At 46.1% G+C, this 129,393-nt stretch overlaps 3 protein-coding genes across 6 annotated transcripts; 2 read left to right on the forward strand and 1 right to left on the reverse strand.

The window, feature by feature from the left end:
* Window positions 1-17,416: 17,416 nt before the first annotated feature.
* Window positions 17,417-26,953, forward strand: LOC119373906 (uncharacterized). Of its 2 annotated transcripts, none has more exons than XM_037643967.1 (5): window positions 17,417-17,832; window positions 20,548-20,684; window positions 20,752-20,819; window positions 25,833-25,931; window positions 26,709-26,953. In XM_037643967.1, exons 1-5 carry the CDS (start codon window positions 17,527-17,529, stop codon window positions 26,879-26,881), a joined length of 783 nt encoding a protein of 260 aa, XP_037499895.1. In that variant the 5' UTR covers window positions 17,417-17,526; the 3' UTR covers window positions 26,882-26,953. The 2 variants fall into 2 exon arrangements, with proteins under 2 accessions (XP_037499895.1, XP_037499896.1); XM_037643968.2 differs by lacking the exon at window positions 17,417-17,832 and adding an exon at window positions 20,204-20,261.
* A 14,689-nt stretch (window positions 26,954-41,642) lies between these two features.
* Window positions 41,643-42,755, reverse strand: LOC119375358 (uncharacterized protein K02A2.6-like). The gene has a single exon (XM_037645537.2). The coding sequence runs from the start codon at window positions 42,753-42,755 to the stop codon at window positions 41,643-41,645; it is 1,113 nt and encodes a 370-aa protein (XP_037501465.2).
* An 8,143-nt stretch (window positions 42,756-50,898) lies between these two features.
* Window positions 50,899-69,911, forward strand: LOC119373911 (uncharacterized). Of its 3 annotated transcripts, XM_037643977.2 has the most exons (5): window positions 50,906-51,149; window positions 65,672-65,808; window positions 65,876-65,943; window positions 66,302-66,400; window positions 69,701-69,911. In XM_037643977.2, exons 1-5 carry the CDS (start codon window positions 51,036-51,038, stop codon window positions 69,871-69,873), a joined length of 591 nt encoding a protein of 196 aa, XP_037499905.1. In that variant the 5' UTR covers window positions 50,906-51,035; the 3' UTR covers window positions 69,874-69,911. The 3 variants fall into 3 exon arrangements, with proteins under 3 accessions (XP_049276310.1, XP_037499906.1, XP_037499905.1); XM_049420353.1 differs by lacking the exon at window positions 66,302-66,400 and having other exon boundaries at window positions 50,899-51,149; XM_037643978.2 differs by lacking the exon at window positions 65,672-65,808 and having other exon boundaries at window positions 50,905-51,149.
* Window positions 69,912-129,393: the final 59,482 nt, after the last annotated feature.

Here is a 129,393-nt window from a genome sequence, read left to right on the forward strand (position 1 = left end):
CGGGGTCGAGCAATGCTCCAATATAGCTTCCTGTATCATAGTAATACAAATGTAATGTTTATTAGACTACTATAAAAGAGGAGCCAACACTGGAACTACAGACGTTCATCTGATATGACGCCTGTATCGTAGGTGTACACATCGTAGGAGTATCATGTAGTGTTTATTGCTGTCTTGTAAAATTAGATAGCCAGCATCCCAACCACAATTGACGTTGCAATGATAGTACGCCTGTGTAGGCTGTTTTTCCACGCCAGTTTATAGACCTGGCGTGGCTCAGTGGTAGAATACCCGATTGCCACGCAAAATGCTTGGGTTCGGTTCCTGCTGGGATCCTAATTTTTATTATTTCCATTCACTGAGTCAACGCTGCCGATGTTGGTTTTTCTTAACGCTCTAGCATTTAAGTTACCAACGTCTGTTCTCGCCGTTCCAGGGTAGATATAAACTGTCCATCACCTGTGGCGCATACCCGTACACTGCGGCCCGTGGTAAACGGGTATGTGCCACACGTGTCTAGTGGAAAGGGTTTGACGACGTACGCGACAGGATTTTAACTTCATTCATGTCATGACCCGGCAATCATATTCGTCAAATTCTCTTACGCTCTCATGCAAATTTTGGTCTACACAAACTTAAGGAGGCGATCATGAGAGCACCCAAACGTAGGCGGCTAGATAGATAGATAGATAGATAGATAGATAGATAGATAGATAGATAGATAGATAGATAGATAGATAGATAGATAGATAGATAGATAGATAGATAGATAGATAGATAGATGGAAACGCTCAAAGTGCCAGAGGTTCGCTAAGGAATGCTTCGCATTTATTAATCTCCTAACCAATGAATTCACCTTATAAATAGATAGTGCATCTTATTTTCTGACAATATTATCGATGGCTTGCTGACGCATGCGTCACCAATCGTGGCTACACTGCGTGCTGCTGTAATCAATTGCGTCATTGCGCAACTACGCTTATTCAAAATAGCGTTTTCATTGAGTTTAGGTTGGCAGCTCTGTTTCAAACAATGGAGGGCCAATGAACCGTCATCCTTCACATTCTTGACATTGTTGTTGTTCTCACGTAACTACGGTTCTCGCATCTCCCGGTTTGCCCTGAGTAGCTTTCTCCACATGTCAGGCGAGTGCGTTATAGCAAAAATGTGCACATTGAATGCACCTGTTTTTATGCTTGTCACGGCGGAGTTGTTACGCGCTAGTTTCCAGCGGATCGCTGCGGGCGTAGAACGAGGATCGCGTAGACCAAAAACAACAGCCGTTGCTCTCTCGCCATTGGCCGCTGCGTCGGCGCGCCTGTCGCGGCTTTTGCCTGTTGTTATACGGCGGCGTATTGGTGGTTCGATAAAAGCCTTGTACATGACAACATGCCAAGCCGACAGGAATAACTGCACAAATCTGGAAAATGCTGGCTTTGCAAAAATTTGATGCCAAGTACGTGTTTTGCCGTGCGTTGTTGACGGGGCCGTCAAGATGCTACCCAACGGTAAAAACAACACGCAATGCCGATGCCACCCAAAAGCATTGTTTTAGCGAAAGCCGCTGTTCACAATAAAACTGTACGCTTACTCATGCGTTAGACGACTCCCACAGGAGATTTAGCACACGTTATCTCCGCTTGTAAGCCAGCACCTACACGAGGAATGGTGTCGAGTTTTTTTGTGTGTTTTTTTAACACGTGGTGGACCTCATTCCTTAAGGTCTATTCTTCCCGTGAACCGTGAACTAGAAATGAAGTCAACAAAGGCGTCTACATGTCTGCTTGGCATTTTATGTTAAACTTCGATGTATCACGCCAAAGGCCACTGACACATTGGTGCGAAACGTAAGACGACAAATAGCGCTAACTTGCAGAAACAAGTTTATTTCCGCCTTCAAAGTGTATTTGTAGTATGAAAGACCAAATGACACGTGTGATTTTCAAGTTTAATGCGAAGACATGTAAAGCGGAGCTCGACTATACTCGGCGACAACTTATCTTGACATTGGAGCGAAGGCTACGGAGGCGGGGCTTCGGCACATTCGTGTTGCTCCGCAAGTAGTACGGCAGCTTGCGACTGGTTTCGGTTTTCTTCGCTCGCATCGTTCAAGCGTTTAGAATATTATATACACGAAAAATGTGAATGGGAGATACATTTCGACTGCTGGGTGTGCATTTTAGTGTCATACTACGAGTATGTTTTTCTTGGAGAACTTAAACAGCGCGTTTGCGGCCGCACACTGAAACACTACGTCATGGACGCCATGTTTACCTTAGAAAACAGGCGTGCTGTAAAGACGGTGCTTTGTAAGAAATAGAAAGAAAAGGAAGGCATTCTTGTAAAGCGAACTATAACTGTATTTTACCGATGACTTCCCGCAACTGTTTGAGTCTCATAATAAATAAGGCAGCGTTTATTTCAGCAAGGCCAATGAGAAAATTGTCGGTACGCTTACGTGCTATTTCTTGGCGCGGTAGTAGGCATGAGCTTCAATTCTGTACCTTCCACAGTGCTGTCAAGAAAAGTTGTCTCCGAGTATAGCAAAGTTACTCAGGGAGTTACAAGGCGTAATCTGGGATAAAATTGGTCGTAATGAACTTAGAACAACAGGGGAATCTTACATGGTGCTGAAGAACTGGCACGTCGCCTGCTACAGAGGGCTCGCCGAACAGAAAGAAGAAACAATATGACGTGCGATAGAGCAGGTAACATTAAATGATCAACAGTATCAATGAAACGGTAGCAAGCCTGATGATAAAACTAAGAGAAGTCAGCTGAAAGCAGTTCAGTGATGACGCCGTAGTTGTTCAACAATTCTATCTGGACCTTGAATAAACTTGATGTGAAATTTGGAGCGCCAACTCTCAGACGTATTGAAACTGCTGATGCCATCTCCATATGTGCGGCGGAGCAGACGACGCTGCGCTATTGGCGCGCGCGTTTACGAAACTCGCGAACGTGGCAGGGACGCACGTGTTGTTCTTCCTATTATAATTTTACTGATTGAGATGCACCAACGCGGTCGTTTCCCCCTTCCCAATCAACGTGGAGTGGTTGACCGCGAAGGAAACAAAGTATGCCTCAAATCTTACTCTGATACAGACATAATGAAAACCAGCAGATAATGAAGCCAAGAAAGGTGTAGGGGACGTTAATTGTGCAGTTTTAAGTGTATTGATGTAATTGTGATATTGATGTGAAGAAAGTAAAGCGGACGAGAAGACGACTTGCTGACGGCAGGGACCGAACCGCGTTATCCGAAGGTTGCAGCTGCGTTCCCGGCCAGCGTGAAGTTGCAGTTTTCACATCCAACGAAGCGTTGCTGGGGTCAAGCACACAATCTCGAGATTTTGTCAGACAAGCCGCCACGCGGTGGCTGCAGGCGCATTCTCTTTAAGTGATGTTGGTGGACAATTTACTTTGTGTAATGTGTTAGTTTATAGGTGAGTGACTCAACAAACTGTGAAGGGTAACTGCATCCACCCTTTTTTCATTTTTTACAGTATATAGATGTTATTTGTGCGATGGGGAGTTGGTATTTTACTCATAAAATTATGGCAAGCTACGCCTAAAGGGCATGAAAGCGTAAAAAGAAAACAGCTGGGGATTATTCAAGACAGGGTATAAGTAAATATATTACTAAAAGAGACACGACAACCGCAAGAATGATTAGAAAATATGTTTTCGCGCACAAAAAAAATTCCAATCAATACGTAACTACTGAATAAAATTAGTAAGAGACGTCGCGCAAACATACTGATAGTTTCAGCACGCACACGCCGCGCACTGAGGATGTTTAGGAAAAGCGTACTAACAAAATTATTAAGACAACAATGCTATAGGTGGTGTTCCAATGCGTTCACTACAACTCATCGTATTCTGTTACTGGCTGCTAAAGTTATACTAGTTAAGGGATCCGGACACCGACCAAATGACTTAAAAACGAATGTATTGACATTTCGGCTCCCGATCGGGAACAATGTTCACAATAAAAGATCGGCACAGCAGTTCGCCTTTTTAAGCGCGGCGCATCACGTGACCAAGACACCTGGCGTACATCGGAGGAAGATTGCCCTCGTTGCTATTAAGGGTGTGCGGCGTAGTTTGGATGATGAGGGGCTCCAGATAAAGGCGCGTAGCACGATTTTTTTTCCCTGGAAATCACACGGGCGTCTTTCCAGCTAATAGCTTGTGACGTAGTTGCGCAGTGTTCGGCCACGGCATTGGACGCAACATGTTTATTCTTGACGTCATTCTCGTGCTGTTGAAGTCTCGTCTTGAAGTTGCGGGTTTCCCCCACGTAGACGTACCCGGGTGTTGTGTACGTCATCCCCTGTGCGGACTGCCCTTGCGTCTACGTGGGGGATAACAATCTTGATAACACCAAGATTGCGCGACGGAAAATCCGGCTCGCTGTTGCCAGTTATTTTACATATCCCCTATTGACAATACAAAAGGTACCCAGGACACCATAGTCATCGGAGACTACGGTGCAGCGCAAGTGCGAAGCAACAAGAAAGGGGAGGATGCAATCGGTAACTATGGAATTGACGCTAGAAACAATAGGAGAAACATGGTAGAGGGATTCGAGGAGCATAGTCAACTCCACGTAATGAACACCTTGCTCCGAAAGCATAAAAATAAAAGTCCACATGGAAAAGGGCAAACGCCGAGATGAAGTAAGTATATATTATATTATGCGGCGATCCAGGCATAATAGTGGGCATACACCTAATTGGCAAAGCAAAATGTAATGATCACATGTTAGCGAGCGTAAGTGAATGAAAACATTTATTAAAATAAAAAAAAATTGGAGGACTCTTGAGCTTCGCCTTCAAGAGTAGAACGCTATAGCGTAATTGGGGCCCGTGCGCATCACCTTCTCAAATGCTAGCCTCGCTTCGGCTCTCCGTGGATGTTTCAATCGCGCCACATGGGAACGAACGTCTGTGCGCGAGACATTGGCACTTTCAAACTATCCTAAAATGCCTAGTACAAGTACAATTTTGAAGTGCGCATTACGCCTTAATTCTTCGTTTTGCGAATCAGCGAACAGCCCACTGCACGTCCTTAAGGCAGCACACGAACCTTTGAAGCTGCTTATTTTCTTGATGATTTTGCTGCTGATGATGAATAAATATGTGTGAGTGCTTTGTAATGGGTGGGCTTTAAACACGCATTCGTTGTGCATATTTTGACGCCTGGCGCGATTCTACGCTTTTGCCACGCAATATTCCATGCGGTAAGGAGACAACTATCACAACATGACATTCATATGGTGTCTTTTATTTTCGTCGAAGTTACAGAGAATGGCGGGGCTCTGTGGTAGAACACCTGCTTGCCACCCAGAAGGCCTGGGTTGGATTCTCACATATATTTTATTTTCATCTTTCTCGATTTTTCGGTCACGGACAAAGCTGATTTTTCGCTCACAGCCAACGACGTCGACAAAGATGCCGACACCGACGAAGGCTCTGAAATTTCTGCAAAATGAGCTTTTTAACGATGTCGCGTTTAGAAAAAAGCACAGGATTGCTCCGAACCTGAAGTGAAAAAAAAGCGAAATTAACCAGCCAAATTTCCAAGATAGAATTGAGGAAATTATTATTGCCCTAGAAAACAAACACAATGCTTTTGAAGAAAAAGAAAATAAAGACTTAGAGGAATTCATCGAAGCTATAACTAGTCTAATCACTGAAGCAGCAATTGAAAGTGGATTTAAAGCAGGAAAGCAACACGTAAGCACCTCCTCTAAATCACAAAGGACCTTATAAAGAACAAAAAACACCTGTCGAAAATTGAAAAGGACAACACAGGTATAAAATAGACTTTGCTGAGTCAAATACCTTGATCAACAAGAAAAAAGTCGGTGACGTAAGGAATTGCTATGACAAAGAGATCGGCGCTCCAGTAAAAACAGGTGGCAGCATGAAAACAGCTGGACGTATACAATGTTTAGCAGTGACCAAATGCAGGCATTTGAAGATAAACAGCTCAGTATTGTTAGCAAATCCAATGACGTAATGCATGTGGGATAAAACGGTACTGTACAGTTAGGAAATCAGTTTTGAATCCTTGAGAGCAATCAAAGCCGAACAAGACTGTGAATTTCCTTGTCTAACTACTGATGAGGTTAGAAAGGGAATAGGCGTTATGCATCGCGACAAAGCGAACGGAGTAGACATCATAACAGTCACCATTATCGAATGCTGGAAACTGTACATTTCAGGAACTAGCGACACTACGCACTCAACGTCTCAAGGCTTCAATTGTGCCAGCAAGTTGGAAAAAATAGCAGCGTCGTATTAATGCACAAAAGCCGATATGCACAACCTTAACAATTATAGACCCGTCAGCTTACATTAGGAGAAAGATAAACGAAAGACAGGGAGGCTGACCACAGGAGATGTCTAGTTGGCTACACTGTACTTGGGAAGGCAAAAGGGGGTGCGTAAGTATTCAAGAGAACAGCCTATGGTGACACGGTGCTTACTTTCTATAATACCCAAAATATTTCCAAAGGTAATTTCAAACAAGCTACGAAAACACTTCATTTTAAACAACTATGTGAGCCTGCTGTTTTCAGGAAGAGGTGTTCTGCAATTGAGCACTGTCACGTCATTATTCACGTAAGTGTGAAAGCAACTGAGTACAAAAAGAAAGCTGTTTACGTAGCTTTCATAGACAGCGAAGCAAAATTCCACTGAGCAGATATATCAGCAGTCTTGAAAGTTTTACGCCACCAAAGAATGCTTGGAGCATTCACAGATACCCGAGTCGACATCTACAAAGGCTCCACAAGAACAGCAATAGAAGTCATTAGAGAATGGGGTCCGACAAAGAGATGCGGTCTGTCCAACGCTGTTCACTGTGTGCTTACAATTTTCAAACGAATATGCTGGGAACGAAAATGAAAAAAAAAGAACATTAACAGGGGTTATACCACCGACCTACACTTAGCAGACGAGACAGTGCTTTTCAGCAATAATGGCAACAAATTTCAAAACTCATTGAGGATTTAAACCGAGCAAGTATCAAAGTAGGGCCAATTGTAAGTATGTGGAACACCGTAGGTAACGCTGAATACCCAGCAAAAGAGAATAAGTTCACGATTAACAACCAAGGAAGGAAAATCGCCGTAGAATAATCGCGTGTTGAAAACCGTACTGCTGGCATTCCCGAATTTGGACAGGGAATACCAGCAGGGAATGTCATTGCCCCTAAAAGAAAAAAAAAGTGCAATCATTGAATACTGCCAGTTCTAATACACGACGCTGAAGTTTTTGAGAATGATACACTAAAACAGATACAGGGTTAAGTAGGGCGCGTGGTTATATGGGACGGAAAATGAACAACGTAGCCTTCAATGGGTCTTGAAGAACCCCTCGCGTTTGGTGAAGGAAAACACGCCCTGCGAAATGAAGGCACTGCTGTCAACACATCAGCCAATCTTGTAGTCGTTCACCTTAAGGAGAGTTCACTAGCAGAGCGTGAAGTTGCCACTTTCTCATGCGCCCTGTCTTCACAAAGCGTCCAGTCCTCACTCTCTTCGGAAGGCCGGCGTTAGCCCTATTTCGTCATAGAGCAGACTGCTGCTATTGGCCAACAGCTGACATAAATAATGAGAGGCGTTTGAGTCAGACGCGTTTCTCGCCATTGAGTATTGCCACGTGCCGGCGTCGCACTATATATGTGCTAAAATTACACAGTAACAACACTAGCACAAACCAGTGTCACACCAGAACTTACCGAACGCGTTTCAAGACGAGCGCTTAAGTTCATGACGTGCGCTGACGTAGCTTCTTTCCCCCGCGTGATCCCTCCCTGTGTAGCATTCAGCGCAATGAACGGCGCGAACGAAGAGGAAAAGCGCTCAAGCGTGCCAACAATCACGGTAACTCCATTTTGCTGCCACTTATTCGCGAAGTAACACAGTCCTATATCGAGGTCATTTGATTATTACTTGAAAAATTGTTCAGGCGACCTTTAAGAAATTGGAAGACAGCGGAATGGGTCTGCAAACAAAGGGGGATAGATTACATCCTGGTCAGCAATAAGCGAAAAAAGAAATCGACCTGGTCCGGCACCATAAAGCGAAGGACAGACAAGAGGTGGTCAACTAGAGCTACGAATTGGATACCGAAGTACGGAAAACGCTCGCCAAGATGGCAGCGAGTTAGATGGTGCAACGAAATTAAGAAGTTTGCAGGGCTAAACGAGAATCAGCTCGCACAAGATTGGGGATTACTGAGATATGGGATGACTGGAAGTGGCCTCCGTCCTGCATTAGACATTTTTCTCGTTCTTCTTCGCCCATTAACTGTGGCTCACACAAAACAGGCAGAAAATAATTATACTTAAGATGGCATTTCTATAGCTTCGTTCTGGTACCGCAAAGAGATTACACGGCTTGTGTTATTGCAGCAAGGTAATGGTCGACGATCATTGCGTTATTTGAATAAAATTGGTGCTAGTTTATCGAAGAATCAGTACGTAGGAATGGTTGCGATGTTGAAGCGGTCTAAAAGTGGGATTATATCTTAATGACAGAAATGGCTGGCCTAACGCCAATGACGACGTGCTGTATTTTCAATAGGCTAACAAATGCGCTGCTGATACAAAATATAATGGTGATATAAATAGAAAAAACCATGCATCCCATATGCTGCGGAATCTTACATGGAATTTAGGAATATTTATATGAGTTTCTTAAAATTGGTAGTTGCAAAGTTTCCTAACTGTTAGAATTTTTAGTGAGCAGGCAGTAGTTTTCTACTCCTCGGTTGCGCGTTCGCAATATGAACTCTTCTGATAAAGCTGAAAAAACAAACAAAGAAAAGAATGTTCATTACCACACTTCAGCTAACTGTTAAAGTAAATGTTAAAACTTCTATCAATGGTGATAGCTACTCAAGCACCGAGCCTTTGTCGGGAAACAGGCAGGGGCCCATGTATTATAGTTTTTAGTGGAGCGCATAAAAAAAATCGCATTGAAATGTACAATGAACGCTAACAAAACGACGATGGCTCCAAAGCCCACAGTGACTATCATGTGGTTACAGCCCGGAAAATAGCAAAAATCGCGCTAATAGGCTATGCAAATGAATTGAAAGTGTTAATCGCATTTATCTGGTCAGAAATGGAAGACTACATCATACTTATTGTTATCAATGCGGCTTCAGAGTTTTTTAAAAAAAAAAACAACGGTTGATCCCTCCGTCATAGGAATCTGAATAACACGAAAGTAAAGCGTGCCCTTACCGAAGTAACTGAATGTTTACTGTATATTGATATAAGGGGAGCTTCTAAAATGTATATTGATGTCTGGCAGCTAATGGCACTGTTTAACGTGGATGCACCCACTTTGACGATTGGTGGTACATCTCCATCCCGACGACTGACGTCCATGTTAAATGATTACACAAACCCTTGTTGTAGCTGTAGCAGTTAACGGTGAAAGCGTAATCAAAGAACGAGGTGTGATAGCCAGAAGAGCGTCGCATATTGGACGCAGAACTTGGTCGCCATCCCGCGGCATGTTAAAATGCGATTGAACACCACGGCCGGACAAGATGGAAACGCCAAGCGCGTCGTGCCGCCCCGGTAGCCCGGCCGTTATTTTTCTCGGGGCGAGCGAGTGAGCATGGAACGCAGTGTTACAGCCAGTGAGGCAGGCACGCGTCGCAGAGCTATTTTAGGGGCGAAGCCCCTTAAGGCGGCACCCGTTCGTCCCTCGTAGTCGTCGTAGTAGTCCGTAACAAGTCTTACGCTTTGACCTCCAAGGTGGTGCCGGTGGGAGATTTCTCCTGTGCGTTGTTGAACAATAAAAAATTCGCAGCGTGCGCGTTAACTAAAAGCCGAATTCTTCTGTCTCTCATTCCCCATTAGCAGCCATTGGCATGTTCCAGTAGGAAACGTTAGTAGAAGTAGAAGTGTAAGTGTTAGCTAAAAGCCGACTTCTTCTGTCTCTCATTCCCATTAGCAGCCATTGTTTACCTCCAAGGTAGTGCCTGGTGAGATTTCTCCTGTGCGTGATTAAACAATAAAATTTTGTTCAAAACGCCGTTGATTGATGAAATAAACCAACGAAAGACGCCAGATGTTTTGTAAAAGCAGAACGAAAGAACGCCAGATGTTTTTCTTAAAGTGTAGTAGTAGTAGTTGTATGTAGCCACCTCGCCCGATCGTGAACGGGCGAGGTGGACCGGCAACGGCGCGAGGACCCTGCCGTACGAGAGTTAAATCACACTAAAAGACATACTTTGCGGGCGATACACTCTAGTGAGCTTTCAACTTTTCGTCTTAATGTACATGATAAAGAAATTATTTCTACGAAAAACGCAAGGCACACCTTGAGCAATATATTTGGTTTTGGGACGCTAAATGGAACCATGAGGCGATGCGAAGCCGGAGCACTTGCACGATCGCGTTCCGTTGCCTTTCGTTGGGCATGCTACCGACCTCGCGTCGTGGAACGCGCGTCCTGTCTTCCCTCTAGCCTTGCCTTTAATTCGCACAGGGCGAGCGGGGAATGCGGCCGCTCTTGGCGCTCTTTCGCTCGGGAGCGGACTTCTTCCTTGCATTTCACCGATCACAAGTGATAATGAAGGGACCACGTAAACCAACAGTACAATAAAAGTTTGATGTTTAATATATACACGATGTTTCACACTCTTTATATTATGTACTGGGCGCATTTCACGGAAGAGTTTCACGGTTTACAGATGATTCCCTCCGTAGCTTCGCCCCACTCATCATCATTCACCCCGTGGATATGCTGTGATTTTTTTTTTTGGTTTGTATTAGCGTGATGCTATGAGCGAGGCCAACGCTTTACGACGCTTGGGCAAAGGTCGCCACCTCGCGGTGTGTTAAGGCATTGACAAAATTCAACTTCTATTGAAAACGCGCCGAATGGGACGGACCACTGATCTCCACTAGGAGGAGCTGGATGGCGCATCGAGCACGCGGGCGTGAAGCCACCGGAAGCCGCCGTTTTTGTCCCGGAAAAAAGCTTTTCTCTTCTTTTTTTAAAGAAATGCCTGCTTGTAGCGCAGTAAACTGTACGAATCTACCGGAAAAGTCGTCAGGGAAAATATTTCACGCGCAAGTACCTCAAAGTTGCATTACTTTTTACGCATTTTGTACGTTGCAGCACTCCGCCGTATTCGGACGGTGTCGGCACGGCGTCTGTCATGTTTCGTGTAGCGTTCGTCGGCGTCTAAAGTGAGGCGTAATCGCAGAGTTTGAAAAAATAAAAAATAAAAACGATCATAACAACAACTGCCACCCTAGAATATTTGAATTGCGCGACTGAGACGCACAGGAGACGCCGGCTTCCGGGACAAACAGGGCACCTTCCGGTGGCTTCACAAGCGCCCGCCTCGCAGAGCGAGGATGCGCCGTCCAGCCTTTTTAATGGAGGTCAGTGGGACGGACGCGTAACGCGTTGCGGGTCCTAGCCGTGGAGGCCACAGCAATGACGAATTTCTTTACCTTACCACTCCCAGAGGTCAACACCACCCAGCCGACCGTTAGAGTGGTAGATATAAAAGGCGCGTTCGTAAAGCCTCTAGAGTCTGTGACCGTGGCGGAGTGGATAGCGTGCCCGGTATCTGTCGTTGTGGACCGAGCGGTCGTGGGTTCGATGCCCGTTGATGGTACCTTTTTTTCTTTGCCATCTGATTGTGTATATTTTTTCGACATCATTTCCGTGACGGAAATACGTCACTGGAGTCTTGGTGGACCCCGGCATAAAACAATTTCGTGTTAAAAAGCTACGGCCGTAAGCACAGGACACGCCATTTTAATAAGTCACATTGCTGTGTAATACACCGGGCATGTTCTTGAGAGCATAGACGTTGTTAAGGGACAACATCGCGCTGGACAAAGTCCAAGCCCCGTATTCACAAGCCTCGACACGAAATTCTGCTTTCCATCGATTGAGATGATCAGAGGGTCAATTACGCTCTGAAAATGATTCCTGAGCTTATTATCCTTATAAGAAGGGACTCAGTCCGCATTTCTCACGGTCAGAGCCGCAGCAGCAGCGTTGGCTGATCCAGAGGGCATGTTAAATCCAGAGGCCATTAAAATTAAAGGCTGCACCCTACGAGGAACAGGTCTTATCCTGGTACAAATAAAAGTTTTCTTTCTCTATCCCTCTCCTTAATTGAAGCATTAAGGTTAGCACAAATAATTCGGCTATCAAGTTTCAAAACAGGAAGACAACTGCTCGATGCGGCAGGCCTCCGTCCTATCTTCAATCAAGGAGAAACTACGCAACTTGATTATCTAACGAGGAATTCCTTTATTGTAGACCCACTTCCACGAAACATACATCCCCAACACAATAAAGGTCGTAGGTTGGCGAGGGCTAGGGGTTTCATAAAGCGCCTCTCCGGAACAGAGACATTTGTTGACGCGGCGCGCCACGCCAGCGGCAACAAGTTTTCCGTGGCAGTTGTCAGTGACAGGGGAGAACTCCTCTCGGCAGCTTCGGTGAAGACCTCCTTGGTCGATGTAGCAGAACAGGCTGCTGTAGCGCTGGCATTACTGGACACGAAACGCACAGCGGTATACACCGACTCCCGAGCGGCCGTTACGGCGTTCGCATCGGGATTGATAGCCACAGAGGCAGCCAGAATTCTTCGCAGCAAACCTTCCAGACACTATTCACCACATAGTCTGGTTTTCCGCTCACATGGGACCAGACGTACTACCGGGTCACCTGAACCCAAACGAGATAGCCAAAGACCTGTAGCGGCATCTTCATCACCGCTCACGATCATCATCACCATTTTACCACTTACGCGCCGCGCCTCTCGCGCAGCTAATGCTCGGAGCTGGAGGCGCGAGCAGTAGAACGAGCTCACGCTCCTGGGGGCTGGATGCCGGCAGCCGCTGCCGCTCTGCTTGTACCAGGGCCTTCGAATAAAGTGGCGAGACTTCGGCACGGCCACGTCGGCCGCCTTCACGTCTCTCTCTCGCTACAGACCGTGCGCGAGGTTTCACAAGCGGCGACGGGGTGGCCTCTCGGGTGAGTCCGGGAGAGCTCGTCCAAAGTGATCCTCTCGTTACTTTTCACGAGATAACATCTTATTACAGAGGACAGCGATAGACTTTTCCCTTTCCCCATTATAAGCTCCACAGATCACAAGCAAGCACGCTCCGCATGCTGCAGATGGGGTCTTACCCCTCTAGGGGCTTTCTGAGCATGCTTCATTCGGATATTGATCCACTTTGCCCAGATTGTGGTGAATTTGACTCCTTGAGTCACATGCTCTGGCAGTGCCCTGCGTTAGAGGATTTTAAAAGAGAAGAAGACTGGACGACGGCAATCACAGGCCCCAGACAAGACGTCCAGCTTCGGGCTGTCTAGAGGGCTCGTGAAAGAGCGGAGAGGCATGGCCTCTCTGTTCCAACATGGGACTAGCCAACGGATGGGTGAGGACCTACCTAGTTGGCCAGCTGCCTTGCCTCTCAGAACCACGATAAAGTTGTTTGTCTGTGTTTCTGTCTATCCTTCTCTCCAGTGGAGGCGGAACGTTGAGAGAACGTACATTGTACAGTACGCGCTGAAGGGAGTTGGCCTTTCGACGTCGGTAACATAATCGCTGTATTTTGAGCAGGATCATCTTTTTATCAGCCTATAGTATATTAAGCATGTTCGTAAATATTCCTTGAAAGAAAGTGCGCAATGTGTCTTTTACGCCCAAATTAACCACCTAGTTCGAGCAGTACTGTCTTTACGCATTAGGTGGCTGATTTTTATTGCTACTCAAACAGCAAGGCGTCAGGTAAGAACACCTCTATATATTGAAGTTGTCGTATGTCGATTTATTAGAAAACCACTGACGGCTTGTGCAGCCGAAGTAGCGCCAGTCCAACAGCAACGCACATCACGCGCACAGCAACAGACTCCCGAGCGTAGCTTCTTCCTCCCCTCACTACACAGTGTATGTTAGAGTAAGTGTGCGTGGCTTCTTAGACAATTTCACAAATAATTGTCGACTTTTATTATAAAAAAGCGCTGAAAATGTTCATCAGGAAAGCTGGTTGTTGCTGTGCTCATGGGAAAAAATTATGGGCAGAATAATATGAAGAATGAGACTATATTTGTGGTCATATGGGAGGCAAAAGGCCGTCAGGTTTTCGGTAAAAAGTATAGAATTATAACATATTTCATTCGTGCACGTATTTTTGTAAAGCGAGTGATAGCTGGCAGTACCGCGACATGGAGCCGTACATGTAGTCACAAAGCCTTATTTGAAGAAGCATAGCAATTGGTCATGTAACTTAATATATGAACTTGACACAATCAAGCGGCTTAAGATATTTACGCAAGGGTGATCACGAAACGCTAGTGGCGCAGCCACAAATCCTTCTGGGGGCGGGGGGGGGGGGTACTGGTTATGTCATCATATCCTCCTGAGACGCGGCAGTTGGAAAATATTCCAACATAGATAATAGAACAGAGCACGCAACTGCGTTCGAAGCGCTTGGCTCTCCTTGGAAGCACTTTTACGGCTGCTACTGGGCCCCGTGCTGCCATTTAGCACATGTGGTCAACGTCTGTGCGTTTCCCGTCGTTCCAGGAGCGTTGGAAATGGTAGAATTGAGCACAAGCGATACTTACGGCTGCCGCCTAGGAAGTAGATCGTTTTTTATACGCATTCTTGCGTGCATTACCGTGTACTTTAGCATTAATTTAGCTTCGTAAGAACTCAGAGAACGCACACAAAGACACACAAAAAAAACGTACATTTGTGTGCCCCCTACCAACTGTTCTCCAAAAGCCCCCCCCCCCCCCCCAGATGTCGAAGACTTAGCGCACGAAAACACGAGGACGCAAGAAGGGCACGAGGCGCTGTCTCCTCGTGCCCTTCTTGCGTCCTCGTGTTTTCGTGTGCTGTCTTCGTTATGCTCTACCAACTAGCCAACCAGTCTGTTTTACTGAGCCCCCCTAGAGTCCCGATGCCCAATATATCGGACAACCTATATATATATATATATATATATATATATGTATATATATATATATATATATATATATATATATATATATATATATATGTATATATATATATATATATATATATATATATATATATATATATATATATATATATATATTATGAACTAACAGACAATAATACCAAGGAAAGTATAGGGGATTTTATAATTGTGAAGGAAGTGAAGTGGACGCAAAGATAACTTGCCACACCGGCAGGTACCAATCCTGCTACCTTCGAATAACGCGTCCGATGCTCTACCACTGAGCTACGGCGGCGGTCATCCTCCCTTACACTTTATGGGGTATAACTAATTGCTACAAATAACATTCCCTATATTTTCCTTGGAATTATGGCCTATTAGTTCTCGTTATTATTGGGCTTAACGAATACAAGCGAGCTCTTAAAAGTCATCGCCTTTCGTTCATTTATATATATATACATATATATATATATATATATATATATATATGTGTGTGTGTGTGTGTGTGTGTGTGTGTGTGTGTGTGTGTGTGTTTAGGCGCTCGACTCGCAATTTGCTAGCAGTTCAAAAGTGTATCCTTAACAGCGCCTAAATATGCCAGATTTCAAAAGTAAACAAAAGCTGGTATACGAAAGACCAGGCGATGTTGGTAAGCCCCGCGAACCAAGGAGTCGAGCAGTCCCGCAGAGTGTTGGCGAGTCTATTTGCGTCGGATGGGATTGCAGAGGAGTCTTTCCCGGAAGTCTTGTTCCGCCACCTATATGGGTGGCATTCTCAACATAGGCTGGCAAAAAATGAGTGGAGATCGACCAATGTCACATACGTTCTTGTAAACAACCGCTAAGGGGCCACGATTGTTGTTGCAAGACGAGAAGAGCAATGGAATAGGCTTACCGTGAAGGGTATTACGTAAATAGACGAAGAAGTCTGTGTCGAAAACGACTCCCCGCTGTCCATACAGAGGAAGGAGAACGAGACGTCCCTGACCAGCTGTGAAAGATGACCATCCCTTTTTTGAGCCATCCGCTAGCACGATATGATCATTTCATGCTCAAGACGTCTCCGCCGCGATGGTTTCAGTCTCAGTTTATTGCAATTGAGATTACAATGATCGGTACAAAAAGATATGCAGACGAGGGCCCCAAAGTCAGTGACTGCAAACTGGACCCTCGGTTAAAAATACAAAAAGAGAATATGTACATTAAAAACAGGGGAAAAAATATAGGATACAATTCAAATAGTGGATATTCAAAATATAGGATACAACATCAAAAAGTAACGCAAGTCAACTGTAGCATAAAGAAACATCAAACAATCAACGTTATACACCGAGAAATGGTCAGAATGACAGCAAAAAAAAAAAAAAGCTATCAGTGAAACTGTTTACAGAGAATATAAAGCTTTAATTCACAATTCCGTAGCTATAGCTTAATCCTGAGCGTCCGGCTTGTCAACAATAGTCACTCATTGGTGGTAGCACGGCTCAGTGTGGGAAAGCGGAGCCCTTTAATCACCGTGCCGCTGCGTCGCAAAATGGCAATCCATGTAATCCATGGCACTACGCCTCTGTTTGCAGTGTATTTCTGACCGTCATGCGCTGCGCAGCCAGTTAGAGGGCCGCCATGCGTGCAGCGACGACAGGACAGCCAGCCCAAATCAGCAATGCTCGCACCGAAGTGTCTTTTCGACTGCGGAATGGAGTTCTAGAAAAAATCCAGATGATTTCAGGGGCAGGTGGCTGTTTTAGGCAGCGGTTCGTGACAGTATGAAAAAATTCTGGGAGAGGGGAGGGAGCGGTTGCTGTAGGCCCCATTAGCCCCCCCCCCCCCTCTCCCGCGCCTCCCCCTGGCTGCGAAACATCTAATCTACACCATCATAATAGAACTTTTTTTTTTTGTTGGGCTAGTTGGTACATGCACATGGTACATGGTACATAAAGTTAGTTGTGAGTGACGCCCTTTCTGTCCTGTCCTTACTTTTTTCCTTGAAGGTACGCGTCTTTTTTGTTTTTCAGTCTACACCATCAGCTTATCTGCATAAGGCAGGCCATGTGTTTAACGAATACTGGTTAAATGAGGAATTGAGGAATGAGGAAATGTTAAATGAGGAAATGAGGAATGAGGAAACCATGGATGCAAACCAACTAGCCCGCCAACGTGTTTTAGCCAGAGGAATTGCTGTAAGGGCTGCCTTAACTGCATACTGGCACAATTGAAGTCGGAAGAATAAGGTATAGCCTTTCTTCTTTAGGCGCTGAATGCAGTAAGTGGACAATTTCTAGCCTTATAACGCATGACGTACGGTGACACGCGTTTGTTTACAGAAAACGAATTGTATTCAGCAGAATAGTACAATATCGATGCCTACACCAGTTTTGAGACAATAATACGCAGCACACCTGTGCTATTGCGTCGGAAAGAGACATATGCAGCTGCTTCGGTGGCAATATACTAGGTTTATCTTTTCCTAAGCTATACGGCTTAGGTTTGCGCTTACTCTTGAATTGATAGAAGATATTTTATTAGCATGCATCGTAGACAATGTTTTACAGCTGTTGTACTTTTGGCCATGGCGGGTATTCTAAATTCCGAAGAAAGTGAGGTCAAAAAAGTCGAAAGTCCAACGGAAGGAAGATATGAGCTGCCGAAAATGATTACTCCCGCGCCAAAGACAAATGAGTCCGAAGAAGGCAAGATTCCGACGCCGCTAAAAAATGGGACCGAAGTCAAGATTCCGACGCCTCCAAGAAAGGAGATCGTAAATGTCAAGATTCCGGAGGCAATAAAAAAGCAGCTCGAGAAAGTCGAGATTCGGACGCCGGATATAAGGAAGGTAAGACTACTTCTTCTATGGCTTCAGGTAATGCCTTCGTAATTACATAATTGTTTACATAGAAATATCTGAAACAACGCATTCAAACCTCTTTATGCATCGCACTTACTTTTATTGATATTAAGTGTATGCCCTTGAGCTATGTCGGTATAACAAACCAATCATAGCAATGCGAAATGCATCCTTAAAACCTCGAAGCGAGCAAACTGGTGTTTCAAGTAAAGTACAAGTGTTATATCGGATGCTCATTAGTGCGCTCGGTGCCATCATTACCTTTCGTGCACAGTTTTATTTTTGATTATGCATTTTTTAAATTTTCGTGGATTACGCTACATATTGTATTTTATAACATATGATCGCGTGAAATAAAGTAACACTTTTTATTCTTGTGCGAGAACATCTTCTGTGTCTGCAGGCTTCATATCGGGCGCCTGAATGGCCGTATAACTGTTCAAGCAATCTGTCGAACATTGCCGCTTCAGTGTACTTCTATTGCTGAGCATATTGATGAGACGAATAAAATCGTTGAACGCAAAAACCTTGGGGCATTGATACTTCTCTTGAGACTTCTTTGCAAGAGATGTAAAGCTGTTTTCTCCGAGTAGATATCTAACTAAAGTTTTGCACGCGCTAGCTCTCCAGAGTTTTATATTTCCTGTAGTAACTGATTGAAATTCGATCTTTTCAAGCGGGTTTCTACCTCGATCTTCGTTTAGACTGGGGCTGATCACGGATAACACTTCCGTTCTCTGAAACTGATTAATAAAATACCAGTGAATATTTCACGTTAGTCAGAATTGCTTTTTTTTTGGGGGGGGGGGGGGGTGAAGAGTCGTCACCACATGCAACGTAAGCTGGCAAATCACACAAACTTGACAGTTTGGCGAACGCATTTTTTTTCTTTTGATTTTCACAGACGTATCTATGTAGTGTAGGATATTGTTACCTAATTTTTACGGTTTTTGCGTTTTCAGGAGTACAAAGAAGATATACATTTTTTTTGTAACATCTGAACCCGTAATTTTGATTATCCTAGGCTTTTTAGAGGTATTAAAACATCGCTCTCCATTTGGAAGTCCCCCGGTTCCATACGTTACCGAACAAAAACTACGGACAGTATAAAATGTTCTTAAGAAGCAGCCGATATCGCCACGCCAGCTGTTTTCCAGCTACATCTTTTAACTGCTAGCAAAAAAAAATAACGGAAACAGTAAGAAAAGTGCTCCGCATACGCACTGTTAAATGTGTGCTCTGTACCGTATCGTGCCGTAAGAAATATTACTTCAAATTTATACCTTGGAAGAAACCATTTTGCGTTGTCGCAAAATAAGCTTCCAGAACTGCGCGCAAGTACATTGTGAAGGTTTTGCAGAACAGGTGTGCCGCGGAGTAGAAGTAAAAAATCGCTTTTCTGCATTGATCATATAATTCTTTTCAATTTCTGTGCAAGACTACATTGTTCAGCTTGTAAATGGCCCACCCATTCCGGGAGAAAAATTCTGCTCCGGGGAATTGCGAATTTTGTAAACCGCATATGTGCGCTTGAAGAGCGGGTCACTTAAACAGCAGACCTTAACAGCTTCTAAACGGAACACCTTAGGTGAAGACAAAATCAACTCCGCCAAATAAATATATTTTTCATGTTTACTTCTTCAATAAATTTTGTGGAGTACCAGAGAAAACACGCGCCAGTGCCTATGGTACACTGTGGAACATGCTGACAAGTTTAGGGTACAAGTAAACTGACGCTTGAGTGAAGCTTGTCGTAGAGAAAAGCATTTCTTAAATAATTTGTTGGGAGCAACTAGCCATGGTACAATGGATGATATGAAAGCCATGTCACAGAGAACAGGGAACAGGCGCTAAGAGATATACAGAATACCAGGGTAAAATACCGTACAAAAGTACACAAAGACATCCATAGGCGTTCATTCAAATACTGCGAACTATAACGTTAAAGAAAAGCAAGAAAACTCTGGCACGTACCGATACCAGTGAACGAAAATGGGGTGTGGTTCATAATATACATGTAAATGCGACAATGTAGTGGGCACGACAGTACCTGGCGACCAATAGGCCCTTGCTCGTTCCTGTAATAAAGAATGATTCGAGGGAAGCTAGCTGTCGCTCAGTGTTACAGATTAGGGTGAAATTACGAAGGTTGTACAGTACAGTTGGACTAAGACAACATAATGTCGCGTGTATGTGCCGACAGCTATTAATGGGGTCTTTGTTCAACACTTAGGAGATGATAGTCAAATTGCAAAAACAAATACGATGCGTCAGTTGTTTCGCACGGCGGGCTACTGGAAAGGATACGTAATTTCAGGCTACTGAGTTTCGAAATGTGCTTGCCTTTGTGGGTGAGGGTGAAGTTAGTAGCTATTGCACAATATGATGTTACGTAGGACATGGCGATGCTTATAGCGGTACACAGCTGTTTTCTTTGAAAGAGGTTACCTTTATGAAGCGTGGACTTGTGTGCCTGCCATGGAAAAGATTTTTGTAGAATTACCAATTCTGAAGCGACACATCCCAGCTGCAGTACTTTGATGTGTGTTGCTTAAACCCAGATAACAGACGTGTGTTTAGATTTTTTAATGTTATGCGTGAGAGGAAATTTTCTGTTCTGTTCACGCTAAGTTATATCACACTGTTCTATCGAGGACTCAGTAATGATCACGTGTCTTTATTTGTCCCTTCATTCTATTCCAGTTTGTGGGCTTGAGAGAACCCATATGGACATACAATGCAACCGGCACTACCCGTATTGAGTGCAAAGTGGATTTACGGGAAAGCATGACCAACAAATCAATTGTGTTTAGGAGAGAATACATCTACAAGGATCAAACGTGAGGTGTTCGCCGCTTGGAGTACAGAGAAACATGTGTTTACAATTTACAATTATTGACTTTGTAGATTTTCTGACGACATCGATGGAAGCTTTGTGAGAGGAGACACGGATAAAATGTATATACAGAGGGAACGTAAGTAAATCATGCCGAGCATTTACGTCGAAATTCTAATTTATTTTAAAAGAAACAGGAAAATATTTGGAATGCATACGAATCGCAAGTCATATTAAAATCTCACATCTCTATTAGAAGATTCTCGCACCAAAATTACTTTCCGCCAATCTACAGAATATGTTCTTAAAAACATGGTTGATCCCTCCGTCATAGGAATCAGAATAACACGAAAGTAAAGCGTGCCCTTAAAGAAGTAACTGAATGTTTACTGTGCATTGATATAAGATAATTGGCAAAATTGATGTCTGGCAGCTAATGACACTGTTTAACGTGTATGCACCAACTTCGATTATTGGTGGTACATCTCCATCCCGACGACTAACGTCCATGTTAAATGATTAAACAAAGCCTTGTGGTAGCTGTAGTAGTCAGCGGTGAAAGCGTAATCAAAGAACGAGGTGTGATAGCCAGAAGAGCGCCGCATATTGGACGCAGAACTTGGTCGCCATCCCGCGGCATGTTAAAATGTGATCGAGCACCACAGCCGGGCTACAGCGAAACGCAAAGCGCGTCGTGCCGCCCCGGTAGCGCAGCCGCGATTTTTCTCGGGGCGAGAGCGTGATCGGGGAACGCGGTGTTACAGCCAGGTGAGGCAGGCGCGCATCGCAGAGCTATTTTTTATTTGGATTAGCGTGATGCTATGAGCGAGGCCGACGCTTTTACCACTCTTGGGCCAATGTCGCCACCTCGCGGTGTGTTAAGGCATTGACAAAATTGAACTTCTATTGAAAACGCGCCGAATGGGACGGACGTGTAACGCGTTGCAGGTGCTAATCGCGGAGGCCATAGTAATGACGAATTACTTTACCTTACCACTTCCAGAGGGCAACATCACCCCGCCGACCGGGAGAGTGGTAGATATACAAGGCGCGTTTGTAAAGCCTTTAGAGTCTTTGACCGTGGCGCAGTGAATAGCGTGCCCGGCATCTGTTATTGTGTACCGAGCGGTCGTGGGTTCGATGCCCTGTGATGGAACCTTTTTTTCTTTGCCATCAGACCGTGTATCTTTTTTCGACGTCATTTCCGTGACGGAAATACGTCATTCAAGTCTTGGTGGACCTCGGCATAAAACAATTTCGTGTTAAAAAGAAATTATAGGTATCACATGCCAAAGCAAACATATTGTTCTAAAACATCGCACTATTGGGAACTCTGGATCATTCCTGTCATCCAGTTTTTCCGAGCGTGCACCCAATTTTAGGAACGGTTCTTTTTGCACATGGTGGCTGCGAAAGCTCAACTGCCGTGGTTGAAAATATAATCCTCGCCCTCTTGATTATCAGCGCATCTTATCTATCAGGCTACCACAGCTGGTAATGTCATTGATTTCACAGAAGACGCATGGTCGTATTCATTTTTGTACGCCTTGCGCGCCGTCTGCCATGCTGGTACAGAGATCACAGCGCTCTGCTGCTGGCCCGAACGGTGCGGGTCGGAACCCGGCCCGGCAGTCGCATTTCTGTCGAGGGGAAATGCTAGAGGCCCGTGTGCTGTGCGATGTCAGCACTCGTTAAAGAACGCCAGGTGGTAGAAATTTCCGGAACCCTTCACTGCGGCGTGCCTCATAATCATATCTTGATTTTGGCACGTGAGAGCCAAGATCTTATTAATATTTTCATGTCTTAAGCGCATAATATGTCACCACAACCGGTTTTGATAATAAGATAACTGAGATCATAGTCCCTCAATAGCTTTTCTGGTCACGAAACTGCCGCCTCAGTTTAATATAGAGCTAGCGGCGGCCGCTAGGGGCGCCACAGTAAAAGAAAGGCCACCCAGCGGAGCGGCCGCCGTAGGCGACGCCTGTATTTTTTATTCTCTCGTACGTCGCGGCCGAAAGCCCCACTCTTTTTAGACAATATTTACATTCTATTTTGTTGTAACAACTACGCGAACTAAACCTGGAACTACTGAGAATGTTTTCTTACCGAAGACAAGGCGCATACAAAAAGTAAACAATCTCAAGTTCAGCTGGCGGCTCAATGTGTCAGCAGACGACGCGCATAGACCTTTTGCTACTGCGAAATTTGTCCTTAGCTGTCCCAACAGGCCTCAAAAAAAAAAAAAGAAAGAAAGAAACTTTGACGTTACTGTGATGCGCTGTACACAGAATGAGACATCGGCGGCGTTACCATTAAATGCCTGACAACCTGAGCTCACTGTTATTTCCCGAATTTCTGATTGCACACGTGTCGTTCCAGCAGTGGTTGCGGACTAATTTTACGTAACATAAAATGTTCTAGGACGTGAGGTTGCATTTGCCGGTAGTCTGTTCGGAACAGATACATCGGCAGATCGTACCGTCAAGAAACGCTTGCTTGATGGGAAGTGTTGTCGTCTTCAGGGGGGCAATCGGAGATCTGTTCGTTCCGCTTGTTCGTTCTCCTGGGGAAGAACAAGCGCGCTGATTGGCTGAAGCGGGAGATGCCACTCAAGGCCGGGGGCTGTCGCCATTTCTTTTTTTTTTTGCTTGATCTTTTCTTTTTTGGTGACGTCATATCGCGGCATAACGAGTAGGGTGATCGGAGATCTCTGTTCTGCGCCGTTCGTTCTGTACCCATTCTGGCGGCATACGCGATTGGTCGAAGCCGGAAAAAAACACGTCTCTGAGGGGCGTAGCCATTTTTCTTTTTGCTTGATCTTTTATTTTTTGGTGACGTCATGCCGCGTCATAACGAGCATGTCGTCTGCTACAAACGAACGGAGCGCGAGACCGTTCGCACGCGTTCTCTCGAGCGAACAAACGGCTTCGCACGGCATGATGCGGCGGTTGCGGCTGCCGCAACAGCTGATTTTGAGAAAATGGCGCTTGCGACCTGTGCTTCTCTTGCGGTTGGAGGTGCGAGATGTGTTTGAAGACATGAGCGAGTGCGGCGTCGATTTCTGTTCTCGAAACGAACAGTGCGAACAAAATGAACGGGCCTGCCACTGGGCTGTGGTCTTACGCGCAGGGACTTCTTAGTTCAAAAGCGCTACCAGCTACTTCCACGTGTCGTCCCGGTCCTCACTCGTGAACGACGGCCCCAGTGGGCACGACGGCGTAGGTATCTCTGGGTGCTCTTTTATAAAAGCCAGCAGAAGCTCCTTTTGACGATTCGACACCCGGGAGCCAAGCCAGACATTGCGGTGGGACGACATCTTGAAAAACTGCGCCAACCGCCACTTTTCTCTTTTTTTTTCGCGTGCGCGACTTCATATAGCGAGCACGTTAGAAAAACTAACACCAATAAATATCAGCGCTCAAACCTATTGCTGTTTCAGAAACTGTTTGAGATTGAAAAGAAAAACTATCTTTTCGTATAACAACTGTATTTATTAGAAGGCGAGAAACCCTTCGTTTTGAAATATACGGTCCCCTTGCCGAGGACAAACGATGCGCGTCTACTTCCGGAAAGCTCGCCGCTCACCGCTGACGATTGGCTGTCCGCTTCCTCTCGGCGGAAGAGAGCTGCGGACCGCCCACTTTTGTGACGTAACACCGCCAGAACGAACGCGGAACGAACAGAGATCTCCGATCCCCCCCCCCCCCCCCAGGCCTCGAAAGCTTTGCTAGTTTTCGTGCGTATCAGTTTTCGACACAGTTTTCCAACGCGATTTATGTTGACAATATCGGCGATGGAAACCTCACAGATTAATATATGCCCTTGACTACGCATTGTGTTTCTTAATCTCTATCTCTCACGAGCAGGGTGACGAGGATTGACGCCCATTTGCATTCAGTGCCGTAATTTCTTGGCGAACCAAGACGCTTATTAGGATTGTAATCGCGATCTTTCTTTGAAGGAAATGAATCCGTGCAAATGCTTATGAGAAATGGATAACGTTCGCCTTCACTCAGTATTGGGGTAGAGTAGAGCTCAAAAGACATTCTAAAGGTGTACTGACACAGAAATCTTGCATATTGTTTTTTTTTTTGTTACATTAAGTAGCTAATGGCCCGTTTGCCACGGCTGAAAATTCCCTTTGCACACGACGGCTTTCGAGGTCGTTTCAGTGACGTTAGAACTGTCCGTGGTCGAGACTTTCCATTCGTAAAGTTGGCCGTGGCCGTGGAACACACGAGAAATGACGTTAGGCCTGAGGCGCGGCTTGTCTGTCGACAACGATACGGCGTCCCCGTTTATCGTGAAATTGTACACATATACGGTGTCCGATGAATCAAAGTGCCTCGCACACATACGCACATGCTTCGAATCGATGCTGAAGTTGTGCGTTTGTTGCTGCGTTATGGCTCACTTCCAGTCTTGAACTACCCATGAACACTTGGCATGCAAAACATCGATACATTTTCAGTCGCTGCCCTTGTAGCCGAAACGGCACCTCGGTACGCAGCGCCTAAAAGGCATCGTCACGAGAGAGTGCCGATTCAACTGTACGATACCTGAACTTGGCCCTTATCCAAAACGCAGTCACAGACAGAGAGTACACGTGCAAACTTTCAGCTCACGCCGGCTGCATTTGCGGCGTCTGCGGTGTCTGCGGAATCCACCTGGAGAAGGGTGGCCTCTAAGCGACGGTGGCGCCGCGGCGCGGCAGCTTGTCGCGCCATATCAAGCTCCCCCATAGCGTGACGGCGAAGTTTCGTGACCAGAAAAAGTATTGAAGGACTATGCTGAGATGTAAAAAACGCGTATTATCTAAACTTCAGAATTTTTCTATGACTGTTGATTTTCGCTTATTAGCCCAATCGTCCATTCTTGCTGGTACCTTCCTTGCATAGTTGTTCTAATAAAGAACACGAAGAGGTACTTCATATACGTACTTGCAAAAACAGGCGTTCGTCTTCAGCTACTGTTACAACCTTGTGTGCAGTGTGAAAATTTTTATCGAAATAATTTATTCTCCGTGGGTGTTAATGTTACAGCGTGGGTTTCAATTACAAAAATTAGGACAATTTCGTTGCAGTGTCCCTGTTACCGCTGTCGCAATCAAACCCGGCTAGAAAAAATATCTCTGTATGTTTTGTTTCAGAGGCTCCCTTCTACCAGTTGGAGCAGTTGATATATACAACAAGGAGGTCCAAATGCGCTATCATAATGGTCACATTAATTAGCTCTCTTCTTCCAATACGTAAGTTGCCATTTTCATTCACTCATTTCAGAGTTGAGAACGATGAATTCCCGCCTACCAGCGTGCACTTACATTGAGCTTTAACGTAATAACGTGAACACGCAGCAACTTTTCGCAGTCGTCAGGCAACTAGGATTGTAATTTTTCTTTCCCATTGCGCAGTTTAGGCCCCGTCCTACTAACAGAACGCCCGCTTATACATGGCCGGAAGTTAATGCGTTTTGTTGACCGTAGTGTTTCTTGCTATAACCTTGGTAGATGTCGTTCGCGCTAGAACAACACGAGATAACAATATATTGAAAAGGGGATAGTCCGGTTTTATCCGCGGTTTGTACGTGAACAGAGCGGCAGCAGAAAGTAGGAATTGTCTTGTGAACATCAGTGGAGGTCAGCAGAAGCAGCACCACAAGGTAACCAAAACTACTGCTTAGTGTATATGCAGTAACGAATTATTCGTTCTGTGAACTATGGTTGAAAGGTGCTTCGAACTTGCCTCAAGCAAGTGAGATATACTCAAACGAGTAGGTGTAATGCAGCCCATTTGCGCCACGTGAGCATCGGGAAAGCTTGCTCGAAGCAAAAATATCCATAAAAATGTCCCCAAATTTTTCTTCCGCTTCATGACAGGCAATAGGTTCACTCACCTTATTTTTTTATACTGATGTTCCCCGCTTAGTCTTGCACTGTACTGCGCATTTGCACGTTGTAGACGTACAAAAATATTTAAATTTTTTTTGCCTAAAAGTGCGTTTCTGACAATTTCTGTTCTCTTTGTAGCTCCAGTGCGTTGGTACGAGCTCCGGGTACGTGACTCGGCCATTCACAGAGGACCAAGTAAAAAGTGCATGGCAGAATTCAACATGCTAAACCTGGAAGGACACCTCATTTATACGGATGATTGCCCGGCGAGACTAGGTTTTATTCGACGTAGACACAGGAATTCATACTAGGAACATTTATCGCAAATATTTTAATAAAGTTGTACGTTTAAAAGAATAGAAATAAATATGACGAGCGAAATAGATATCAATTTCTCAGTTCTTCATTTCTTTTTAAAAGTAAAAATCAGGGACTCTTCAATGGTGAAGTAGCAAAGAGAGGTTAAACATGATGCTGAATTTGGCAAGCTCACTTTTTTTTTCAGATGTCAAGTATTTATTTCGCTAGTGGGAGCGAATGTCAAATGTCCCAAAGCATCCTCGTCTGAAGAACAGCCGCATACGCGGCTACTGCCAAGCCACTGATGTGGCCATTTCAAATGCGACAGAGCACCCCACGTGGAATAAGCGAAAGTTCACGGTTTGCTAACCACTAGTGGCCAACTGTTCCTTTCTTGAACGTTATTTCGATATTTGCGTGTGCTTACGACGCAATTCAATATTTCTCATAGGTAGTGCACCGCTAATACCTGTATTTTCATACACTTCTTCACCCAATCAAAAAGGTGCTTGTCTTTGCCTGAGTGTTATAGGTGGTGAAGTTGTCCTTTTCGGCGTATTTCATGTGGCATGCATTGTTTCATTTAATTACAGACTCTTTGCACTGCCACACCTCTATTGTAACAACTCAGAACACACTATATTTTTGTATCTTTTTTTCATTTCTGCAATCCGCCAACTACATGAGGTAATTTTCGTACGGTTTTTTGACATTTACTCTCGCAAGTCGTAACGAGCTCAAAAATTGGAAGCACCGTGATGTGCATTGCGGATTAACCTGTTCAGCTTCTCCATTTACCGGAAATGCACAACGTAGTGAGCTACAGCAAACGAAAATGTTGGCTCCTCGTGCGAGAGACGACCACTCAAATTCAAAACCGAATAAGCAGCAGTGTCGGAACGGAACATCCTGTGAGGTCCTGATGCTAGCAAAGCAACAGTGGTGAATGCTCAAAGCCTAGCTGTCACACTTTCTTCGCGAAGGGTGTGGAGCGATGTGCTGAGCAGCTGTACCTCTGGATGCTCAGGTGGAATCTTAGCAGCTGTGTCGGTAACTTAACATGTCCGGTGGGATTTGAGAAGTTGTGGTTGTTGCGTGTTTGTTCTATCCGCACACAGAAATTTCCCGCAGAGAAAGTGAAGGGGCACTATATAAAAAAATATAAAACATAGAGAGTGTGCCAATATTTCTCTCTCTAACTTCATTATCTTGTCGATATCCTTGATGCGGCCAAAAAAAAAAAAAAACACGGTTGATCCCTCCGCTATAGGAATCGGAATAACACGAAAGTAAAGCGTGTCCATACAGAACTGAATGCTTACTGTACATTGATATAAGAGAGTTTGCACGATGTATATTGATGACCGGCAGCTAATGGCACCGTTTAACGTGTATGCACCTACTTTGATGATTGGTGGTACATCTCCATCCCGACGACTAACGTCCACGTTAGAGGAATAAACAAAACCATTGTGGTTGCTGTAGTAGTTAACGGTGAAAGCCTAATCAGAGAACGAGGTGTGATAGCCAGAAAAGCTTCGCATATTGGACGCAGAACTTTCCATCCCGCGGCATGTTAAAATGTGATTGAACACCACGGCCGGACTAGAGGGAAAGGCAAAGCGCGTCGTGCCGCCCCGCGGTAGCCCGGCCGCGATTTTTCTCGGGGCGAGCGCGTGAGCATGAACGCGGTGTTACAGCGAGGTGAGGCAGGCGGGCGTCGCAGAGCTATTTTTGGTTTGTATTAGCATGATGCTGAGCGAGGCCGACGCTTTCACGACGCTTGGGCAAAGGTCGCCACCTCGCGGTGTGTTAAGGCATTGAAAAAATTCAACTTCTATTGAAAACGCGCCGAATGTGACGGTCGCGTAAACGCGTTGTAGGTGCTAGTCGCGGAGGCCACAGCAATGACGAATTACTTTACCTTACGACTCCCAGAAATCAACACCACCCAGCCCAACGGGACAGTGGTAGATATAAAAGGCACGTTCGTAAAGCTTGCAGAGTCTGTGACCGTAGCGCAGTGGATAGCGTGCCTGGCATCTGTTGTTGCGGACCGAGCGGTCGTGGGTTCGATGCCCGTTGACGGTACCTTTTTTTCTTTGCCATCTGATTGTGTATATTTTTTCGACATCATTTCCGTGACGGAAATACGTAACTGAAGTCTTGGTGAACCCCGGCATAAAACACTTTCGTGTTAAAAAAGCTGCAAGAGATGAAGAGCGTGAAGATACCACAGAGCAAGAACTTTTCTTTATACCATAGCTGATAAGCATTGCGCTGCAAATCGCAGAGGCGATTAGGCCCAGAGAAAGTGGTGCCCGGTTGCTTGCAAGAGATGACAACAAAGGACCCAGCTATACATGAAATATTTTTAGCCAAATTCTACGCAAAGCGGTTCTTTTGTAGACTTCTCTTCCGTTAAAGTTATCACAGTTTTATGGTGATGTGAGAGCTCACGTCACCAATTCTACTCGGCAAGAGCCGTGTCCTTTCCCATTACTTTCCCTCTTTGCTGCTGGTGTGGCTTTATAAGCAAGCGCAACAGAGGACTCGGTGGCCTTTCTCCCGTCAACATGTCAGCCTCGTCAATGCTTCACACACGCCCATAACGCACGAAACTTACATGGTGTCAGAAGTGGGACTCGAACCCACGCACACATGCGTGGACCGGGACCGACGTCCAACAGTCTGGGCCTGCTACGCCCGACCTGTCCGATCTGTTTAATGCACCACAAGTCATGGCGACATACCGCCCTGCATCATTACGAAGATCCAGCCGCCAGTCCAGGCCACCGCAACGCCTACAGTACGACTGAAATTTCCAAAAGTTGCCCTAAACTCTTTCCTTTTTTTGTTTTGTTTTGGAGTGCTGTAAATACGCGCATTACACTAGTTGTTGCTGTTATAATATGTGCACCTTCAAAAGGAGAAGGATGTATCGTGATGTGATAGTGCAACTCACGTCATCATTTCTGCTCGACACGAGCCGTGTCCTTTCCCTTTACGTTCTCCCTTTTCTGTTAGCGTTGCTTTTTAAGCAAGCGCAATAAAGGACTCAGCGGTCTTTCGCTAGTCAACATGTCAGCCTAGTCAATGCTTCACACGCGCCCATAACGCACGAAACTTTACAAGAGTGTAAGCTTATATGAGTTCAAAACAACAGCTGATTTTGGTGGCGATGTTGTCCGCCGCCGCCGGTGTCCTTCGCAGCTATCGCGCAAACGAAATAAAAGAAACTATGTTCGAACTATACTTGTACACTTTACACAAAATAGGTAACTGATGACAACTACAATTACGCCCTTTAACATGCGATTGATTACAGTGCTCAGCTACAGCCCCAGAAAACTAGCTGAGCAATTACAGAAATGTAATCGATTACTTTTGCGTTACTTTTCTTCAAAATTTATTTGCCCTAACACAATAACAGCAGTTTACCCAAACTATACAATGGGCTACACTCTTAATCAAATCCTGGCTAACGCATACTCTGTAGGCGGGACGCTTCAAAACTCAGGAAAACTCCCGGCTATAGTAGGGATTCGAAAAGGAATTAGCCGTGACAAGTGTATATAAAAAACGTGCACCCTTCACCGCCGCCTTATAGACGGCCTGCAGTATTAGTGGCGCGTCGGTGTGAGCCGCGTAATTGAGAATCCTGGCTACAGCTCAGCGTAAGCTCCCGCGTGTTATAACTTGTCGGCGCAAGAGTCGGTGTATACGCATGCGCCGACAGCGTCAGCCGCAAAGGCGAGCAATGCTGCGAGGAGGCATACGCATGGAGCTAAGTACGCACTCTCTCTTGCGTGCGTGAACGGGAATAGGGGACGCTCTCCGTCGCACTCCGCTTCTGCTGTTTTTTGCGCAGAGAAAAGAAAAGGAAGGAGGTAAAAACGAGAGGACGAGAGTTCGAAGATATTGTGCGACGGGAAAGGGGTTGCGTTTTTGGCGCGAAATGGTTTAGTTGGTTTAGTTCTAGCGCATTCCACGACAGCGGCGGATGTTTTGATAGGTTGTTGTTGAGCGTGACGTTTGTTGAGCGTGACGCGTGAGCCGGTACTCGGCCGCCATGGAAAAGTTCTCTTATCTCAATATTAAGGGGGGTGTTGCGAAGACATAGCGACATCCCCTTGCACGTCCAATGGCTACACGCAAGCTGTTGACGCAGGATTACACGACGCTTTCGCGCCATTTCTGTCTAGCTGGTGCGCACACTGCGGACGCAGCCCGGCGCATCATATCCAACTGGGTGAGTGCTGTTCTTTCTTCACATATATGTTCGTGCTGTTAGCGTGCACATTGTTGCATGCTTGCGCTTATGTATATGAATGACGGCATTGAACTGCCAGAATATTCTTTTGGCGTCTTTTGAAATAACTATACGAGTTATACGAGTTATGCGTACGAGTAACTATACGCGTATAGTATACGACTACTTATCTTTGTTGTAATCGTCATCCGTCTCAATAGTCGCGCACGTGTTGTCGCGCTGGTCGCATTTATTGTGAACTCTCATACAGTTCAGACGCTTTCGTCGCTCTTGACAGGTGTCACCGAGATAATCAATTCGTGTTGCTTGACAAGCTGTGTAATGTTAGCTCTCGCGTGGCTTCTTATCTTTCGGCTTGCAACTGGTCTCTGCATTTATGGTCAATGATACAGTGCGTCAACCAAAGGAAGCATATTTTTGCTTGCAGTTGAACGATATTACGATCTGCTTGCATGGTAGGTCGTTATACTTGGCATTTACATTTCTTTTTTTACCTTTAGGAAGCGGAAAAATTTTTCCACAATCAAAAAGTAATGAAACTGCACTTACGAGTACCGAAGACATTAGTAGGTTTCATTGGATCAGGCGCTCATAGATGCGACTAGCGGCATGTCATGTTTTTAGGAGGCAAAATCAGCAATTTCACTTTCTGAATAGCGACAGTCTTTAAAACGCGGTTTGCGGCCTAATTTCTAACAAGTTTTAAAGCCAGCTTCATTCATGCTCGTGAATACATTTGCGTATTTACTGTGTACCTTCACTTATTTCTGTGGTCTGCTCACATATGCCCATTGGTCTTATGCAGTGCCAAGTGAAGTGTGGGCAAGTACATCAGTGCATCATGCACCATCTCTGGTGCCTGTGCAAACTGCAGATCTCGATGAAGGTAAAGTTATGCGTCATATGTAATTTAGGCGTTAGCTAATTGATGACATTTATGTTCTCTCATCTATCATTTCATGCGATGCAACAGCGATATATAACCGTGGTTGTATAAAAGTACTGTTGTTTTCGTTGGCAGCTTATTATTTATGTTGGATTGCTCATTCTAAATGTTATTACAGAGAAGTGGAGTGCGTACAGCAGTCGTAATAAGGGATATAATTCTAGTTCATCCTCGTGTTAGTAAACACAGAATTTGAATACGTTTGCAGGTGACGAAACCTTCTGACACAAGAGCCAGGCGCAATTTTATCGAGCAACTGGCCAGGAGCTCACACCTTACAGGGTCTCTAGCAGCAGCAGCAGCAGCAACACCGGCCGTGGTGTTGTTTACAATGCCGTAACTGAGCATACGATCTTTCTTTGTGTTTTTTATTCATTTTCTTTTTGTATGTGTGTGTTTAACTCCCATCTAAATATCGCAGCCGAGCATTGACCCGCCGCAGCGAATTAATTTTTAATCATGCATTGGCTCCTACCATTCAAATATTCGCCGTAACTGGCATTCCCCTGGTATTAAAGAAAATTCGTTTGCAATATTGTGCAATAGTGTGCAACCCAATTTCAAGCCAAGTTTACCTGCCATTTTATTTACTTAACGAATGAATCGTGAGTCTATTGTTAAACTGCTTTCCTTGTACGTGATTCTCATCAAATTGCGCCTGTGCTGTGGTTTTGACTTGCAGCCGACATTCGAAACAGAGCTTCACTTTTAAGAAAAACTGGAAGTTTCATGGAGAAGTTCGACAAGGTCAAAGTAATACTCGGTCAGATGTGCAATGCCCGCATGTATTTCGTGTAGATCGATGAGTATATCTGAGGAAATCATGCTATGCTTTCTCTCATAGCTGTAGTAAGATTATGGTTAAAACACTATTAGATAGCTTCATTAGCAACTTCTGAAAACACTTTCATATTTGTAACTTCTGTGACGCTGTCTACACAAAATTCGACAAGGTGTATAACAGATTGGAAACGTCCGTTTACCAGGTAGAAGTTTTTGTGTGATGGGCGAAGACACCAGGTGATCTAAGAACTTAACGTCGCATGTGTCCTCTGCTTTTCTTTTTTTTTCCGTCAGGATGACATGCCAACAGCCCGCCCATCACCTGACCGCTGAATATGGAGGGAGTACGACAACAAGGCGTTCTACTGCGATCAAGTGCAAGAGAATGTGAAACCTTCGGTTGGCACGCTTCTAGAGAAAGCCCTTATTTGGTGCTTGACGATGTACTATATTAAGGACCTCACATACCCAATTGGGTATGCTCAATACTTCGTCTTGTGCAGAGTATTATGAACCCAGTTGTTTCCCAGGTGTTTTGCCGGCGGGAAGCTGCTGAAGACACATTGAAAAGATGAAAGGTATTCGTTAAGCCCCAGAATATATTTGTCCAAAAAAAAAAACAAAAGACATCGCATCGCACGTTTATCGTTTCCTTCAGCGCTAAGCATTGCTTTTAGCGCTGTTTGTATTTTTTTACAATAAATAATTATTTTTACACCTGAGCAGTACCTGTTTCTCGCATGCTTATACACCCTGGACACAGCGGGTACTCTTGAACTATGAAGCTGGTATGGTCCGTGAAGTCATTCTCAACCGAAATGATTCCGCCGAACGGTACATTTATGGGGAACGCGGTGCGTCTATGCTTTAAACGCCGCTACTAAAAAAAAAAAACGATGCGAATTTTTACACGCATGTCTAAACACACTGCATGCTTATAGTTTACAAGCTCACTGTTAATGGTTAATCTAGGTACCCATCAAGGGGGAACCGAGCGCGAAAACGCTCCTATGTGATGTAATCGGTTCACGTTAAAAAAATCCCAAGTGGTTAAAATGAGGTAGTATTAGCATACGGTAACCAGAGCTTCGTGTGCACAATTTCTTGTGTTTGTTGCCACTGCGCATCTCTCAAATTACTTTCTGAATACAGTATAACGTACGTGCCCAGCCAACGCAACGTGTGCGTACACAATTCTAAAACTCTGTTAGCCAACAATCAACCACTACACGGCCTGCCACTTGACGTTAAGGGAGTCCGCATTAGGAATACTGCAACCTGACTGCTTTCTTCGTTCTTGTGCATGCCACAAACACACAAAAATAGTAATGAAGACGCTGGATAGGATCAATGGGGGATTAGTGAAGAGACCTTCGTCCTCAAGTGGACATAAAATAGGTTGGTAGTGATAAAAAACAAAATACTTCCTTGGACAAACGCCCAAATCGTTTGCCGTGAAATGTAAATATCTAATTTAACGTTCTACTATTAGTAACGGCATGCTGTCGAAATCAAGTGCAGGCCGTAGAGCTTTCACGAGGTGTTCAAGATTTCGCAAAACCGTTCACCCTTTTTGCATATTATTTGCATAATTAAATGACCGTCCTCTGGAACGTACATATGTGCCAGCGCGAAGCGCGCACGCTGGTGGGCGTACCTCGCATAACATCGCTGCATTGGCTTAAAAAGTTCAGAAATCGTTAAACACTCCATGTTCGACAAATGGCCAGTCCACGTTAACTTTCTTGCGATATGTCATAATTTAGCAGTTAAGTTCTTCCTGACGACTGCCACACTGAAGCGCAACCGCTTTGCATGTGCGCAATAAAAAAAAAATCCAGCTTGCTCCAAAAGTTGCATTCTTCGTAGACTATACCTTGTGTTTTAGCATCTGCGCATAGCTCTGAACCTATTACTCGATGGTAGCAAATTATTTATATTAATGCAGCACTATACTACGTTCTGGATTTCTGCTGTACGCAACGCGTCTCAGTAATTCGCACATAAAATATTAGGTGCATGTATACGTAAAACTCCAGAAGGCTACCCCATGCAGTGTAGCACAACAAACATTGCCCAGTCGCGTGCGCATGCAAAATCAGCTGTGTGGATGTAGCTCGTAAATGTTTGCGTGTTCCGCCGTATTAATCACGGCGAGACTTGTCAAAAATTTATCAAAAGGTGATACTTGTACAACGCACTGCATGCCCATGAAAGTGCATTTCGCACCAATGCTATACTTAGTACATTGCATGAACTCGCGCTTCCAGAAAATGTTTCAGTAAACTTATGTGAGAAATATAGCAGCTTTGAGATTGAGTGTGAAGTGATTTAAATAGCGCGGCGGGACCGCTATACCATCGTGAATCCAGACGTTCTCAAAAATATGGCCACTGATGGAGTCGTAACAGAACGCCACAAATATTAATTGCGATAAGTGCTGCCGGATATAAGATCCAGTCCATGTATTCCTGCCTGCGCACTGCGTGCCTGAGAACGGCGAACAGCGAGCCGCGTCTCCAGCGTGCACAGCCCAATTCACGAGTCACGTATGTCGCGCGAGTGGCGTCCAACATAAACGGCATTTTCTCCGCGGCGCAGTCCGCCGAGCGACTGCGAAGCTGCATGCAATCAGCGCCAGCTCCTCGCTTCCATGGCCGACGCAAACGTCGCCCACATCTTTTATTGAAGCTAAAATAATGTCTACTGGAATAGTGCCATTCATTTGAGGGGTAGCGACGTGCACTATCCAACGTTTAGAGCCAAGATGAGTTCCTTTACAAGTGAAGTTCATCTGCAGTGCGTGCACGGCGTACCGCACCTGCTCGGGCGTGTTCGCATATTGTATATACGGCTGACAATACCACGATTATCAGCGCATGTTCATCTCAGTGTGTAATTATTACGGGGAGAGGGTCGAGCCTACGACGGTAACAGGTAAAACATCCTGGCATATGAGCGTGAATGGTTTGTTCTGAAGCACGGTCGACTACGGCTTCGAAATAAACTGAATAGGCTTAGTGACGATATCGGCTACCGGCCCGGTGACCGTCGGCGGTGAAGCGGCCAGCGACGTTACTGAGAACACGGCGATTCTCCGTCTTTATACGGCTACGTCACTGTGCGGTTGGCGCGGATGGATTTCGAGCACACGTTCCACGGCAAGCGAATCTTGACGTTGAAAACTCGTTCAATCCATGAAAGCCAACAGGCTGACGGCTAACATCAATAGAACTCGGGTATTATGCGCGCCAAGATTCTTTAAATGTCACTGAGGCACTAGTGCCGAATATAGGCGGAACAGTTTTATCTTTTATACCAAGCACGCAAATTCGCTTCAAGCATGCTCCCAGCAATAACTTGAGTGACCCCTTATATATTTTCACGAATGTCATTTAAAAAGGGCCTCCTTACGTATCAGTGAACGCTACATTTTAATACGACCTCCACTGCACTAATACGCCAGAGCACGTAGAGACGCATTGGTGCATATAAACCCCCGTTCTTTTACCACAGTGGCCGTGGCGTGATGTGGTGTAGTGGCTAGCGTACGCGCTTGATGATCGAGTGTTCGCGAGCTCGAATCCCCGTGTGTTTACTGTGAATTTTTCTGTGGTTTACTTCTGAATGTAATATGTGTATATGGATTATGTATGTCATAAAAGATGTGTCTAAGCCTCCAAATCCCAGAATAGAGCTTAAAAGGTGACCTAAAATCAAATTTTTTTTTCGCCGCTTCGTACACCGCCTATAGCTAGGACGCGCCGCAGCTGGGACGCACCGTAGGTAGAACTCTCCGTAGCCAGGACAACTGGTCACATGGAACGAGGAGGTGTCTATAGCCGGCCTTCAACTAGCCGGGATTCGAGACGAAAAATCTCCGGCCTATATTGAGTCCCGCCTATGAGATGAGCCGCTAAGAAAGCTACTACGCCGAGGGACGGCTACGGGTGGCACCGCCTACAGGTTGTGCCGGCTAAACAGACAGTCTATAGGCGTTAGATTTTTCGACTCGTTTCCGGGCTATAGACTGCCACTTTAAGCAGGACTTGATTAAGAGTGTACTGTGGCTTGCATGGTAGATAAGGCTAAAGGCTTGCGTGAAGGCTGGGTGGCTTACTGTGGCTTCTGTGATATAGTGTTACACGTTGTTAACTTTCAACAGCAGCTGTTATTGAATGTTGTCGTCGCTGATTCTTCAACGCTTCCTCGTTGAGAGGTCAGCTTCTACACTGGATCTTCTCTCAACGCATGCGCTGGAGGGAAGGGTGCTATTATAACGTGGGAGCACCTTGCTCACCAGATCTTAGTTGCGCAGTGCTTCGTTGCTAGTCGTCCCCTATGAAATGTCGCGCTTACCATGTTGCTGGCGCCCGGCTAAGGCCTTGCAGGTAAATTTAAGGATAAAGTTGAAAAAAAAAATTGTAGATCCCACGTACCGAGGGAATCGATGTTGTGTGAAGCATGCGCAGGAATGTTACTGTGGCGTAATTTTTCAAACTGAGCAATACATGACGGAACGACGCTAGAGAAATGTGCAAATGGTATACACACACACACACATGTTCAAGAGTCGAACTTGTATTATATAACCAGTTGTTTACAGTTGCCCAACGATACGAACAGCAAAAAGCAGGTATGTAGTGCTTGTATTCTTCAATTTCGGATGGCATGGATTCGCACAGGACAAAGAATGAACACAGATGCACAGGACAGGCGTTACGCGTAACGAAGCTTTCCTCAGAAAAATTTCTCTAGAGATATACACAGCCGAGCGGCACGCGCAGGCGTCCTGCCCATACGTTGCACTAACAGCTACAGTTATTACAGTTGCGTTTCAGTTGTTATGAATATACTTGTTGCTTATGACGGACAACGCACGCACGTTTCACGAACTCGTGTGCATGTGTGGAAAGGGTTCTTGACAGTTCTTCAACTAGGTCATAATCACCATGATCAATGAACACCAGCAGCTGGACAATACTTTTTCTCGAATTCGTTCGTGATCGCGGATACGAGGGGTCTAAGTGTAGTGAAGTGCAAGGTATAGTACAGCTGGTGTAAATTGTTGATGCCGCTTACGAAAAAATGATCTATGATTTCTCCTGTCCTCGACCTGGCAACGAGGTCTTGTGATGCCCTGTTCACATCCAAGCCTTCTTTCATGTGTAAGAAGCAGGCGTTTTTTGGATTTGATAAATCAATGTTCAAGTCACCGGCAATGATGAGGGGCATGGTTCCCTCGGCAGAGTTATTGTAGGAAGCACTGACACCGGTTTTTGCGCCATCCACGAGGTCCACATTGCGGACCACGTGAACGAGCGGATGGTAGTCGAGCGTCGTCCAGGGCTGTTTCGTCTTCAGCTCCTTCAATTTCATTGCGTCCGCCGCGGTGGTGTAGCGGTTACGGTGCTGGGTTGATGAGCCGAAGGTCACGGGTTCGATCCCGGCCACGACGGTGCCATTTCGATAGAGGCAAAATGATAGTCCCGTATGCTGCGCGATGTCATTGTGCACGTTAAATAACACTGATCAAACACTGGTTAAAGTAGGTTATCACTTTTTTCGCGTGTCACTGTGTATGTTCGTGGTTACTGTGTTGATTTAGAATCTGTATCACCTGTGGCACATACCCGCATAACATGGACTCTGGTATTTGGGTATATGCCACACGTTACTGAGAGAAAGGGTTTGATGGCGTACGCGACAGGTCTTTTGCGTTATTCATGTCATGACCAGTGAATCGTGTTGTTGATACATTGATCCTCTGCTATGCTAATTTTGGTATATTAGAGCCTATGGAGACGACCATGGCAGGAGAGCGCCCAGATGTAGGAGGCTATATAGATAGATAGATAGATAGATAGATAGATAGATAGATAGATAGATAGATAGATAGATAGATACGTAGTTAGAAACGGCCAAAATGCCTGAGGTTTGCTAAGAAATGATTCGCATTTAAAAAAAAGGCTCCGTAGGGACCCCCCGTCTGACAGGACGGGAGTTCCCTACAAAGCGAGGGCATATCTTTCGGGACAAGAAGTGCCATGAAAGAAAGGTTACCACTTCATTTTGGAAAACAAATGTCATTGTTTACCGGTAATCAATTACACGAAATGTAATTGAATTACCCATAACGCTACAGTTTCGAAAAAGTATTCGAGAAAATGGCAAAATTACCAGAAAACGTAATTAATTACAAGTAATCGATTACTTTTAACGCGTTACGTACAACTCTTCTTCGAACCCAACAATCCTGCGTGGCAGTCAAGTATTCCACCGCAAAGCGATGCTAATGCTTGAGACTTCTTCGGAAAAAGACTCCATATCGGGCCAGGAAGGAAGGAAGGAAACAGAAAAAGGAGAAGGCAGGGAGGTTAACCAGAAACACTTCCGGTTGGCTACCCAACACTGGGGGTCGGGGAAGGGGAATAGAAAGAATATCGGGCCAGGAATAAAGATATGAGTTATGGACACCTTGCGAGGCAGAAGAGAGTAGTAATAGGCATCACAGTACACGAAATGCGCAGCTAGTAGATGATTGAAAGCTGCGGACAGATTACAAAAAGGGTTCAGACAAAATTCTTCATCATCATCATCAGCCACAACATCAACGCAGTGCGCACATCGCCTTACAAATTCGCAGTGGCTACTTCAGAAAACCATAATGAACTACTTCGGAAAACCATTGCGCCTCGTGCAAGTGAACTTGGACGAGGCGCAATGAGAATGTTTACGGTGGGCTCTGATATGTTTGCTTCTTGAGCCTCCGCTGTGAGTGTGCTTCGTGTGCCGCGCAGGCCTGCAGTTTCTAACAGCTCGCCACATCATGTGGCTTAGTAATGCGCGAACTCTTACGACATCGTCCCCTGTCAACACGTTGTGTTACCCATTGCTCAATTAGTTCTGCCGTGCCTCATCTCTGCAAAAAGCCGGGTAATTGACGAGGACCCACCGGCCGACTTAAACATCACAGCTGCAATCGCACTCATACAATCGCAGTGCTCTACCATGACAATTACAACACATTATTTTAATTCTATCAGCCAACTATTTTACCCTGCGTGACCCTAGTCTCGTCTCATTATTCCAAGTAAGCCAAAAACAATAGCATTATAAACTAAATGCCGTCGCTACACCACTGCTGCTGACAGGGATCCTACTCTTAGGAAAATTCGGGGAATGCAGCTCCATGAGGCGATAGTATATTTCTTGCACGGTACACAGATCATATGCGAACCGCACTGTTAGTGTCGTGCTGTTTACTCTCCGTCGATGAACCGCCAAGTCTACACATCCACCTGAGCTCTCGAGCGCTGTCCTTGATCCCTAAATAATGAACCGTGTGACGGCACTCCCCTTTTTAGAACCACAATCTAATCACAGTCATCTGGAATGTGCCCAGTAAGCTGTGTTCTCTGTAGCTCGCCCACGTGCTCTCCGTGCGCTACAATTTTCTCCACGATGTCATTGCCATTGTCGGCGAAAATGAGGCCTGTCCTCTTGCGCCGAACTCTTGATTTATAAATAGACGCGCTCCCATCAGTAATATCCCGCCACGAAATCTCTGCGTGAAAACTACCGTTGTCTGGTAGTAGCAACTAGCGTTTCCACACAAGGCTTGAGCTGTTATATCTTGCTCCATATCGCACAACTGTGGATTCACAAGACAACTTAGTCTACAAGACAACTCAAAAGCGGAGCTCGAATACTTAAACATGGAGAAGTGTTGCTTGCAAACAAAAAAAAAAAAATTGGGGCCGCTACGCACTAGTATGCGAAGGCTAAGCAAGCGGCGGAGCTCGTGGTGTTGCCCTCCACTTTTCCCTCTTCCTCACCCTCATTTCCCTTTCCTAACCCTTTCTATACTATACTGTACAACACAGCTCCACTAACGTGAAACCTGGGCAGATGCGACGCACTGGTGTCTTCCATAGGGAATCGTCAATAGCACTGAGAGGACAGTCTCCTCTCATTGCTACAGACAGCGTCGTAGAGTGTCGCAGACAGCATCCAGCGCCCATGGCAGACGGCGTACATCGTAGACACAGAGCTTTTCCTGAACCAATGCGCCATCTTATTTGCCACTCGCAGAAGCGCACGTGGTGTTGTACCTCGCGGCCAAGGGCGCTTTCTAGCGAGCTTTTCCTGAGGGAACGCGCCGGGTTATTTGCCACTCGCTTTACCGTGACGGTACACATCTGTAAGGCATATATATGCGCACATTGTGCTGTGGCTGATGACGATGAAGAATTTTGGCTGAGCCCTTTGTAATGTGTTGTGAGCATTCAACGACCCATTCGTAAATGCAATTCGCATTGTGTGACGCCAGGTTGTTACTTGACCCTGCGACCACGCTATATTATACCGGGTGTCCCAGCTATCTTTAGCCAAGGGATAAAAAATACAATATTAGATACAGGCGAGTGAAATCAGTTGCATATTGCTGCCAGCCACCTTGCGCACCACAGAGACTTGTTTGTTTTGCAATTAACTAATTTGTCATTTGGATTATTTAACTAATTTGCTAAATTAGTTAAATCGTGTTCGATGTAAGGAACTGAGGCGACACGTTGCTGAACAAGGAATGACCCCTTGGTCGTTTATTCATGACGCTTATATAGCTGCGTGGGCAACGAGGGGAAGGGAAAGACAAGGAAAGAAGTGGCAAGCGGTATCCTCGCACATGCGCGATGGCCCGTTCTGATACATCTTTTCTTCATACAATTTGTAGTTATAATACCAAGCAAACAAAAGAAACACAAGTGAACTAGCACATCTGACGAAAGTATTTTTCGTAGCGCAGGCGCTGCGGCTCCGTCCGGGATCTCGTTGACCTACGAAGTGTTGGCAATTCAGATGGGTGTCCCGGTGATTCTGTTTGCTCGGTTTCTTCAGAAACCCTGGTGTTTTGCGGGTCTGAACAGCGGTCAGCCGCCGCTACGTCGCACGTGCCGTGTGCCGGTTCCGAGCCTTCGACGGCTGGTCCTACGCTCTTGGGCGGCTCGAAGTCTTCCAGGCCGCTCTCGTAGCCGTTCTCGTTTTCGCAGCGTTCATGTGTTTGCAGCAAATGTTGTCGATTTCGCCTCAGCTGCCCTTGGCTCTCCGTTTTGACCAGATATGAACGCGGCGCTACCTCCTTAAGTACCGTTGCTTTGCGTGACCAGTTCCCATTCTTGATCCGAACAACGTTGCCTGCATCAAGGGGCGATAATGGCTTACCCTGTAGTGATTGCCGATGTTTCGATACAGGGCACTCTCCCTCGACGTTAAACTCTGGGACCGTTGACCGAAGACGACGACCTTGTAGCAGCTCTCCGGGCGACCGTCCGTCTTCTAAGGGGGAAGAACGGTAAGCCAACATGCCCAGCCAGAAATCCTCACGGCCCTCCGTAGTTTTCTTGAGAATTCGTTTCACAATCTGTACGCCCTTTTCGGCTAAACCGTTTGAGCGGGGGAAATTAGGGCTGGATGTTATATGCTCGAAGTCGTACCGTTTTGCGAAGGCAGCAAAGTCACTCGAAGCAAATTGGGGCCCGTTGTCGGTGCATACTTGCGCTGGAATGCCATAGCGAGAGAATATGGCAGATATCTTAGAAATAGTTTCCGCTGCTGTTGTGCCCACCAGTCTTTCAACATCCGGGAAGTTCGACTGGTCGTCATACACCACGACGTAGGAGTCCCCTGCAAACTGGAACAAGTCAATTCCGACACGACACCACGGTCGTTTCGATGCAGGCCGTTGTAGCAGGGGCTCGCTCGGCTGGCTGTAGGCGTATTTTTGACACACCTGGCATGTTCGCACTAGATTCTCAATGTCACTGCCGAGTCCTGGCCAAAAAACTAGCCTACGTGCCCTGGCCTTGCATTTGTTTTGTCCCATGTGGCCCTCGTGTATCCGCCCCAGAATTTCTGATCTCATACTTTTCGGCACGACGATCTTGCTCCCTTTAAGCAGTACGCCGTCCACTGCCGATAACTCCGATGTGAATGGCTTTAGTTCCCCTTGAATCGTCGCACCTGCGTTTAGTTGCTCTACCACGCTGCTTAAATACGGGTCTGCGCGGGTCTCTTCTTGAAGTCGTTGCTTTGTTCGTCTGCTTACCAGGCTTGAAACCACCTGAATTGCGTGGACCTCCATGTCTTCCGCTTCATCAGCAGCCCCAGGCAGCGTGGCAGTACGGGACAGCATGTCTGCGAGCACCAGGTCTTTCCCAGGGATGAACTGCAAGACATAGTCGTATTTGAAAAGACGGATGAAAAATCGCTGCAGTCTTGGTGGCATGTCCGCAACACTTTTCTGGGCGATGGCAATCAGAGGCCTGTGATCAGTTTCGACAAGAACCCTGCGGCCATAGACAAATTGGTGAAACTTTTCGCACGCAAATACTATAGCCAGCGCTTCCTTTTCAATTTGAGCATAGCGTGTTTCACTCTCGCTCAAAACCCGCGATGCGTACGTGACCGGGCGCCAGTCGTTTCCGTGTTTTTGCAGCAAGGCGGCACCAATCCCGATTTTAGAGGCGTCTGCAGTTACCTTCACTTCTTTTTCTGAATCAAAGAGCGCTAGTATCGGTGGGTTCATCAAAGCTTTGCAGATCTGAGCCCACTCGTGCGCGTGTGCTGACGTCCATTCGAACACCACGCTTTCCTTCAAAAGGCCACGAAGTAGTGACGTCCTGTCACTGAGCGAGGGTACATACTTGCGGAAGTAATTTACAACGCCCAACATTCTGCGAACTGCCTGCTTATCTTTCGGCTGCGGTATAGCGTGTATGCTCTCGATTAAGGCTGGACTGGGGCGGACACCGCTCTCGCTGATCACGTCACCAAGAAATGTTATCTGTGTCACACAAAATATGCATTTTTGGGCGTTAAACGTCATCCCAGCTTGCTCCGCTCGCTTTAGTACGGCTTTCAGCCGTTCATTATGCTGCTCTGTCGAGTCCCCCCAGATTAGTATATCATCAATATATACACGCACTCCTGTCAAGCCTTCAAAAATTTCTGTTAACGTCTTCTGAAAGACCTCACTTGCTGAAGAAATTCCAAATGGCATCCGCAAGAACCTGTAGCGACCGAAGGGCGTTGCGAAGGTGCAGACGCGTGACGTAGCCTCGTCCAACGGTATCTGGTGAAAACCTGCGTTTGCGTCTAGTCGGGAAAAGTACTTTGCGCCCGAGATTTCACTTTCAATGTCCTCCCGAGATGGCATAGGATAATGTTCGCGCATTATGCTTTTGTTTATGACTCTTGGATCCATACATAAGCGAAGACGGCCATCCTTTTTCCTTACTACAACTAAAGGGCTTACCCAATCTGTAGGCTCGTCCACTTTCACGATGATAGAGGCCCTTTCCATGCGGTTCAGCTCCTCGCGAAGCTGCTCCTTGATCGCCAACGGTACCCTCCGGGCAGGCTGCACCACTGGAATGGCATCCGGTCGCAGTACCATCTTGTACTGTCGCTTTACACAGCCCGTTCCGCGAAATAGGTGTGGAAAAGCCAGCTGGGGAGTGTCTTCTCTGGAGTCTACCGCATTCACTGTTGGAATCAGTCCGAATTCCTGACATGTCTTGAGACCAATGATGGCATTGCGACCTTTCTTCACAATGAAAAATGCAACCTGACGTTCTCGGCCGTTTAAATGCAGGACTTCTGTTGATACTCCCACGTGCTTGATAATGCTTCCATTATATGCAGTCAGAACTGCAGTGCTTTTTCTTGGCTCAGTTGGTCGGTTGGCACGCCGGAACAAGGACAGAGGTAGTAGGTTCGCTTGTGAGCCAGTATCTACTTTAAATCTGAATTCTTGGCCGCCTATCTTGCCGCGCACTGTCCAATCTGCTCCCACACCATCCGCCACGCCGCACACGCTGATATTCAAGATATTGAAATTATCATCGTCCTCTTGTGTATGATCCACTTGGTCAACGTGACGCTTTCTGCAACACGCCGCAAAATGATTCTTTTTTTTGCATGCGTAACAAAACTTTCCCCGAGCTGGACATTCTTCTGGAGCATGGAATCTACCGCACTGACGACATCGAGCCTGTTTATTGCTGGCCTGTTCCGTTCTTCTTGTGTACTCCACTTGCCGGGTTTCCTTCGACCACTCTGCATTTTGCTGCGCAGATACTTCGGCTGCTTTGCACATTTGATCAGCTTTCTGCAAAGTAAGGTCCTTCTCGCTAAGCATTCTCTGTCTGAGTTTTTTATCGCTGATCCCAAATACCACTTGGTCCCTTATCATAGATTGTTCAAGCTCCCCAAAGTTGCAGAGTTTTGCTTGCTTCTTGATGTCCCTCAAAAATCTTTCAAACGGTTCTGCCTCCTCTTGTACTCGCAGGCGGAATACATGCCGTTCATAAACTTCATTGCCTTGCTGGACACAGTACTCTTCAAACTTTTTGACCAAAGTTTGATAATCTTCTTTGTTCTCACCTTCGGAAAACACGAAGTTGTTGTACACGTCCAAGGCATCGTCCCCTGCGGCGCTGAGGAGTATGGCAGCTTTCACAGCTTCCGTCCTTGGCTTTTCTGACGATGTGGCTGTGAGGAAGAGCTCCAACTTTTGTTTAAACTGCAGCCAGTTTCTCCTCAGGTTTCCGGAAAGCTGCAGCGGTTCTGGGCGCTTGACGACATCCATTCTGCCGCCGAGACAAACACTTCTGACACCATGTATCGTGTTCGATGTAAGGAACTGAGGCGACACGTTGCTGAACAAGGAATGACCCCTTGGTCGTTTATTCATGACGCTTATATAGCTGCGTGGGCAACGAGGGGAAGGGAAAGACAAGGAAAGAAGTGGCAAGCGGTATCCTCGCACATGCGCGATGGCCCGTTCTGATACATATTGATTTAGGCAAGAAATGCGACTTGTAAAGGTCGAGAGCGTCCTCGCAAACCCCGATTGCATTATATGCGATAAAGAAAGTCTCACTTATACCATTTTTTTCCAAGCTGCAAAGAAAGCCCGCGACATACAAAAAGAACCACGTGACTAGCGCACTCGTGCGGCAACGAGCGTGCTGCTCTCAGCCGCGGTTTGGGCGAACGAAATCAGCTGCGGCCGCAACTCGCCGGCTCCGTTGCAGCGGTAGGCCGATAAGTTGACGGTGGCTTCTTGTCCCGCGTCAGCCAGTTGGCGCGCGTGAAGGTGCAAGTTGTAGCGAATCTTCTGTAGAGCTGTTCCGTATCACTCACACAAACCACACGCGCACAACAGCGTACCACACCCTAACTAGCGGCCTACGCCAGCGCTTCAACCGGACGCTAGCAGAGATGATTAGCCAGTATGTCTCATCCGACCACCTCGACTGGGACCACATTCTTCCCTTCGTGACGTTCGCCTACAACTCATCCGTGTTTGAGGCTACTGGTTACTCTCCTTTTTTTCCTGACATACGGACACGAGCCAGCAGCGCCGATGAATGCGGCACTGAATACATCCCTGGAGAGGCAATTGCTACGATGAACGAGGCAACAAGGCGCCGATGGAAAGGCGCCAGAGAGTTGGCGCTTGAGTGAGAAACAAGAGCACGGGAGGTGAACAAGCTTCGGTACGATAAAACGCAGCGCACACAAACACTGACCGCTGACGACGTCGTTTGCGTACGACGTCGTCAGCCTGCATGCAAACGAGGCCACAAATCAAAACTTGTACTTCCTTACCATGGCCCCTTTCGCCTCGTGAGACATACAGCTGAAAACAATTGGGACATGGGAAATCGCTGTGAACGTCGCGACATTGTCAATATCAACTGGATCAAACCTTACGTCGCGCGTGAAGACGAGTCGGACACCAACCCAGAACACAATCCCGAAGAGCGCACCGCCACCGGTACAGCTGATGCAACGAAACCGTGCCCAGAAATGACTGCAGAGAACAACAAATCGCCATCTGACAGCGACGGCGAAGAATTCTTCGATGTAAATGACACTGTACCGGGTGAGCAGGCTTGTACAACGGGGAGGAACAATCGTCGCATAGTGCCTCCGTGACGAGACGTTTGTGTACGAGCGTGAGTGTGAAGTACCGAAAGTGGAAGTGCGCGAACGCAACGAGTGTGCGACTGTGAAGTGGTGTACACGTATGCGTCGCGGAGAGGAAAGCAGCAGGACACAATCTGCACAAAGGAACCGCGCAGATATTGCTTGAACGCGTCCAAAAAAAATCATGAATTGCCTCATGAATTGCCGAATGTGTGTGTGTGTGTGTGTGTGTGTGTGTGTGTGTGTGTGTGTGTGTGTGTGTGTGTGTGTGTGTGTGTGTGTGTGTGTGTGTGTGTGTGTGTGTGTGTGTGTGTGTGTGTGTACAGGTGATGTGTACAGGTGATGTGCAACTACAACAAATCACCCCAAGAAGTCCACAGCAATCGCACGCGTGACGGAGTGCTTCGACGGAACATTGTTGCGTGTGGCATGCCTGTATTTGCCCGCATGTTAGAAAACAACCCTCCCATTTGTCCTTGCTCGACTAGGGCCAATGACACCTTCCAGCTTCGTTGACCTCGAGGTGCATGGGATAAAAAGCTGCCACCGAGAACGAAGGAGGACAGAACCCCCCCCCCCCCCCCCGTGCGTTGGGAGTGTGTGGGCCTTGTCCCTCAACCCCTTAGCAGGCCGTGGACCATTGGAGTTGGCGTATGGGCACTGGCTGCCAGACGACCCTTCACTAACACGATGGTTTTCGGTTCAGCTCGCGTAGCTCCCCCTCCCCCCCCCCCCCCCCCGCTCGAGCCAGCGGACTTGCGTGTGGGCACTGGTTCGCCAGACGAGCTATCGCTTTTCCAAAGGGCCAGCAACCCTCTCCCCCCCCCTCATAACTCACGCCTGGTGACGCACTGCTGTCTTAGCCTCCCCGGTCGGACCTAAATCGGTTTGGTCCCTGTCAGAGCAACGCCTCCTCCTCTGAGTTACTCGTCCCCATCGTCGCAGCTGAATGGTCTGTTCGTAGTCGCGACACCCTTTAACTCCTTTTCATGTATGTCATAATTACTATACTATAGTTAAAAGCTTCAAATAACGGTCCCTATGCCTCTCTTAGGTTCATTTGGCGTTAGTTTCATCAGGTTGTGTCTAAGAAAAAAACGAGCCGCTGATGAATCGTCCCTATTTCGTTCAAACAGTGGGACTGTACGATTGCACAACAGCGTGGACGCATCTTTTTTCAAAACGATGCTACTCACACTGGTCGTTTTCTGATAAAAATACGCAAGGCGATTTCTCCTTCTTCCGCCGTCATGCTTATTTACAGCTAAAGCGAACTGCTATACTACTTGAATAAAGGGAGTAATTTTCTTATCACAAGAGTAAATATTTCTTAATTTTGTTTATCCCAACCGTACATGCTCGTGCTTAATTCGCAACTCCCATAAATCTTGCTGTTACAATGACTACCACTTTCGCTGAGGCCGCTCTTTATCGAAAGGTTCGCAACCATGTGGATAGAGCTGTTTTTTGGAGTCGCCATCTTCAAGCTCAGCGAAGAAGAATACCACTCAGAAGCATAGGTCGGCAAAAAAAATGGAGCTCACTCAGCCTCACTCAAGAAATATGTTTTCCTCTGAGGGCTCACTCGCACTTGGACTCACCGAAATTTTCCTCAACCGGACTCACTCGGACTCAAACACACCAACATATTGCTCAGACTCACGGCTTGACCTGATTCTGAGTGAGCCGGAGTGAGTTGACTCATGAGTCCGTTAGCCTAAAATTAGATTTTTCGGTCATGCATGGTGTACATGCTCTCTGACGCCAATGTCTCGCAGATTCATTGCTTTACGATACGCCTTTTGACATTGTACCTTCAAATACGAAATATCAGGGGTTTTATTCTAGTAAGGACAATATTTATGAAATACGCGAACCACGCGAGATATGTTCATCAAGAACTGCCCATGAAAGAGTTTGCGGGGGAGGTCATGGCGCCCTCCCCCGAACTCACGCCTATGATCAATAAATATTGAGGGGGCGCATGAACGCTAGTGCGTTGAGATATGTGTAAATAGAGTTGAATATAAACGTAAGCCCATATAAGCCTGACAGTAATGCTGAAGATGAGTAGACAGGGCCCAAGGTGGGCAATAAAAGTTGGAGCTCACTCAGACTCTTTTAAGAAATATATTTTGTGGTTAGGGCTCATCCGCACTCGGACTCAACAATATTTTCGTGAGCCGGACTGACTCAGACTCACCAAAATGTTTCTATACATGATTCACTCGGACTCAAACTCACGAAAATATCACTCACCTGGACTCAGTCAGACTGACTCACGACCCGATATGAGTCTGAGTGAGTTTGAGTGTGTCGACTCATGAGTGAGTTTGCCGACCTATGCCTAGAAGTCGCTCTACTCGGCCACGTTGACAACTCTGCTTGACGAAACAATACGATACCATGGCAAAATTTGCGCCACAGAAGAGCTAACTTCATTTAACTTAGCAAAATAGCATCATATCTTCTAGCTTGTATGCCTACAGCTGCCACCACATAGTTAAATATTTGCTGAAACAGATAATTTCTTCAACAACCTTCCGAAGGAAGATGTTACTTTTCATGACGGGACTTTTCGTAGGGCCTTGCCCGAGTCACTGCCTCTTCTACGCTTATTCACTTCCTTAAGACCTCCCACATACGAAATGTTGACCTATCTATCTCGACAAAAGACTTCAGATGTCCTCATGTGTATTTCCTTTATTGCTGTGTGTACTTTCGTGTTGAGCGGTTTCAGGATGCTCTCATGTCGTCCGCTTTGTCTCAACATATACCTGTAGTCCGTGTCGTTGTAGTGGGTAGCCGTCTGCCCTGTACACAACAGCGCAATTATACGAACGCCGACCTGAAGTCTAGTGCCCTTGTTTCGGTGGCTGCTAAGAAATAAGGGTGAAATACTTTTAGCTCCCGTTGTCGCCGGCCATGGAAGTCATTGCGACAAAAGCCAGCGCTCCGGGCACTAGAGATAAAAGGGCATCGCTGCGGGAACAAAAACGTGACCATACGGGTATTTAGCCTCAAGACAAAAAAAAACGGTATCTCGCCGCTAACCCTTCGTACAGGACCGCGCTACGTACGCTAATTACGGCCCAAACAAATGACAAAAACTATTGCTGCCGAGATCTTATGAGTATTTGCTGGCACTAGCACTGAAGCTATTTCTCGTATCTGTGTAGCCGTTCGCTCTCGGTGGTACGAATCATGGTAGTGTATGACATTCTGCCGCTAATAAAAACAACACATACAAGAAAGACACGAACAAGACAATATGCTGCCCATGTTGTCGTGTTCGTCTCTTTCTTGTGTGTGTTGTTTTTGGCAGCGGCAGAATGACATGCAGTAAGCAATACGAACTAGGACAAGAAGAACATCTTCTCAAGCATCATGGTAGCTTAGCAGGCAGCATTGGTAGCCAGTAGTTCACGTTGGTAAGTTCAGGAATGCGGGTTAGATTCACTGCCATGATTGTCGCCGTTTGACGGGACAAAATGCAAGAACACCCTTATACTGATATTTAGGTGCTGAGTAAGAAACTCCAGCTGACAAAATTATTTCACTGAGGAGTGATTCACACTGATATCGTGGTCTCGGAAAATAACACGCAAGAATTATTATTATGTAGCTTTGGCGGTGGCGCAACACTGTACTCTGGGCTCACTGCTAGCTTTTGCTTGCAAAGATCGCCCCGAGGGCTCGGAACACCTGTTAGCTTCTCCTGCCCCACAGCGCTCAAAACAAAAGCAAGCACAATATGACACCACCTCCGGCGATGTCTGGATTCTCATTGGTGTATGAATTACTTGTACGTTTAGAACACATCATTTCGTGTTAAAAAACACCTTGCTCCACTGAAGTTAAAACGCTATCAAAAAAAGCCGAATCACTTTATTACCAGGCAGTGTTGGGTTGAACAAAGGCCTGTGTCTTTGGGAGGAAAAATAACGCTATCAGCTGGCGTCACTACCAAGCAAGAATACCCACCAATATTTCAAGAAACCGTACAATTGCTGCGATTCGCTTATTATTCATCTATTGCGCATATGCGCTGCACGGCGAATAGCGTAACAATGAAGAAAGTGAGGCGCCGAGCGAGGCTTTGTGATTTGAGCTAGCTACGAAAACTCGAGCTAAGTACGCCGTTGGTTAAAGCTTATCTGGTGCAGTCATGCCACAAGAGCACCTTCCCACAGCCCTCATAGTAACGGCTTTTTTAACGCTTCTTAAATGCGTACATGTCGAATACCCAGGTATTGTATTCGTGACTCCTGATATTAGAAAGGTAAGGCGCATCGTCTTTTATATTACTACCAATACTGCCCTCGCACTGCTGCTATCATACACTGTAAGAACAAACTAAGGCTAACACATCGTGTCATATATGACCATTTTGTGGACGTGCGTTGAACGTATCTCAGTGACAATGTTTTTGGCGCCCCGGCAAGCATGTCTTCGCCTGTAATGAAAGCGAGAATGAATAACACTTTTTGTGCAACATCTGAGCTGAATCTTTAGCAGCTTGTAAAGAATAAAGTAATTATCAAATCGTAAAAAAATGGCGGAGTAATGAGACGGCGCCCACTGTGCAATTAGTGTCAAGATAGCTCATATGGAAAACGCATTCTAATTAATGACGTTTACAATGACGGAAACGTGAGTAACTGTGAGTATGCTCTAAATTGTGATATTGTGACCACGGGACAGCAACCATAGGTTAAAAAAAGCAGTAGCGAAATTTCTGACAAAGCAAAAGCAATAAAGACTACTATTCTAAAATATACAACATATTCGTTATACTGCAAATAAGTGCTGGGGTTTTTACCCGCTAAACCCACAATCTGACATGAATCACGCCGTAGAGCAGGCATCCGAATTATTTCGACCAACTGGGGTTCCTCAATGTGAAATGACATCGCTGAGGACACGGGCCTCTCACATTTAGCAGATTAGTTTTTCAGGTTGAGGTGAGACCAATGCTGCAATTTGTATTGCAGGCATCGGTATTTTCAAGCTTGTCCCGTCAACGAAGTGGATCTTATACCACTTTGTTCAGAACGTAGCTAATACCTTAGACACAACATTCTAATGAGTGACTATACGTGATTAAATGTGAACGCTGCCTAAAAGGTGAACATTCAAGGTGTGCTATATTACTTAATTATTTGATATGATTTATATGTTAATGGGAGAATTCAGCTCAAGTTTTATTGCAAACAGCAGCAGCTAACAGCAGCAGCAACCCTAGGCAAGTTAAGGGCGTCCGCTCACAGAAACTGGCGTACCGTAATAATGAAGGCATAATAACTCTTCATGAATGCCCTGCTACATGAAAAAATATCAAGATTGTCAATAACATATAATTTTTCATTTTCTTGTCAGCGAGTGTCGAATATTTGTTATTTTATATGTTAGTAGAAATTTCTCCACTTTAACAGTAACTTCATTAATTATTTCCAAAGGTTCAACTCAGAAGCCACCTTGATACGACCCTAAGAAGGGAGACCGGCAATGGGAAATTTTCAAGAAACATTGTTCGGTTGGAAAGCGCGAATCTGAGAAAACCCAAATTCAATATTTACAGCACGCACTACTTAAGATACCACTAAATGACCATGTTGCCTATTGTTTGCTCTTCTTCTTGAACGAGAAACAGGGAGGAGTCAGTCGCTTCATGTCGCCTACGCTTTTACAGTGAAAGCTGTTATGAGATCATTTCTGGGGCCGTTTTTGGCGCCCTAGTTGTCCGCCGCCGCCGGTGTCCGTAACCACTATCGCTCGAAATAAGGAAAAAAAACGAAATGAGAGAAAAAAAGCGCCAGGCCTGCGCTGAATCCGCAGCACAGTCACAGCAAAAGCTAGAAGAGCGGCGTTTCTAGAGCCCGTTGTAAGCTTTCTTGGGGCTACCAATACAAGTACGCTAGCAAGGTACCCATTACGCCATAAATGACAATTTTTGTGAAGTTGGGAAGCACCTACTAAGCCATTATTCTTCATTGTGCGGAGAAGCGAGGCACCAGCTACACGTCTGTAAGGCATTATGTGCACTTTGTTGACGCGACGACTGATGACGATGAAGAATTATGGCTCATCGCTTTGTAATGGATTAGAAGCTTTAAACGGCCCACCAGTTACGCAATTTGCATTGGGTGACACCCGGTCGCTATTTCCCTCACCCGCCATGCTGTATAACATACGTTGACGTGGGAGGAAAAAGGGGGGGGGGGGGGGCGAAGAACTTTACTGAGACCCGAGGAAATGGATCATGCGTTTATGGGCAGGGCTTCCTTGGCAACCAATACAAGTGCACTTGCAAAGAAACCACTGCGCTATAAATCATTGTAATTTTTGAGAAGTAGGGAAGCAGGCACTATGCCATTTTTCGTCATTCTACGGAGAGCCGTGGTACCTGCTAAACGCATGTAAGGCATTATGCGCACTTTGTTGATGCTGTGCCTGATGACGATGAAGAATTATGAAGAACCCACTCGTTGCGCAATTCGCATTCTGTAACGCCCGGTTACAGAATTCGCGTTGTGCGACGCTTGGGGCTTATTGTACTCTTGAGTCGTATTATCATGTTTGTGTTTTCTACACAGTGTAATAATTTCGTTTTCAACCTGTGGTTCGTATATGTATTAAAATCGCAACTACAATGTGTACGGCGTGTTGTGGCGCACTGCCCGTGAGGTGCCATATCGCCATGTCTACTGCGGTGCTGCTACCGCTCCGACTTTTTATTTTATATTTATTTTCTGCTTTCTTTTTTCTATGGGGCTGTGAACTAGTCAAGCTGTCTGACACAGCTTTTTGTCACAGTCCTTTCTTTCTGTACAACAGAATGGAAAATAAACTTTGACTTTGACTTTCTACCACGCTTCGTTTTTTTTCGTTTTTTTTTTCCTATTTCGAGCGATAGTGGTTAGGGGCACCGGCGGCGGCGGCGACGGACAACTACGGCGCCAAAAACGGCCCCTGAAATGATCTCATAACAGCATTCGCTGTAAAATTCCAGGATGGAACGAGGTTTGAACCTGGGCCCTCTGCGTGGGAGCCCAGTATTCAACCTCGGAGCCATGCCGGTGCTTGAAACTGCTTTGCGAAAAGGTCCTACACAGGCTTCATGTCAGGAAGGAACCACATTAACATATGCAATATAGCGTGGTAGAAGAGTACAATAAGCACCAAGCGTCGCACAACGCGAATTCTGTAACTGGGTGTCACACAATGCGAATTGCGCAACGAGTAGGTTGTTGAATGCTTCCAACCAATTACAAAGGGCTCCGCATAATTCTTCATCGTCTGCAGGCACATCATCAACAAAGCGCATAATGCTTTACATGCGTTTAGCAGGTACCACGGCTCTCCGTATAATGACGAAAAATGGCGTAGTGGCGGCTTCCCTACTTCTCAAAAATTACAATTATTTATAGCGTAGTGGGTTCTTCGCAAGTGCACTTGTATTGGTTGCCAAGGAAGCCCTGCCCATAAACGCATGATCCATTTCCTCGGGTCTCAGTAAAGTTCTTCGCCCCCTCCCCCTTTTCCTCCCACGTCAACGTATGTTATACAGCATGGCGGGAGAGGGAAATAGCGACCGGGCGTCACCCAATGCAAATTGCGTAACTGGTGGGCCGTTTAAAGCTTCCAATCTATTACAAAGCACTGAGCCATAATTCTTCATCGTCATCAGTCGTCGCGTCAACAAAGTGCACATAATGCCGTACAGACGTGTAGCTGATGCCTCGCTTCTCCGCAGAATGAAGAACAGCGGCTTAGTAGGTACTTCCCAACTTCACAAAAATTGTGATTTATGGCGTAGTGGGTACCTTGCTAGTTTACTTGTATTAGTAGCCCCGAGAAAGCTTACAACGGGCTCTAGAAACGCCGCTCTTCTAGCTTTCGCTTTGACTGTGCTGCGGTTTCAGCGCAGGCCTGGCGCTTTTTACGGATTCAGAGCTATGAAGACCTCATAATATTTGGTTGCTGGGCGGGTCTATGCGGTTTGCCTCTGCAACAGGCGTCCAGCTTACCAAGCTCTCTGTTGAAGCTCGATTCTAGCGAAGCCATAGCGTGGAATACAGTTCTCAGGAGTGCAGACTCCGCCTTCGGGGATACCTTGAAAATTAAATCATTCAATGAATCATTTGCATTTTGCGTGAGCATCCTCGAAAATTGTGCAAGTATGTCTGGCGTACTGTGCCTGTCGGACCTGCGCACTAGCTGCTTTGTAATGTCCTCTGCAACGCGAACTACCATGAGCTGTCACGAATTCTTGAAATTTCCAAACATATATTACAAGACGCTGGGCGCGTCGTTGTTCAACCATAATATTGTTGCGTGGTTTTACCTACGCTAAGAGGGCATAGTGGGCTATACCCTGAAAAGGGAGCTGAAAAAGAAGTGAAGTCGACGTTGTGTTGTGAGCTGTGCTGTAGCTTGATACTGACACAGTATTGTATTTTCCCCGTAACATTCTTGGTGGAGCTGCGGGGTACTTTTTTTTTGACGACGGAGCTCCGCAGTGGACGCCTCCTTAAGTCTGCAACCATGGCTCCGGGTGAAGACACGCCTTCGCCAGCTACATCGGCAACATCTCCGACAACAACAACCCAGTACGTCGCTTTAACGCAACCCCGTGACCCCGGCACCTTTACCGGGGAGAACAACATCGATGTGGACAAGTGGCTCAGCATGTACGAGCGCATCAGCAAGCAATATGGCTGGGATCCAACCGTTATGCTGGCAAATGTCATCTTCTACCTCGACAAAACCCCTCGCGTCTGGTCTGAGACCCACGAGCACGAAGTCACAAGCTGGGACATGTTTAAACAACAGCTCCGTGACCTTTTCGGCAACCCATTTGGTCAACAGCTTGCTGCACGGAAAGAATTGGCCGTACGTACTCAAACGTAAACCGAGCCCTACTTGACCTATATTCAAGAAGTGTTAGCCTTGTGTCAAAAGGTTGACCACAACATGTCCGAGGCTGACAAGATTCCACACATTTTGAAGGGTATCGCAGACGATGCGTTCAATCTGCTCGTTTTTACCAATGTCACGACCATCGACGCCGTAATTAAGGAGTGTCGCCGCCTGGAACAAGCGAAGAGTCGGCGCATTCCGCACCCGTTCCATCGTCTCCCCAACACCGCTGCAACATCGTCTTGCGAAGGAACCCCTTTTCAGCCGTCCAACAACTGACGATGTGACACGCATCGTCCGACGCGAACTCGAGGCTGTGTGCCCGGCTGCCCATAAACCGACGTTGTCCGAGACACCGGCCTCAGCTGTCGCCCTGATCCAGGCCGTTGTCCGCCAGGAATTCGCCAACCTGGGTCTGTGTTCCACTGTATGTGCCATGAACAATACTGACACCTCCTAGCCTCTGAGACAACACGCCGCCGTCAGTACCCTGTTCGTTCCAGGAGCCCTTCTGAATGGCGAACAGCAGATGATAAGCCGATCTGCTTCCGCTGTGGTCGTGCAGGCCACGTTGCTCGTTACTGTCGCAGTCAGTGGCCCTCTACTCCTCCTAGCCAGTATCCCGCTTACAACGGCCCCTTCCGCACAATGAATCGCCGCTATCCGAACCGCACTGAGTCTTCAGCATTCGCCGCCCCTGAGGACTATGGCCGCACCTTCCCATCGTCGCCGCCTCCAAGCCGTTCCTCTCGCTCACCAACGCGCCGCCGCTCGCCCTCGCCGTCATTTAGCCGCCGCATGTCTCCGGAAAACTAGGCTGCGCAGCTTCTGGAGGTGAAGCTGCCCTGTCGACGTTAACCAAAAATCCTCTGTTGCCCTTACGTCTACACCAGAACACACTTGAAGTACATGTTGATGGCACTCCTGTTCAAGCTTTGATCGACACAGGCGCTCACGTCTCTGTCATGAGTGCGGATTTTCGTCGTCGCATGAAGAAGATTCTGACGCCACCCTTGACGAATGTGGTACAAGTCGCGGATGGCGGCACCGTTCCTGTCGTTGGGATGTGTACAGCTCAGCTTACCGTTGCCGGTTATCAGGTGGTCGTCCTGTTTACTGTCCTTGCCACATGTCCCCACGACCTCATACTTGGGCTGGATTTTCTGGCAACCAACTCTGCGCTTATTGATTGCTCCGCCGGTATGCTGCGCCTTGAACTGCCACAACTCAGTGACCCCCCGTCCCAACCTTCGTGCCGATTACATTGCAGCGACATTATTCATCTGCCCCAGCAATCTGTTACGTACGTCGATATGTTGTGCTCACCAGCTGTGCCAGACGGTGACTACTACGCTGCGCCTCTTCCCGACTTGCTGCTCACGCATTGTGTTGCTGTTCCCTATACGGTTCTCAGCATCACGGCTAACAGAACCTGGCTACCAGTGGTAAATTTCGGCTTCGCAAATCAAGTGCTCCCACAAGGCATTTCCGTAGCCCACCTTTGTTCGCTACTAGATTCACCGGTCGAATCTTTTGCCTTGGATGCCGCTGTTCCTACGCAGCGGACGCAACCGACAACCAATTGTGGCAGCCGTCAAATTTTTAACATGATCGCCGCAGACCTTCCACCTGAACACGTTGAAGCCCTCCAGCGCGTTCTCGGGTCCTACCGGGACATTTTTGATTTCGGTGACCGACCTCTAGGGCAGACGTCCGTTGTCCAGCATCGCATACACACAGGTGATGCCAACCCTGTTCACCGCCGCCCCTACAGAGTGTCTGCGTCTGAGCGGAGCGTCATCCAACAGGAAGTAAATAAGATGCTAGCGAAGGACATTATAGAGCCGTCCTCCAGTCCCTGGGCGTCTCCGGTAGTGTTAGTTAAAAAGAAGGACGGATCGTGGCGCTTTTGTGTGGACTATCGCCATCTCAACAACATCACAAGGAAAGACGCCTGCCCTCTACCTTGAATTGACGACGCCCTTGATTGTCTGCATGGTGCCGCGTACTTCTCTTCCATCGACCTCCGTTCCGGATATTGGCAGATCGCTGTGGATCCCGCGGACCGAGAGAAGACGGCCTTTGTAACACCCGGCGGCCTTTACCAGTTCAAGGTCATGCCTTTCGGCCTATGTAATGCCCCAGCCACATTCGAACGAATGATGGATTCTCTGCTTCACGGATTCAAGTGGTCTACGTGTCTATGTTATTTAGACGACGTAATTGTGTTTTCGCCCACGTTCGAAACGCACCTTGAGAGACTCTCAGCAATTCTTGAAGTGTTCCGTCTCGCCGGACTTCAGCTTAATTCGTCCAAGTGCCGGTTCGGCCGTCGCCGCATTACGATTCTTGGGCATATTGTTGATGCCCCCGGCGTACAACCTGATCCGGAAAAAATTCGAGCCGTGAAGGACTTCCCTGTGCCGAAAACTGCCAAAGATGTTCGCAGCTTTGTGGGACTCTGCTCCTACTTTCGGCGGTTTGTCAAAGACTTCCCCGAAATTGCTAGACCTCTCACGCACCTGCTCAAACAAGACACGCCCTTTAACTGGGGTCCCTTGCAAGCACCAGCTTTCTCCAAGCTTGTCACACTGCTTACATCATCCCCTGTCCTGGCCCACTTCGACCCTGCCGCGCCAACCGAAGTCCGCACTGACGCCAGTGGTTACGGAATCAGCGCTGTGTTGGCCCAGCGACAACGTGGGCAGAATCACGTGATAGCTTATGCTAGCAGGCTGCTGTCCACTTCGGAGCGCAATTATTCAATCACGGAGCGCGAATGCCTCGCTCTGGTATGGGCAGTTGCGAAATTTCGCCCTTATTTATACGGCCGACAGTTTACAGTGCTCACCGACCATCATGCCCTTTGTTGGCTCGCCTCTTTGAAAGATCCCACAGGTCGTCTCGCTCGGTGGGCACCCCGTTTGCAGGAGTATACCTACACGGCCGTGTACAAGAGTGGAAAACTGCACCAAGATGCGGATTGCCTATTCCGCTACCCTGTGGCTGACCGGCCCTCTACGAGCACTGCCTCGATCGACTGCGTATTTTCCCTCTCCCAGCTGCTTCGCCTCGGCGACGAGCAGCGTCGGGATCCACATATCAGTCAAATAATGCAACGGCTACGATCCTCCCCGCACGACGCCTCTGTACGCATGTTTGCCTTCAAAGATGACACCTTATATCGGCGTAATTTGTCACCCGCCGGACCCGCTCTACTGCCGGTCGTACCAAAGCACCTGCGTTCCACAGTCCTCCACGAGCTTCATGACGCCCCAACCGCTGGTCACCTTGGCGTTTCTCGCACGTATGACCGTGTGCGCCGCCGCTTCTACTGGCCTGGCCTTGCACGCTCTGTGCGGCGTTATGTCAACGCCAGCGAAGTTTGTCAGCGCCGCAAGAAGCCGTCGGGAATTCCTGCTGGGTATCTTCAGCCTATCGACATCCCACCGGAGCCCTTCTTCCGAGTCGGTTTGGACCTTCTCGGTCCCTTTCCAACATCCACTTCAGGAAACAAGTGGGTTGCCGTTGCTACCGATTACGCGACCCGCTACGCAATCACGTGAGCCCTTCCAACCAGCTGCGCTACAGACGTCGCTGATTTTTTACTTCGGGATCTTATTTTAGTGCACGGTGCCCCACGACAACTGTTGACAGACCGAGGCCGTACTTTGCTTTCTCAAGTGATTGACGATATCCTGCGTTCCTGTTCCACCCAGCATAAGCTCACCACCTCTTACCATCCCCAGACAAACGGGTTGACAAAGCGCTTAAACCGGACCCTGACAGACATGCTTTCGAAATACGTGTCGACCGACCATCGTGACTGGGACCTTGCACTGCCCTACGTGACGTTCGCGTACAATTCCTCCCGGCACGACACCGCTGGATACTCACCGTTTTACCTTTTGTTTGGACGCGAACCAACGTTGCCATTGGATACCTTTCTTCCGGCTGCTGCAGAGTCGACCACGGAATACGCACGCGACGCTATCCCGCGCTGACCACGCCCGTCAGCTTGCCCGCAACAGATTGACGGCTTCTCAAGAAACACAGAAGCACCGTTACGACGAGCGGCATCGTGACGAACGTTTTCCAACGGGTTCCCTCGTTCTTCTCTGGTCCCCAACGCGACGTGCCGGCCTCTCTGAGAAGCTACTTTCTCGATACACGGGGCCATACCGCGTGCTTCGACAAGTGACAGACGTTACATACGAAATTGTCCCGGCTAATCCTACAAACTCTTCTCCTCTGTTATCCCGTGACGTCGTCCACGTATCCAGGCTCAAGCGTTACCACCCACCTTCTGCTGTGGTCCCATAGACGCGCCGGGTCGGCGCTTTTGCCGCCGGGGGTTGTGTTGCGTGGTTTTACCTACGCTAAGAGGGCATAGTGGGCTATACCCTGAAAAGGGAGCTGAAAAAGAGGTGAAGTCGACGTTGTGTTGTGAGCTGTGCTGTAGCTTGATACTGACTCAGTATTGCATTTTCCCCGTAACAATATAGTAAGATCTTCGTATGTGGCAATTCCTCTGGACGATGAGATCACACGATAGAGTTGATAGTCCTCTTTTTTTGCATAGGAATAATTTAATCAACGGAACAAAATACATGCACGCACATGTTATTTACTCGGTGCATTCACCCGTTGAAATAAAAACAAAACTCATTTCGCCATTCCCGTCAATTGAGACATGTAGAGCGCCTTGTGAAATTGGATGTTATCTCAACGAAAGAGACTTTTAATAATAAGCAGCACACTGTAACCGAAATTGGAACTTAAAATTGGAGGGGGTTGAGTTTACCAGAAGCTCAACGTTGTCGCTTTTCTTTCTCTCAGCAGTATTCATAACGTGTAAAATCTTTCATCTCGATTAAAGTGCACACATCCCCTGTAAGATAGCTAAATCGAACGCGCGACGTTCGGTTCTTGGAGCCGGCGCCTTCTTACAACGGCTTTACAAACTGTGGTGCGATTGTTCGGTGAATATGTAGTCCAACTGCTGTCCTCCAACTTCAGTTTCACTGTTGGTTTATGTATGTCAAGGCTAAATGGGACAAAAAGTAGACGATTTTGTCATGTCATTTCGAGAAAGTTAATTTCAGGATCCCTTCAGCACTTAATCCTGCCTTGCAAGAGGTGGAAATATTTTGACTTTCCTGCAGTTTGTTTGCGAATTCTACTGCTTTTCCATATGTCGCCTGTGGCTAAAAGAAGCTGGAGCAAAGGTTTTTGAACAATGGTATATATTTTCCATTGTGGTTAACTGCTATGCTGCTATGCAGCCGTTCCATAAGAACAAAGTTTACTAGTGCTTCTAGCGGCAAGGACAATTTATGAAGGCGCGGTAAAGTTATTGTATGTTTGTACAGAGCGCATAGCAAGCTGACTAGGTGCGGCTATTTTTTATTGTTTGATTATAATAATGGTTATGGTCGTGAAAATAGCGACTTGATAATCGCAAAGGAAGCCTGGAATACAAGACACGCTTGGAAGAGAACAGACCACTATGCACTTTTTCAAGCGTTTTTTATAACATCCCTGCAGTTGGACGTAGACCCGCGCACGCGCGAATTGTCTGCCGTAAATAATCCTTATGTATCCTTGGAGTAATTTCAGTGCAAAGACACAATAGCACGTTTTTCTGGTTTCTCGCTCTGATTATGGTCAATGAAAATTAAAGCGATGCATTTTTGGAATTCTACCGACATCAACACGAGTGCCTCATACTGACCCATATTGGTGGACCTTTAGATGTCTTGTGCCATATACAAAACTACTCCAACTTTTTTTTTTCTATTGACCTAGTGCTCCGTTCTGCATTAAGATCTTTTTTTCTTACAAGATGCAGCAGGTGTTTTCACACTTACAAAATGCCACAAGTTGATATTTCACAAAACTACCGCTATCTGTGTCTGAAGTCGCTTATTGACACGATTGAACCTGACAATAAATAGTTTACAGGTTCATGCGCAAATTAGATCTCGTTTCCAACAGCAAAACAGGATAGTTCTAAATTTATTGATATTAGTAGTGTGCAGTCAATCCAAACAGAAAATAAATGTGCGCGAGAAGCGCTGTCCACAACCGGTATTTCTGTCGCCTTTTGTAACAAAAAAAAATGCGCGTAAAATATTTTACCTGCCAAAACCACAACATTGTTATTGGGCACAATATAGTGGGCACTCCTTCATTACGACTCCCTGGGGTCCCTTAACGTGGACACAATATCTAAGATGCCGGGCAGCGAACACCCGTCCTCGAGGGTGGCAGCGCTACACCTTACATGCTAAGCTACTACGGTTAGTTAAAAATAAAAAAAGAAAGTTCACCGACGATTACGATACTGCCTAATGTGAATTCTGAGCACCGCTTAGTGTTGGGGCAAGGCGAACTGTTGAAGTTTTGACTTTCAGTATCGACTACGCCATAAATCATAATTTTTGTGAAGTAGGCCGGCACCTGCTACGCGATTATTCGTCCTTCTGCGGATGAGTGTGATATGAGTGAGATGCCGTTTACACATGTGTAAGGTATTATGTGCACCTTGTTCATGCTGCATGTGGCTGATGTCGATGAAGAATTATGGCTGAGCATTTTGCAGTGGGTGGGAAGCAATAAACCCCACACTCGTTGAGCAATTAGCATAGTGTGACGTCTGGTTGTTATTTCACTCTTCGGTCACACTATATTACATAGCTGAAGGCGATTTATTGCTCGACATGACGCCTGTATAGGGTCTTTTTGCTAATGAGTTTCAAGCACTAGCGTGGCTCCGTGCTACAATACTCGACTGCCACACGGAGGGCCCTGGTTGGAATCCCATTCGATCGTGGATATTTTTTTCATCCTATTTTTTTCATATCTATCGGTTACTTTTTTATGTATATCGGTTACGCCACCAACAGCGATGCCGCTCAACGCAGGAACGAACGCCTAGGAGCTGCGCTCTCGGACACTTGGAGGACGTTAGTGCTTCGCCTTCAAGAGTAGAACGCGATACCGTAATTGGTTCCTGCTCGCATCGCCTTCTAAAACGCTAACCTAGCTTCGCTTCTCGGTGGACTCCGTGGCACTAGGAAAGGAACTCTGTACGCGTAACATTGGCTGTTTCAGGCTATCCTAGAACGCCTACTGCGAGTAGACTTGCCAAGTCCCCACTACGGCATAATGCTTCCTTTGGCTAATTGACGAAGTACCCACTACAGGTCCGTAAGGCAACACGTGCACACCTGGAGCTGCACGTGTTATGGATGCTGTTGCTAATAATGCTCGTGAACTATGCCTGCGCACTCCGTAATTGGTGGGCCTTCAAACCAACCTGTCGTTGCGCAACGCACATGTTCTGACACCTGGTGCGATTTTACCTTCTTCTACGCAATATTGCGTGCGTTAAGGACACTCGTCGTACTACGTGACATTCGTATAGAGATTTTCCCCGAAACTGTTTCAAGCATAGAGTTTCCTAAAATTAACTAGAGGGGACTCTGGCGCTGCGATCGTTCAGCTACCATGGGAATGATGGGTAGTACACAAATTTGCCTAGTCTTCGTGCTTGCGGCTTCAAACGCACTTGTGGCTTTGTTTATTGCTGTGTTTTGGCGTTCGTTTCGGATAAAAGAATAGACCGTTGTGAACTTCGTGACCAGATTTGAATTGCTGAGCCTAAAGAAGTTAAAGTGGCGAAGTGAAACTGCTGACTTTTGCTCAACTTTGTTTTTCGACAAAGCGGATGCAGCCGACGCGGAGCCAAACGGAGCCGAAAGTACGAAGTTTAGACGAATTTGTGTACTACCCATCATTCCCATGCTGGCTGAAGCGTCATGCGTTGCAGCTCCCATAGACACTAGCGCCAGAGATCCCTCTAGTAAGTATTGTAGGAAACTCTATGGTTTCAAGCAGTGCCGTGGCTCTGTGGTAGAACACCTGCTTGCCACGCAAAAGCCGTGGGTTGGATTCCCACTTCAACGGATTGTTTTATTATTTATTTTGGCTCACGTACATTTATTAACTTTTTATTCAATATTTAATTATTTTTATAATTTATTGCTTTTTGCTCATGAACAACGCTGACTTTTCGCTTAGAAGCAACGACGCCGACGCCAGAATTTCTGCTAAACGACTTCCTTAACGCTATTGCGTCAACAACCAGACCAAACGTCAACATACCAGCTTAACTTGATCCTAGGTAGCGTATTATTTGAGAGGTGCATATAACAGAACTCTGCAGATAATGATGAATCCGCTGCATGAGGGAAATGAGGTACGTCAGGCGACAGGAGAAACTTTCCTTCGCGAAAGTGGAGCATTGGAAACATTTTAGAGCGAGAGCCGTTATGAGATCAGAACAGCCGATTTTAGTGGCGTACTTGTCCGCCGCCGCTGTTCTTAACGGTTATCGGGCACAACGAGAACAAAAAAGTACGCTTGATCGAACGGGATTCGAACTCAGGCCCTCTGCATGGCAGTCGAGCACTCTACCACAGAGCCACACCGGCGCTTTGAACTCCGTCACAAAAAGACCCTTTGGAGGCTTCATGCTGGACAAGGAATCACGTTAACGGATGTAATACAGTGCGGCAGAAGAGTAAAATAACAATAAGATCTCCCACAATGCAAATAGCATAATTAGTAGGTAGTTTAGCACTTCGCACTCATTACAAATGGCTCAGCCATAATATTTCATGGTCTTCAGCCACAGAATCAACAAAGGGCACATAATGCCTTATAGGTGCGCTGTGGGTACCACGCTTCTCTGGAGAATGAATAATAGCATAATGGTCATTTAGCCACTTCCCAAAATTATGATTTCTGATGTAGTGGGTACCTTGCAACTGTACTTGTAGTTGTTACCCCAAGAGAGACCCTAGAAAGGCCGTTCCTCCAGCGTTTGCTGTGACTGTAATGCTTGCGCCGCGCAGGCCTGGCGTTCTTTCAAGAAGGCTGCAAATGGCCTGCATGCATTTGATTAGTTGTAGAACGCAGTAGGTCATTGCATGAACCAGCTCAGTGCACTGAGATGACACGTGATAGTAGCAGTACAAATATGCTTGGCTGCTAAATAAGGCAAATAGTTTTTTTTTTTCATTGTTGCACTGTGGCATTCTACATCTGAGCCCATACTAAATGGCATATCCACTGCAAACGCCGGGAATCTAATTTCTTAAACTACCGGATTCGTAGGTTTATGTGCGCTGTGACCCACGTGCACATTCGAATTCGACCACTCTAACGACTTACAAATAAGTATGCATGTACAGTCAGGTATTAGCGTGCCTTATGACGTCAAAAAAAGTACTTTCTCACTGCCCGTGATGCAAGCTAGGATGGGTTTGAGGTCATTTGTTGTAGTTTTTTTCGAACGTCTGCCCTCAGGCATAACTCTTGCGAATGGGTTTTCTCAGTATGTATTCAGTAGTAATGCACCAAGTAATCACTTTGCCTGGCTGATCGCGCCCACTTGCTAAGCTACTCCGAGTGAAAAATTTCTGAAAATTCTTTCTGCATTTGAAAAGGGTGAAATGGGCTCTACCCTCGGCATGCGTTCAGTAATCTCGGAGATAACGCAACACGTTTTCTAGGAAAGAGAACCATAATGAATGGGTTGCGTGAATATCGGGCATGCACGTTAGCTAGTTTTATATAAAATGCCTGCTGCGCACAGCTCTAAGTATCAGGTGCAGAGCTTGTCAGACAGAGAATAACCTCCTAGCTCATCAAAAAATAAACTCTCAGGCAAAGGGGAAAAGCAAACTTTGCTATTTCCGCATGACTGAGTTCGTATATTGAATTAGTCCCGCTAAGCAAACACAAGGAACTTGAGCTTGGATTTGCACCTTTCCTACTACCAGAACACCCACGCTCATGTCAGAGTTTTTCCAGTTTGTAGGCACAAGAGAACCAATATGGACGCTCTTCGAGACAGGAGGCAGTCGTGTAGAATGCAAGGTGGACGTAACGCTCGCTATGAATGACAGAACGGTTTTATTCAGAAGGCTGTACATCTATGGAGGAAAGAAGTAAGATATTTGCACTGTGAGACTAACAACTATGCGGTGGAGCCTGTACAGCCTGCTTCGTTTACAGATATGCTGACAATCAATGGGGAGTCCTTGACAACGTCTACAAAGAGAGGATGCGCATTTGGCCTGAAGGTAAGTGATAATTTAATGAAGTGATTTTTTCTAATATTGCTTGTAGATGCTGATGATTGCATAATTAAACCTGTAAGTAATTACATCATAACTGAAGCAATCGCAAGGACACCATTTTTCTGATTTTTATTTTACAGCATTTGATTATTTCTGAAAAAGTTATATGTAGCGTTATTTAACAAAAAAATATACTAAGAAATAACTTGGCCAGCGAATAAAGTGACATCCTACAAAATCGTCAGGACGTTGACGGACAATATCGACACGCCACTGTAACTGAGAAAGCGTGCATTGAATTACAGACTACGTGCATTGATATACAGATAAACTGACTAGTGCTTGGTTTTGGTTATTGCAGGCCCAACCTTTTACCAGATTGAGCAGGTGACCTTTATGTCTCGTGACTACAGCTGCGCAGTGGTTATGACGACGTTGATTGGTACACATGTCGTCATCGGTAAGTTTTCTGTTTCAAATGATAAATAAGCTATAATGCAACTGAGTAGTATTTGCTGTATTAACACTTAGCACGAGTGGCTCGTAGTCGTAAAGGAACTTCTAAGCTCTGGACACTTAAGGAAAAATCAAAACGAGAGAAATTACGCCGGCGTTTTTGTGTCGTCGCGAGTTGACCGTATTTTAAGGTTTGTTTAACAAGCAATATTATAGTGAAAATCAAGAATTTCACGCAATCCCATATGGTCGGCAGGAGGCATTCTAAGCCACTGAAGTTTATTGCGAACACCGATCAAGAAATAACAAAAGAAAAACACGGCGGATCCCTCTGTCATAGAAATCGGTATAACACGAAAGTAAAACGTGACGTAGTTGAGCGTTTGTTGTGCATTGTTTCGCCCCGAGGGCGAAGGAATGAATGCTATAGCGACAAGTTGTAATGTCACGCGAAGAAAGGCAAGCAGCTCGAAACTTGCAACGTGCTGCTCAAGCAGAAAGTACGCACGGAACGAACATACAGACGATGAGCGCGAACTAACAACTGTCACAGCTCGACAGTTAAAGCGCGCTGGTCAAATACAAAGGGGGACGCACGAAACGAACGCACAAGTATACACCGGATGAGCGCGAACTGTCACAGTTGTAACTTGTTTGTAAGCAGCGTGCTTCTTTCGCAAAAGCGGCCGCTGGAGTGAGCGAAGTGACCCTTCGTGCTCTCTGTAACTTCAACGCAAACTTGCGGTAGACGTACAAGATAAGCGCGCGCGCACGAGCGACCACGCCCTGTAGAGGCGCACGCTCATCTCAACGCGTGGGGCGACGACCTTTAAAGCGCTCTTCGAGCCCTTCGCGCCATATCGCTAGTGATAACGAAAACACACTGATGTACCCCGATATCTGAGTACCGCCACCGGCAAATGGTTCATATAAATAGCACGCCGTTAGTATGACGAAGAACGTGCCGTCTGTGGCGGAGTTGTTTCGCGCTGCGCGTTGGGGATCGAGGGGTCGTAAGTTCGACTCCCGCCGACGGAACTTTACCTTCTAGATTTTTTCTTTGCCATATGTTAGTCTTCATATTTGACAACTTCATATCCGTGATGGAAATGCGTCAGTGGAGACGTGGTGGACCCCGGCTAGAGTGTACTAGAACAGGGGAGTGCTCGGAACGGCCGCAGCACCAATGTACAGAAAGTGAAGCCCAAACAGAGTCAATCCACCCGCAGCGCTGCGATCGGTAGTCTGCAATGTGTCGTCGTTTAAGAGTTGCGCGCGGCTCCGGCAAAGTGGTGCAGGGGTAGAACGCTTGCTTCCCACTCAAAAGGCCCGGGATCGAATTGCAGCTGTAGACGGTGAGTTTTTATTCTCAGTGGCACCTTTTAAAGCTGCGTTGGCTATTTACTGTCTTTCTTAAAATTAGCCTCTGTTGCTACGTATTGCTACAAAAATAACGTAAAATGTGAAATCTTGTTCCGAGTCTCGTCTTCGCGAAAATCTCGGAGGCCACACTTTACGTTTTTGTTGAATCCCGGGCGGTGGCGCTGCAAATAACTGCGCTCGCTCCCAAATTTCTTCTATTTTACTTCACATTTCGCGTTACTTTTTGGACCAACGCGTAGCAACTTAAGCTAGTTTTAAGAAACAAAGGAAAACCAATACAGCTACAAAAGGTGACACTAAGAATAAAAACCCACCATCTGCAGCTGCGATTCGAACCCGGGCCGTTTGAGCGGGAAGCGGGCATTCTACCCCTGCACCATTTCGGTGGAGCCGCGCGCATCTCTTAAACGACGACACATTGCAGACTACCGATCGCAGCGCTGCAAGCGGATTGACCCTGTTTGGGCTTCACTATTCGAAGCTCGTTCCGGGCACTCCCCTGTTCCAGTACACCCTATCCCGGCATAAAACACTCTCGTGTTAAAATGGCCGCCGTCCCGCCATGCGAACGTGAATATCCAGCGAAGCTGTATCAAACACCACACATGTTGATGGAGGGGTATGTTTTATCACTACTTTGCAGTAATGGTAGCGATAATCGCTTTGTGGTCGCTGTGGTAGACCATGATTGGTTCCGCGACCATTTCCAGCAAGAAGAATTTGTTCCTTTTGTCAAGCATTGTCTTCACGCTGTTCTTTTGGTGTCTTTAATTTCCGTTGTCTACGCATGCCAGTCTTAGGATGAACTGAATGATGTGCTAGACGGGTCTCCCTTTTATGCTTGAAAGCGTGAAACACACGAAGGGAGAAGGAAGGGCCGTTTGACGTCATTCGAAGCCCTTGTGTGAAGTGCAAATCAGCTGTGTCCACGCCAAACGTCCTAGCCATTCGGGCGACCATCTCAAATGTAGTCTTAAAATATTGTGCTCATTTAGTGCATTGAAAACAGTGAATAGCTAGAACATTTCGGAGGGAAGCATTTTATTGGTCACGTGGCAGCATTCCGAAATTCGCAGAATGTCGTGCGAGTGTGGTTTGTCACAAAAATTATTCTGAGAGTATGCTTTCTTGCTTCAATACCAAAGTTGGTTTAGATATTAAGCAAAGGCGTTTGGGTGAGGTGTTCGAAGCTCGATAATATTGCTCCAATGTTTCTGCCATATACTCCTACAGAAATGTCGCCGAAATATTAAATGTTTGCATTTTTTTCCGTGAAAATATTTACATATTTACATATGTGAGTAGTTATTACTTACTTTACAGAAAGTATGTCTTGCGTTACAAATGTTCTCAGACCAGTGATGTTTGTAAATTTTGCGCGAAAAAAAATCACAATATGAGAAAATCATTATTTTGGTCCACCCTGAAATGCAATTTACACCACGTGGTGCTCCAATGAAAAATCAGCTTTACACCTGTATCAAAAGCAAATAACCAGTTCTTCTCATGTGGCAAGTTTTGTCATTACAATTTCTGTTTTAAGGACCAAAAATAATTCTCAAGCTCCGCACTGACGGCAATGCGTACTTAAAAAATGGAGGGAATGGCGTTCTAGAATGACATCTTCATCCTGTAAACAAAAAAAAAAGTCGCTATCGTTGTGTTCTGACTGGATATCTGAACTTTCTGTGCACGCATGCACCTTTGCCTTTTTATACCAATGCATCCTGCACAATGAGCCAGCGTGCGTTGCTATCTCTTCTATACATATATTTACCACTTCGTAAAATAAAACAAATGCTGGAAATTAGCGCTGTGTCAGCGTCGTTCCTTTTCTGTCCTTGTTCGTTTAGTCCACTAAGTAAATGAATACGCATTACCAACATGCCCAAGCTTAAGCGATTTCATGTTTTCTTGCTAGCTCCCATCCGCTGGTACGAACTTCGTGTGCGAAATTCTTCCCTTGTCACGGGACCTCGCCTAGAGTGTTTGCGGGAATTCAAGAATGTGCTGTACCCGAGGCGCCTTGTTTACTCGCCGGACTGCCAGAGAATTCTTGCCTATGCCCCACTGGCGGACATGCAATCTAAATGAATAAAACAATGTGGCCAATGAATAAAGAAAGCAGGCATCTCTTCTTTTTCTATTGTCATTTCGGGCTGCCGCCACAGGGCTTCAAGCTGTCACTTCTAACCGCGCCTGCGCCTGTGCCTCAAGAAGACTGCACCATCAGACCTCGCCGAGGTGTCTCTGACTCAAGTATCACACTTCCTAGCACTATCCTCGTCATTTTTACCAAGCTTTACCACTCAGCCATTCTTAACAATTCCTTCTTCGGCACAGGCACTTCCACGTGACAGAGATATTACCTGAAGGAAAGATTACATTTCAGGGCCCGTTTTTCTTAGTTGGGCACAATAATACTGAGAACTAGCAGACAATATTGCCAAGGAAAGTCACGTGCGTAGCGTCACGTGCTACGTGATGCCAAAATGGAGATAAAGAGTGTTCCACACTCGCCGCAATGGTTGCGATCGGCGCTGACTAACACTCCTAGGTTTAAATGCAGATATATACCCAATAAAGTGGACGGGGATATGACCGCCGCCGTAACTCAGTGCTAGAGCATCGGACGCGTTATTCGAAGGTCGCATGTTCGATCCCTGCCGGCGGGCAAGTCATCTTTTTCATCCACTTTACTTTCTTCACATTTATATCCCAATTGTCACAGATAACTTTCCTTATGCTTTCCATGGCCATATTGTCTGCTAGTTCTCAATATTACAGATATTACCTGTTACACACCAGCGAATGATTGTTAGGCTTGTATGCGTCACTAAAAATAAGTAACCGATGAGAATTATAATTACTTACTTTAAAATGTAATTGATTACATGGGTCAATTACAGTCCCAGACTACCAAATGAGCAATTACGGAAGTGTAATCGATTTCTTTTGGCTTACTTTCCTTCAAAACTTTGTTGCCGTAACACATTAACACAAGTTTGCTCAAACGACAACGAACTACTGTGGCCTGCAGAGTAGACAAAACACTCGATGCTTGCGTGAGGGCTGGAAAGCGTACTGCGATGTAGTGTTATACGTGGTTAACTTTCAACAGGAGTTGTTTTTCAAAGTTGTGGCTTATTCTTTCACGTTTCCTCGTTAAGCGGTTAGCTGCTGCACTGAACTAGAGCTGCTGTCAATGCATGCGCTGGAAGGAAGGCCGGTATTATAACGGAGGAACACCTTGCGCACCAGCTCGTACTTGCGCAGTGCTTCGATGCTCTTGTCCATGTCCTGTATGAAGCGTCGCGCTTCGCTGTTGCTGGCGCTCTGGTAAGCCGTTGCGGGTAAGCACAGGGAAAAAGTGAAAAAAAAAATGGCTTTGTAGGGACCACACGGGGGTCCCTACAGAGCGGTCGCATATTTCCGGGACGAGAACTGCCGTAGAACCATATTTAAACTTTTTTAGCGCGCACAAAAGACAAGGACAAGAAAGAGACACATGAGCGCTAACTCTCAACTGTTTATTTTTGAAAGGAACGACAAATATAAGTACCCCAAAACCAGCATGGAGCATGTGCGGTGCAAGTCATGTGACACACTGTCAGAAGGGCTAAACAGAATTTAACTGCCATAGAAGACTGGTTACAAAATTATTTTTGACAAATAATGTAATTGATTATCGATGATCAATTAAAAGAAAATATAATTCAATTACCCAGAACGTTAATAATAATATTAATATTTGGGGTTTAATTACGCAGGACGTTACAAATTCAGATACATAGTGGATTATATTACAAAATTACAAAAAAAATATAATTGATTTCAAGTAATCGATTACATGTAATGCCGACAAATCCACGCCATGTAACTAAACAACGGTAGGCAACGTCGATATATTTAGGCACTTTCAGCGACATGGCAGCGCGTAAGCTCCATCCAGCCTCGCCTCTGCCCTGAATGGGCACGTGACCACCACTGGCGCAGCAACTGTAGAAGTTCTCTACTAACACTACGCGTCGAACGCCGCCAGTGCGTTTACAATGGAGGAAATGGAGGCTCTCTCAGGGGGTCTGAATCACCTTAAACAAGTCATGCATAAATGCAACAACGACCAACTCTGAAAACACGTAGCCAAAAAAAAAAAAAAAGTTGGCCGCGTATCTGCGTGCTTCGCTGCAAATGTCGTCTAAAGACGATAGAAGAGGCGCTGCGTGAGATATGGACGCCATCTGGCAATACGTCGGGAAACATGAGTGTTGTGTTGCGGGCTGGTAGTTCCGGCGCAGCGGTAGGCGAAAACCGGCGGTGACCAACGCGACCGGTGGGGACGCCGGCCAGCCCGAACACGCTGTTTGGCGCGATGCGCCGAAGGAGAAGAAACGTCCGCACTAAACGAGTACTCTCCACAAACTCTCTTATTTACACGTCGCCTGGGTAAAACAGGAATGCCAGAGCGGCGCCCCCTGTCATTCGTACAATGCAATACTGAACCGAAACCGAAACACAACATGAGCTTGTGCAGAGAGCACGGAGGAAGACAAGTATCAGCTCAGTTGCATTTTCAGCGCAGCTTAAGAAACTAGGGTCTTTAAAATTGCGTATCTATGTATTTTCTATTAAAGGAACACACCACCTAATAATTACCTAATGATGCTGCGCCTCAGATATGCGTAATATTTACTTTTTGATCGACAATGTTCACAAGTATGAACAGTCGTACCGGTTCAAGATGGGTGGGCGGTAAGCAAGTGGTTCAACTTTGGCCGGGTGGCTGAATCGGGTGACGTGCAGACAAACAGATAGACAGACCAAAATTTCTGCGTTTAAGTTCCCCAAGAAAGACTATCCTCTTTGAAAAGATCGTCAAATTCCACGCATTGTGGGAATCGGATTCATGCGAAGCAGTCGGCGAGTGGCTCTTTATGCTGTATTTTTTAAAAACGATAGTGTTTCTTGGGGAACTTCAACGCAGAAATTCTGGTCCGTCTGTCTGTTTGTCTGTCTGTCACCCGATTGAGCCACCCGGCCAAAGTTAAACCACTTGCTTACCACCCACCCAGCTTGAACTGGTACAGCTGTTTATACTTGTAAATATTACGCATATCTGAGGTTCAACGTCACTAGGTAAATATTAGATGGTGTGTTCCCTTAACAGAAAATACATAGATACGTAATTCTAAAGACCCTAGTTTCTTAAGCTGCGCTGAAAATGCGACGCGCCGACGAAAGCTCTCTGCCACGGAGGAAAGAAAGAACTTTCCTCCTCTGTGCCCTCTGCACAAGCTCGTTCCCCGACGTATTGCCAGATAGCGCCCATATCTCACGCAGCGTAGAATTGCTGCATATGCTACCTTTAGGTAGTAGAGTTGCGCATCTGTCTTCCAAACGCCGCTAGCAACAATGTGTTGCGGAGAAGCTGACGCTGGGGCCATGTTTTGTATTTCTCGATGGAGCCGCTGCAGCGAACTGGATTGACACTACTCATTCACATTAAAGTAAATCACCGGTCTCTGACACGCCAAAGATGTCAACCGGTGACCCGGTAGGCATGTCGCCTGCAAAAACGGAGTGAGTCTTCGCGACATAGCCATGGTTGCTAGCCAGACCTATGCGCAACTCTGCTACCCAGAGGTAGCATATACAGTAACTGCAACACAGCGCTCCTCTATCGTCTTTCGACGACATTTGCAGAGAAGCACTCAGATACGCGGCCAATTTTTTGTTTGCTTTCACTCAAGCGTTACGAGGTGGATCAACGTGATCTTGTAAATGAAGTAGTGTTGTGCACATCGTGGGCTTACCAGGCACGTCGACAATACCAGCGTTTAAAGGGTAACTTATGTTCTGATGTAATATAAGCACTGATGTTAGAGCAAGGACGTCAGTTTTACCAAAGCAAAGTGCATGCTACTGTGCGACGATGCGAATATCATACGTAGTATCAATTAGCGTATTTCACCGGGGTCGAGCAAAACTTCAATATAGCTTGCTGAGTCGCAGGAGAACATATGTAATGTTTATTAGACTGTAACAAAAGCGGAGCTAGCACTGGAACCACAGTCGACGATAACTCGACACGACACTTGTAGAATAGGAGTACAAAAGTAATATTTATTACCTCGCTCTAAATTCGATAGCCAGCACTGCAACTACATTTGTTGTTGCGCAGACATAGCGCCTGCATAGCATCCTTTTCCAAAGCAGACTAAAGACCTGCGCTGGCTCTGTGGTTGAATACTTGACTGACACACAGAACACCTGGGTTCGATTCCTGCTGGGAGTTTGACTTTAGTTTGTATTAGCTAGGTAAACGTGGCTGATGCCTCATTTTGTTAACCCTTTAGCGTTTAAATTTATAATGCCTATTCTCGCAATTCCTGGGCAGATAAAACTGTGAATCATTTGTTGGGCATAACCGTATGCAGCGTACCGTGCGTACGGGTATGTACCACACGTGACTGGAGAATACAGTTCCATGACGTGCACAACAGAATTTTCGCGTTATTCATGTCATGACCACATATTCATGTTCCTCATAGCATGATGCCCTTTTATGCCAATTATGGTCTGCACCATGTTTAGGAGGCGAGCACAAGAGAACTCAGACGTCGACGGCTAGATAGATAGATAGATAGATAGATAGATAGATAGATAGATAGATAGATAGAAACGCTCATTGTGCCGTTGCTTCGCTAAGAAATACTTCGCATTTAAAACCATACATCTTAGCGGCGTGGATGTCACTGATTTGCGAAGTGTTACCGATTTTGCTCTGATCGATGTGAGAAACGTTGGATTTTTTTTTGATAACTAATGCAAGAATAAAGCACCAAGTCTATCCAGACGTTCTTGAGGGCGATGTAAAAATGCGCGGAATAAATACACAGAATTATGAGTGAATCGTTAACCGTTACGGTAAATCTTCGCATATAAACAAATGTATCGGGTTAGTTCTTCACGCAAAAGGAAAGTGCGAGCTTTGTGACACTGTCACCTATGCAGACACGACTGCGATGACGTAGTAAACAATTATTCCCCGCAGCGGTGATGTAATCAGGGTTCTGCCCTGAGGACCGGAGCCAGCCAGAGTCCCGGGGAGATGTCGAGGAGAGGAGCCCAGAGCTGTTAAAAGAAAAGTTCATTCCATTATTTTACAGGTAGCGTGTTGCTACATGATGGTGTTAGCATCATGGAAGCTCTCGAGCTTCTGGGAGCTTCTCGGAGCTTCTCGGAGCTTGTGAGAGCTTGAGAGAACTTGTGAGAGCTTGTCGTGAGCGCATCGGCGCTCGCATTTTATGTCCGGGCCTTCCCAGGGTTCCCTGTAGGAAAAAACAATGGAGGCCAGGACAGTCCCATGAAAATATCCATCTTCACCTCCGCCCCCCAAAGGGGGAAGGTGAAACGCCGCCTCCTTCCCAACCCACGAAAGGAGAAAGAGGCACGTCCAGTTCGTCCCATGGCGAGGGAAAAACACTGCCCACCGCGCACTACACGGCACAGTACGAAGACGTTGAGTCTTACGTGGAAGTCAATTTCGTAGTCTGTTGCAGTGATGGGTATGCGGCGCCAGGCAGACCACGATTTGTGGGAACAGCGGCACCAAGGCGCCACGGAGAACGTGGGAAATGCATCCGCAGACGGTTCCCAGACGCTGGGCCCTTTGTCCGGGGCACCTCGACGACAAAGCAAGCCCCCTCGACGGCCAACAACTCTTCCTAATCTGTCAGTCGGTCAGGCGTGCCCAAAGGGTTTTACGAGGGGCGTAGACAACCTGAGATAATTAGACGAACGACTGTCGTGTTGTCGCCGCTCTTGGTGCATCTCTGGAACCGCTGACCCGGAAGAAATCAGGGTAGTCTTAGCCGCAACGTCTCATGCGTCAAAGCGGCGCCAAGCCAGGCAGGCCGATCATAACAGCCCGTCCACCGTCACAGGAGGTCTCGAAGGGGTTGCAGCACCAAAGCACTCCGCAGAGACCGTAGATCTGCTCCCTTGTAGACGTTGACGCAGGCTGCACCAATCTCTGGACCTGAGCCATGGCCAGCAAACGCCAGAAACGAACCACGCAAGACCCGAGGCACAACAAACATAGAGCACTCAACTGACCTCGAGAAATGCCAGGTTACAGTTTTGGTAAAACTCCCTAGAAATTTACAATTCGTGCGCTCACTCGTGAAAATCAAGAATCAGATAACGAAGCCATAACAAACTCAGACCTACTACGTGCGAAGCAAAGCAACAGCCTAACGTTTTGTATCATTTCCCAGAGAGATTCACAGCGTTCAAGGCACGCAGGTGCTACGGGCGAAACAAAACGAAAGGAGGTAGTTAATGAATTACGCCTCTCACAGTATAAGTAAAACTCAAAATCAAACTTGCGCGTATGAAAATAACACAAACAGAGAAACAAAAAACCTACACTGCACTGATGCGCATACTAACAAGTGTGCTGCAATTTACACAAGGTTTATACAGAGGCTTTTACCCTCAGCCTCTTCTCTGTTAAAAATCAACTTGCGCAAAACCCTCTACTCGGGTGTTAGGTTTCGCTAAATGTAAGCAAACACTCAGTTCAACAAGTATCTTAATGTCTGCAGTTATCATGAGGAAGAAAATAAAAGTTACAAAAATCGACATATTCCTTGCTCATCTGCAGACACGCGAACCTTAAAAGCAAAACTATTCAAAACTGGATACAAGAGAAATTCTTGGTAGCCTTACACTGTCCGAACATTATACGGATAAGACAAAATCAACAAAAGCAAAAACCTACACTACACTGCAAAAAACATAAGGTTTAAACAGAGGCTTTTTACCTTCAGCCTACTTCTCTGTTAAGATAAACTTGCGCGTAAAACATAAAACAGAGAAACAAAACCTACACTTCACTGCAAGAACAGAAGGTTTAAACAGAGGCTTTTACCTTCAGCCTACTTCTCTGTTAAAATCAGCGCAAAGCCCTCTACTCAGGTGCTAGCTTTTGCAAAATGTAAGCAAACAAGCACTTTAGCAAATATCTCAATGTCTGCAGTTAAGATCAGGAGGAAAATAAAACTTCCAAATATCGACACAGTCCTTGCTCATCGGCAGACATGCAAACGTTAGACAGCTAAACAAAACAATAATAAAACTGGATACAAGACAAATTCTTAGTATCCTTCGTGACACTGCGTAATTTAATGCGGCACCCTTTCAGACGTGCTCTGGGGGGACGCGCATACCACAGTTGTCGATGGGCCAGATCGCGACGGAGGGACAAAAAGCCAACCTATCCAAAGCACATAGTGGCGGTGACCTTTGTTCCGCGGGCCCCGAACTCCGACAAAGAGGCACCCGGACGCTCAAGCTTCCTCACTGTGGGCCTCCCAGAGCAGCGGTCACCCTCTCGCAAACTTGGGGGAGGACCTTTGTCGTTACAATCGCGTACGCACCACCTCGCTTTGCTCCACCGTTTAGCCTTCACCAAAGATGAAGAAACCAGGCGACCACTTCGGCGTCTCTTTTTCCTGGCCCTCGCGACACGCTTTATGCCTAATCTCGATTTGTGCGAGACCCGCAACTTTTGACTTTCAGAGAACCTTTTCGGGGTTTCCAGCCTCCGCTCGAGGCAACTTGGACCTTTCCCCTTTCCCCGAAGTTTTCGCTAGCGACTTTTTCTTTCGGGGCGGCACAGAACGCTCACCGACTCGGCAATAATACTCGGAAGTACATTGCTCAAAACTCCAGGCGGCTCAACTGGCTTATCCTCGGCGTTATTTCTAGCTGTCTGCACTTCAGAAACAACGCTACAGTCGACACTTGCTAAACCAGCCGGCTCGCCATCAGATGTCTCTCCTTGATGAGAGTCATCACCTCGCGTTAATCTAAGCGCTTCATCACCTCGCGCTATGTTGAGCGCCTCTTCCTCTCGTGGTAAGCTAAGCGCCTCATCATCTGAACTTTTACAGTCTGCTTCATTAGCGCTTTCTGCTTTCGGAACCTCATGAGCAGACTCACAGGCTATCGGATCCGTCATAGCTGCCGCCTATTCGTCACCAAAACAAAGGCCTTTCGAAAGCATATCCACGTCATTCTGAGAGGGATAATGCTCGGGCAGGTTTTGGGACACCAATGTTTCCGTGGCGAGCAGTCTGAACGCTCCCTCCCTCTCAACGCGGGCTAATGGCAAACACACACTTTCATTTTCAACTACTTGCCATGCACACGGGCGTTCCCCTGTGGTCACCTCATTTGTCAAAGAGTACGGATGTACACTATCAAACGTTGCGGCAGAGTCCCGCGGTACGTTTTCCTCAACTAATTCCTGAATGGGGGGATTCAATTGTTCCAGATCATTGTCGCTGCTGTCCCCAAAACAGAGAACATTCCTAGGCTTGCGGCAGCCGATTGCGATGTGACCTAGCTCTGTGCAACGGTGGCATACAACCGGCTTCCTAGCCTTAAACGCCTTTTCTTTCTTTCGATCTTCTGAGTGGCTCACTGTAGACGTGGACTTAGCAGGACTACCTTTCTTTTTCTTATCTGAGGGTGCTATCTCGTTATTCGGGTTACTTGATGCCTGATAAAGTGCTAAAGCCAATCGCCTTTTCTCAATTATCCTGTCTTTTTCAGCCCATCTTTTGTTCTTCTCAACTTCCTCCCAGCACTCCTCAATTTCATCATCCTCCGCCCAGCATTCCTGATTAGCCTTATTCAGCTGTGACTCTCTCTCTTCTCTCCCAACCTTAATTCCCATCTCTTCACACAGTAGTAAGAGGTCTGGTCTCTCTAGCTTCTTTACCAACTCCATGGTCCTCACGAGTGAGGACTTTCTACCCGCCGTGACGTTAGGTAGCCAACAAGCGAAGCCTAGACGCACGGTAAAACACTGCCAGTTTTAGAACATGAAAACTAAAATGGTGAATAGCTGTGACGTATGGTAGCGGTACAACGAAGCCAATACGCACAGAAGATTACACACAGATTTAGAAAACTCCAAAAGCTAAAACCTGGCAAAACTCAAAGATAGTTAAGCACTCACCATATCGTTGAGGTCCGAGTCAAGCATGGGTCATCCCGTTGCTGCTAACCAGTTGATGTAATAAGGGTTCTGCCCTGAGGACCAGAGCCAGCCAGAGATGTCGAGGAGAGGAGCCCGGAGCTGTTAACAGTAACGTTTATTACATTATTTTACAGGTAGCGTGTTGCTACATGATGGGGTTAGCATCACGGAAGCTCTCGAGCTTCTCGGAGCTTGTGAGAGCTTGAGAGAACTTGTGAGAGCTTGTCGGGAGCGCATCGGCGGTCGCATTTTATGTCCGGGCCTTCCCAGGGTTCCCTGTAGGAAAAAACAATGGAGGCCAGGACAGTCCAATGAAAATTTCCATCTTCACCTCCGCCCCCAAAAAGGGGAAGGTGAAACGCCGCCTCCTTCCCAACCCACGAAAGGAGAAAGAGGCACGTCCAGCTCGTCCCATGGCGAGGGAAAAACACTGCCCACCGCGCACTACACGACACAGCACGAAGACGTTGAGTCTTACGTGGAAGTCAATTTCGTAGTCTGTTGCAGTGACGGGTATGCAGCGCCAGGCAGACCACGAATTGTGGAAACAGCGGCACCAAGGCGCCACGGAGAACGTGGGAAATGCATCCGCAGACGGTTCCCAGACGCTGGGCCCTTTGTCCAGGGCACCTCGACGATAAAGCAAGCCCCCTCGACGGCCAACAACTCTTCCTAATCTGTCAGTCGGTCAGGCGTGCCCAAAGGGTTTTACGAGGGGCGCAGACAACCTGAGATAATTAGACGAACGACTGTCGTGTTGTCGCCGCTCTTGGTGCATCTCTGGAACCGCTGACCCGGAAGAAATCAGGGTAGTCTTAGCCGCAACGTCTCATGCGTCAAAGCGGCGCCAAGCCAGGCAGGCTGATCATAACAGCGGACAAGGCACTTGCAGGCCTGCTAGGCTCGCTTATCGAGGCTCTCCCTGTACGCTCATACTACAGCACAGGGGCAGAGCGAGGAAACAGGCTCAACGCATGTCACGCTTGCACTTTCTTCATAGAGTAGGGTAGGCACAGTAATATTTGCGAGTTGTATGCGAGCTCTTTGTCCGTGAAGTCTGAAAAGCATGAAAATCTCTTAGAGCACACAGCATGTAGCTCGGGACGGGTCCAAGGCACTTGCGTATTTTCTGACATTGCAGGCGCATATAACTTCGAAAGGTACCAGCGTCGTCGTCCTTCGATTCACGGCTGTATGAATGAAGCTACCACATCTATAGTGCACGTGAGAACGTGGCAATTGTTCTAAGGCATCTACGAGTTCTATGGTTCAATAAATAGCCACAACTCAGAGCAGATATACGCTAACCTATAGTCGCTCTGTGCATACATTACCCTTATGGCTCCACAGAAGTTTGATACAAAGAAATGCAGTGTGGGGCATTGCAGCGACAAACATTTGGAAAAGCTAAACAATTTTTGAAGACAAAACAGGTTGTGATAAGAACTGAATTCTTGACACAGCCGGCGTCGGATCGTAGTTCTTGCTTTTTGCATCTTGATGGGTACTGATGCGTACAAAAGACAGGGACACAAGAAGGAACATAAATAGACAGAAAAAGCGCAAACTAACAACAGTTTATTGGCGGGAAATGTGACCTTATATATGCCAAAAAGACACTCATTTCGTATTAAGAAGGAAGAAGAGACAATCTAACAAACAGGTGTAGTACCAGTGAGATATGCTATTTCTTTGGCTAATAGAGAGATAGATGGCATGCTGACGCATTTGTCTTTGAGACATGAAATATTGTGAGCTTCCATGATTAGGCATGTGGTTTCCCTTTCGCTCTTTGCAATTACAGTGCAACTTTGAGAATCAGGTCTGCAACCACATTTTTCGCAGTGAATGGCCAGCCACCCCCCTGTTTTATTTTTCACGTTGTACGCGTGCTCGCGGAGGCGGTCGTTTATGCAGCGACCTGTTTGACCGATGTACACGCGGTTACATGTCAGGGGAATTCGATACACAACCCCTTGAATGCAGTTTACATATCTAGTTTGATGTTTCTTTTTATATTATTTCTTTTCTTTGCAGTTAGGGTCCGTCATTTTGCACACTGAAGCGAGCTTGGCTGGCGCATAAAACAAAACTTTCACATCAGCTTTTTGAGGAATCTTCTTGATGTTGTGCGACACTTTATGAATATAAGGGATTACAACAAATTTTCTTTTATTCCCCTCTTCAGAGGCGAGGGGCAAGTTTGATGCAGAAGCTTTTACATTTCTAAGTAGCTTCTCAGCTACGGAAATGACCAGTTCACTAAGGTAACCTGCCTGTGATAAACGCGCTGTCTGCTGAAAGATGCTTTGAGTGATTTGATGGGGGCAGGATTTTTCCAGGGCATTTTTTAGACAAAAGATTGGCAATTCCCCTTTTCACTTACTTCGAGTGCGCTGAGTTAACAGGAAGAATTGGTTAATTTGCTCGGGGTTCATAGCCCCAGCAGATGTGGTTTTCTGAAAAGCTGAGTTTTAAATGTAGAAAACGAATACTTCCTTCGCTGGGAAGTCCGTTAGTGACATGCAACGGGTCTAAGCAATTTTCAACAAGTGCCAGAACATTTTTGGAATCTTGAGCAAAACATGCCGCGTCACACTCTAAAAGAAGCAAGTAGTCTTCAACGAATCTAAAAACCTTTACCACGTTCTTGGAGCTAAGATCAGCGGCAAGCGCGTTGTCAAGTTCACATAAAAACAAATCACTAAGAATAGAGAGAGAGAGAGAGCGAGGTTTATTTATAGAAAGGCAGAGAGGTCGGCCTGAGCGATAGTATGCTCTAGCCTGCTATTAAGAACAGGGGCTATGCATGAGCCTATGGAGATGCCTGCTTTTTGCAGAAAGCATGTGTCATTCCATTTTACCATTGTCGACTTGAAATAGAATTGGAGTGATTCAAAAAAATGGCAGTTAGAGATGCCTGATGCAGTTTAGAGAGCCATTTCACCGAACTTTTCAATAACTCGTTCAACGCAGCTTAGTACCACTGTGGGGTAAGCTACAATATAGATCGGTGATATCTACGGAAAAAGCTTTCAGGTTCCTGCCTTGGAATGAACTAATGAAATTTAGAACCTCCTTGGTTTGAAACTCTTGTCTATACTTTTCTTTAACTGCGCTAGGTTTAACCGCGAGCATAGCCTTTTAGATTCACTTTTCTGCTTCTTGACTGAAATTCCTTCGCGCGTGTTAAAGGATTTCAATATCGCTTGTCTTGCTTTTTCACTGTAAGTGCCAGTAGTTAAAACTGCAAAACCGCCTTCTTTGTCGGCTTGCAGCACAGACAGAGCATTACCGGTTAAATAACGTACGACGCGTTTTACACGAAGCGGAGTGTCCGTCTCGTTACAATGCGCCAACCAAACTCAACTCAGTGTGCAAAATCACGGCCCATAACTGCAAACAAAAGAAATCATGAAAAACGAAGCCTCAAACTAGATATGTAAACTGCATTGAAGGGGTTGTGTATCGAATTCCGCTGACATATAACCGCGTGTACATCGGTCAAACAGGTCACTGCATAAACGACCGCCTCCGCGAGCATGCGTACAACGTGAGAAACTAAACTGGGGGGTGGCTGGCCATTCATTGCGAAAAATGTGGTTGCAAACCTGATTATCAAAGTTGCACTGTAATTGCAAAGAGCAAAAGGGAAACCACACGCCTAATCATGGAAGCTCACAATATCTCATGTCTCAAAGACAAATGCATCAGCATGCCATCTATTTCTTTATCAGCCAAAGAAATAGCATATCTCACTGGTACTACACGTGTTTGTTAGATTGTCTCTGCTTCCTTCGTAATACGAAATGAGTGTCTTTTTGGCATATATAAGGTCACATTTCCCACCAATAAACTGTTGTTAGTTTGCGCTTCGTCTCTCCATTTATGCTCCTTCTTGTGCCCCCGTCTTTTGTGCGCATCAGTACCCGTCAAGATGAATCACCAACAAGCCCAAGTCGAAACCCTCCTTGCGTTTTACAGCAACGGCCCATTTCATGCGAGGGTCTTCATAATCAGGAAATGAACAAATTGCAGAGCAAGACTTGCACCTATATATTTATAGGAACAAGATATATATAAATATATATATATATATATATATATATATATAAATATATATGTGTATATATATATATATATATATATATATATATATATATATATATATATATATATATATATATATGTGTGTATATATATATATATATATATATATATATATATATATATATATATGTATATATGCACGGATATACATTAGCGCAAATACAGAAAGAATGACTCGAGAAAAAAGTGGCAAAAAATCAGAAAGGTTGAGGGCTAAACTTAATCTGTTCATTCGACTAGTGAAGCCAAGAAAATAGTTCGCACTTGCGTGCGTCATTATTGGCAAAATGTAACCGCAGTGCCATATCAAGAGCTGTACCTCGTTTTCGAATTAACAGTTAAAGTTTATCGCCCGACCTTCCAAATTCCTACTGCTTCTTTCTCATGTGTTCGTTTCTTTATTTGCATTAATATGTATACCTTTGACAAAAACGTATCACACAATTCTTGTTCCTTTCTGAGCAATTAATACATTCTTGGGCACCAACAACCACATCATAACCGCGACACGGCTCTTCAAATACCGTTTTTATTTCTCTTTTGTACGATGGCTAACAGTACATGCACCTTTGACATCACAGCGGCAACTGCGGTAGACCCGACGGAGGAAGCTCCTACTACGCGAAACTAAACTCCCGACGACAGCACCACCACATTTTTTTGAAGTAGGCGCTGGCGTAGTCTTATAGCAGCTGGAAGTATGTTAGCCCAGGTTCTTCGTCTTAGCCCGCTTCTGAGATCAATGGGGCGAACATTACCGTTATCTAGTGTGAACGTTTTCGTCAGTTGTATAGGGTCATGAGTAGAGACCGGATTTTAGAGAAATGCCCGTTTTGTTCCTTGCGTTCCTATTGCGCCACTTTGATATATGAGCATCAATCAGAAGTTATGAAGGGCTTTTATAGCGTTTTATAAAGCCTAGAAATGCCTATTTTTTGGCGTTCGTGTATGAATGCGTGTAAATGCCTAAAAATGCCTATTTTTGATAGGCGCCTGTATTAACACTATTTAACCTCAGATTTTGTTTTCAAGTGCAGTTTGCGATCGTTATTCATGTTACCGGGCAACAGTGACTGTTCGGAACTCTATGGGGTTAAACCTAGTCCTCTAGTTCAACCAACTTAGAGAAAATAAACGCTAGCAGCAGTGAAATGGGACGCACCGGCCAGCATACGTCGCCTCGCGGACATGGCGCGAGCGGTTAGCGATTGCGAAACCATGGAGAGCCATCACGGGAAAGGTTCTTAAGCTCTTCATAGAGAGGGGAGAAATTGACCCTATGCGATTAGGCCCAGCCAATACGAGGCATCCGTCCCTTCTGGTCATTTAGCTGTCTGCTCCTGTTCTGCCCTTCTCAGCTATGCCAAGAAGCAAGAGACCCAGGAGTGTGTTTATTCGATAGGGGACACTTGACTGACCATGCTACAGAATAAAAGGAGAGGCCTTTTTCTGCGAAGCGTGCGGGAAAAATGAGAATTGCAAGGCTATGTTCAACTGTTGGCGCATTTGTGCCATCATAAACAATAGCATTTGTGACTTAACAGCAAAGCTGTTCTAGCTCGGTGTACAATGTCGTGTCCCAATACTATCACCATTATGAAAATGCACGCCCTCTCTTAGTCCTCTTCTTTCTATCAGTCCTCTTCTCCTTTTACTTCGCTCCCAGAACACGAGCGCCAATTTGTCCGGCGTATAGCGAGGGGGAAGCACAAAACGAAGGAGACATGTGAGAATGAGGAGGAGGGCGAAGAAAGAAAGAAATAAACAGAGAGACAGACAGAAAGATGTAAAAAACGAGAAAAATCTTGGTGCAAGAAAATATTCCTCGCGAGGCGGCAGGACTCGAACCCGCGAACCAACGATCCGAAGGCGATCGTCTTAACCCCTCGACTATCTTTTTTTGTATTGCCTTTCTGAAGTACACAACATACATTACAATCAATACTTCTCGTAAAATCACCCAATGTACAAAGTACATACGGTGACTGAGCTGTCAACCAGGGTCACGCTGGTGTCGTCATATTAAAATTCGCGTAATGTCACCAGCGGCTCTACTGTTGAGAGCCGCTCCGGTGGTTCCGGTGCTGCCTTATGAACTTCAACAAACCAATGAATACTTTCTCTAAAGTAGGTTCGCGCAGGCCGCGCATCTTTATCGAAGTGATAACCGTGCCATTCTCGATCGCCACAAAGAGGAGGCCCAAGAGCATTATGGTGTCTAGAGGAGCCCCGTCTTCATTATCGACATTCAAGAACCTAATGCCGTACGGGTCCAGAGGTAAGTCTTTCTTGATAGCTCTTTGTAACACATCCCAAAAATAAACCCCTTCCCAACAATGAAAAAAGCTGGTCTTTAGTTTCTGGTAGCTTGCAAATTAAACAGTTTTGGAGCGAAAGGCATCCCTTTCGCTCCAAAAAAGTTTTGACCGGTAACGTTTCTGAATGAACCTTAAAAAAGAATGTTTTTGTTCCGGGCTGCACGTGAATTTTTTTACTCTCTTTAACACATTGCTACCTGGGCCTCCACTGTACAATGACCTACACAACGGCACAGGCAAGACAACATCACAAAGAGCAAAGTTCCTTTCGTTTCACATGGCAAGGCATTCTCTCGAAAACCGTACGGTAAGGAATCTCACACTCGACACTGTTTCTTTATAAAAGCCACCAATTCCTCCTACATACACTTCAGTTGAGACAGCATACTGCGGCAGCAGTCTACCTAGTCGCAATTGGCATATGGTGCGCAGGAAAGGATCGGTGACATCTCTAAAAAACAAGACCGATAAAAAAGCTGACGTAAGAAGAGGTGACCTAGTCCGAGTCTCCCGTCTTTTACCCGTCGAAACAAGTTGGTACGGCGGCACCATTCCCACCCAGAAGCCCAGACAAAAGCGGCAAGTATTCTATGGAACTTTTGCACGTTAGCCCGTGAGCAATGCAGCACCTGCATAACGTAACAGAGCGTGCTGTGGAAAAACAGGTTGCAAAGAGTGGTTCTGGCAAAGATCAATAGGGCACCTGATTTCCATTTCTCTGCTTTCTCCCGTGTGTCCTTAGCCTGACCTTTCCAATAGTGATCGCTGTCGCGATAACACTCCAGCGGGACGCCCAAGTACTTGCCCGGTGTGTTCACCGAGGGCACGTTCGCGAAGTGGTCTGGTTTTGTTGGCCGCGATTCGGGCCAGGGCCCTAGGCACTTCGACCAGTTCACACCGCTCCCTATAGCTTGGCTGAAATCAAGCACAGTTTTGACAGCCTGTTCTATATTGTGTTGATCCTTTGTGAAAACGGTTACATAGTCTGCATATGCCAGAAGTTTGACCTCAGCTACATGTAACCGGAAACCATTGATCCTGTTGTTTTTGATGACCTTCAAGCACGATGTTTCAATATATATATATACAAAGTAACAGGTGGCTGAGGGGGCAACCCTGACGAACCGAACGTTGAGCATTAATGGGGGCCCCCAGACTCTTATTTACGATCAATCTCGTCGTGCAGTTTTGGTACGCCAGGGCCAGTCCCTCGCAAATAACAGAACCGACGTTAGCATGATTTAAAACAACAAACAAAATTCTGTGATCAACAAAATCAAAAGCCTGTTCCAGATCAATCTGTAATATGGCAACCTGCTCATATCAGAAATCACAATATTGCAGTATGCTCCGCGCTTTATGGATGCTTAGGACAATGGATCGCCCTTTGATGCCACATGTCTGGTGAGGCCCGGCGATGTACTGTATGACTGTTTCCAATCTTCGAGCCAATGCTTTCATATAAATTTTATACGCAACGTTTGTTAGGGCCATGGGTCGATGCGCTGTTACAGATCTGAGTTTATGTACATCGTCGGTCTCGGATATGAGAAACGTAAGGGATGACCTGTATGATGGAGGCAATGTTTTTAATTTATACGCTTAATTAAATGCAACTGTCAGAATAGGGCTAATTTTCTGTTTAAACATTTTATAAAATGCGTTAGTGAATCCATCCGGCCCAGGTGACTTTTTAGGATTTAATTTGTCTATAGCATGCTCAACTTCGGCCGCTGTAATTGCACGCTCCAAACGTTCTTTCTTTTGTCTTTCACACGGGGTAAACCAGACAGAAATTCATTTTTGAAGCTTTCAACGTCTACGTCGTGCAATGCGAATAGCACCCGATAATGTTCTGTGAAAGCTCTTTTTATGCGATCTGTATCTGTTGATATGCTACCGCCCTATTCTATTTCTTGTATGCAGTTCCTTTCGGGGCGTGCTTTTTCTAAGCATGGCGCCCGTTTCGTAGGCGTTTAGCCTGCAGCGGTGTCCTCTGCCCTTGCCCTCACAAGCGCATCCCGATAACGCTCTTCGTCCAGTTGCTATATATCTTTTGCTTCAGTTTTTAGATATCTTCTATCCATTTTCCGGGGGCTGTGCATTCCTTCTTGAATAGTTTATCAAGCAGGGCTCTTAATTCAGTCTGTTTCCGTTTCTCGTTATACCGAATGCTCGTAGCCCTGTTAATTGCTTTTAATTTTAAAGTTTCTTTAAGCAGCTCCAACTGTTGCCAAATGTGCAAGCTTTTGCTAGGATCTAATTTAATAATTCCCTCCATTACAGTCGAATTATATTCTTCGTCCTCCAGGATCTTGCTATTTAGTTTCCAGGTGTCCCACGAAAAAGAGTTTCTTCTCTGAGGTAATTCCGATAGAGCACTGGAGTGATCAGAAAAGGACACTAGGACTACCTTGTAACTAGCACATTCAGGAAATATTGATACCATACATCCCCCGACCGATACATAAATGCGGTCAAGTCGTGCATAGCTAGGGCCTTAGAAACACGTGTACTTCAATACACCTGAACATTGGAAACTTTCGGCAACGTCCTCGAGGTCCCTCTTCTCGACGATTCTCATCAACATATCCGTGGTCTGATCTCTAAAAGACCGAACGCTCGTTTTGTCGTGGGGACTGAGGACACAGTTATAATCCCCTAACAATACTAACTTTCTTCCTGCACTTAGCCGTTGTTCAAGGCCACAAAAGGACAGGGCCTTCAACCTCGTTGGGCGCATATGCGCATACGACACGCCACTCGGTGTTGTACATTGAAAAGTTAAGAACGGCATATGTTGTTTTGCCTGTGTTAGGTTTTGTCACAGTTAATATCATCATCAAGGCGCTTGAAAAACATGAGCAAGAAGACTTCTCTTTGACGCGAGCGTGCGCGTGCTACAGTTGGGTATTTTATATGTGGTTTTGCCTGCGTTAATATTATCATGAAGGCGCTCGAAAAACAAGAGGAAGAAGACTTCTCTTTCGCGAGAGCGTGGGCGTGCAACAGTTGGCTATTCTGTATGTGGTTTTGCCTGCGTTAATATAATCATCAAGGCACTCGAAGAACAAGAGGAAGACTTCTCTTTCGCGCGAGCGTGCGTGTGCTACAGTTGGCTATGCTATATGTGGTTTTGCCTGCGTTAATATCCTCATCAAGGTGCTCGAAGAACAAGAGGAAGAAGACTTCTCTTTCGTGCGAGCGTGCGCATGCTACAGTTGACTATGCTATATGTGGTTTTGCCTGCGTAAATATCATCATCTAGGAACGGCGTATTCTAGATCGTAGCTGAGTGCCCGTATTGTGGATCGCAGTGCTTCGTCGTCTGCGTTTTCTGTTAACACGCAATTACTACTCGAACTTTTGTAACCCACAATAAATAACTGCGATGAAACTCTTGCTCTTACGTGCCAGGACACATTATACCATGTAACAATCTTTTCTCAATGCCAGTTACGCATTGGCATGCCCACGTGGAGAACAAGGGTGGGCGCCCTCCCCCTAGTCAACTAAGAGGGGAGGGGGGCAATGTCTGCCCCATACATCGACTTAGTAGGGAGGGGGCCGCAGCGATAAATCTTCGCCGCCCCCTCCCCTGATGAGGAACCCTGCACGTACCTATGAATTTACATTTGCCGCCTGATTACTAAAAGGTTTCGCTCAAGTGAGGCGTATAGAACCTCGCACAGCATAGAAGTTGTCACTGACAGCCCTTCCTTCGGGAGTAAATCGACGAATAATATGGTTAGTGCATGTTACACCGCATATCAAAAATGCTTTATTCATGAATATTTTGCAGTGACTATTGAATGTTTTATTCACAGCCCAAATGATCTCTTAACTGCTAACAACTCCGTTTCACCAACATATTTGGCAACCTCCAATGTACCGCGAGACATGGTGTTCCTCCCTTTGATGTATCGTCTTTGCATTAACGAAAGCAGACCAAGCGCAAGATTAGGTTTAATCATGATATATATGTTATACTGCGAAATAAGTAATAATTCTAATTACTGTGTTGATACCGTACCACTGTCTCTTTATGTCTTTATGGCCGTGGTCTGAAACGCAGCTCAGCTAGCGGGCTGCAGTCAGGAATTTTAGTCCCGTAAGGGACGAGACCGCGAAGAATGTAAAAAGGGGGAGGGGTGGAGAGATTTGCGCTGCGTGAGAATTCTGCATTTATTGCGAAAGTTTCACAAACTAGTTTTGTTTCTAACTACATGCACCGAGGTATAGTTAGAAACTATAGCGTATTTGTGATATTTTTTTAAAAAGCGGTCATCCACCACAATCATTCAACGACCTTTATAGGACTCTTCCTCTAGTTAACTCTATCCTGGAATTCTACTTCTGTTTATGCGCAGCGCAAGACTCTAAAAATCCTGACTTTGTCAAAAACGGTGCGTTGGCGTAGCGGGACAGCCTGTTAATGTCAGATTAAATGTGCATCGCGCGAACACGGCGAAGAAATTACGGAAAGCAGTGGCATAGAGTTTTAATGTAGCAGGTCACAACTTCGACGATCTGAAACTTTACATACTTCAGTCAAACTTGCAGTCCCAAGAGACAGAAAATATAGGGAGTCGTACCTTATTCACAAATTTAATACACACCAGGTCGCAGGTATTAAAGGGGCTCTTGAATCCATCCGATATGGTAAGTACACAACGAAAACCAAATAGAGTTGAGCCCTTCTAGAAATTTCGAACATACCATTGTTAAGGGGCCCCTCCTCTGAAAACCACAATTCAGCGAAGCGTGAACCCTCCCCCCTCACCCCTGTTTTAGATGCGAAGCAGCTTTTGCTCGGGGCTGTGTCCGTAGTTTCCTTGACAACCGTCCGCTTTCTACCACCTAGGATAGCCACCTGAGCGCGCGCTCGCGCCAAGGAGAAGTCTTCTTCCTCTTGTTTTTCGACCGCCTTGATGATACGTGCCGAGCACTTTAAGGGCACGGGCTGCCGCATGCTGTGCTAGCTTGGCGTAACGCAAACAAGACCATGTGTGCTGGCACGCGCTAGCGCATTCGGACCACGCTGCACTTCAACAGCTGGCACCATTCCCATTGCTCAGGACTACTCGATCACGACGCCCATCACTGTTGAGACCATGCGCACTTACCTCAGGCAATATGCCGGAACCCTTCCCACCACCTGGCATGCCTCGCTGCTGAAAGACCCCGCACGACATTTAGTGCAACTGTCCAGGCCCATCGCGCATCGTTTACATCAGGGTATGCGCCTGCGGAGAAGCCGGTGTTTCCTTCTTGGTGCTTGTACCTTCCACAAGTACGCCGAACAATTCCAGGACCGCAGAAGAAATCAGCTTCACCTGTCGCAGCACTAAACAATTGAGCATACATTTCTTGCACGAAACCTACAGTAACCACGTGTACATCTACACCGATGGGTCGACCACGGTGTCCAGTTCCGGTGGTGCGGTGGTTATACCAGCACGAAAAATAACCGTACGACTCAAAATATTGCATGTAACTACATCTACGGCGGCAGAATTTACGGCTCTGCGTTGTGCCCTAGAGTACATCGATTCGGACAAACCGAGCACATGGGCTGTTTTCTCCGAATCGAAACCGGTGCTACAGTGCCTGCAGTCAGCTCTCCGACGATGCCACGAAGAGCTTACGCATGAAATTCTCAAGATTTATCACCGCGTCAAAGAAAAAGGCCAGGAGGTTTACTTTCAGTGGCTACGTGGTCATTGCGGGATCAGTGGCAATGTATCCGCAGACAATGCTGCTCGCACATCCCATCAAGAAGAGACCACCGTTCTGATTCTTCTTTCTAGGACAGACGCTGCAAGGCAGCTTCGCCACCTGGCACGTAGTCTCTGTTTGGCGGAGTGGAACATGCCAAGTATAAGACGTACGAGACTCCATCAAATAAACCCTACGCTGGAACTCCGACCTCCATCCGGACTTCGTCGACGTGAAGCTTCGCTTCTCTGTCGGGTTTGGTCGGGAGTTGCCTTCACGAAGGCATACACAACATTAACTGGAGTGACCGAAAGTGCGGCATGCGAGGTCTGCAGCACTAAGAAAGACATCGGTCATCTGTTATGCCGCTGTCCTTGATTTGCCTCTGAAAGACGAACTCTTTCTGATGCGATGCGACGATTGGACGATCGGCCGCTCTCTCTGGTTAAGCTCCCCACCTTCTCCGTTTTGTATTCCTTCCTTCCTTCCTTCTCATTCAGGGTACCGTCATGGTTTTGTGCGCAAGCGTCGATCGCTTCGTCGCCCAAACCCGGGACCCAACGAAGCGGTGCTGGCGACATGAAATTCTCCTGCCTCCCCAACACTTTAGTTCGTAGTGGCGTCAGTAACTCTCAAAATGCGAATGAAGTTCGTTGTTTGAATAAATTGAAAAGTGCACCAGGCTTGAGGATTCGCGAACATGAAAATACCTCGTGCAGGATGTGAATGTCGTGAACGCGGATCGATCGGGCTGCACTGAAAGCCCATTCAAGCACCGCTCGCGCGCATTTGTAGTTTAGTCTGTTCAAGGCATTCATTCTGTCGGCACTAGCGTTCGGTCTTCCTACGGAAATGCACGGCGCTACTGCTTCAGGCGATCCCTTTCGGACGGCGCTTTTAAGTGAGGCACACGCTCCGCGCATGTCCGATAACCAGAACGGTTGTTCGGTACGAAGCACGTCCTAACCCATTGCAAGCACCCATATTCTGCGACTGTAAGGCAGCCCTTCAATGCGTGCGAAGTCTACGACGTGGAAACTACCACCAGTCGGTGTCTCATATCAATGACATTTGTCATCGTGCCGCTAATCAAGGACGCGACATTGTTTTACAATGGCTGTCGGGCCACTGTGGCATCAGTAGTAACCACCTCGCCGACGACGCTGCCCGATGTGCCCACGATGGAACGCCCACACTGTTCATAACGGTTTCAGTATTGGCTCCGCTGTTATAGCGGTCTAATTAAATTTCATTCCAGATTATATTTTTATTCCTTTGATTCAGCAAGCTATATTGAAGCATTGCTCGACCTCAGAGGATTACATCAACGAAAGTTGCGTGTGATATTCACGTCATCGCACCGTAAAGTGCACTTATTCCGCCAGTACAAAGCCACATAGCGTACGTCGCCGCGTACGCCGACTGGAACAGGAGCGAAACCGACAAGCTGAACGTGGCGATTCGCAAGGCCTTCAAGACAGCCCTGGGTGTGCCCCAGTACACGGAAACCCATAGGCTCCTCGAGCTGGGCGTGCACAACACGCTCGACGAGATCGGCGAGGCGCAGAGAATCGCACAGCTCGAGAGGCTGTCGGGCACCAGGGCCCGAATTCACAAAGCTTTCTCTTGCCTACGCAATTTCTTAGCCAAGAATTCTCGTATCTCGAGGGATTACGATAGCAATGGTACGAATTTAACTTACCAGCCACTTTTGAGGGCAAGGAGGCAACGCGAAAGCCGATAAAACGACAAGGAAAGAAAGAAGTGCGCGCAGGTGACAGAGGGGCAGCACGCGAAGCGTCTGGCATCGAGGGTGTACGATGATAGCCAATGTATTTTCGCTGCATCTGAGCTTCCAGTTCCGGGCGTCTGCTACAGCTCTTACGCGTTGCGCGTTGCCGCAGACGTCCTGGGGTCTTGCGCGAAGCCCAGTGCTCGGGTTTCATCGATGACCATAGCTAACAAAAATCTAGTTGCTCGATGGCGTTAATAATCCGTGTGCTATCCCGTCAAGTGCAGGCGAACAACGCTCCAGACACACTGCATCTTTAAACCGCGCGTAAATTGAAACATTGAAGGTTTGAAGATGTGACCGAAACGTCTCCCCCTCTTTACCACAACCAGTTTAGTTACATTTTCATGAAGCTGCGCTGCCACTAAACTAACTAGGCATGTTCGAGCACGGTATGGTCGAACATGCTAGACGTAAAATGCTGCATTTCTTACGAAGATCTCAGTGCAAGACATAGGAGCGGCTTTTTAGCCGACGGAGAACTGTACAGAAATACAAAGCAGCAGTAAGAAAGGTATCATAGCGTAATGCCGCAGGTCCGATTCACCGCAGCATTTTGACAGGGCTGGAATGAGAGAGCAATCATATACGCTTAGATATGTGCACGCGTAAAAGAAGGAAGATTCGTCGGGAGGTTTCTACGTGCTAATGTTTTTCAGAAAACACGGCGCAGTCACTTCGTCCTTGCGGAGTTTGCGTGAGCAAACATAAAAGAAGCGGTGTTGTCTCGGCCTGAAGTGACATGACTATACACATGCGCCTGGATTCACAGGGCGCGCGTGCTGCGCGTTCGCACGATTAATAAGAAAAAAAAACAGAGACGGCGTTCGCGTTACTTACTAACGTCTATGGGAGCGAAAGCCATACAAAAACGAGCGAACGTGTGATTGTGCTTATATATGAGAATCGAAGCAAATTAAGTGAGTAGTGATTTGTTTAGTGAAAGTTTATTTAAACGACAATATTCGAAACACATTGAATATTCAATTAGTGAAAGTGACATTAGTGACAGTCAATTAGCGATAGTTTATTAGTGATGTCGCACTCGATACAAAGTGCACGGTAATATAGCCCCATTTGATGGCTTTAACCTTCGAGTCACCTTAGGCGAATACATTAGGATCTCGAGTTTTTTCTTCTTTTTTTGATCGACTTTCACCGGACGTCTTGAATTACGTGTCTTTCGAGGGAAAGACAATATATATACAATGAAGTAAGTGTTACAGTGGCCAGCTCTCTTCTGAAACACTGCAGCGGTGGTCGAGTCGTTACAGCGTCAGACTACAATGCGCGAGGTACTGGGTTCGATTCGCAGTGTCGCCAAGCACCCACGTATTTTTTTAATGGAAAAATGGATAGCACGGCCTGAGGTTATGTGTTGCGAGCACTCTTTTCTTGAGAAGGTGGCCTTTCCGCTCTCTTCTTTCACGCCCCTTTATACCCAAATGCGCTGCGCCGTGCTCCCTCACGGATCATAGAAATAAGAGTATCTTTTTTTTTGCTCTAACCACTACTATCGCAAGGGTGCCCAGTCCCGAAACCCCATTATCATACCTGGGCATTACTTTTCACGACTCTGGCTATTCGACCGCCGGTCAGACATCGCGGTGTTTTCAAGAACATCAGGAGACACGCGGCGGCCAAAATGCTTGCGGCCAAGATGAGTGCCATTGTCGGGACACGTTTGCGTGCTAGTTGGGTGGGATTCATTACAAGCAGCTGCGCAAAACGACAGGGACAGAGAGAAAACACACAAACACAGTGATGTATTTGTGTCTTCTCTCTCGGTCTCTGTCGTGTTGCGCAGCTCCGTGTAATGCCTCTGTCAATGGTTATAAAGAACTCCAGCAGGCTATCGAGTTCTGAGGAGAGGGCAAAACAGTACGCCTGCGAAAACATTACGGCAAATTCATTTGGGTCATAAAGGGCTACTCTTCCCTTGGTAAGTACATGAAAATTTTAAACGCGAGTTTATTCTTTATCAACAGCAGTTAGAGTATAGATGACAGGTGAACAGACGAAAATCCGCATATTCAGCTTGACTAGTTTTGTGCCCTTAATAGTAATTGGCAACACGTATGACAATACGTAGAGATACCACGCACATATGTAAAAGTATGTACAGCCACGGGCGAAAGCTTGGTTCTGCTGGTTGAAGTCCACTAGTCTGTTGTACATATTCGACAAACGCAATGTGTAGAAGCAATGTTACACAGAGGAGCTGTCCTATAAACTTATTTTTGCTGGTTGGTTGCAAAGTTCCCAACTTCTTGCTGAGAACTGTACGTTGTTAAGTGAAACATCTTGTTTGAATGCACACATTTTTTGTAAGGTTACATTAATTTTTGCGCAGTAGAAAACATATTTGAGAAATGAAAATGAGATAGAAAAAGAACTAGAAATCAAATAGTAAAATTTTTATGAAAGTTACACTGAACAAAAAACGTAAGTTTTTGTTTAAAAGATACATGCATGCATGGATGCATACATACATACATACATACATACATACATACATACATACATACATACATACATACATACACATACACATACATACATACATACATACATACATACATACATACATACATACATACATACATACATACATACATTGAGTAGTAGTTAATAGGATGAACTGCTATAAAACAACAATGCTGATACACGCAGTCTTGAGCACATGAGGTTTCAAGGCAGTAACTTACGAGAGAAATCTCTCACCACTCTTATGTGCCAACTCGGCATTTCTCGAACCCTCTTGGAACAATTTCCTGTATAGTTTCTGCTTCTGCCCACTCACAAGCAGTTTTTATACATTTTCGTGGGCGGCAGCCTACGACGATATATAAGAAAAGAGCCCCCGACAATGTGATGTCAAGGAAAAATGCAATGCATCACATTTTGGTACATGTCTGCAAGATGACACTTAGTTTATTTACATAGTCCGGCATATTGACAACACTATAACAAGCCATGTCAGGTGGCGTGGGCTGGAAGATTGGCAGAGCTCGGACAAATTCTGGACAATGCATAAATAAAACAATTCACTGTTACTAAGCTCCTCGGTACAAATAATGCTGTTGTTGACATGTAAATACCCTATTCCTTCTTCTGAAAACACTCCTCAAAAAGGTTTCAAAATGTGCACATGTGCCGACTTCCTTCAAATGAGAGACTGCTGTATAGCAGTCTCTCATTTCGCTTGAAAAAAATTTCAGTGCACTGCTGGGCAAGGAATGTGATGCAAATATTCAGTACCTTGCATGTATATCTTGCTGCTGGCCTCAGCTGCAATGTTGATCAGCACAAATGGGCAGAATAACATTTTATAATGTGCCATGACAAAGTAATTATGTTTCAGGTGCATGAAACATGGACAACAATAAAGGAATTTAAGAACATTTACCTGGCACAGTTTAGAGAATCTTAAATACATTTTCGAGGAGCTATCGCAGCTTTTCTGAATATAGTAGTAATGGTTATCAGCCTTCAAATTTGTTCGAAGACGCCAGTTTCAAGTTTAGAGCGCACCAGCAGCCCTCTTCAGGCCAAACCATTGCACAGGCGCATCAAAAGGCATAAGTAAATGCATGCATAGTCACCATACAAAAAGCAATAAATACTTTCAGCAGTAATATGAGCAAAGCTGCATAGATGATAAACTATTTGCAGAGTATACAAGTACATTATGGAGAAACCTATGGCAGCAAACACTATATGAAAAAAAATTAAAACTTACAAAGTACATGCAGAAAGGTTGACCGTTGAAGAGGACAAGCATGCGATAGGATAACATTACAGAGGTGCTAAAGCCTGTTGGACATTCTAGGAATAGTGACGCTCCTCTTGCATCTAAATAATCCGTGGAGAAGGACTTTCCAGAGCTTATATAAACAGAAAATCATTTGTGCTATACTAATGCGCGTATCCTGAACGACTATATCGACCAAGTGCAAAATTACCCGCTTCAATGGTTTCATTCTTGCACTACCAAACATGAAAACACGGTTTTGGTTGCCGACCATGGCTGCTGTTTCTAATGGCAGTGAAATGCAGAGACACACATGCACTTTGAGTTACGTGCATGTTAAAAATTCAAGGTAGCCGAAATTAATTTGCACATTACCACTACAGTGTGATTTACATTAACGTCAAGGTTTGGTATATTAAATGCAGAATTTAATTAATTTTGAATGCTCAGGTGCAAGGAATTGCTGAATGATGCACTGCGGAACGATTAAACTGCAGCTGTGCAGATTCTCACCATACAATTCAAGCTGTTCCAACTATCACAATGCATTCTTTCTGTTGACGTGCACTTTGAACAGCAGGACACAGTCACTGGTAGTCGCTCTCTACTTGTTGGCCTTGTGTGTTTTGTCCGAGATACACTGTGCAATTACATGACAGTGCGGCACCTGATCCAGTGATACTGCTGGAATATAGAAAAATACACATGATTGTTACAACCGTGCTATGTGTAAAAATGGACAGCTGATATGTGCTAACAACTCTAGCTGTCCAATTTTCAGAAGCCGATGACAAGTATGAATAAATAATAAAAAACAAGAAAAAAGGTCTGAACATAGAACCATCAACAATGAAGACTTTCAAAAAGTATTTTATGATATAAATTTATAACCACGATGTTCATTTTGAAGGCAACAAACTTCTGCCCAATAGTGAGACATAAGCCAATAAATTGTCTTCTATTTCGACTTTACACTAGGTGCAAGAAGCCGACCAAAAATGAGTTCACTATGCTACAATCTAAGAAAAAAAATCCGGCAGATCCCGCGCACTGTGGGAATCGATGTAATGCGAAGCAGCCAGCAAAGAGCTGCATACATCGCCCTGTTTGCCTTTGAGCCAAATGAAATCATTCACGCCATGGCATCTAGTCCACCATATATCGCATGTTTGCCATGCACGCATGCATACACAATCTAGTATATACCATGCCAATGAAACGCATATTCTGGTATATATAATGCATGACCTGTCGTTTATGTTCATCACGCACTCGTGTCATGCCATAACAATTTTGGTATATATCCAGTTAACAAAACGGCTGGCAGCGCACTATGACAGTGGCGTGTAAATCATACCGTACATGACATGCATAACATGATTCGCATGTTAAGACCTCTCATTTATGTTCGTCATACAGTCACATCGCGCAATACCAATTTAGTGTATATCAAACGAGCGAAATGGCCGCGAGTGCACCATGAGTGTGACATGTAAATCATGCCATACATGACATCATGTCATGGCTTTCATGTTACAACCTGTTATTCATGTTCGTCATACAGTCGCGTCGCGCAGTACCAATTTTGGTGTATATCAAGCAAGCGAAACGGACACGAGTGCGTCATGAGCATGGCATGTAAATCATGTCGTACATGACATGCATGTCATGATTTTCATGTTACCACGTGTCATTTACGTTCGTCATACAGTCGCTTCGCGCAATACCAATTTTGGTGTACACCAAGCTAGCGAAGCGGCCGCGCATGCTGCATGATCGTGGCATGTAAATCATGACATACATGACATGCATGTCATGGTTTTCATCTTGCCAACTGTTATTCATGTTCCTCATACAGTCACATCGCACAATACCAATTTTGGTGCATATCAATCTAGCGAAACGACCGCGAGTGCGCCATGAGGTGGCATGTAAATCATGTCGTACATGACATGCATGTCATGATTTTCATGTTACCAGGTGTCATTTATGTTCGTCATACAGAAATGTCTCGTCATACCAGTTTTCGTATATATTCCTTCATTTAAACGGCCGCGAGCGCCCCGAGACCATGTCATGTAAATCATGCTGCACATGACATGCGCGTCATGATTTGCATGTTAGGACCTGTCATTATGTTCGTCATGAACTCTTGTCACGCCGTACCAACTTTGGTATATACGAAATTAACGGAACGGCCGCAAGAGCCCAAAGGCCTGGAATGTAAATCATGCTGTTCATGACATGCGTGTCATGATTTTCATGATATGACCTGTCATTTATGTTCGTAATAAGGCCATGTTATGACATACCAATTTTGGTATACATCCGATTAACGAAACGGCCAGGAGAGCACAAAGTCGTAGGCGGCTAGATAGATAGATAGATAGATAGATAGATAGATAGATAGATAGATAGATAGATAGATAGATAGATAGATAGATAGATAGATAGATAGATAGATAGATAGATAGATAGATAGATAGATAGATAGATAGATAGATAGATAGATAGATAGATAGATAGATAGATAGATAGATAGATAGATAGATAGATATGCTCAAATTCGCAGAAGTTTGCTAAGAAATGCTTCGCATTTAAAAACAAGTATTTGTGGAGTGTTGCTACCCCACAACTATAAACGTCATCCATCTCACGTACTTTCCTCGCGTTATCACCACGGTCCCGGGACTTCCGGGTCACGAATGACGCGCGTGTTATCAAAGTGACATAGCATTCTTGATAGAAAAGTGCCAAGAGCGGGGTTTTGAAAAAAGGAAATGCGAGCAAGCAAGATTTTGATTACTGCTGTGTAGCAGAAATACTCCCAAATACACGATTTGTTCTTAGGGTGTACTCAAGTATTTCTATGTTACAAGACAACAGCTATTGTTCATCACTTTAAAGTTATCTAACATAGCCACCTCATCATACAGTGTGAAGGAGCAATTTTGAAGACTTGAAAACACAAAGCATTATTAGATTATGTGTGTTTTTGTTGCTCGAAACAGTTTTTCCCATCAAAATTACACTTTGCAAAAAAATGCACTTGATTAGGAGAAATGATTGCGAGCAACAAACACACTCATAATCCATAAATGCATGTTAATGGGCTCTTATGGCTTCCACAAACACTCACCATCATTATTATTGATGTCAATGCCATGCCGGACGGATACGCTGGGTCCTTCTCAGAACACCAAAGGTGCACTGTATGACTTGTCTTGCATGGGTGGGAGCTGCACTGCACTGCTGCTCAGCTGGGCCAGCCACGGACAGGAGGGTGAGCACCAATGGCTCTCAGGCATAGCGAGAGTCACCTTCACAGATCAACAAGCGTGTACTCAGGTCACATACGATTTGTAGAAATAACCGTGCCACTATGCAATTGTGCTGAGAACATGTACGGCGGAAATACAACGTGCCAAAACATTGAAAAAAGATAAGCTACGGCAGGTAAAATGCGCATTTACTCCTCCTGTGTGGCCTGAGGCTTGAACTAGAGTTCTTTCTCCCTGCATGTTGCGAACAGCCAGGCGATTTTCTCCCGCTTGCTATTTCCATGCAGAGCACTTGATACACTGTGTGAGTGACAAGTACAAGAGCTCAATAAGCAATAAAAGTACTTGTGCTATTTCAAAAGCACAACTTTCCAGTCTCACATGTATGGAGTAAAATTCATAAGCTGTAGACTTTACACTTTCGACATTGTCAATTCTATTATAATTTGCTTCTCTTTACGCGTCCAGTTAGCATCGCTGTGTGAAAATAATAAAGGCATCCACTGTTAGTAACAATGTTTGGTTGTGAAGGTGTGTACATTAACCGGTGTTTACAGTGGTTAAACACCTAAAACACCTAAAAAAAACTAACCTAGCAACCAGCCATTATGCAGTTTTCTACCCTTGAAGCTCCCAGGTAGTGCACAGTCCATCCAGATGAGGCTGCCATGCGTGCTTCCAGGCCCCTTTGAGGTCGGCTGGATGATGACACCCCCACCGTTGCAAAAGACTTGTAGATTTAGGGAGCACAAGTCCTTCCTATTTCTGTACAGGTGCTCCAAGTCATAAGGTGGCTTGATTTGCCAGTGCTTGCAATCGATGTATCCCACGATCTTACGAAAATCTGCAATCTGTGAAGAGGCCAAAAAGGATATATTAAAAAAACCATCATTGAAAGCGCTCTTAATACATATTTGGCAGAAACACAAAAATTATCACTTAGTCATAGCTATCAAATATGCTTTATTCAATTTGAAACAAACTAAAGCCCCATGTAAGCTTTACATACGGTAATGTATATGTCCTGGTATCTTCTATACAAGTAATTTTGCAATATAAAGGGAATTCCTGAAAAAGTGCTAAATGGCTCCTGAAAGTAATTTCGTATCAAATATTTTTCTCTCAACTGTCAAGCGTGGTAAACAGACAGGCTCCTCTTAATAATCAGATAAAAGCCTGCTTAAGCAAAATCATAAAAACTGCTGTTGTACTTGCTCATATTGCAATATATGTATATTGGCCATATATACGTATATACAAAGCGGTTGTAGTACTTTTCGTACTGGAACTTAACATGGGGTGACAGTACATCTGCTGGGATGAAAAACTTACAAACGTACGTTATAGCACTACACGAATAGCAACGAAATTAGTTGCGCCAGTTCAACTCACCGATGGCACAACGATATTAGCAGCCGTCAGCGTCATCGGGAATGGAATGTGCTCTGCAGCCACAGGCAAAAGACGTCCGTGGACTGGAAGCTGCCGTTGACGTAGAAATGCAACGCTAGCAAGACGTGTACGTCCACTGGTGAAGCGTGAGAAATCGCCGTGGGCCGCTGTAGTCAAGACTCCAGTGCCGTGCAAAACGACACGACAGATGGGCTCGAAAACCTGTAGTTAGCAGGTGCTGGTCTACGACTTCATCCAAGGCAAAGCACCAGTGAGAATTGTGCTCTGTCCGGAGCGAAGCGTGACGTCCGCGTGCTTTCGCTGCCAGGTACAAGTCCAAGTTTTCACAGGAGAACAGTCAAGGCATACTGCCAAAGCAGCCACATTTACAGCACAATGTCTCGGCGAGCGACTTCGGTTCGACACGTTATGACGCTCGAATTACGGTTATCACAAAAAGGAGAAGCAACGAGTTAAAAAAGAAAGCGCCAAGCCCAGCGCCAAATCCTTGAAGCCCTCATAAAGCACCATCGCAACTTCGTAGGACGAAACACGGTTATCAACGCTTTTAATCTTCTGTCACACGGGCACAGCCTCTTCACAAGTCTTGGAAATGTCAACACAGCACCACTGTTCACAACGCACATCGTTTCACTCCCGAACACTACATTTGCCTGGACTGCTCACAAGAAAATAGAAGCGCACGGGCTAACCACTCGCGAAGCAAGAACCAAATACTGAGCGTAGTTCATGCGTTACCGTACGGAATCACGGAAGCACGGAATCACTCAAGTAACGCGCCAAAATGCTGTCAGTTCTAAATGCCGCACTGCACCTTACTGAGACTCTGGAAAGCGATGCAAACGAACTGTGTTACCGACATTCAAACACACGTTGCAGGCTCCTCCAGTGCTAGTTACCGTCGGTACACAGGCGCCGATCCCCGCTTCATAAACACTCCGTGGCACAGGCTTCGCTACGCTTCACGGCACACCAAGAGACACTACCGTCGGTCTTCACACTGCTTGCGCGCACCGGAAAAGCAGCGGTATTCACAGCTCATCCAGTCGAACGCTGAAGGAACTCATGCGTTTGCGAAAATCGGCGCCGACACCTACAGTTTACGGCGCCATGTTGTTCTTACAAACTGCGCAGCAGGGGGTAGGCGCTAGGACAACTTAGAAAAAGCTCTTGCGCGTTGATCGCGAGAAGATAAAAAGTTCTCTTATGTGCGAGGGGGACGATATGACGAACACGACAGGAGTGCGCGATGAAAGAAATGTTTTGTCAACGTCATAAGATGGGCTGTTGTAGAGAGTACTGCTTCCCAACCAATCACGAGTTGCACCTCTCGCCCAAGCCGTCGTCTGCTATCGTTTGTCGTCTGCTACGATAGTAGCCTCCAGCGGGGGTTTCGCCTTATCTACGCGATGATTTCTAGGTCAAGCTGACGCTTATGAGCACAAAATACATTTATGAGTGGGTGAAGCCACCTTCAATTGATATTCTCACGCCATGTTAAATGGCAGTTAGTAATCAAAGGGACGTGAATCCGGCAAAGGCTTGTTTATACTCGAGAATCGTGAGCATTCGCACATATTTTTGATGCCATTTCAAATTACTGGATCCACTTACTTCTGACTGCTCGCCGTATAAACGCGTTCCGTTTCGGTTTCCGAACAGTGAAGATCGAAAAGCTTGATTTGTTTGAGATTTCATGCATAATCTCGCACATCTATAATATGCTGCGATTTGCAATGTACGAGCCCGCTCTCGATCGACCCAAAGCGCATAGCGACAGCTGCGTTTCAGCGATCGTGCCTATTGGGCAGTTAAAGCCTATCCAACCAGACAAGTTGTGGAATCACATAATAGGCTTTAATAACGGCTAATTGAAATGCTACGCTCAATTTTATTTCCAATAGCGTGCAGCTGATGTGCTCCTCTGAACCTCTTTGGTGGTGGTTTCGACCAATGCTGCGTACATCATGATAAGTTGGACGTCTCATTGGAGGAAGTCGGACGCAACACAACAACATAACAAAAAATCTTGACAATCTTGACCAAATACCGCGCCGCTTTCGACTTCATCGACCATTCATGTAGACCTTTGGTTTTAATCCAACCACAAGTCTTTGCATGCATAATGTTTCGCCATTGACACCCAATAGGCTTCTTTAATTACTGCGACTCCCAGTTTATTGGACGACTACGAGTGCCAATACAGTCCATAGCGTACAAGCAAAACAACACACGAAACTCAAAGCGCCGAAATAAATTGAAACGTACCAGCAATCGTCAAGAAGCCTTAAATGGCCGTGAATTAGCTCAAAATTAGCCACGGCACCCAGATACCCGCCGCAGTTGCATGTTCTAAGCAGCCATATTGTTCGTAAGAGTGGTCCGGACCACTCTTGGGATTTTCTCGTAGCCACGCTGTTTCCGCGCAATTTTTTGCTTCGTGAATCCACTTACGAGCCTTTTTCAGTGACGTCACCAAATATAGCAACTGCATCACCATCGCTGACATGTTCCTGGGCAGTCACAGCGCGCTTTACCGCAGCGGCCGATGTGATAACGATGGCCTCTTATGACGTTTTTTTCGCTTCGTGAATCGACTTACGCGACAAAATTTCTCTTACGCGACAATTTGCTCGTAAGTAATTTTTGTGAATTCGGCCCCATATTCCTAAAAAAACACTTTAGCAATTTTTTATGAATAAACATTATGCATTGTATTAAACATAGCTCGCATACACACAAAAGAAAGTCACAGTTTCACCGCAAGGGCGAAGCAATGAATGCGATAGCAACAAATTGTAGTGTTATACGAAATGAGGCTGGCAGCTAACTTTTCTGTATCCAATCTCGCGTAACTACAAAACGCTGGTGTAAGAGTATACGGCCGCTCCAGGGAGAGATGCTCTCCGCATAGTCACTTCGCATTGAGATCACAGTACGTAGAAGGGTATACGAGCCGCCCACTGTGAGGGCTGTCCAGATAGCGCGCGCGCCAGCGATCGCGAGCACGCCCTTAGATACAAAGTTCAAAGTTGCTGCTCGGATCCTAATTTTCGTTCTCTCCATTCTTCCGGTCAAAGCTGCCGATGTCGGTTTTTCTTAACGCTTTAGCATTTAAGTAACCAATGTCTGTTCTCGCCGTTCCTGGGTAGATATAAACTGTCAATCATCTGTGGCGCGTACCCGTACACCGCGGCCCATGGTAAACGGGTATGTGCCACACGTGTCTAGTGGAAAGGGTTTGACGACGTGCGCGACAGGATTTTAACGTTAGTCACGTCATGACCCGGCAATCATATTCGTCAAATCCTCTTACCCTCCCATGCAAATTTTGGTCTACACCAAGTTAAGGAGGCGATCATGAGAGCACCCAGACGTAGGCGGCTAGATAGATAGATAGATAGATAGATAGATAGATAGATAGATAGATAGATAGATAGATAGATAGATAGATAGATAGATAGATAGATAGATAGATAGATAGATAGATAGATAGATAGATAGATAGAAACGCTCAAAGTGCCAGAGGTTCGCTAAGAAATGCTTCGCATTTAACATACCTCGCCGTTAGCTTGCTGAAAGACGTACTCTTCGTCGCCTAGCCGTTTAACGCAGAGCGGTGCGGAGCGAGAGGTTTCCCCTTCGATTCCGCGCATCTGAAAGTATTTTTTGAATTATTTTTCTTTCTAGATTTACATATATATATATATATATATATATATATATATATATATATATATATATATATATATATATATATATATATATATATATATATATATATATGTATATATATGTATTGTTAAGGTGTTTAATAGACAGTACTCAACGACAATGAGTAATGGCGACAGTCACGGCAAGGCACGAACTCTCTGCGCGAGCGGCGTTCTTTTTCAAGCAACCAAAGAGGGCGACCCACTAGAAGGCGCTGGAGAGGGTAACCCATTACCTTGTCCCAAGGCTTCTCTACAATATATATATATATATATATATATATATATATATATATATATATATATACATGCGAGCCCTGACGGCGTCGATAGACGGCGGCAGCGACGGTAAAAACCAGCCGAGAGTGTCGATATAATTGCTATCGCAATAAAATTAAAACACAACAACATGTCAAAAAATGCATATACGAACAGAATATGCAAAAGTGTGCGGTTGCTCCTCCTTTCATAGGCCCTACGTTCTGTCCGGCAAGTGGCATTTTAATGAATGTCAGTTGTATCTGGATTTCGATCATTTTGCGAGAAACCTTCGTCTACGGGAGTATTTTCACGACCGTACAAAAGGACATCATAGCGGCTTGCCCAAAAGCAAAGTGCTATCGAAACAGTCTCACCTAGGAAGAGCGCAATTCACTGGAGTGCCTGGGCCGTTGCGCAGTTTAAGTTGCAGTTTGTGGATGAGAGTGGCGCACCATAAATATTAGGTAAAGCTGACTACCTGACAGAAGGTTACCAGCAACTGGAGTAGAAGGACTTCTATGCGGAACTTGAATTGGACCGCACTAAACTATTTCAATCAGGAATAAACCGGGAACTAAATTCGCTACATATGAAGGGAATGATCACGCCCGATATGCTCAAAGCAATGCAACCGATTCCAGCTGCCCCAGGCCGTTTTTATTTACTCCCTAACATCCACAAAGCCAACCACCCCGGCCATCCTATTTTCTCAAGCAACGGCCCAGAAACATAAAGAATGTCAAGGGCGCTAGATTTCATCATAAAGGATATAGTTCCAACTATCCCTTCTTAGATTAAGGACACGAACCATTTTATCCGCGAAATCTCCGGACTCGAGGTTCCTTAAGATAGCATCCTTGTGTCAATGTATGTAGTGTCACTTTACACGAACCTTCCACAGTCAGATGGCATTGTTGCAACATTGCAAGCTTTCAAAAAGGCCAGTACACACCTATGCTTAGACGAGGACACGCTGTCGACAATACTGAGCTTAGTACCTTGCCACGATAACTTGCTAATAAACACTTTTTCCAGATAAACGGCACAGCTATGGGTACAAATGTGGCTCTTAATTACGCGAATATTTTTGTGTGTGGCATCAATTGAAGAACCTTTTCTTGCAACAAGAGCATTGAAGCCTCTCGTCTACAAAAGATTATTAGACGATGTATTCGTTATTTGGCACCGTGGGGACGAAAGTCCCCTTTAATTGCGATAACAATTATATGGACCATCTCGGCTGGATTTTGCCGTCGCCGTCGCCGCCGTCATGCACCGTATATGTATAAGTATATATATATATATATATATATATATATATATATATATATATATATATATTAAAGTCCCAACGAAAAATAATTCAGAAAAATGCTTCCGAAATGCGGAATCGAACCAGCGACCTCGCTTTCCACAGAGCGTGGCGCTAACCACTACGCCAGAAAGCGCAGATCCTTCAGGTAGCTAACGGCGAGCGTTATATACACACCCATTACCGCTGGCAGGACTCGGAGACGGCAGGCGCTTATAAGCGTTTCTTCATTACCAGCGAGATGGCGCGAGGAGCGCGACGGGCGGATTTAAAAGTCGTCGGCGAGCTCGCTCGCTTCTTATATTTTCGTAAGGAGAACCTTGCCCTTCCGCTGTCTGCTCGCGCGGTTTTCTCGTGGTGAGGAAAGAGGGATGTTTCGAGCTTTCACCGTGATGTCCGCTCTGATGTTACGGAGCGTAGGAATCCAAGATCAAGAAGGGAGCCGACAGATGGATACACGTTATAAGTTTCAAAACAGGAGAAAATGCCTCAGATCAGGCTAGCGGCTAGCCGACGTTTCGATAGGGGACCTATCTTTGTCAAAGGCGCCTTGTCATCCCTCCAGGGATGACAAGGCGCCTTTGACAAAGATAGGTCCCCTATCGAAACGTCGGCCAGCCTTATCCGAGGCACTTTCTCCTGTTTTGAAACCTGTAGCGTAGGAAAGTCACTTGAGCTCAAGGGACGCCGCTAAACGAACGAACAGAAGATGAGCGTGAACTATTGTTCATAGATGATTTAAAATCAACTCACCCATCAATATATTTTGCAGACAGCTACTTGAAATCAACAATTACCATTCTTGATGTCCTTCAAATAATGAGAATCGCATGCACACGAAGCTATACAAAAACCAATGGATCGCTGTCAATATCTTCACGTTATGAGTAGCCATCCACATCATTGTAAGATAGCGATGGCATACTCACAAGCCCACCAATACCGCCGAATTTGTTCGGACGTGTCAGATTTTGAAGGTCATGCCAACGATCTTAAAACGGCCCTTGGGCACATGACTATCCAGGGAGTATCATCGATGATGCTATAAGCCGGGCGCGGAGTCTAGGTAGAAACAAAATTTCGTGGGGCTCGAAACCATGCCATTAAAAAAAACCAAACGAACCTTGTCCTCACGTACCCGTCCACACTACCGCGCCTCAACAACATTCTCTCTAAAGATTTTAACATTATACAGCAGAGTGCGTGCCTGTCCTCAGTTTTGACGGAGCCGCCGCGAGTGGTCTACCTCCGCGGAAGGAACATAACAGATATCCCAGTTATAGCTAAGACGACCGAGTCTGAAAACTGGGAATCGGGTTGCAAGCCAAGTGGCAAACAACGCTGCCAGGTCTGCAAACATATGACCACAACCTGCGTTGCCAAGGCTTCCTCTTCTGACTTCATATTATTATTAGACAACCCCTAAATTCTGACAGTCAGAATGTCGTAAATATGCTACATTTCGATGTCTGTCGCCACCAGTATATCGGCCAGACTGGGATGGCGTTAGGACTACGTCTGAATAACCACACAACTCACGCGCGCACTCAGCCAAACCTGCCTTTCTCTAAACATCTGAGTTCGGCAGAACAATCATTCGAGAAAACACGCGTCACCTTCCTCCAGTCAGGCTTCCACAGTACTCGCGAACGGGAACAAAGAGAGTCCTATTTCATCCACAAACTTGAAACACTCACACGCGGCATAAATGAAAACAGGGTGAACCTATCGTTTCTTCGGTCATGCAAAAATCAGTAGAAGGGAAGTGAAACCTGACAGTTTTTATTCGTGCTGGATGGTAATATGGAGTATCCACCAATTATCTGAGGGAGCGGACCGACCGAACACCTTTGCATATTTTGTTCTTATGTGTGCTCTTGTTGACATGTTCTTCTTTTCATTTTCATTTTTCCCGGGTTTTCAGTATTTAATGTATATCTTTCCCAAATGTGACCATTGCCTTTTTCATAACTTTTACGTTATTATTCGTTTTATTCTTATTTTATGCCTTTCTTTTTATATATCTACTTTTTATTCAATTTATTAATTTAATTTTTTAAATGGGACAGGCTGGCCGGCACTAGCTGTTTCAACCAACGTGCCTCAAAGAGCCACACTAAGAGGGCACGTTTCGTGCACCCACGGCGTCACTTTGGTGACATGTCCACGGGCACGAGGGTTAAACTGTAGTTCTCAAACGGCCTAGTGCCCCACCCCCCCGCACATACACATATATTTACACGCAACGGGTAAGCGAAAAAATAACACCCACATTATTATTTTTTTTCAAGTGACCGCAGAAGGCACGGGATCGGGGATTGCTCTGCCACGGATGCACCCCTCTCAGCAAGTGATTGCTTGCCGCCCAAGCAAAGGAACAATGTCCTCCCGCGACCTTCAGTGAACGAATGAATGAAACCACAACTTTATTTATTCCTCTTTTAGGGAAGAGCAACGCGACAGGGGGTGGGTGGACGAACTACTTGAAGTAGGCTTCCTCCACCATCTCAGCCCACTCCAGGATTGCCTCCTGAATGCCGGGCCTCGAGCTGCGCAAGGCAGGCTCCCACTACTCCTCACTAGAAATCAAAGGCGCTTCTCAGAAGCCGCTCTATTCTTTTTATTTCCTTTCAATATTTTATTTATTTATTTATTTATTTATTTATTTATTTATTTATTTATTTATTTATTTATTTATTTATTTATCTTCGCCCATATCTACGGCACCTGCTGCACTCCACCGAAACAACGCTTGTTTCCCCACTCTCTTCTTCGCTTGCTCTAGCGAATGAGTCCAGAAGAACTGTTTGACTCACTGTACGTCACCACTGTCAACCTGACTGATTTATTATTGTCACCTTTTCCTTCCTTCAACCAAGATTGACCAAAACGATTTGTAATGTGCGCAAAGCGCCGCATTTGCTCATAAGATTGGAGGAAGACCCGTACACCGGTCGAAACCGTTGGCAACTAAAATTACTATGACCGACCGCTAGCTTGTCTCTATTCACTTCCCATGTTTGGTCCATTGTAAAAGCTTCACATATATATATATATATATATATATATGTGTGTGTGTGTGTGTGTGTGTGTGTGTGTGCGTGTGTGTGTGTGTGTGTTATATAATAAGGAGGATGAACCTGAGGCCCCAACTCATAGTCAATGCTGTCTAGAAGCTACGAGTAAGTCGCGGTCAAAATTTCTGTCCCACGCTCCACTGTCGTATTCCTTCTCCTTGCATAAAGCGTGCGTTCGTGGCGCAGGCGAATCGGGTCCCATTGGCTGTTCGTGCCATGGTGATCGCCGCCTGTGGTGGCCAATTTCCAGCGCGACACAGTGCCCTATATAAGCGGCAATGGCCGAGCTGTTTGTTTATTGCAGCTGGTGGACCAGTCCACCAAGGTGTACAATGCGCAGCCTTACTTATTTCTTCCGCCTTCTTTGCTAACTAGACAATCTCCAGAAATAGACTAGACAGTCCTCGGTGTCATCGAACAAGTCACCATGAAGAGCTTGTGGTTTGATAGCCAGGCTTGCGAGTGAGCTGCGTCGTAACTTGGCTATTCATGATGGCAGCGGCGGTTCTCTCAAATGCCGCAACATCTGCACTCAGCTTCCGATAATCGCTGGTTTCCGGAGCGTAGCTCAGGTTAGTGGATATCATGAGACACTTCTTTACATGTCGCTCGCCGCTACCTTACGCAGGACACACACGCAGTCCCTCCATGGAAGCGCATAAAGAGGCAAGGCTGACCGGTGCACTCCGTCTGCACTGCTGCAGTGGTGGCTGTTGGGATTTCATGATCGCTGCTGCGTCTATCTACACCGATCTGCTTCCTACACTTTGTGGCGCAGCACGAAGAATTAGCCAACAGCAATTCGTGAAATAGCAACTCAACGAAATTTGTCATCGTGCCGCTAATCAAGGACGCGACATTGTTTTACAATGGCTGCCGGGTCACTGTGGCATTAGTGGTAACCACCTCACCGACGACGCTGCCCGATCTGCCCACGATCGAGCGCCCACACTGCTCATACCCTTGTGAACAGTAGACGCTGCTAGAGAACTTCGTCACATAGAGCATAATGCCACGCTTGCGCACTGGCATTCTCCCCTTAACTCCAATCGTCGCCCACAGAACCTTGAGTCGTTACTCCAGCTACAACTGCCATCTAACATTTCTCAACTGACGCTACAATGCTTTGCCGCATGTGGATCGGTGTAGCGTTTACCAACTCATTCAGCCATTGCATTGGCATGGCAGATTCATCCATATGCGAAAGCTGAAACTGTGTAGAGACTATTCAACATCTCTTGTGCCACTGTCCCCAATTTGATGAAGATCGCCGGAATCTCCAGTGTGCCTTGAGTAGACTCGATGATCGGCCCTTTAACGAAGGAAAAATTTTGGGAGCCTGGTCGCGCAGCACATCAGCCCAGAAAGCCACACGAGCCCTCCTGAAGTACTTGAAAGCAACATTTTCTAGTTACCGCCTGTGAAACTCGGCACTGTGTGATGTGAAATGTGTCTCTGCTTTTCTCTTTCTCTCTCTCTGTTATTCCCACATTCCCCTCCCCTTGCGTAGGGTAGCAAACGACGTATAGTCTCGTTACCGTCTCTACTAGACCTGTGCGTCGGTCCCAAAATCGCCGGCGGCGGCGCGTGAACGAGCGGGGTTTATCGGATCGGCGGCGGCGTGGCGCATGGGGAGGGGGGAGGTAGATTCGAGAGTGTGTGAGGAGAGAGATTTGGCCCTCGAATTGCCAAGAAAATCTGTTTTGACAAAAAAGCGATGCTGTGAATGCGATAGCAACATGTCGTAATGTTATATGAACTGTGGCTAGCAGCTAACAATTTTGATCCGATCTCGCGTAACCCTAAAACACTGGTGGATTGGAATACGACCGCGCCGTGGAGAGAAGCGATTTTCATGCATTTTGTGGTATCAGTGGTCACAGCACAAAGCGATGGGATCACAGCGCGTAGAAGGGTATACGAGATTTTCGCTGTTGTCTGCCGAGATAGCACGTGCCAGCGCTCCCGACCGCGCCCTAATAGTGAATATTAGATGCGAAGTATCTTAAGGCGGAGCTCAATCCGGTGGTGGTGGTCGTGGTGGTGTGCGGCTTGACCACCCTTACTGCGCATGCGCATACCCTCTCCACACACCTCCTCTCCATTCACCCTCTCCTCTCCCTCTCTCTTCTTCCCCTCTCCACTTTTCCTCTGAAACGCGGGCTAGACATGCCGAAATTCTCTCCTGCGCAACGCCGCAATGACCTCGAGCGCATGCGCGTCCCCTCCGCTTCTCTCTCCACTCCCACGCTGCCCCCCTCTCGCCCGCCTGTCGACCACGTTCCCCGCTCGCCCTGTGAGAATTAACGGCCAGGCTAGATGGAAGATACGACGCGCGTAGCGTCCCTCTTCGCGTTCCACGACGCGAGGTCGGTAGCATGCCCAACCTTCTGGTTGGAAATTTCTCTTTTTCGTCTTTAGTCTATTACCCAACCAGGCAGACTTCTGCCGAATGTTTACGTTTAAGAAGGAATCAGTATATTTTTGTGATGCAGTGCCGGCGTATGGTTCTGAGGGCATCATGGGCCCCGATTGAACATATCTCTCGCTCGTAAGATGGGTCGATCCTCGCTGTTCTATTGAATCAAACGCAATGGAACTAGATGTTTCCGTACCTATAGTCTTGGCATGTGAGCTACAAGCTATACCTAGCAAGAATGAATATCAGGCACAATGTAAAGAAAAAGGATGTCGCCCATGCACAAGTTGCTTAGACGTTATTCTGCAGGCCGTAGAAGAACTACGACTTGACCTTAAAATGCTTGATATGATTAGGACTCACCGGCGTTATTTTAATCATGGTTGGTTGGTTGGTTGCAAAACCTTATTGAGGTCCTGCAAGGCGCGCGTCAGCTTGCAGTGGGCGATGGTGTCACCAAAACATTTGCCTCGACCGTACTTAAAAAAAAACATTTAAAAAGTATTGCGTTGTGGCAAATTTCATTTAACAGCCCTTCTATCGTTTTAATAGAGTTCTGCTTGTTCTGATTCTGTAAATCGGAGTTACCGATTATCACCAATTTCAAGTTGAATTCAAATGATTAACGTGAAAGTTTTGGGCGAGATTGCATTACATTGCACAAGAAGAACAACGCGAAAAAAAGTACCGAACGGAGGACGATACGACACAAGTGCCTGCCGCCTCCCTTCGTCTGTTGGTTGCTATTCTTGAGATGTAAGTTTCTCTTGTATGGAATTCCCTTCCATTTTTACAACCGGCTTGATGCCGGGCAGGTCCAAAGTGCCTAATCGTGACAAATACGAAGCGGGAAGTATACTTGCTACTTACCATGTGTCGCAATAGAAGAGCAGTGTCAATTTCTGGCTGGGGAAATTCGTACCAAGAGAAATATTTTGAGCGTTTTCTCTGTGATTGGTACCCAACATTGGAGTCAGTATAGTGGAAAAAAGGAGAGAGGATTACTCTAAGGGCTCGTGTTTCTTTGTTAGACACAGTCTTAATGAGAAGTAACATACAATAATGCCAAGGAAAGTACAGGGGGTGTTATTTGTAGCAATTAGGATATAAATGCGAAGAAAGTAAAGTGGACGAAAATATACCGTGCCGCCGGCGGGGACCAAACCTGCGACCTTCGAATAACGCGTCCGATGCTCTACCACTGAGCTACGGCGGTGGTCATCCCCCCGTCCACTTTATGGGACGGGGGGATGACAAAGGTAAACGAGCCGTTAAAGTAATCTTCTTTCCTTCATTCAAAGTGGAAAGAGCATTTATTAATTTGTTTATGCACTCCTAATTCGTGAAAAAATCGTTCGAAATTATAGGACTCCCTAAGGTTTCTGGCTATGGGCACGAAATACGTCTGGTATTTGCATAGGACCTCCAAGGCTTGCAAGAGTATAAACACTTTTTATTTACGTTCGCGCTATTGAATAGTAGACACCTTCGATAACCGTAACAATACGACATTCGAAACAGAATGTCCAAGATAATACCTTTCTTAGCTCTTCATAGAATGCACCACGCCAACTATACCTTTCTGCGGTGGTTTCTTCGTTCTTTTTTTGTAGGTGTTGAGGCTAGCGTTGGATATTCTTCATATTCGTCATAATTGTCATATTCAACACCTTCCTCGCGTATGGATACCGAGAGTGAAAAGTAATTCACTGAAAGCATCAGCTCAATGCGCATATTCTGCTGCGGACTGAATGGGCGACGTATTATAGAGGGCACTTTTTGTTATAGGCTGTCCCTTCTTGTCGCTATTTCTGATGATATCCTCTATGTTTAGGTCGCATATAAGTTGACTGGCTTCCTAGACACAAACCCTTAAATGTGACATTAGCGTCTTCTTAAAACATTATTTTTTCCTGTGAAATATCTACCTGAGATATGTCGCCAAAGCACGAGCCGACCTCATTGCCGGTTTGCCATACAGATCAAGAAGTAGCCGGATGTACTATTACTATCAAGAATTTTGTAAATTGTGAACCTTGGGGCATCTGTGAGACTCGTTAGGATAGCCTGATTACCTTGTACTATTATTTGAAGGAGTCGCAGGCATTTTAGATATCTTCTAATGTTATATAAAGGAAAGGAAGGAAAGAAAATTCCCTTCCTTTATTCATTCATAGCGAGGGTCTCGTTCCGGCAGACTTGCGAAGGCTTATTGGCCAGCTATCCACTCGTTAAAAGTTCACATGCATGCTACGTGACGCCATTGGGCAAAAGAAGGAGTGTTCCACGCTCGCCGTCATACCTACAAGCGGCGCTGACTGACACTCCCATGTTTGCATGCACATCAATACCCGATAAAGTAGATGAAGGGACGAGGCCGCCGTAGCTCAATTGGTAAAAGCATCGGGTGCGTAATCCGTAGTTTGCAGGATCTGTCCCTGCCGGTGGTAAGTTGTCTTTTTGGCCACTTTACTTTCCTGACATCAATATCATAATTACTGCAATACACTAAAAACAGTATAAAAATGTCCGCTATAGCTTCCTGGCTTCATTCTCTGCGATCCCTCTAACGTTCCCTCAAAATCCCCTTGCTTCATTCTAATCTATCAAAAAATATAATAATTGTTGGGGTTTAACGTCCCAAAACCATGATATTATTACGAGAGACGCCGTAGTGGAGGGTTCCAGAAATTTCGACCACCTGGGGTTCTTCACGTGCACCTAAATCTATGCACACGGGTCTCAAACATTTTCGCCTCCATCGAATCTATCGAAGATAAGATACATAGCAAGTATAGTATTGGATACTATTGTAGTGGTAGTATCTTGTATCTGTATCGCAGATACTTAAACGGGCACTGACACTATTTTTCGAAGGCGTGTTTGTTCTGCATTACATATCTCTTGTGGAAAGAGACGGCTCTGAGCAAGCGTGAAGCTCAGCAAATGCTGATAGGACATCTTATTTTGATATTAACCCCCTCAGACGACACCTATGAAGAACTGTCTGTAAATGCTTCATATCGATACAACGTTATTTCAAGGCACTCGATATTCTATTGCAACAAAAATGACATAATGCGTTAATTTATGTGTGCTGTAGTAATTAATTCTAATTCAGTTAGAAATAAATATCTAGTTATTGTGAACTTATTCATGCTTCGTTTTTGCAATAATAGAATGAAATCTTACTCCAGAAACACAGAGCAAATTCGTTTTCGGGTATGTCCATTTGAAGCAAATAAAAATAATACTTTTGACGTGGCTCGCGGGAAAGGGCTGGTCGAACGACTCGTCGAACAGTGTAGTGCCTCAGCAAATTGATCATAATACAAATGTACTCTGCAAAATGAAGTTAAATGAAGACAAATTTATTTTGAAGGAGGTTCATTTCATTCAAAACTTAATGTATCTTGCTCTCTCTTAGCCGCTAGTCGTTACAAATGGCAAAAACAAGCGGTGTACACAATTGTGTACCTTGCGTGTAAAAGGGTTAAAGTTAATATTCCCATGGCGCACCTACCGAGATCGACACTGGCTTGCCGTCAGGCTACAGAACTAAATCTGGTGACTTCACGCAACAGGCTGGCTAGTTCTGATGATGTCAGGGGAAAAAAGAACTTCCGAGATGGCCACTTGTGCATCACCAAAACATTCAAAATGGCCGCTTGTGCGTCACCGACGGAGCCGAGGTTAGGAGCGGCCGTGGGAACGTCACAATATCTTGCACGAGTGCATGGCGGGAAGCTCATACCGTGTTGTGACGTCAGGGTACAATGGGAACCGAAAGGAGCTTTTAGAAGCATACTGTAATTACTTTTACAGGGTGAACATGCGCTTCCCAGTACATTTTGTAAACTCTTCAGGGCTTGGCCTTACATTTGACGCAATAAAATGTACCCCTCTAGTCCGCCTAAAATCCGTTCAATCACATTTTAACATGCCGCGGCATGGCGACCAAGTTCTGCGTCCAATATGCGAGGGTCTTCTGGCTATCACACCTCGTTCTCTGATTACGCTTTCACCGTTAACTACGGCTACCACGACGGGTTTGTCTAATCATTTAACATGGACGTTAGTCAACGCGACGGAGATGTACCACCAATCATCAAAGCGGCTGCATCAGCGTTAAACGGTGCTATAGCTGCCAGACATCAATATACATTGTGCGAACTCTCTCTGATATCAATGTACAGCAAACATTCAGTTACTTCGGGCACGCACTACTTTCGTGTTATTCCGATTCCTATGACGGAGGGATCAACCATCTCTTTCTTTCTATTTCACGCTTAAGCGCAGGAAATATATCCGAGTTAAGTATTAAGACTATCCCAGCAAACCGATTTAAATTGGTTACAACGTTTGCTCGGCACGAGGGCAGTAGCCAGAATTTTTTTCGGGGGGTGGGGGTTTCAAGCATACTTTATACAGTGTTTCCGATAAAAAGCACGAAGTACTAGAAGGTTAAACATAGGCACTACGCGTCTCCAATTAGCGCACTATGGTCCTGAGCCATACAGAGTAGGTCACAATATTTTTTCCTATCAGCAACGCTCGGTAATTATCAAATACTGCTTAACGAGGTTTTTAAATATTCCCTCTAGAGAAAAATTTTCAATACAAAAGTGGTAGCGCTTGTTCATTAGCATCAAAATTTTCATTCTATGGTAAGATTACTCCCTGGCTTAATTTCTTCCGGCCTTTTATTAAAGCGAGCGAATTAAAAAAAAAACACGTGACTGCCGCCTAATGCGCGACGCTCTTAATGTCCTGAAACATAAGTTGAACAAATTATAAAGGCTGCTTCGCGCACGGACATCGATTGAACAGGCTGGCGGTGACTGCGATGGACGTTAAGTGACAAATGGAGCATACCGTTTCAATAACAGCAACAAAACATTCTTTCAGCAAGAAAGCAGCAGCCATGGAGCAAATGCCACATGAGAGCGTAGGCAGCATTTGATGCAGCGTAGGCATTTGTTCTTTTCTTTTCGTACCAATGAAGGAGCACATCTGAAGGAGACGCCCTTTCGCAGATCTTTTTTTTTTTTGACGGGTTGCATCTACCATCACTTAGCGTCCATCGCAGTAACCGACATAGCCTGCTCAATCGACCTTCGTGCACGCAGCAGCCTTTCGTACACTCACAGATGTAGAGGGAGTACTGCGAGGGTAGAACGACTGTGTTACTCTCGCCAGAGTTCTTTAACGCCGTGGGGGAGTAGTGGAGAGTTAGCCGCGGAACTTGCTCTTTCCTTGAAGGCAGAGTAAAAGAGACCGCGAACTCTCTGCTACTCAGATAGAGTTCCTAATCCACGGAACTCCCTCCCCGACGTAGCGTGAACAGGGTCGGGAACTCCCTCCTAAGCAGACGGAGTACAAACTAGCGCTAGCTTCTGGCCGACGCCACACAGCGATATATAACTGTCTCTTAACCATATTCCTCCGAGCGTAGACGCCACATATGTCACTTTATTGTGCAAGTTAATAGGATAGCTTTCAGTAATAACAAAAGAAAGTGTTTGTGATCGTAAACCTTTGGTTTCTGAAACGCCAACAGAGGCATGTTTCGAAGCCTCGAACATCGGCAAATTCTAACGCATCGCCAACTTAGTTTACGACACAAACTAATTGCCACTGGAATAAGGTAGACACTAAAGCATTATTGCAATAAAAGAAGAGTCGTGAGAAAAAAAAAAAAAAAAAAACGTCCGGCAGGAGGAATCGAACCTGCCACCATAAGATTCTCAAGCCGAGGTCTCTACCACTACGCCACGCCCCAACGCAGCACTCCTGCCGTAAAAAGACTAGTCAAGACAGAGTTCACCGCTCGACTTCATCTTTACGGGTCGCATACTGAAGATAGACGCGATCTTCCTTTTCAAATAAAATTGGCGTCTTCATAACACACAAAACAGCTGACGACCACGAATGACATTCAATAACCTGTATTTTCTCGCGCTATCGACGATACACCCGCACAGCGCCCGTGTCAATGTACTGATTTGCATCTGAATCGATAGGTGCAACTACATACATAACCGTTCGCCAAACACCAAATTGAACGTGCAAGAAAGTATGCCATCATGTTAGTTCAACAAGGCGTACTAATTGACAAGTCTGTGTCTGCGAAGTGCCGGCGAGTGCGCCCGGCGGCTTTCGGTGGCTGCCGGGGTGCGTTTGCTGAAAGCGGCGTGGTAACGATGCCCATCGCTTCTTGTACGAACACCATACGCAAGAAAGAATGGTTCATTCAGGTTAACCGATACTAAAGCTCTACTGTACACTCATTTTTACACGTCGGAATTGCGTATCCTTAAACCCAGAAGCGCCGACAGCATGTACACACGGACTCGGCAGGTGCGCTAGGCCTACCTTCGCTGGGAGTCGTACGGGTCATATTGAGTGCAACCGATCTCGGCGCAAGTGGCTGACGAAGGCTGAAGAATGCGCATTTTATCGTCGAAAGCTTTGAATGCATTAAAATGCAACCGAGGTTGAGCGAAAGTGCGAGAATCGCCAGAGATGCGCTTGCATTGTGGTGATGTTGACCGTCGTTGATTTTCTGGCGTATGTACGTGCCGCGCCTGCCGCGGCACCGCATGTCCGAGCGGACGCCAGATCGTAACGTCGTAAAGTATTCATCAGCCAGCCCTGGTAAAAGATCGCCGCAAGTGTATTTGTAAGCGCGTGACTACAACTCTCAGATTTGGGCATGAGCGGCTGTACGGCATTGAGCCGATATCATAGACTCCCAGCTGATATTTGGAATTTGCGAATGAAAACAGTGTTGAATATTATGCTGTTTTATAGCAAAAGATCGATGTGCCAACAGTATCACAATAGATCATTCGATATTTACACGTGTTCCATGTATATTTGCTGTGTAAATACGCACAGCAGAGCTGTTACCACTGGCACTAGAAGGGGGGCCAGACATCATGGATATATATACCGGTTACCGGGTGTATGGTTGTGTGCAGCGCCAGTAGTGCATATGTTCAGTGTTGCTGTGTTGTGTATGAATGAGTGTGCGGATGTGAGTTCTGTGTATGTGTGAAGTAAGCTTGAGGCATTTCAGCCAGGTTCACTGTTATATTGTAGAAAACGTACGAAGGATTTCTTTTTCCCTTTTTTTTAAACCTTAGTCCTAGCAGCAAGAGTGATTCTACTCTTGGGGGGAGTTCATGCACTCTAGCCCAACCAGCACTGTAAAACTCTGCGAGGGAGTAGCGCAATTCCAGCAGAGAGTCTATGTACTCCATTTCAAAAGCGTGACTTTACTCTGGCGAGGGAGCTTGTTCACTCTGGTTCAGCCAGAGTACCAGAACTCTGTCGAGAGAGCATGCCTACTCTGTGCAGCAGAGAGTTCCCAGCACTCCTGAAAAGGGAGTGAAATATGGGACAAGCGTTTACTCTCGCAAAGAGAGTTGCTAGCACTCTCTTGCCGCTGTGAGTGTATGTCTATGAACTTACATTTGAGGGCACTAAAAGAGCCGCGCGTTAGGTGGCAGCCACGTGGTAATTTTTAAATTTCGCGTGCTTTAAAAAGGACGGAAAACAATTGAGCAGCGAAAGTACCTTATCATAAGTGAAAAAATTCGATGTTTATGAACAAGCGCTACAGCTTTTGTATTGAAGATTATTCTGTCGAGTTACTATTTAAACAGTTCATTAGGAAATCTTTGTTAATTGCCGAGCTTTGCGTATTGGAAACAAGTCACAGTTTCGCCACAACGCGAAGCAAATGAATGCGATAACAACAAATTAGAATGTCACACAAAGAACGGCAAGCGTTTACTCTCGCAAAGAGAGTTGCTAGCACTCTCTTGCCGCTGTGAGTGTATGTCTATGAACTTACATTTGAGGGCACTAAAAGAGCCGCGCGTTAGGTGGCAGCCACGTGGTAATTTTTAAATTTCGCGTGCTTTAAAAAGGACGGAAAACAATTGAGCAGCGAAAGTACCTTATCATAAGTGAAAAAATTCGATGTTTATGAACAAGCGCTACAGCTTCTGTATTGAATATTATTCTGTCGAGTTACTATTTAAACAGTTCATTAGGAAATCTTTGTTAATTGCCGAGCTTTGCGTATTGGAAACAAGTCACAGTTTCGCCACAACGCGAAGCAAATGAATGCGATAACAACAAATTAGAATGTCACACAAAGAACGGCAAACAGCTAGATACTTGCAATACTCCGCTCGAACGCAATGGACTGACGAAAAGAACACATGCAGAACGACCGCGAACTAACAACGATCACAGCTCGACACTTGCAGCGCGCTGCTCAAACACAATGGAGGACAGTCGAAAAGAATGCACAGGTACACACAGGACGAGCAGGAACTAAGAACTGTTACAGTTGTTACTTCGTGTTTGAGCAGCGCGCTACAACCCAACGCTCTTAGACTTTTTTGAGGAGCCTGCTCCTTATGCTTGGGGCTTGTCCATCGCCGTAGAAGCCGCTACACTCTAAGAAAAAAAACCGGCTCAAGGGGGACTAACGTCAGCTTTAGTCCTCAAATCGTGTCGCTACTCCGCGAGAGGACCAACTGTCGCGAAGTGCGTGTCGTGTGCAAATTCGGGGGACTAAAGATACCTCGGAAAAGACTAATGGGAGGACGAACGGTTATTTTACTCCCGCGGGTAGAGGTTGAAGGGAAGACGTTTTTTCTGTGGCCCTTGTTTGGAGCAACGCTCAGCAGCGTAAGCGAAGTAGGGATCGTGCATCCCACGAATGCCTCTTTCAAAGGTCATGAGCTTAGCTCTCGGCCAGGTGCGCTCTATTGTTCCGAAGCTCTCCTTTCTACTCTGTCGCGGTGCTGCTTGCAGGCAGCGGGGACCTGAGGGGTGAGGAATTCGGCGAACGCATGTTGCAAATATTCACTGCACAGATGACAAGAAGCTGTCGGCACGTCGGCCCGCTTACTTCTGCGATCAAGAAAATAACGCGAGAAAAGATTAATTTGCAGGGTGTTAATATTGTGTCATAAGTTATGAGGACTTGAAACTTAGTTCACCAATAAGCTTCCCAATATTCACTGGCGGTGACAATCGTGTAAATCTGACAGACGTTTCAGCGCTCATATTGGGTATCTTTCCGCGCAGCACTTTCTTCTTCAGTATCGCTCACCGGAGTGTCGAGTGCGGGTCGTGTTCGTCACTTGTGATCTCTCTTGCTCGTGTTTCGGGGTCAGCGAGCGCCGCTATTTACACAGACCATCAACGCAGCTGTGAAGAACATACCTCGCTACATGTGCTGCAATTGTGGACGCGCATGCGCGTTTATTTCTGTGTACCGGCTGTTTATTGGGCCCAGCCCTGTCACTTTCCTGCGCAAAAATGGACACCTCAGCTACCTCAGCTTACATGCAAGACTCCACCGCAGCTTCCTTTCCGCAAAGCTTCAGAGATGGACGCCGTCACATCGAGGTGTGATCAACAGTTTCTGGATTTACAGGCTTTGCAAACAACGTGCCTCTGCTAATTTTCAAGGTAAGTTTATCATTTTCATTGCCTTGGTACATTGTATTATAAAGAATATGAAGACTAAAAAAGCATTGTGCGTCGCATGTTTTTTGCGCATGCGACTGCGCAATTATTGGGGCTCACGTGATTAAGCCGTTCTATTCTAGCTACTTTATTTTATAACAATTTTCTTTTTTGTATTTCTTCCAGGTAAGACTTGCCCTAGTTATTCGGAAACAGGCCCAACGACAATTAATTGATGGCATTTGTCTCTCTTGGTGTTTCGTAAAAATAAAGATTGATGTTAAAAGAATCGTGCTTTCCTTTTTGCCTTGAACACTTCATAGAGCACCGTAGGTGATCTGCATCTTACACAATCGAGAAATCAAAACCGTGTGCTTGCGTGTGTGTGTGGTGTCATTCATGTGACTTGTGTTCCCGTGTCCTAATTTGCCACTTCTCACCAAGTTTTTACCTTGTTCATAGGATTGAAAGTGTTTTAAAGGAATGAAATATCAGGGCACGTAACTAAATATTCTCGCGAGGGCAAGTCTTGAAGCCGGTATACACAATTTCATTCAAGTTCGGCAAAGTAAATTCGAATGATCAGCATTATGGTTTGCAAGCGCCTAAAAAATGCATCAATAGCAGTTATTACATATAAGTTGGGTACCGCTTCCAAAGCACTATTTAAGTGGCATGTTTCCATGAAATGTCCGTTCCTAAGAGCGCAGGAACTTCGCCACCATTTTTTACAATTGCAAAGCGTGATTTGCTCTTCCAAGGATAATTTCTGAGGATCAACCATTAGTCCTTACAGGAGTAACATTTGCTCCCTCAGGGACCATTTCCGAAAACCAACCGTTAGTCCTTACAGGAGTAATATTTGGACCTTCAGGGACCATTCCGAAAATCAACTGTTAGTCCTTACAGGAGCAACCGTTAGTCCTCTGGCAGTTAATCCTTCAAAGACTAACTGTTTATCCCCTTGCAGTTCATCCCCAAAAGGACTATTGGTTGTGGCAGATCAGTTGATCCCCAAAAGGACTAACCTCCCTACCCCTTTTAGTCCTTTTTTTCTTAGAGTGTAGTTCTCATTGCTCCCGTTAGCTTGGCTCAGTGCACGCTCGCGCGAAAGAGAAGTCTTCTTCCTCTGGTTCTTCGAGGGCCTTGATAATGATATTAACGCAGGCAAAGCCACATATGGCATACCCAACTATTCGCCTTTTCGGTCGGTTTCAAGATTGCGATAGCAGCAGCAGGTATTGCACCCAAGAAACTTCCGGTCACTTCAATTATCACTCTCTAACGCCGAAGCAGAAAGCGTGCTTTCGAAGTTGTGCCAGAGTAAGGAAAGACTCTTTCCCGCTTTCAGGTAAAAAGAAGGCGCTTAAAGTGAAGGACTAACTCTTATAATATTGTGTGTGCAGCTTTCAAAAATATTCATATAAAATATTTGGCCAGACACAGGGAGAAAAGTGTTGAAAATGTGCCGGTTATTCGCTAAGGCTTTTGTTCCTCGCCAACGCTACTCGGCTACTCCGGCGCACAAAACCGGAAATCGTCCAGCAGCTTTGTTTGTAAACAGCGAAATGGTCTATAGCATTCAGTGCTCGCTCCACTCCAACGCGTGCTCTAGTTCGATAGGAGACCGCTAGAGGGCCACAACTGCGCGCTTCCTCTCACTTTCGACAGTCGTCGGTCAGTGCGCTTCGATACTAATACGGCGGAGTGCTCGCAAGGCAGCTGCAGCGCAAAACCCTGCGGTGAGAGCTCGCGAGCCACCAGAGAGACGTCAGCGTCGCGCGGACCCCGAGAAACAAGCCCGCGAAGCCGAAGCAGCGCGGAAGCGGCGGCAAGAGAACATAGAAGAGGTAGGGGCGAGGAATGCAGCGGCCAAGCCCCGAAAGCGGTCGCTACATCAAGTCGGTGGCACCGACGCGCGCTTCAAGCGCGATTTCTTCGACCATACGTTCGGCCATAGCTGCAAAGTCTGCGACCGCTTGTGGTTCGCTGACAACCTGACCACAATCGCTGCTATAACAACGTGTCACGTCTTTGTATGACAGAAGAGGAATTTTACGGAGAATTTACGGTTTACCCAATTGTCACCGAGCAAGCTCCTCTAACATCATTTATTTCGTGGATATGGTGGGGATTTTTCCTTTAAAACTGCGTCGGGCGGCGCGTGGAGTGACCCATCCGCGCCTCCTTCCGCGCGCTGGCGTTCGACGCATTGTTTACTCGGCGTACCACGTCGTCAGTGGGTACAGAAATGGGCCACATTTGAGTGCGCGCCTCAAGGGCAGCCTTCAAACTTAAGGAAAATGTAGGAGCGTTGCTTCAAAGCGCGATCTTCGGGAACTCTCGCGGTGGTACTACACACACAGAACCAACTCCGAGCTCTGCGTGCCGTTATCGTTAAATGGTGTATATAAATACCTCGCTGTCGTTATGCGAAACAGTCGGTGGCGCGTGGCCGAGTTGTTCAAAGCGGCGCACTGCGGAGCTAGGGTCGCAGGTGCGAATCTCGATGGCGCGCTCGGGAAATTTTTTGCTTCGGGTTTCTTTTTCTTTGTGGCTTTCATTTATAGATTTATATATATATATATATATATATATATATATATATATATATATATATATATATATATATATATATATATATATATATATATATATATTGTGAGGCAACGTTTAGGACTGTCAAGACTTCTTTATTGTCCCGAGTATGAGCCCCACAACACAAACACAGTTGGTGATGATGAGTATGTACATATGAGAACATGAAGGGCATAAACAATGCTCACACTAATCTCCCCGCGCGCGCGAGCGGCCGGCCCGGCCGTGAGTTAGACGGGAAAGGTACGCCGAACGAATGGCTTGAGACGCGATACATGCACTATCTCAGAAGCACGGTAACGATGGTCCGAAGAGACATCGACGGGGGTGACGATAGTTCACTGGGGATGTTCACGAACATCGTAAGGTCCAAGGAAGTGTGATTGAAACTTCTCACGCAATCCAGGAGTACGAACAGGCGTCCAAAGTAGTACTTCATCGCCAGGATGGAAGGTGACGTCGCGATGAAAGCTGTCATAACGCTGCTTACAGTCTTGCTGACCGGCCTCTGTGTTGAGGTGAGCACGCTGCCGACATTCCTCAAGCCTAGAGACGAAGTGTTCTGGTGTTGTTGTTGAGATTTTTGCTGTTGCACTGAAGAAAGAGGCGTCGATGGCGAATGTCGGCGCACGACCGTAGAGCAGGTAGAAAGGTGAATATCCGGTAGTTCGTTGGACAGCGGTGTTGTGTGCGAACGTCACGAACGGTAAGATTGTGTCCCAGTTATCGTGGTGTGGTCCGATGTACATTGATATCATGTCGGTTAGCGTACGATGGAATCGCACCGTTAGGCCATTTTTTTGAGGGTGGTAGGCTGATGTCCTCTTATGAACTGTGCCACACCTTCAAGAATTGTCGACAAAAAGGTCTTGCCGCGGTCACTCAACAGCACGTGAGGTGCACCATGGCGCAAAACTATGGGTTCCAAAAAGAAGGCGGCCACGTCGGACGCAGAACTAGTGCGTAGAGGGGCGGTCTCCGCATACCGTGTGAGGTGATCGACCGCTGTCACAATCCACCGATGACCTGCTGGCGTTATGGAAAGTGGCCCGACCAGGTCTATTCCGACTACGGCAAAGGGTGTTTCGGGACATAGGATGGGCTGTAACAGGCCAGCAGGAGGTGAAGTTGGTCGTTTCCGGCGTTGACAAAGTGCGCAAGAAGCGACATACTTGGCCACAAAGGTAGAAAGGCCAGGCCAGAAGAAGCGGCTCCTAACGCGGTTGTACGTCTTGTGAAACCCCAAGTGGCCAGCGGACGGGTCGTCGTGCAGTGCTTCGAGAACTTGTGTTCGCAGCGAACGGGGAAGTACTGGCACCCATCTAATGCCCATCGCTATTGTAAGTTTAGCGATGCAGCACATTGTTTTCCAGCTCGAATTGCCTTAGCTGACGACGTAGTCTGGCTTTAGGAGGTGAAGACGTTCCACTGGGGTATCCGATGATGTGGTTACAATAGGGGTCATCACGTTGATACGAGGCGAACTGAGTGCAGCGGATGGAAGATAACGACTCAGGAACTGCCAAGGGCGATAACGGCAGTGAAGATGAAGGCTCAGGATCACCTGATGAGCAACGAGGGTGCGTGGTCGGAGAAGAAAGTGGCAGAGGGCAGCGAGAGAGAGCGTCGGCATCTTGATGCTGTTTGCCAGACTTGTACACAACGTCAAAAGTGTATTCTTGCGAACGAAGTATCCAGCGACCGAGGCGTCCAGACAAATTTTTAAGTGAGGACAACGAGCATAGAGCGTGATGGTCGGTAATCACAGTGAAGTGGTGTCCATAAAGATACGGTCGAAATTTTTGTATGGCCCAAACTACAGCAACACATTCCTGCTCTGTTATTGAGTAGTTCTGCTCCGCAGGTGTTAGGGCGCGACTGGCATATGCAACAACTCTCTCTCGTGAAGTGTCGTCGCGCTGTAGGAGGACAACACCGATCCCATGGCTGCTTGCATCTGTGTGCAGAAAAGTGGAGGCACACTCGTCGAAGTGACGGAGGACGGGATCTGATGTTAACGCACGTTTAAGAGCTTGGAAAGCACATTAGCAGTCATCAGTCCAAGCAAAGGCCGTTCCCGACGTGAGAAGCTTGTGTAATGGTGACGCAATGGCAGCAAAATGACTGATGAAGCGGTGGAAGTAAGAAGCCAGGCCAAGAAAACTTCGCAACTGTTTTTGATTTTCGGGGCGAGGGAAACGAATCACGGCAGCAATCTTGTCCGGGTCTGGTCGAACGCCATCTTTACTGACAAGGTGTCTCAGCACTTTGATACTTTTGCTGGCGAAGTGGCATTTCTTTGTATTGAGCTGAAGTCCAGCACTCGAAATGCATGGTAAAACTTCGTCCAAACGATCAAGGTGCTGCGAAAAAGTGGAAGAAAAAATAACGATATCGTCTAGATAACATAAACAGGTTTTCCACTTGAGGCCACGTAAAAGAGTGTCTATCATGCGCTCGAATGTTGCAGGAGCGTTGCATAATCCGAAGGGCATTACGTTGAACTCATAAAGGCCATCCGGAGCAGCAAAAGCTGTTTTGTCCTTGTCCGCTTCGTGCATAATACCCGGGGCGGAGGTCGAGACTGGAGAAATACTCGGCGCCTTGAAGGGAGTCGAGGGCATCGTCGATTCTTGGCAACGGATATACGTCTTTTCTGGTGATATTGTTAAGGGCTCTGTAATCGACACAAAATCGTACAGAGCCGTCCTTTTTCCGGACCAACACCACAGGAGATGACCAAGAGCTGGATGAAGGTCAGATGATGTCGCGTTTCAGCATGTCGTTGACGTTGTCCTCGATGATTTTGCGTTCCACCGAAGTCACGCGATATGGGCGGCGGCGCACAATGGAGCTGCCATCGGTCTTGATGCGATGCACTTCGACGGAAGTGCGGCCCAGAACCTTGGAGTGTACGTCAAACGAAACGCTATGCTTTTGAAGAAGGTCTAAAAGGTCTCTCTTTTGCTCAGCAGTGAGATGGGGATTTATGGTCGCATTTAAAGCAGCGGTTGCAGCCTTATGATCAGTTGAGGCAGACAAAGGTGGCGATTCTGCGCGAAGGGAAACCAGAGAAAAAGGCTCGGTGTCGGCGAAACAACTCACTGCAGTGCCCTGGGGCAACATCACTGGCGAAGAAGTTGGATTAAGTGCGGCGACCAAAGCTCTACCACCGTTAAAGCGCACAAGGCCAGGCGCGATGGTAAGCCCCGTGGGTATGCAGCGACCAGACGGAGCAATGAACACGTCACCATTAACGACGGTGTCAGAAGCCAGTGTAATAATATTCTCATCTCCCGGCGAAATACAACAGTCAGAGGCTGTGACTAAACGGAAGCTGTGAGGAGCGACATCGGATGGAAACTCAGTATCTGTCATATGGATGACTCGCTGACGACAAGATATGAAAGCTGACGCTGAAGAAAGGAAGTCCCATCCCAAGATGAGTGCGTGAGTACACGAGGGCAGCACAAGAAACTGAATATGATGAAGGATGCCGTCAATGGAAACGCGCACTGTACAAACACTGGAGGGCCGAATAAGAACTCCGTGAGCACAGCGAAGGGGAGGGCCATCGTATGGCGTCTTCACTTTTTCCAAGCGGGAACAGAAGTCTGCACTAATTACGGAAAGCGATGCACCTGTGTCCACCAATGCCTCAGCCCGTATACCTTCAACATACACCAACAATATATTTGACGGGCGATCCGGAGGAGTTCGATACAATCCGAAATATGGAGCTTTCCCTCCCGAGGCTGCACTATTTAGTTTTCCAGTCGGTGATCAGGAGTCAAGGTAGCTGGTCGAAGTGGGGAAGAAGAGCTCCGCAGCGGTGAAGGCGAGCGACGACGCGGAAATCGGGAACTGCCAACTGCGCCGAAGGTCTGCGGAGGCTGCGATCGACGTGGGCTGTTCTGGTATGGGCGACGATATTGCGATCCATTGGTGTAAAAGTCGTCCCGTTCAAAATCGTCGCAGCCTCGTCTTTCGTCTTGCTGACGGCGTAGGCAAAATCTTGAAATATGGCCACGGATGCCGCAATAGAAACAAATCGGCCGAGGGGTGCGCCAGGTGTTGTAAGGCTGGACCGGCGCTCGGGGTGTGAGAGAGTTGAGCGAGCCGTGCACTCCAGGCGCCTGTAGTGGTGTCTGCTGGGGCTCTGGTGTTATGGCAGCAATTTGGGCATAAGTTGGGGTTGGCATGGGATGCGGGGTTGGCATCGGATGCGGGCTCGGAACTTGCGTGCCGGTCATGGAAGCCAATTCCTCCCTCACGACGTCGCGTAGATTGGCACCAGGTAGCGTCGTACGAACCTCAAGGTGGCAGGGCGGAGCTTGTGCGTGGAGTTCCTCTCGGATAATCGAGCGGATCAATGCACGCAGCTCGATGTCGTTGGTTGGCCTCTGGTCAGACATGTCAGGTTGCAGGCGTGTGGTCTGAAGTTCGTCGAGGCGCTGACATGTAGCGACGATATCAGCTACGGTCGTGGGGTTCTGCAATACAAGCGCATTGAAAGCGACGGTCCTAATACCTTTCAGCAGGTGGCGCACACGGTCATTCTCCGCCATGGAGGTGTCGACGCGGCGGCAGACGGCGAACACGTCTTCGATGTAAGATGTGTATGACTCGCCCGTGTGTTGAACACGCCCAGCAAACCTCTTCTTCGCGATATCTGAACGCACAGGTGGGTTGGCAAATATCTAGCGTAGTTGAATAGTAAAAGAGGTCCAATTCGGGAAATCTGTAGCATGGTTGAAGAACCATGTCTTTGCGACGCCTGTGAGGTAAAATGCAACGTGGGTGAGTTTCGCGGGCTCATCCCAGTGGTTGATGGCAATCACGCGGTCATACTCCTCCGCCAGTCTTCAACGTCCTCGCCGCGAACCCCAGCGAACATCGGTGGGTCCTTCTGAGGGCTGGTGACCATCCAAGAAGGGGTGGCCGCAGGGGCAAGCATTGAGGTTGCTGCCGAGCTGGGCTGCTCGTCTTGCGACATCACCAAACGCAGGGGGTGTAAGCGGCGTCCCGAACGGAGCTCCAGGGATGTGTTCGCGGTCAAGCGGGAGAGGATCTGTTAACGAGAGAGGATTCAGGGATCGGACAGCACTCTCCACCACTTGTGAGGCAACGTTTATGATGATGATGATGATGGTGTGCCTCTACACATGGCTCATACCCACACTGGGGGATTGGCCAAGAATTGTAGATATAAAGATATAAAACTACTAAGTTAACACAACAGACAAGCAAACATAAAAAGAACTAGTGCAATAATTATTTCTACATTCAGCCCAGACTTA

Source organism: Rhipicephalus sanguineus, chromosome 11 (assembly GCF_013339695.2).
Source record: "Rhipicephalus sanguineus isolate Rsan-2018 chromosome 11, BIME_Rsan_1.4, whole genome shotgun sequence".
Lineage (NCBI taxonomy): Eukaryota > Metazoa > Arthropoda > Arachnida > Ixodida > Ixodidae > Rhipicephalus > Rhipicephalus sanguineus.

Coding starts and splice junctions, on each gene's coding strand:
- LOC119373906 (XM_037643967.1), top strand. CDS start 17,527: ATGCATCGTAGACAATGTTTTACAGCTGTTGTACTTTTGGCCATGGCG. Junction 17,833..20,547: donor GGACGCCGGATATAAGGAAG/GTAAGACTACTT, acceptor ATTCTATTCCAG/TTTGTGGGCTTGAGAGAACC. Junction 20,685..20,751: donor TACATCTACAAGGATCAAAC/GTGAGGTGTTCG, acceptor TTGACTTTGTAG/ATTTTCTGACGACATCGATG.
- LOC119375358 (XM_037645537.2), bottom strand. CDS start 42,755: ATGGGACAAAACAAATGCAAGGCCAGGGCACGTAGGCTAGTTTTTTGG.
- LOC119373911 (XM_037643977.2), top strand. CDS start 51,036: ATGCCACAAGAGCACCTTCCCACAGCCCTCATAGTAACGGCTTTTTTA. Junction 51,150..65,671: donor TGACTCCTGATATTAGAAAG/GTAAGGCGCATC, acceptor GAGTTTTTCCAG/TTTGTAGGCACAAGAGAACC. Junction 65,944..66,301: donor GATGCGCATTTGGCCTGAAG/GTAAGTGATAAT, acceptor TGGTTATTGCAG/GCCCAACCTTTTACCAGATT.